We start from the raw sequence: 122,952 nt of genomic DNA, 5'->3' as shown, positions 1-122,952 counted from the left end.
CAAGAACTAGCTCCCCTCTCTGGCCTCTGCTCTTGGGCACACGCTGAGGCTTATAGTCTCTCAAAGATCCTAACTTCAGCCTTGCTCTCAGTCAGTGGAAAGCAGTACTATAGTGACTACTCTGATAGTTTTATATTCTAACTCATTGCAGTATAGAATTACCTAGGAACAGAAACCAAATAAGGGATTGTGTAGATCAGGTTTCCTTGTGGGCATGTGTTGTGGAGCACTGTCTTCTTTCTTAGTTGATGTAGAAACACTTAGGCTATTGAGTGGAGCTCCATTTCCGAGGCAGGGGGACCTGAACTATGCCAGACAGGACAAAGCCAGCTGAGGAAATGCAAGGAAGCTGGTGGCGTATCTACATGTGTCCTTTCTGCTTTTGACTTTGGATATTGGTTAAGTTTCTGCCTTGATATCCCAGAGTTGTAATAGTTTGGAAGCTGGAGGTGTGAGCCAAACAAATCCTTTTTCACTAAGCTGATTCAGTCAGAGAAGTTTCTGACAGCAACAGGAATGACACTAGACACTCTAAGCACTACCTGTCCCAGAAGCACAAGCATTCTAGACTCTCTACTCTTACTTTCCCTGCCAAATATTCACACAAATTAAATACCTTAAGGATCTTTTACAGCCTCTGAAAGGATGAGTCAAGGAGATAATGGAGGAAACTGGTCAGGGCTTGCTGACTGCCCAGTATTCTAATTATGTGCTGCACAATAGTAACTGAGACAAATTCTAGGCTGGGATACATCTTGAGCCCTAGCAACCTTTCTGGAAGAAATTCTGATTTCCTCTTTTCCAAATGTTCTAGCGGTGTACTTGGAAACAGCAAGAGAAAACAATCTTCCTTTTTTTTCCCCTTGTAATTCATCTTCCTTCTGTTATTTCAACCACAGTCTTCCTAGGAAGGGTCATGGAAAGTAGTAGCCTGAGATCTCCAACCCTGCCCTTTCCACATTATGTACTTATCTCTTCCAGAAAGTGTCACATCCTGTCTAGAAATCAGGGCAGAGGTTTGTCAACACTGACTTTGTCTTTGATTTGGCTTGTCCTCTGCTTTTTAATACTATTTACATTGGAGGCTTACCAATCCATTACGCCAGGACTGGAAGTGAATGGAACCTATGCCTGAAATTCGGATTTAAATTCAGTTACACAGGTGGTAACTAGATCTGCCAGAGGAATTCTGGGAATGAAATAGGGCATAAGAAGAGGGTTACAGCAAGCACGCACACAGGCTGTGCCCACACAGGGTTGCGTGCATGGGGCTGTGCACACACAGGGTTAGGGCTTCATCCACCACAAGCTTTAGAACTATACCCAGAGGATTCCCCAGCATGTAATACGGATACATGCTCCACTATGCTCATAGAAGCCCTATTTATAATAGCCAGAAGCTGGAAAGAACCCAGATGTCCCTCAATGGAGGAATGGATACAAAAATTGTGGTACATATACACAATGGAGTACTATTCAGTCATTAGAAACAATGAATTCATGAAATTCTTAGACAAATGGATGGAGCAGAATTACCTAAGTGAGGTAACCCAGTCTCAAAAGATCAATCATGGCATGCACTCACTGATAAGCGGATATTAGCCTAGAAACTAGGAATACCCAAGACATAATCCACATATCAAATGATGTCCAAGAAGAAAGGTCCTGGTCCTGGAAAGGCTCAGTGCAGCAGTATAGGGCAATACCAGAACAGGGAAATGGGAAGGGGTGGATGGGGGAACAGGGGGAAGGAAGAGGGCTTATGGGACTTTCGGGGAGTGGGGAGCTAGGAAAGGGGAAATCATTTGCAATGTAAATAAAAAATATATCGAAAAAAACCCTCACTTTTATGGCCCCTGTCCTCTTTCACTTTGGCCAGGGATTCTGTGGCATAAGTGTTTTAATGAAGCTTGTATTTTTGTTCATGTTTTATGGTATGTACATCATAAAGGCAAGGAGAAACCATACATATAATCATTGCCAAGGAGGTAAGATAATTGCATTGAAACAAGGTACACTTTCAGAAGTGAGGAGACTTGGGTGGGAATGAATGGACTGGCAGCATAATCTTGAGGTGTTGAGCTCTGTTCTACACCCCTGTGATTTTATTTGTATGAAGCAGATCCTGTCACTCTAAGCAATTAAACCTCCCATGTTTGTGTACAGTACAGACTCAGAAAAATTGCCATTGGTATATTAGGTATATTAGTCCTGTTGTATATGGAAGACACAACTCCTATTTCGTTGGAGTCATCCCCTACCTTTGGCTCAGACAACCTTTATTTACCTCTTCCCAGGCTTAAATCTCATCCTTGACGGGACAGGAAAGATTTTTTTTCCACATTTTTTTTTTGTAATTTTCTAAATTCTTTGTTTACATTCCAAATGCTTTCCCCTTTCCCAGTTTCCCCCTCCCCATATGTCCCATAAGCCTTCTCTCCACCCATTCTCCAATCACCTCCCTCCTTTTTCTCTGTCCTGGTACTCCTCTACAATGCTGGATCAGGCCATTACAGGATCAGGGCCCTCTCCTTACTTCTTCATGGGAGTCATTTGGTATGCTAATTGTGTCCTGGGTATTCAGAGCTTCTGGGCTAATTAATATCCACTTATCAGTGATTGCATTCCATGTATATTCTTTTGTGATTGGGTTACCTCACTTAGGATGATATTTTCCAGTTCCAACCATTTGCCTACAAATTTCATGAATTCATTGTTTTTAATTGCTGAGTAGTATTCCATTGTGTACATATACCACATTTTCTGTATCCATTCCTCCATTGAGGGACATCTGGGTTCTTTCCAGCTTCTGGCTATTATAAATAAGGCTGCTATGAGCATAGTGGAGCATGTGTCCTTATTGCATGCTGGGGAATCCTCTGGGTATATGCTCAGGAGTGGTATAGCAGGGTCCTCTGGTAGTGTCATGTTCAGTTTTCTGAGGAACCACCAGATTGATTTCCAGAGTGGTTGTTCCAGCTTGCCATCCCACCAGCAGTGGAGGAGTGTTCCTCTTTCTCCACATCCTTGCCAATTCCTGCTGTCCCCTGAGTTTTTAACCTTAGCCATTCTGACTGGTGTGAGGTGAAATCTCAGGGTTTTGAATAACAAGTGACCATAGTTGTGTGGATTCATTTCTGGGTCTTCAATTCTATTCCACTCGTCCACTTGCCTGTTGCTGTGCCAATATCATGCAGTTTTCAACACTATTGCTCTGTAGTATTGCTTGAGGTCTGGGATATTGATTCTCCCAGAAGCTCTTTTACTGTTGAGAATAGTTTTAGCTATCCTGGTTTTTTTTTTATTCCAGATGAATTTGAGAATTGCTTTTTCTAACTCTAAGAAGAACTGAGTTGGGATTTTGATGGGAATTGCATTGAAACTATATACTGCTTTTGGCAAGATGGCCATTTTAACTATATTAATCCTGCCAATACAAGAGCATGGAAGATTTTTCCATTTTCTGAGGTCTTCTTCAATTTCCTTCTTCAGAGACCTAAAGTTCTTATCATACAGATCTTTTATTTGCTTGGTTAGAGTCACACCAAGATACTTTATATTGTTTGCGGCTATTTTGAAGGGTGTCATTTCCCAAACTTCTTTCTCAGTCTGTTTATACTTAGAGAATAGGAAGGCTACTGATTTGCTTGAGTTGATTTTATAACCTGTCACTTTGCTGAAGTTGTTTATCAGCTGTAGAAGTTCTCTGGTGGAGTTTTTTGGGTGACTTAAGTATACTATCATATCATCTGCAAATAATGATAATTTGATTTCTTTCTTTCCAATTTGTATCCCTTTGAGCTCCCTATGTTGTCCAATTGCTCTAGCTAGAACTTCAACTAGACAAGGCTGCCCTCTCTCTCCATATCTTTTCAATATTGATAATGGAGAGAGAGGGCAGCCTTGTCTAGTCCCTAAGTTTAGTGGGATTGCTTCAAGTTTCTCTTCATTTAGTTTGATGTTGGCTACCAGTTTGCTGTATATCGCTTTAACTATGTTTAGGTATGGACCTTGAATTCCTGTTCTTTCCAAGACTTTTAGCATGAAAGGATGCTGAATTTTGTCACATGCTTTTTCAGCATCTAATGAAATGATCATGTGGGTTTTTTCTTTGAGTTTGTTTATGTAGTGGATGGCATTGATGGATTTCCTTATATTGAACCATCCCTGCATCCCTGGGATGAAGCCTACTTGATCATGGTGAATGATAGTTTTGATGTGTTCCTTTATTCAGTAGGCAAGAATTTTATTTAGTATTTTTTGCATCGATATTCATAAGGGAAATTGGTCTGAAGTTCTCTTTCTTTGTCAGATCTTTGTGTGGTTTTGGTATCAGTGTAATTGTGGCTTCGTAGAACGAGTTGGGTAGTGTTCTTTCTGTTTCTTTTTTTGTGGAATAGTTTGAAGAGTATTGGTGTTAGGTCTTCTTTGAAGGGCTGATAGAATTATGCACTAAAACCATCTGATCCCGTGCTTTTTTTTTGGTTGGGAGACTTTCTATGACCCCTTTTATTTCTTTAGGTGTTATGGGACTGTTTAGATGATCTATTTGATCCTGTTTTAATTTTGGTGTTTGATATCTGTCCAGGAAACTTTCCATTTCCTCCAGATCCTCCAGTTGTGTTGAGTATAGGCTTTTGTAGTAGGATCTGATGATTTTTTGAATTTCCTCAGTTTCTGTTGTTATATCTCCTTTTTCGTTTCTAATTTTGTTAATCTGGATACTGTCTCTGTGCCCCTTGGTTAGTCTGGCTAAGGGTTTATCTATCTTGTTGATTTTCTCAAAGAACCAGCTCCTGGTTTTGTTGATTCTTTGTATGGTTCTCTTTGTTTCTACTTGATTGATTTCAGCCCTGAGTTTGATGATTTCCTGTCTTCTACTCCTCCTAGGTAAATTAGCTCCTTTTTATTCCAGGACTTTCAGGTGTGTCGTTAAGCTGCTAGTGTATGCTCTTTCCATTTTCTTTTTGGAGGCACTCAGGGCTATGAGTTTTCCTCTTAGTACTGCTTTCATTGTGTCTCATATATTTGGGTAAGTTGTGTCTTCATTTTCATTAAATTCTAAAATGTCTTTGATTTCTTTCTGTATTTCTTCTTTGACCAAGATATCATTGAGTATTGATCAGTTTCCATGTGTATGTGGGCTTTCTGTTGATTTTGTTGCTATTGAAGACCAATTTTACTCCGTAGTGATCTGATAAGAGGCAAGGGATTATTTTGATCTTCTTATGTTAGTTGAGGTCTGTCTTGTGACCGATTATATGATCAGTTTGGAGAAGGTACCATCAGGTGCTGAGAAAAGGGTATATTCTTTTGCTTTAGGATGAAATGTTCTATATACATCTGTTAACTAATTGGTCCAAAGCTTCAATTAGTTTCACTGAGTCCCTGTTTAGTTTCTGTTTTCCTGATTGGTCCTTTGAGGAGAGTGCAGTGTTGAAGTCACCCACAATTATCGTGTTAGGTGAAATGTGTGCTTTGAGCTTTAGTAAAGTTTCTTTTATGAATGACTGTGCTCTTGCATTTGGAGCATAGATGTTCAGGATTGAGAGTTCTTCTTGGTGTATTTTTCCTTTGACCAGCAAGAAGTGTCCCTCAGTGTCTTTTTTTGATGACTTTAGGTTGAAAGTCAATTTTATCTGATATTAGAATGGCTACTCTGGCTTGTTTCCTGAGACCATTTGCTTGTAAAATTGTCTTCCAGCCTCTTACTCTAAGATAGTGTTTGTCTTTGACACTGAGGTATGTTTCCTGTATGCAGCAAAATGTAGGGTCCTGTTTACGTATCCAGTCTGTTATTCTATGTTATTCTATGTCTTTTTATTGGGGATTGGGTCCATTGATGTCAAGAGATATTAAGGAATAGTGATTATTACTTCCTGTCATTTTTGATGTTGTTTTTTATATTTGATTGGTTATCTTCTTTTGGGTTTGATGAAAGAAGGTTACTATCTTGCTTTTTTTCCAGGGTGAAGTTTCCCTCCTTGTATTGGTGTTTTCTATCTATTTTCCTTTGTAGGGCTGGGTTTGTGGAAAGATATTGGTTAAACTTGATTTTGTCATGGAATATCTTGGTTTCTCCATCCATGGTGATTGAGAGTATTGCTGAGTATAGTAGTTTTGGCTGGCATTTGTGTTCTCTTAGAGTCCGCATGAGATCTGCCCAGGATCTTCTAGCTTTCATAGTCTCTGGTGAGAAGTCTGGTGTGATTCTGATAGGTCTTCCTTTATATGTTACTTGGCCTTTTTCTCTTACTGTCTTTAATATTCTTTCTTTTTTTAGTACATTTTTGGTTTTGATTATTATGTGATGGGAGGTATTTCTGTTCTGGTCCAGTCTGTTTGGAGTTCTGCAGGCTTCTTCCATGTTCATGGGCATCTCTCTCTTTAGGTTTGGGAAGTTTTCTTCCATAATATTTTTTTTTTTTTTGGTTTTTTGGATTATTATTTTTTTTTGAGACAGGGTTTCTCTGTATAGCCCTGGCTGTCCTGGAACTCACTATGTAGAACAGGCTGGCCTCAAACTCAGAAATCCGCCTGCCTCTGCCTCCCAGAGTGCTGGGATTATGGGCGTGTGCCACCACCGCCCGGCTTCTTCCATAATTTTATTGACAATATTTTCTGGCCCTTTAAGTTGTAAATCTTTACTCTCATCTATGCCTATGATCCTTAAGTTTGGATTTCTCATTGTGTTCTGGATTTCCTTGATGTTTTGGGTTACAAGCTTTTTACATTTTGCATTTTCTTTGACTGTTGAATCCATGGTTTCTATAGTATCTTCGGCATCTGAGATTCTTTCTTCTATCTCTTGTATTATGTTGTTGATATTTGCATCTATGGCCCCTGATTTCTTTTCAAGTTTTTCTATCTCCAAAATTGTCTCTCTTTGTGATTTCTTAGTTGTTTTTACTTCTGTTTTTAGTTCCTGGATGGTTTTGCTCCTTCACTTGCTTATTCGTGTTTTCCTGTAATTCTTTAAGAGATTTTTGTGTTTCCTCTTTCATGACCTCTGCCTGTTGACCAAACTTCTCCTGTATTTCTTTAAATGATTTTTGCATTTCGTCCGTATTGACTTCTATCTTTTGACCCATATTCTCCTGAATTTCTTTTAATGATTTTTGTGTTTCCCTTGTAAGGGCTTCTAACTTTTGATCCGTTTCTTCCTGAATTTCTCTAAGAGGTTTATTCATATCCATCATGTGTTCCTGTAACAGCATCATGACCAGCGCTTTTAAATCCAAATCTTGTTTTTCTGGTGTGTTTGGGTATCCAGGACTTGCTGTTAATGGAGAATTGGGTTCAGATGCTGACATATTGCCTTGATTTCTGTGAGTAATGTTCCTACGTTTGCCTTTTGCCATCTAGTTCTCACTGTTATTAGTTGGTCTTGTTGTCACTGGCTGGTGCTTCAACCTCCTTTGAGCCTGAAGGCTATTTCCAGAACATTGGATGGCTGTGTTTCCCCTGTCACAGATTGCTGATGTGCTGCCCTCCTCTTGGGTGCTGTTGGAGCCTTGGTGTGTCCTGCCCCAAGCAATGTTATGCTTGGGTTGTCTCTGTGGACTGAACCTGGTACTGCCTGTCTGCTCTGTCAGAGAGCGAGGATGGCAGCAGGCATCCTTCAGGGCACTGGCCCCACACCTGGCTGGCACACAGAGGAACTACTGGTCTCCCACGTCCTGGGCGCAGACAGCAACCATCTGCTCAGTTGTCTGCATCCCCAGAGGTCTTGGACTCAGGATAGCTCAGTACCTGGGGTCGCCTGTCTTGTATGGCTAAGGACAAAGATGGCGACTCTGCCTTCTCCACAGGGCAGAGTACCTGTGCCTGCCTGGCACACGGAGGAACCGCTGCTCTCCCAGGTCTTGGGTACAGGCAGCAACCAGCAGCTTGGTTGTCTGCGTCCCTAGAGGTCTTAGACTTGGGATAGCTCACAGGAAAAGGTTTGATGAAGAAGACATCCCATGTAGGACTGAGTGGTCCAAAGTCGCTTATTCTCTATACACTGTACAGTTGTGAGTCTCTCTGTTTGTTCCCAACTACTGCAAGAGGAAGCTTCTCTGACAATGGATGAGTGAGTCAATAGCAGTATATCCCTAGGATCCATTTTGTTGCTTTGTTCCTTTAGCAGAATAATAGTATTGGATTTTCCCCTAGGACATGGCCTGGCTAATCTCAGGTTCTTAGCCACTTGAGCAGTGTTAGGTATGTGTTCTACCTCATGGAGTAGTACTTAAATCCAACCAAAAATCGTAGCTAACTCTCTTTACATTTGTACCATTGTCACACAAGTATTACTTGCAGGCAGGGTGCTCAGGTTTTGTAGCTGGGTGATATTGATGAAAAACTTTCTCTTGTGGGAAGGTGGAATGCACCTTCCAGCACTATGAATGCTAGTTAGGGTTTTATGGTTTTGTGTGTGTGTGTGTGTGTGTGTGTGTGTGTGTGTGAGAGAGAGAGAGAGAGAGAGAGAGAGAGAGAGAGAGAGAGAATAATAACAGTTTAATCACAATGTTAATCGCTTCAAACCAATTGCAGCTCTATTGTGTTGAAAATATCAATGTCAAGGACAAGGGCACAGGGCCATGTATGCCCTCTGGATTTCATTCCACTGGACTGTCTCTGGATCTCACTGCTGTGACAAGGAGGGATTGGCTGGTTTGTATTGACCTGTTTCTAGGAAATCTCAGCTTCAGACTTTGTCTCACAGAGCACTCCGTGCTCTCAAGGGCCACTCTGTCCTTGTTGGTTTAGCCTGCAAATTCCTGTCTGCTGTCTTGTCCTTCCTAAAATCTGAATTCAATCTTCTCACTCAGGGGGAAATGCCTGAGTGGATTTGAATACTTCCTCCATTATCTGAATTCTGAAAACTAAGTCCAGTGAGTACTGAGTGTCCTGTGTCTCCTAATGAACAGTGTGAAGCACATTTTACCCACATAGTATTTCTAGTGTTTCTAGTTTTGATTTTTAGTCATTAAGAGGCAAAGCAGATCTGTCTATTATTTCCTTTGGACACATTTCACTTTGGAATGTATCTATTGGATATTATTGATGAATTCATCACAATTTAAATAATTATACATATATGGATATCTATATTTGCCTATGAATGTCTGTGTGCACGTGTGTGCACGTGTGTGTGCACGCGCGCGCACACACACACACACACACACACACACACACACACTGAAGATTTCTCCTCCCTAGCTCTTCATAATATTTTCTGTTAGCCATCTTACTTCCTAAGAGACATTGGTGGTCAGAAAATAATGTTACTATGCTAGTTTGTATCATCTTGATTTTACATAAATGAGACCATAAGTTGGATATTATTTATTGTATTGTTTACACACACACACACACACACACACACACACACACACACACACACGACACATGCCCCATATCTCGTGCCCACATATCTCTGTATAAAATGAATTTTCTTTAGGCTGCTAGTTAGGAGTGCAGTGCCTGACAGGTTTTATATACAATTTCACCCACATGCATAATGCATTCTGGTCACACTTACCTCTCCATAGCTCCTCATCCTTTTCATCTCCTTTATAAACCTCCCTTCCTGTTTGTAAGTTAAGTCTCTCTCTCTCTCTCTCTCTCTCTCTCTCTCTCTCTCTCTCTCTCTCTCTCTCTCGTGTGTGTGTGTGTGTGTGTGTGTGTGTGAAGAGAGAGAGAGAGAGAGAGAGAGAGAAGTCTATGTGTGATATATGTGCTTTCAGGTATATATGTGAGCATGACACTTAAGTATGCTTTTATGAACACATATGTTGAAACCAGAGATTGATATTAAGTGTCTTTCTTTATGCTGTATATCTTGCCTTTTGAGACAGGGTCTTTTATGAGACTCATCAGATGGCAATTAAGCTGGACAGGCAGGTGAGTAAGGCCCCAAGATCCAGACCCACCCATTTGACCTTCCTAGTGCGGGGGATTATAGGTGCTTATTTTTTTGTTTGTTTTTGTTGTTGTTGTTTTGCTTTCTTTTTGTTTTGTTTCACTTTTTAATGTGAGATCTAGGTATCTGTACTCAAGTCCACAAATGCTACATGAACTGGGTCCTTTTCACCCATCTTGAGGTCTGATGTTTGGAGCCAGGAGAAGATGGGTGTCTTAGCTCTCATGTATACTGTAGAGCCACTCGGTTTCCTCCAACTGTATTTATTGCTACATTTCTCAGCATAAACTTATCCCATTGTATTTTTTATAAATAAATATTTTTGGAACATTCATATGAAAAAAATAAGATGGTGTTATTGGCAGGATTTCCCAAGGTCACTACATTCCCACTTTAGAAGTATTTTGGGGGCAGCAAAGAAAATATTATGGCTATGGGACAAGTTAAACTTCAACTCTTCACCTGTTTTTCTTCGAACTCTAGTTAAGGAGGGTGAAACAGTGTCCACTGGAAAGAGATTGGCAGAGACAAGGCCAAGGGTAAAAGTGCATTTGGAAAAACAACAAAATATCTTCCCCCTTTTCCCCAGTTCAAGCCCGCAGACAGTGCTCTGTGTCAGAGGCTTACCGTGTCTCTTAGTGGGGCACAGCTCTCTAGGTGTGCAACCTGTGCCTGGGCTCCACGTGTTCTACAGATGGCGGCACATCGGAGTTGCCTTCTAGTGAGATTCTTTCTCCTTGAGGCTCTTATCTTAAAAGCTGCAAAAATCCTGACTATATCTACACTGGATAAGTATTTGCTGGGAATAGAGTCTTGTGAGACTGTGATGCCTGGGTCATCATGTTTCATAAAAATGGCACATAGTTGACCATGCAGGAGATTTTTCTATCTAGGTATAGAGCAAACCTGGGGTAGGGGCTATGGAGTGTGTGCAATGTGGTGCACAGAGAGTACTCTACCCAAGGGTGAGAAAAATAGTAAGTGGTGATGATATCATGTGATATAGATAAACAGCAGAGTGGGGGGTTTGTAAGTGAGGCTCCTCTACTGGAACTTCAGTTGTGAGTAGATGGGAGGCAGATTAGTCCAAGTGATCAGACTATTTATCCAACAAAGGGAGCAGTGAATGTTTCTTGATTTTTCTGGGAAGGTTAACATTCATAAACATGATTGATTTTGAAAGATGCTCTTATTGTAAGCACCCAGGCACAAAAGTTTGCATGCCACCAGGACATCATCTTATTCCAGGAACTGAGATGTTATCTTCAATACCATAAATGTCCTGGTCCCATGGTTTGGTCTAGGCTTCATGATAATAGAAGCTTTATATATATGGGTCATTGATAAACGTCTGGGTTGGGTAGGAGCAATGCATATTAGTGACAACTGGTACCAGGTCATTAAATCTATCTATAGACTTCATGAAACTTTTATTTCAAGTGGTTGACTTGTCTGGATTTATAGTTGAATAGGATGTGACCCAAGAATTAGGGCAAGGATGGACACAGACATAAGAGCGTGGCAGAGGTGATGAAGGTGTTATCCCATTGTGCCAGGAAAGATTTTTAGCAGAAGTAACCTTCAAACTTCTGCAAAGAACCACAATCGCTTAATTTATCACTTGTAAATTTGAATCATAATTCCCTTGTAATAGATATTACACAAAAGCCAAGTTATCTGGCACTTTGTGGCAAAGCTATTGACATTCTGAATTTAACAATGAATAGTGAGATAGCCTCAACTGATCCCTTTTCACTATTTCTAACTGTTTCAGCTAGATGATAATTTCATGGAAAGCAGTGTTTTCTTTTAACTGCTGAAGAAGTAATCATTATACAGGAGTGGGTCAGAAGATTTACCTGAGTTTTAAAACCTAGGATTCTAGAACATTCTCAATGGCAAGGGCAGAATATTCAGAGACTTATCCTAAATGTCTAAGAGGTGAATATCAAGAATATTTTCTATCGAGGTAAAACTGGAAAGATGAGTGAGCATTTTTAGGAGGGTTCTATGGGCCCTGGTGTGTTTTACCCACTTTCTCAACAATTTTGAATACAGATAGATTTTATAATTCTGCATTTATGGCTCCTCTGTTACTTTCTCTTTGTCTAGGATAATAGAATACAAAAGGTTAAAAGCATGCCTATATAAAGGAGTGATTGTTTTCAGCTGTTCTCAAATGGCAGCGGGCCACCCTTAGAGCACTTTCAGGGGTGGAGCCTGAGGATGTCAGGGCTGGAGAGAAACAGAGACTATAGACATGGCTTGAGACACGGGCTACTCTGTTCTTGTTAGAGGAAAACAAGGGTTGAAGGCATGGACTACCTCTTGTAATGCTGTATAAAAAATTCTTATATAGGTTTTTAGAGTGTGGTCTTGCATACTAGTGTTAAAAATTCTGATGCTACATCCCACCTGATTTTAAAATTACTTCTTTTTTGAGATTATAATATAATCACACCACTTGCCCTTTCCCTTCCTCTCCCTGAACCTTTGCAAACACATCTCCTTGTTCTCTTTCTAGATTAGGGCCTAGTTTCTCACTAATTCTTTGCACATGCACACATGTGCATGTATATAAACATATATTGCTAAATATAACCTGCTCAGGCTGTATCATGTTTTTAGGGATAGTCAGTTTGTATTGGATAACTAGTTGGTATGCTATTCCCTAGGGAAGACTATTTCTCCTACTCAGCATTTCTTAGTTGGCTTTGGTTTTATTTTTTTGTTTGTTTTGTGTGTGTGTGTGTGTGTTTTGTCTATTGGTCTGTCTGTCTGTCTGTCTGTCTGTCTGTCTGTATAGGGTCAAAGGCTCCTGGGACTTCCCACATCTATTTTAGCATGTCTTTGTTACTGTTCTTGTTTGCTTCATGTTTAGGCAGTCTTGCTGCTAAGACTTTGCACTGCAAACTCTGTGTTCCTCTGGCCCTTCATTGTTCTCCTGGAAGAACTCTTGCTCATGAGCATCCACTAGAATGGCTGCCTCACTGGGCACTCCTTCTTCTCAGGCTCATGGGAGCAGGAGCAGGGCACCCCAGGTGTGGTGGCTTCTATCTGTGCTGTGTTCAGACAACGCAAATGGCAATGGAAGGAGTGGTTCACTTAGCAGAGAATTTCTGTATCCCTGACGTTTCTGCCCCGATCTCATCACTATGGCTCTTCCAGCTCTGGAACACGCTGACCTCTCAGCTTTTGCTTTACAACTTCTATTTCTTCTTTTTTTAATTTATCTTTCTGTGCTACAGTCCTGCACTTAAAAACCAATGTTCTTAAGAAATTGTGGCTGAGGGGACTTGCAGCAGCGGTGGTGGCAGCAGTACAGCAGTGGCTGGTCCAGCCGAAGGGCCAACATCAGTGGAACCAAGGCGACACAGGGTCCAGTTAGGCCCTGCGCCCATGACCACTGACCTTCGCTGCCCAGCAGGGCTGTAAGCAGCGGTGGATTTACGGCGCCTTTCACTGCACAGAAGTCACTTCAGAACTCTGCCTCCCACCAGTCAGGAGAGACTCACCTTCATCTTGGTTTCAGACTCCAGAGAGATCGGACAGACTGAGGTATACAAACATAACCCGAGGCCAACATCCTGGGGGTGTAAGCCCAATGGGTGTTGGCCTGCACCCAGGCCCTGGGCTGTTCGGGGGGCTATCGGGGTGCCAACCCAACCAGGAGGTTTTTTTGCCCGGGCCGGTGCATGCACCGCCATTTTGCCTACAGGACGCCAGAGAGCTCTAGCAGGCAAAGCTGGCTAACAGGCATAGCCTGAGGCTAACAAAGCGGGGGTCTAGGCCCCAACAGGCCCTGGACTGACCCCAAGAACTGGGCGGCTTGGTGGGCCATCTGTGTGTCAATCTGCCCAGGAGGTTGTTAGCCCAGCAGACTCTCCCAGCACTTTCAGGGAGCGCGAGCACACACGCCAGCCATCCTGGCCACCAGACAGGCCCAATTAACAGTCATAGCCCGAGAGGAACTTTGCTTGGACCTTGGCCTCCCAGGCTTCTACTTGGACCCAGGGCCTGAGCAGCCAGGCTAGCCTTGTGTGCACCAACCCGGTTGGGAGATCGGCTGCCCAGCAGAGTGATCAGCACGTGGAAAAGGTCCCAGCAGCATACACCATCAGCACTCCCTGAAGGTGCAAACAGGCTCCATCTGGTTCACAGACACAATCTGGGGCAAAGCACACAAGAGCTGCAAGGGCACCCAAGAGGAGGACAGCACATCAGCAATCTGCTACAGGGGAAACCCAGCCATATAGTGTTGCAGTAATAGCCCCAGAGCCACTCAAGAGGCCCAAACACCAGCCATGGACAAGATCAACTAACTCTAGAGAACAAGATGGCAAAGGGCAAACGCAGGAATGCTACTAACAGAAATCTAGGCAATATGGCAGCATCTGAACCAAACTCTCCAACATCAGCAAGTCCTGGTTATGCCAACACACCAGAGAAACAAGATTTGGATTTAAAATCACTGATCATGATGCTGCTAGAAGAACACAACAAGGACATAAATGAATCTCTTAAAGAAATAGAGGGGAACATGAATAAGCTAGAAACCCGGATAATGGAAACAGAAAAATCACTTAAAGAAATGCAGGAGAATAAGGCTCAAGAGATAGAAACCAATAAAGAAGAAACACACACACACACACACACACACACACAAAAAAAAAACTTAAAGAAATGCAGGAGAACTTGAGTCAAGAGGCAGAAGTCATGAAAGAGGAAACACAAAAATCTCTTAAAGAATTACAGGAAAACACAAACAAACAAATGATGGAACCGAGCAAAACCATCCTAGATCTAAAAACAGAAGTAGAAACAACTAAGAATTCACAAAGGGAGACAACTTTGGAGATAGAAAACCTTGAGAAGAAATCAGGGGCCATAGATGCAAATATAAACAACAGAATACAAGAGATGGAAGAAAGAATTTCAGATGCCGAAGATACCATAGAAACCATTGACTCAACAGTCAAAGAAAATGCAAAATCCAAAAAGCTTGTATCCCAGAACATCCAGGAAATCCAGGATACAATGAGAAGACCAAACATAAGGATTATAGGTATAGATGAGAGTGAAGATTTACAACTGAAAGGGCCAGCAAATATCTTTAACAAAATTATGGAAGAAAACTTTCCCAACTTAAAGAGAGAGATGCCTATGAATATACAAGAAGCCTACAGAACTCCAAACAGACTGGATCTGAGCAGAAATACCTCTCGCCACATAAAAACTAAAACCCCAAATGCACTAAGCAAAGAAAGAATATTAAAGGCAGCAAGAGAAAAAGGCCAAGTAACATATAAAGGAAGACCTATCAGAATCACACCAGACTTCTCACCTGAGACCATGAAAGCTAGAAGATCCTGGGCAGATCTCATGCAGACTCTAAGAGAACACAATGTCAGCCAAGACTACTATACCCAGCAAAACTCTCAATCACAATAGATGGAGAAACCAAGACATTCTATGACAAAACCAAATTTACACAATATCTTTCCACAAACCCAGCTCTACAAAGAATAACAGGAGGAAAACTCCAATACAAGGAGGGAAACTACACCCTGGAAACAGTAAGATAGTAAACTTCCTTCATCAAACCCAAAAGAAGATAATTACTCAAATATAAAAATAACATCAAAAATGACAGGAAGTAATAATCTCTATTCCTTAATATCTCTTAATATCAATGGACTCAATTCCCCAATAAAAAGACATAGAGTAACAGACTGGATAAGGAAACAGGACCCTACATTTTACTGCATATAGGAAACACACCTAAATGTCAGAGACAAAAACTACCTTAGAGTAAAAGGCTGGAAGACAATTTTACAAGCCAATGGTCTTGGGAAATGAGCCGGAGTAGCCATTCTAATATCAGATAAAATTGACTTTCAACCGAAAGTCATCAAAAGAGACACTGAGGGACACTTCTTGCTGGTTAAAGGAAAAATCCACCAAGAAGAACTTTCAATTCTGAACATCTATGCTCCAAATGCAAAGGCACCCTCATTCGTAAAAGAAACTTTACTAAAGCTCAAAGGACACATTGCACCTAACACAATAATTGTGGGGGACTTCAACACTCCAGTCTCCTCAATGGACCGATCAGGAAAACATAAACTAAACAGGGACTCAGTAAAACTAATTGAAGCTTTGGACCAATTGGATTTGACTGATATTTATAGAACATTTCACCCTAAAGCAAAAGAATATACCTTTTTCTCAGCACCTCATGGTGCCTTCTCCAAAATCGACCATATAATTGGTCACAAGACAGACCTCAACAAATACAAGAAGATCGAACTAATCCCATGCCTCCTATCAGATCACTATGGTGTAAGAGTGGTTTTCAATAGCAACAAAAACAACAGAAAGCCCACATACACATGGAGGCTGAACAATACTCCACTCAATGACACCTTGGCCAAAGAAGAAATAAAGAAAGAAATCAGAGACTTTTTAGAATTTAATGAAAATGAAGACACAACATACCCAAATCTATGGGACACAATGAAAGCAGTGCTAAGAGGAAAACTCATAGCCCTGAGTGCCTCCAAAAAGAAAAATGGAGAGAGCATATACTAGCAGCTTAATGACACACCTGAAAGCCCTGGAACAAAAAGAAGCTATTTCACCCAGGAGGAGTAGGAGATAGGAAATCATCAAACTCAGGGCTGAAATCAATCAAGTGGAAACAAAGAGAACCATACAAAGAATCAGTGAGTCCAGGAGCTGGTTCTTTGAGAAAATGAACAAGATAGATAAACCATAGCCAGACTGACCAAAGGGCACAGAGAAAATATCCAAATTAACAAACTTAGAAATGAAAAGGGAGATATTACAACAGAAACTGAGGAAATCCAAAAAATCATCAGATCCTACTCCAAAAGCCTATACTCAACACAACTGGAGAATCTGGAGGAAATGGACAATTTCCTAGACAGATACCAAATACCAAAATTAAATCAGGACCAAATAGATCATCTAAACAGTCCCATAACCCCTAAAGAAATAGAAGGGGTCATAGAAAGTCTTCCAACCAAAAAAAAGCACAGGACCAGATGGTTTCAGTGCAGAATTCTATCAGACCTTCAAAGAAGACCTAACACCAATACTCTTCAAACTATTCCACAAAATAGAAACAGAAGGAACACTACCCAATTCCTTCTACGAAGCCACAATTATGCTGATACCAAAACCACACAAAGATCCAACAAAGAAAGAAAACTTCAGACCAATCTCCCTTATGAACATCGATGCAAAAATACTCAATAAAATTCTTGCCAACTGAATCCAAGAACACATCAAAACGATCATCCACCATGATCAAGTAGGCTTTATCCCAGGGATGCAGGGTTGGTTCAATACACGGAAATCCATCAATGCAATCCACTACATAAACAAACTCAAAGAAAAAAACCACATGGTCATTTCATTGGATGCTGAAAAAGCATTTGACAAAATTCAGCATCCTTTCATGCTAAAAGTCTTGGAAAGAACAGGAATTCAAGGCCCATACCTAAACATCGTTAAAGAAATATACAGCAAACCGGTAGCCAGCATCAAACTAAATGGAGAGAAACTTGAAGCAATCCCACTAAAATCAGGGACTAGACAGGGCTGCCCCCTTTCTCCTTATCTTTTCAATATTGTACTTTAGGTACTAGCTCGGGCAATTTGACAACATAAGGAGGTCAAAGGGATTCAAATTGGAAAGGAAGAAGTCAAACTATCATTATTTGCAGAGGACATGATAGTCTACCTAAGTGACCCAAAAAAACTCCACTAGAGAACTCCTACAGCTGATAAACAACTTCAGCAAAGTGGCAGGTTATAAAATCAACTCAAGCAGATCAGTGGCCTTCCTATACTCAAAGGATAAGCAGGCTGAGAAAGAAATTAGGGAAATGACCCCCTTCACAATAGCTATACAAACTATAGCTGTTTCACTATACAAACAGTATAAAGTATCTTGGGGTGACTCTTACCAAACATGTGAATGATCTGTATGACAAGAACTTCAAGATCCTGAAGAAGGAAATGGAAGAAAACCTCAAAAAATGGGAAAACCTCACATGCTCATGAATCGGCAGGATCAATATAGTTAAAATGGCCATTTTGCCAAAAGCAATATACAGATTCAATGCAATACCCATCAAAATCCCATCTCAATTCTTCAAAGAGTTAGAAAGAGCAATTATCAAATTCATCTGGAATAACAAAAAGCCAGGATAGCTAAAACTATTCTCAGCAACAAAAGAAATTCTGGGGGAATCAGTATCCCTGACCTCAAGCAATACTGCAGAGCAATAATGTTAAAAACTGCATGGTATTGGTACAGTGACTGGCAGGCAGATCAATGGAACAGGATTGAATATCCAGAAATGAACCCACACATCTATGCCCACTTGATCCTCGACAAAGGGGCTGAAAACCTCCAGTGGAAAAAAGATAGCCTTTTCAACAAATGGTGCTGGTTCAAATGGAGGTCAGCATGCAGAACAATGTGAATTGATCCATCCTTGTCTCCTTGTACTAAGCTCAAATCCAAATGGATCAAGGACCTCCACATAAAGCCAGATACTCTGAAGCTAATAGAAACGATACTGGGGAAGACCCTTGAGGACATCGGTACAGGGAGAAAGTTTCTGAACAGAACACCAATAGCGTATGCTCTAAGATCAAGAATTGACAAATGGGACCTCATAAAATTACAAAGCTTCTGTAAGGCAAAGGACACCATCAAAAGGACAAATCGGCAACCAACAAATTGGGAAAAGATCTTCACCAATCCTACATCAGATAGAGTGCTAATATCCAATATATATAAAGAACTCAAGAAGTTAGAATCCAGAAAACCAAATAACCCTATGAAAAAATGGGGTACAGAGTTAAACAAAGAATTCTCACCTGAAGAACTTCGGATGGAGGAGAAACATCTTAAAAAAGGCTCAACTTCATTAGCAATTACGGAAATGCAAATCAAAACAACACTGAGTTTTCATCTTATACTAGTCAGAATGGCTAAGATTAAAAATTCAGGAGACAGCAGGTGTTGGCAAGGATGTGGAGAAAGAGGAACACTCCCCCACTGCTGGTGGGGTTGCAAATTGGTACAACCACTCTGGAAATCAGTCTGGCGGTTCCTCCGAAAACTGGGCACCTCACTTCCAGAAGATCCTGCTATACCACTCCTGGGCATATACTCAAAAGATTCCCCAGCATGTAATAAGGATACATGTTCTACTATGTTCATAGCAGCCCTATTTATAATTGCCAGAAGTTGGAAAGAACCCAGGTATCCCTCAACAGAAGAGTGGATGCAAAAAATGTGATATATATACACAATGGAGTACTATTCAGCCATTAGAAACAATGAATTCATGAAATTCTTAGGCAAATGGATGGAGCTGGAGAACATCATACTAAGTGAGGTAACCCAGACTCAAAAGATGAATCACGGAATGCACTCACTAATAAGTGGATATTAACCTACAAAACTGGAATACCCAAAAATAATCCACACATCAAATGAGGTACAAGAAGAACGGAGGAGTGGCCCCTTGTTCTGGAAAGACTCAGTGAAGCTTATAGAGCAAAATCAGAACAGGGAAGTGGGAAGGATTGGGTGGGAAAACAGGGGGAGGAAAGGCGACTGATGGGACTTTCGGGGAGTGGGGGTCCAGAAAAGGGGAAATCATTTGAAATGTAAATAAATATATCAATAAATTAAAAAAAAAAAGAAATTGTGGCTGAGGAGAAGACACTGGTGTGATGATACTTGTTCCTTTCCTGAGGATTCTCCTATTTAGCAGGCCAGGACTGCTGTAGAATTCATGGTGCTTCAGTTTCCCATGCATCTGGTGATTTTCGTGACTTTTTCAAGGTTGTTTAGGCCTCATAGTGATCCTTGATCACTTTATTCAAAAGGGTATAAACTTAGGTTCAAGAAGAGAAACTTCTTAAGTGGGGGCTCCATACCCTCTACCCTATGGAAATTTCTTTCCCTAATACTTTAGATACTGCCTTTCTGTCCTCAGCAATCACATAAAATTCCAGAGAAAGATATTGCCCATCACATCTTTATGAATTTTTCCCTGATTACAGTAATTTTTTGAGCCTAATGACAGCAGTGATGGATATATACTGTGGAAAATATACATGTACCGGAGGGTAAAGAATGTTTAAATATTAAAAAGGATTTTATTCATTTTTGTTTTATATTTATGAGTGTTTTGCCTACATGTATGCAAAATGTAGTATATTATGCACACGAAAAGCCAGTGGAGGCCAGGAAGAGGTGTTGGATCTCCTGCAATTAGAGTTTCACATGGTTGGGAGTCATCATGTGATTTCTGAAAACTGAACCCAAGTCCTCTGCGAGAACAGCAAGTACTCTTAACTGCCCAGTCATTTCTCCAGGCGTGATCTTCAGATCTTTGGTGAAAGATTGCTATTGGCCAAAGCTCTGGGTTCATGTCCTGGGTATTACCTACAATGTAGTTGAGGGTATGGAAGAGTTGGTTTCTATCAAGGCATCCAGAGGTATTCTGTGCTTTGACACTTAGTTTTGCATTTCTTTATGTCAGCTATCTCTGGTAATCAGAACCATTTTCCTTAATCACCACAAAAGCATGAACTTTATGTATTATTTCTAGGTGGAAGCCATTATATGCTGGTGAGCTGTATGCCACAAATTCTTCATGGCGGTGGCCACAATGTGACCAAACTTCTTTATGAAAATTATCATATCCCAGGTATCATTACAATTATAACAATAAATCAATTATAACAATAAATTATTTAAACAAAAAATGATGGCTTTTGTTTAGACCTGCTTGACAAAGGTCTATATTTGGCCTTATTGAGAGTTAAATTTTGGTGTATGAGTATGTGTGAGAGTGTGTGTGTGCATGTATGTGTATGTTTGTGTAAGTTTTATAGATCTCATTAGACTATGTAGTCTTGGCCGCAAATTATATATTTCTGTATTTTACTTACTTCCACATATAGGTTGACTCTGATTATAGTATATACCGCAAACATTAATGTGGTAGAATCAGGGTTTTTGATGTAATGGTTTTGAACAATTATTGACCCATAAGTAGCAGGCCTAGTAAAATCTGACTGGCCCATGAAGGTAAACACTTGGGAGAGAGTTACATTGTCTTCTGGGGTGTGAATTAGTTCTCAGTTGGGTGGGTGCTTCTGAAAGAATGAAGCTACCCTTTCCTGGCCTCTTTCTTCTCTTTTGTCTTGTGACTCTTTTGTCTTTTGTACCACACATGGAACTTTTGTGTTGTGATGCAGTGATAACCCATCAAAGGCTGTTCAGGTGACTCTGCACAATCTTGGGTTGTCAATCTTTAGAACTATGAGCAAAATAATTTTTAGATTTTTAAAAAAAATTTCAATGTATATTTGTATGTGATTATATGTGGGTTTTTGCATGCGAGTGCAAGTGCTCAAGGAGGCCAAAAGATGTGGTTGGATCATGTACTGGCTGGTTTTGTGTCAACTTGAAATGAGCTGGATTTATCACAGAGAAAGGAGCTTCAGGTGAAGAAATGCCTCTATGAGATCCAGCTGTAAGACATTTTCTCAATCGAGTTGGGAGGTCCCCGTGTAGGTTATACCATCTCTGGGCTGGTATTTCTATAAGAAAGCAAGCTGAGAAAGTCAGGGGAGCAAGCCAGTAAGTCACATCCTTCCATGGCGTCTGCATCAGCTCCTGCTTCCTGACCTGCTTGAGTTCTGGTCCTGACTTCCTTTAGTGGTGAACATCAAAGTGGAAATGTAAGCTGAATAAACCCTTTCCTTCCCAACTTGCTTCTTGGTCATGGTGGTTGTGCAGGAATAGAAACCCTGACTAAGGCAGATCACTTGGACCTGGAGTTAACAGGCAGTTGTGACCTGCGTGATGTGGTTGTTGGGAACTGAACATGAGTTCTCTGCAAGAGTAGTACACACTTTGAACTGCTGAGCCATCTCAATACAATTTTTAAAATATAAATTAACTAATGCCAGATATATTGTTATGGCAACAAAAACAGATGAAATATCTCATTACTTAAGTGTTGCTCATAGTCAATACTACCCTGTATTATTGATCATCGTGAGAAGTTTTTATGTCAAGTTTGTCTGAAAATAGTTTTGAAAATATGTATCCTACCATATTTAGGAGTCTAATTATGTAAAGATTGCTATATTCAGTGGCACATGAATTAGTTTCTATTTTTCAATGAGATCTACATTTTACGAAATGTTTTCTAGTGATCTTCGTATTTGTGTCCAATGTTTAGTATGCATGATAGAGATGACCCCAGATTCTTAAAAATCGGTAGCTCTCCCCAAACTCTGTTTTGTGTGGTTAAAAAATAACCTGATGTGAATGTTATTCACACACACACACACACACACACACACACACACACACACACACTCACATCTGTCTAACAACTATTTTTCTCTATATGGTAGCTAGGTATGTAGTGCCTGAAGGTCTTTTTATACAATTTCACCCACACATATAATAATGCATTCCAGTTACACCAACACACTTACGCTATCCTCTCTACCTCTTGTCCATCTCTCTTCCTCTTTGTGATTCTCTCCCTAGCCTGTATTAGTGTGTTTGTGTGTGTGTGTGTCTGTGTGTGTGTGTCTGTGTGTGTGTGTGTGTATGTGTGTGTGCATGTGTGTGTATGTGTGAGAGAGAGAGAGACAGACAGACAGAGACAGAGAGACAGAGATAGAGAGACAGAGAGAAACACACACACAGAGAACAACTGTATTTAACTAAGGTAACCACTTACACATCCCTGGGAATAGGATTATCCACTGGAGTTTAGGAAGCTACTAGTGGCTGAACCACTGATACCAATGACTGCCCCCCTCAGCAACCATGGACAGTCAGCAGTGGATTCCTAAGAAGGGCAGAATTTCACGAGTCATTCCTCATCCTTGCTGGAAGTCAGGTCCAGTGTAGGCAATCACAGCTGTAGTGAGGTCACAGCTATGGCATGCTCAGAAGATAGTGTTTTGTGAGCCTTCTTCCCTCCATCCATCCCTTATCTTCTTTTCATCCCCTCCTGTGCTGTGTTCCCGAGTCCTTTAGAGAGTGACATAGATGGACGCCCTTTTTAGAGCTGAGCACTCAGCAGCCACTTCTTTTCAGCACATCGAGCAGACATGGTTCTTTGCATTTATGGCAGTTGTCTGCACAAAGAAATTCTCTAATAAAGGCCAAGACAACACTTATAATATATAGGTATGAACATAAATATCTATAAGGTGGTTTGAAAAACATATCCATTTAGTGAAGCGAAAGTAGTAATTTCTTCCATACAAAATATGGCCTCCATAGCCATTGGCTTTTGAAGAAGTTTACAGTGCTGGGTACTGTCCACCCCTGTACAATAGGCTTTAAATCCAGTCAGAATGTAGAGGATCACCCTCATAACATTGGACACACACATTTCCTTTCAGGTCAATAGTGTAACATGGAAAGTCCATCATTATGTACTTCTGCCCCCTAGTGGCCTGGGTAATACCTTCTGGAGTTTGCTGTGCCTTACAACCTAGTCTGTGGTGACTTCAGCAATGCCATCTAGTTCTGCTGGGCAATCAAGATCAATGGCACAGTCTATGCTGTCTTGAGGGCTTCATTGGCCTGATCAACTACTCAGAGGAATGTTTTCCACACTAGCACTGGGACTGTTTGTTTGATCACTCTTGACTTCTGAGATCAGCATTAGCTAGGTATGCATGACACCTTTATTTAAATAATTAAAAAGTTGATTTATGTATGGTTTTGCCAATAAATTTGCTTACTCTCTATGTGTATGTGTGTATGCATGCTCATGCGTGGAGATCAAGGGACAACCTGCAGGAGTTTATTGTGTCTGAATCCCAGGGATCAAACTCAGGCCATCAGACTTGGCAGTGAGTGGCTTAACTTGCTGAGTCATCTCAGTGGTACTTTGAGAATTTCTTTCATCCTTTAAAATTAGCTTCTGGAGCAGACAGGAGCATCCAGGAATGCAGGGAACACCCGAGTGTAAGACTACTTGAGATATGGCCACTAGGGTCCCACCTGCAACCAGGAGCTGGGCAGGGCCCCACAGCCATCTGTGCACCTAGTCTGCTAGGGGACATCTGCTCTGCAGGGAGTCCCATGGTTAGAAGTGAGGCCACCATCTTCACTCTTTGACTGAGCTGGCTGTTACAGCCTGAAGGCAGAGAACACCTGTGGTGTGTAGGATCACTTGGGACTTGGTCTGCCAGGGCCCCACCTGCACCCAGAAGCAGGACATCCCCACAGCACTCTGTGCCAGGGGAAAGCTGGTCACCCATGGGTGCTGAGATAGACTTGCAGACACACAGAAGGGACAAGCACCAGCCAGTGACAGCAGGACCAACTAACACCAGAGATAACCAGATGGCAAAAGGCAAATGTAAGAACATTACTAACAGAAATCAAGGCGATATGGCACCATCTGAACCCAATTCTTCTACAACAGCAAGTCCTGGATACCCATGCACACTGGAAAAGAAAGAATTGGATTTAAAATCACAGTTCATGATGCTAATGGAAGGCTTCAAGAAGGACATAAATAACTCCCTTAAAGAAATATATGAGAACACAAGTAAACAGGAAGAAGCCCTTAAAGAACTTCAGGAAAACACAACAAAACAGGTAAAGGAATTGAACAAAAACAATCCAGGATCTAAATTGAGGTAGAAACAATAAAGAAATCACAAAGGGAATCAACTCTGGACATTGAAAACCTAGGAATGAAGCCAGGAGTTGATCCAAGCATCAACAGAATGCAAGAGATAGAAGAGAGAATCTTAGATGCAGAAGATACCATAGAAAGCATTGATACGACAGTCAAAGAAAATGCAAAAAGCTCCTGAACCAAAACATCCAGGAAATCTAGGACAAAATTAGAAGACCTTAGGATAATAGGTATAGAAGAGAGTGAAGATTTCCAATTTAAAGGGCCAGTAAATGTCTTCAGCAAAATTATAGACGAAAACTTCCCTAACCTAAAGAAAGAGATGCCCATGAACATCCAAGAAGCCTACAGAACCCCAAATAGATTTGACCAGAAAAGAAATTCCTCCTGTCACATAATAATTAAAGCACCAAATGTACTAAACAAAGAAAGAATATTAAAAGCAGTAAGGGAAAAAGGTCAAGTGACATATAAAAGTAGACCTATCAGAATTACATCAGACTTCTCACCAGAGACTATGAAAGCCAGAAGAGCCTGGGCAGATGTCATACACACCCAAAGGAACACAAATGCCCTCCCAGAGTGCTATATACAGCAAATCTCTCAATTACCATAGATGGAGAAACCAAGGTATTCCATGACAAAAGCAAATTTACACAGTATCTTTCCACAAATCTGGCCCTTCAAAGGATAATGAATGGAAAACACCAACATAAGGAGGGAAACTACACACTAGAAAAAGCAAAAAAAAAAATTAATCTTCTTTCAACAACCCAAAAGAAGATAACCACACAAACATAAAAATTACATCAAAAATAGCAGGGAACAGCAATTACTATTCCTTAATATCTCTCAACATCAATAGACTAAATTACCCAATAAACAGACATAGACTAAAGGACTGAATACCTAACCAGGGCCCAATAGTTTGATGCATACAGGAAACGCATCTCACTGTCAAAGACAAACACTACCTTAGAGTAAAATACTGGAAAACAATTTTCCAACAAATGGTCCCAGGAAACAAGCTGGAGTAGCCATTCTAATATCTAATAAATTATACTTTCAACTAAAAGTAATCAAAAAAGACATGGAAGGACACTTTATACTCATCAAAGAAAAAATCTACCAAGAAGAACTCTAAATTCTGAACATCTATGCTCCAAATACAAGGGCACCCTCATTTGTAAAGGAAACTTTACTAAAGATCAAAGCACACATTCCACCTCACACAATAATTGTGGGTGACTTCAACACCCCACTCTCCTCAATGGACAGATCAGGGAAACACAAAATAAACAGTGACACAGTGAAACTAACAGAAGTTTTGGATCAAATGGATTTAATAGATACCTAAAGAACATTTCATCCTAAATCAAAAGAATATACCTTCTTCTCAGCACCTCATGGTACTTTCTCCAAAACTGACAATAAAATTGGTCACAAGACAGACCTCAACAGATAAAAGATCGAACTAATCGATCCCATGCAGATCGAACTATCAGATCACTATGGAGTAAGGGTGGTCTTCAATAGCAACAAAAACAACAGAAAGCCCACATATACATGGAAGCTGAACAATGCTCTACTCAATGATATGTTGGTCAAGGAAGAAATAAAAAAGAAATCAAAACCTTTTTAGAATTTAATGAAAATGAAGGCACAACATATTCAAATTCATGGGACACAATGAAAGCAGTGCTAAGAGGAAACCTCATAGCCCTGAGTGCCTTCAAAAAGAAGCTAGAGAGAGCATACACAGGCAGCTTAACAGCACTCCTGAAATATTTCAAACAGAAAGAAGCTAATTCACTCAAGAGGAGTAGAAGGCAGGAAATAATCAAACTCTACTTGCATTCAACCAATTAGAAACAAAAAGAACTATACAAAGAATCAACAAAACAAGGAGCTGGTTTTTTGAGAAAATCAACAAGATATATAAACCTTTAGCCAGACTAACCAGAGGGCACGGAGACAGTATCTAAATTAACAAAATCAGAAATAAAAAGGGAGATATAACAACAGAAACAGGACATTCAAAAAATCATCAGATCCTACTACAAAAGCCTATAATCAACACAATTGGAAAATCTGGATGAAATGGACAATTTTCTAGACAGATACCAAATACCAAAGTGAAATCAGGATCAGATAGACCATCAACACCGTCCCATAACCCCTCAAGAAATAGAAGTGGTTATTGACAGTCTCCCAACCAAAAAAAGCACAGGACCAGATGGTTTTAGTGCAGAATTCTGTCAGACCTTCAAAGAATACATAACACTAATAATCTTCAAACTATTCCACAAATAGAAACAGAAGGAACACTCCCTAACTCATTCTATGAAGCCCCAATTTTGCTGATACCAAAACTACACAAAGACCCAACAAAGAAAGAGAACTTCAGTTCAGTTTCCCTTCTGAATATCTATGCAAAAATACTCAATAAAATTCTTGCCAACCAAATCCAAGAACACATAAAGACCATCATTAACCATGATCAAGTAGGCTTCATCTCAGGAATGCAGGGATGGTTCAATATACAGAAATCCATCAGTGTAATCCAGTACATAAAAAACTTAAAAAAACCACACGGCAATTTCATTTGATGCTCTAAAAGCATTTGACAAAATCCAGCATCCTTTCATGTTAAAAGTCTTGGAAAGAACAGGAATTCAAGGCCCATACCTAAACATAGTAAAAGCAATATACAGAAAACCAGTAGCCAACATCAAACTAAATGGAGAGAAGCTTGAAACAATCCCACTAAAATCACGGACTAGACAAGGCTGTCCTCTCTCTCTATATTTATTCAGTATAGTACTTGAAGTTCTGGCTAAAGCACTTAGCCAACCAAAGGCAGGTTAAAGAGTTATGGATTGGAAAGGAAGAATTCAAATTATCAGTTTGCAGATGATATGATAGTATACTTAAATGACCCCCAAAACTCCACCAGAGAACTTCTACAGCTGATAAACAACTTCAGCAAATTGACCAGATATAAAATTAACTCAAGCAAATCAATCTTCCTATACTCAAAGGATAAATAGACTGAGACAGAAATTAGGGAAATGACACCCTTCACAATAGCTGCAAACAACATAAAGTATCTTGGTGTGATTCTAACCAAACAAGTGAAAGATCTGTTTGACAAGAACTTCAAATCTCTAAAGAAAGAAATAGAAGACCTCAGATGGTGGAAAAACCTCTCATGCTTATGGATTGGCAGGATTAATATAGTAAAAATGGCCCTCTTGCCAAAAGCAATCTACAGATCCAACACAATCCCCATCAAAATCCCAACTCAATTCTTCACAGAGTTAGAAAGAGCAATTCTCAAATTCTTCTGGAATAACAAAATACCCAGGATAACTAAAACTATTCTCAACAGTAAAAGAAATTATGGGGGAATTAGTATCCTGGACCTCAAGCAGTACTACAGAGCAATAGTGTTAAAAAACTGCATGGTATTTGTACAGTGACAGGCAGGTAGATGAGTGGAATAGAATTGAAGACCCAGAAATGAATCCACACACCTATAGTCACTTGATCTTTGACAAAGGAGCTAAAACCATCCAGGGGAAAAAAGATAGCCTTTTCAACAAACGGTGCTGGTTCAACTGGCAGCTAGCATGCAGAAGAATGCAAATTGATCGATTTTTATCTCCTTGTACTAAGCTCAACTCCAAGTGGATCAAGGACCTCCACATAAAACCAGATACATTGAAACTAATAGAAAAGAAACTGGGGAAGAGCCTTGAGCAAGTGGGCACGAGGAAAAATTTCCTGAACAGAACACCAAAGTTTATGCTCTAAGACCAAGAACTGACAAATGGGACCTTACAAAATTACAAAGTTTCTGTAAGGCAAAGGACACTGTCAATAGGACAAAATGGCAACCAACAAATTGGGAAAAGATCTTTACCAACCCTCTTCTGACAGAGGGCTAATATCCAATAAATACAAAGAACTCAAGAAGTTAGACTCTAGAGATCCAAATAACCCTATTAAAAATCGATTACAGAGCTAAACAAAGAATTTTTACTTGAGGAATAGTGAATAGCTGAGAAGCACCTAAAGAAATGTTCAATATTCTTAGTCATTAGGGAAATGAAAATCAAAACAATGCTGAGATTTCACCTCACACCAGTCAGAATGGCTAAGATCAAAAATTCAGGAGAAAACAGGTACTGGCAAGGATGTGGAGAAAGAGGAACACTCCTCCACTGTTGGTGGAATTGCAAGTTGGTACAACCACTGTGGAAATCAGTCTGGTGGTTCTTCAGAAAACTGGGCATGATACTACCGGAGGACCCTGCTATACCACTCCTGGGCATATACCCAGAGGATTCTTCAGAATGTAATAAGGGCACATGCTCCACTATGTTCATAGCATACCTATTTATAATAGGCAGAAGCTGGAAAGAACCCAGATGTCCCTCAATGGAGGAATGGATTCAGAAAATGTGGTATATTTACACAATGGGATACTACTCAGCTATTAAAAATAATGAATTCATGAAATTCTTAGGCAAATGGTTGGAACTGGAAAATATCATCCTAAGTGAGGTAACCCAATCACAAAAGAACACACATGATATGCACTCACTGATAAGTGGATATTAGCTCAGAATCTCGGAATACCCAAGACACAATTCACATGTCAAATGACGCCCAACAAGAAGGAAGTAGTGGCCCCTGGACCTGGAAAGGCTTGATGCAGCAATGTAGGGGAATACCAGGACAAGGCAGTGGGAGGTGGTTGATTGGGGAAGAAGGGGAGGGGGCTTATGGGACTTTTAGGAGGGGGAACCAGGAAATGGGAAATCATTTGAAATATAAATGAAGAATATATCCAATAAAATAAAAAATAAAATTAGCTTCTAAACTAGTAGATTTCTATCTCCTCTGTATAATCTTTAGTTTTATTTAGCTATCCCCCACCTTTCTCATAATCTTTCCTTTTTGGTTGTTGCTTTATTCCCTTTGGTAATGGTGTATGTCTTTCTAAGTTTCTTGTGTTTAAAACTTTCCCCAGAGAGACCCAGCCAACATCATTACAAAGGATGGTTACACTCATGGAAATTTTGAGAGGTCTTTTCCGTACAACAGTGTAATAGCATTTTAAAACATCTTTAGATATGTAATCAATAGAGATCGAAAGGGCATTTTCCAGGATTCTGTGTGACTGATGTCTGTGTTGTGTGGGCATAAGTTCAGTTGGATTTATTTACCTGTATATTGTGCTGTGTAGGGGGATCCATCCTAACACTTTATTATGAGCCCTGCCTGGGAGATGGGCAGATAAGAGGCCTTCCACTGAGGAGAGTCAGCCACAATTGGTGCTGGAATCTACAATCATGAGTCTGAGACACCAAGTTAGGGTTGGACTGTGTCACATGAGCCAGAAACAATGAAAGGAAGTTCCCAACCCTATTGTCTGTCTTCAAATACAAATTATTGAAACCGTCTAGTGAGAATCACTTGAGGATTCTGGTTTTGGCCTACTTATCTTGATTCGAAATTCTCATCAATAGCAAGAGAGGATGGGTTGAGGCTGCTTTCTATAAGATGAGAGATAGTGCTTGAAATGGTCAGAAGTGAAATGTCAAAGCAGACTCAGACTGTTCATTGTGTAAGAGTAAGAAGGGGAAGAATAGGACTGGCCAGTTGGGGTGTGGTTTTCCCTCTTTTCTTCCTTCCTTTCTCTTTTCTTCCTTCCTTCCTTCCTTCCTTCCTTCCTTCCTTCCTTCCTTCCTTCCTTCCTTCCTTCTTTTCTTCCTTCCTTCCTTCCTTCCTTCCTTCCTTCCTTCCTTCCTTCCTTCCTTCCTTCCTTCCTTCCTTCTTTTCTTCCTTCCTTCCTTCATTCATTTCTTCCTTCCTTCCTTCCATCTTCTTTCCATCTTCCTTCCTTCCTTCCTTCCTTCCTTCCTTCCATCTTCCTTCCTTCCTTCTTTCCTTCCTTCCTTCCTTCCTTCCTTCCTTCCTTCCTTCCATCTTCCTTCCTTCCTTCCTTCCATCTTCCTTCCTTCCTTCCTCTTCCTCTCCATCGCCCTCTCTCTCTTTCTCTCTCTCCTTCCCTTCTTTCCTTGCTTTTCCCCTTTTTGATTTAGCATTTTCTCTGAAGGTAGAACCTTTTATTTTACTGCAATAAACAAACAAGCACACAAACATACAAACACGGCAAAACCTGTTGTGTTAGCACAAGCTTGTAACCCAAGTGCTTGGCAGCTTCAAGAAGTAGGTTTGTTAATTGAAAGGCCATTGGGCTACTCAACATGACTCTACCACAAAAGAAACAAAAAGTAATCAAAGAAATCACAAACATGAAATGCTTAGCAACTAAAAGGCAAACAAACAATACTTCATAATAATTCATTTTAATATTTATTTGAAACACAGAGAACTGCAATCAAACTGATTTGTAATTAAAAATAAATTCTAACTCACTATGGTAATGAAGTTGATGGATTACATCATTTTAGAATGTTTCCATCTGTGTTTTCTTACCTGTAAATTAAAAAATAGTAGCTATGCCTGTAAATGAAAAAAAATATTAGAATTTTTCATTATGTAGACTGAATGAAAATTCTTGAATTATTGTAAAGTATCAAGAAATATGATTAGAATATAGAATTGAGTAGACTAAAAGAAAAGCAAACCCCTGGAAAACAAAAATTAAATTTCCACAAAGATGTGACATTAATTAAATTAATTGCCTATCACCATAATAATGTGTGGTATATTGTGATAAATGTAAATTTTACCCAGTTGTTGTTTTCTTAGATTTTAGAAAGGAAAACCTATCATACCAGATTATAAATTGGCATCTACCTGAAGATCAGCAGAAGAAATTTGATAATCGTCATCATCTCCTTATAGAAGAATAAGGTCATGGCAGGTAATTTTTTCCAATTATTTGAACTATAGTTTTGCTAATCAAGACTTAAAAGTGGGTAGATGATGGATGCATGATGTTTTGAGTGAGCTTAAGAGCAAGGATGACTATGTAGGTTTATGGATACAAGGATGGATGTGTGTGAATTGTGCAGGGCAGATGACTCATAGCTAGGTAAATGATGGGCTGGAGTAATTCTCTACAAAGTGGGAGCTGTGCCTCTTAGGCCTTAGTATCTACAAGTTACCTGTCAACAAGTTTCCTGTCATCTGAGCCAGTTCTGTCACTTCAACTTCTCTACCAAGGGAAAGAAGAGCCACCTTCTTCAATGTGCTTTGTGATCTTCTTATGTAAATTCACTAATACAGGTAACATGTGCAGGCTTAGAGTTTTCAGAACCTACTTTCATAAGGATTCTTAAATGCTTCAACCTCCCTTCTTACCCTGAAAGAAAGGGAAGAGAGATGGTTAAAAAGACAATGTAAACTTGTTTAGAAGTGGTTCTTTTGGGCAATTCCAAACATGAATCAGTTAGAGGTAATCTGGTCCAAACAGCTAACACCAAAAACAAATCAGCAGCTTGACCCATGAGGAATCAGCATGAGTCTGAGGAGGTGGCAGGAAGAATCCAGAACATCATGAGAATTTATTTGTCAGGTTTCTCTCTACGAAGTTATGACAAGAAAAATCTGCAAAAACCAGCAAAGCATTGCAAGGCAAACCAACACAAGAGCCTCCTCTCATGTCTGTGGGGTTATATTCACATTCCTTCTAAACATCATGTGCCCTCTAAAGTGTCTGCTCCAGCAAAGCATCTTATGTCTGCTTCAGCCAAATATCCTCTAATGTGTCTGCTTCAGCAAAACATGCTCTTACAAGACTGCTTCCAGAAAAACATCATCTGGCACAACTGAGCTTTTAGTGAAACCAGGAATTTCCACTTCAGTCTCCCTTGTACATGAATGTGTTATTCTTTGGTCCTTTCCTATTAAACTTACCCGAAAGCTTTCTTCTTCCCCTCCCTTTTATTGAAAGTAAAATTTTCTCACATCATATATTCTGATTACTGTTTCCCCTCCCTCAACTCCTCCCAGTACCTCCTTACTAGATCCACTACTTTTTGTATCTCATTAGACCACAAACAGGTTTCTAAGGGATAATAATAAAATATAACAAGATAAAATCAAAACTATTGCATCAGAATTAGGTAAAAAAAGAACCAAAAGGAAAAGAGCCTAAGAAAAGGCACAAGACTCACAAGCTTTCACACTCAGAAATCCCACAAAAATACTTATCTAACATATATATGTATATGTGTATATATGTATGTATGTATATATGTATGTTTATGCAGATATGTGTATATGTATGTAGGTGTACATATATGTATGATGTATGAATGTGTGTATGTATGTATGTATGTATGTATGCATGTATGCATGTATACATATGACTTGATGCAAGCCTTGTACATGCTGCCTCAGTCTCCCAGAGTTCATATGTGCTTTGCTCATGTTTAGAGCAAATAAGCAAATAAAAGGCCATGTTCATGGCCTTGTTTTCTTGGTATTCTCCATCCCCTTGGCTCTTACACTCTTTCTGCCTCCTCTTCCTCAGTGTTCCCTGAGCCCTGAAGGGAGGGAGAGATTTGATGCAAACTTCCCACTTAGGGCTATGTGCTGCATGATGCCTGGCTTTGGGACTCTGTATTTGTTCCCATCTAATGCAAGAAGGTGCTTTGTGATGATGGCTGAGCAAGGCACTGATCTTTGAGTGTAGCAGAGTGTCATTAGGAGCTATTATAGTCAAAATTTACTTCAATTTTGTATTGCTTTTTAGGTCTCTGGGATATCTAGGTTTAGGCTCTTTGTCACCCAAACAATGTTGTATTTGGTTACGTTTTTTGTGGAGTGGGATTAAAATCAAATCTATAGATTCAGCAGATCAAATTCTCTATGTTCAGTGAGTCATGTAGGCGTTTTGTTCAGCAAGAGAGCCTTGCTGGCAGTTTGTGGAGAGCATCGTACAGTTTTTGCAACTGCCTGGGTTGTTTGGGGATTCCCATGAAATTCCTTTGGCTAACAAATCATTTAGATGTAACCCAATTATGGTACTGGAAACTCATTTTTTGACAAGGGATCACAATTTGGGACTCTGTCTACCACATTATTTGGCAAATTTACTTCTATTGGCTGTGTATGTGTTGCTTATATATGTTTTAGAATGAGTCTACTGTATTAGGTTCCCATGATACCCTTCAATTCCCCCTAATCATAGCTGTGTCTCCCTGTATTCCTTCTTTTATCAGTCTCCCCTACTGACTTGATCGTCTGCTTCCAGACCTCCCCCTTCCACACAGAACTATCTATTCTACTTTTCTTTTCTTAAGGAGATCTATTTGTACACACTAGTCCCTTACTTTATACCTAACTTCTGTGGTTCTATGGATTGGAGCTTGGCCATTATTGACTTTATGACCAATAGCCATAGGTAAGTTTAAAACTTCAATGACCAGGTGATACAGCTGAGCCTGAGGCTTGAGCCTTAAATGGGATGTACAGAACCTCTTTTGTCTTCCCCAAGGATGGCATATACAGATGCATCTTTTGAGTTAATTTCATTGATCTCATTCTCTCCTCCATCTTTGAAAATTCTTCTTAATAATCAAAGTGTTGCTTATAGATTATTCTTTCTGGAAAGAATTCTCACAGACATTTAAAACATATTTCTTTCATTATATATGTGAAAGAAGAGTCAAATTTCACCTTAGTTTAATTGGATTATTATTTATACACAGTTAAACATATATATTGGGCCTTCTTTCCAAGCCTGGATTCATTTGGGGTGGTTCAAATTGGGTTATTATTTATATACATTGAAAACACACACACACACACACACACACACACACACACACACACACACACACACACAAAGTTGCTGAGAACAGAAACTTCTTGGAATTTTTATAATTGATTGCCTTTAAAGGGATTAACCTTCTCTGTTAAATAAATTTGTCCTGCACATACAATGTTTATTTGGCAATTATTATGTAAAAATTTAAATGGTATACAAGCAATAATTTTAGATAATTTTGCATTGTATTGCTCTACATTCTATAACTATAACCTAATAGTTAAATTGGGGTGACTTTATACTGAAAAGAATTTTATTTGGGTCACAGTTGTGGAAGTTTCTGCACATGGCATCAACAGTAGTCAGCTTGGGTGATGACATCCTGATAACATTGTTGTTTACAAGTGTGCCTGGAAGTGTAAATAAAAGAGAAAGAACAAATGTATATTTCCATAGTGCCCGCCACAGGCACCAACTCGAAGTCCATGAGGAGTACTTTAACCATATAAGAGGATGGCTATAATGACCTCCTACTAAGGTGTCCTCTTAAAAGTCCTGCTACTTCTACATAGTTGTATTGAGCACCAAATCTGTGACAGACAAACACTTGAGGACAAAGCACAGCTGATGTGACTTGAAGTTGGTTCTGAAATTGAGCAAAGATGCTTCTGGGCTTACATCTTGTGGATCTTTTGATAAATGTTGATGTGGTACATTGGGGCATCTTACCAGGTTGCTTATCTATCTCATAATCATTGCGTGAAAGAGTTCCTGGAAAGGGGCTACAGGTAGGAGTCATCATTAGGATAACTAAAATTTAGCACAATCTTCAGTGAACATTTTAGTCAATAAGAGAAATTCTATTAGTAAGCTTCCGATCTCACATATGTTTTCTATTAGAATTTTAAGCTGGCATGCAAAGCAATGTTTTGATATACATATGTATATATGTATATACACATATATGTGTGTGTGTGTGTGTGTGTGTGTATGTGTGTGTGATTATCTTTGTGGTTCTTGCCCTTTTCCTCCACAGTTCTCTTTCATGACTCCTGCACCTCTCTTGATGTCTTCCATACATCCATTGCATCCTTTCTAATTTCATGACCTAAAGAAGCAAACACACCACACAACACCACACACACACACACACACACACACACACACACACACACACACTTAAATTTAGGTTTCATATACAAAAGACAAAAATCTTTAGGTTTATATATTGTTTTTCTTTTTTATTAGATATATTATTTATTTACTTTTTAAATGATTTCCCCTTTCCTGGTTCCCCCCTCCCCAAAAGTCCAAAAAGCCCTCTTCCCCCCCTGTTCCTGAATCAACCCCCTTCTGCTTTCCTGCCCTGGTATTCTCCTAAGTTTTAGGAAGAAGGCTGAAACATGTTCAGCCTAGTTCCAATATTAACATTGAGTTGTTCTCTTTATGGGACAAAACATCCAAGCTAAGATACAGAGGAGTAAATGAAATAACTTTATCATTGAGAATTATAATAGCTGTAATTATGCTACTTATACAGATTAGCAGGGGAATAATACCTGACTCAAAACCTGATTATATAACGTGAGTTAAATAGCATTATACACCTGCATATGAAGACTGATGCTCCAAGGTCTACTATAATGAATGATGGCTTCCATGGCAGACGAAATTAAACTCATATTGATCATATGAATGGGAATTAAATCCTTACAGGAAAACTGATGGAAGTATGTGCACTTTGGGAAGCAGAAATACCTACACCAGGATGATTAAAGCTGAAGATTTTGTTGAACAGCTACAGTTCAGATGGAAGATTGCTATATGGCCACCTAAAATTCTCTCTTCTCTCTTCTCTCTTCTCTCTCTCTCTCTCTCTCTCTCTCTCTCTCTCTCTCTCTCTCTCTCTCTCTCTCTCTCTCTCTCTCTCTCTCTCTCTCATAAGCAAAGATTACTAAGCAGTATAGATACACCTCCCTGTAAGTGGGAGAAGGCTGGAAATGTCTATGTGTCTGATTGTTTTTAATTAAAAAGCATACTTTATTTTGTGAAAAGCAATATGATTTCCATAGGAAGTAACACTAATGATTGTCTGTTATTTTTTTAAATGTTGGTGCCCAAAGTTTTTAATATAAATCATTCTTTTTGCACTGACTTTTAAAAAAAAATGCTGTCTTAAGGGCACACAGCACATTGCAGAGATGAGATAGACTGGTTAGCAAAGCTGGCTGGAAAGGCAGAAATGACAACTCAGTTCAATTCCTGGGACCCACACAGCATAAATTCAGAACATTCAAACTATAAACTCAGTCATTACCCCATAACCGTAGGCTCACACATATACCTGGCACTACAAATGAGACATAGCACCCCAGTTTTGTATTTAAAAGCCACAAACAAGCTGGGTAAGGAGTCACACACACTTTATTGCAACACTAGGGAGGACAAGGGAAGTGGATTCTGAGTTTGATGGCAGCCTAGTTTATAGAACAAGCAGCACCACAGACAAACCCTGTCTCAAAAAAACCTCAAAAGACCAAAACAAAAACAAAAACCACAATCCTAACTAATATACTGATGTCTGTGAAAAGAATGTTTCACATACTTCTAATTTCCCATGTATCAGAACAGAGATTCTCAGATTAATGTCCAACAATAACCTTTAGACCCAAAAATTCCACCCATGGTGCCGAACAACAAAAAGGAAAACTAAAACCTGGCGGCAGTTCTTCAATTTTATTTGACATTCAGCAGATGGACATACAAAATGATCATCTGTAGATTTTTGGACGTGGTGACAGGCATGTATGTTACCAGTGTGTAGAACTTGTTTGGTGAATCCTCATCCTCCTTACGTTTTCTGGACAAACATACACGAATGCAATACGGAACATTCCTTATTCCGTCTGCCCAGACAGCTTTATTGAGCCTGTTGTCAGCGCTCACATCTGGAGACTCCGTTTCCTGCATGGCAAATTTCCAGATTTCTTTGAGTGCCCGAGGAGCATGCTTCTTGAAGCCCACTCCATGGAGGCACTTGTGAATGTTGATGGTTTATTCCCGGGTCACCACCTCCGTGATGGCAGAACGGCCCTTCTTCTTGTCACCCTTCTTTGCAGAAGCCATTCAGCTGGGCCCAAGTTGCACGAAGGTCTATCTTTAAACAGAATAAAAGAAAAATTTAGGCTACAGGGTCTCATTTCATAAAACATATTAGAAATCATTTTTCTCTACGTGAGTCAATATTATTTAGCCCAGATGCTGCTGGCCTCAAAGTCACAATCCTTAGAATGACCTTAAACTCTAGAGCCTCCTGTCTCCATTTCCAGAGTGTTGGAATTATAGGCTTGTGTTTGTCTAACTGCAGAATATTTTCATTGAGAATAAAATCATTCCAAATAGTGTGAAAAAGCTCCTCAAAATTTTGTGTTTTATTTATTTGCTTGGTTGTTTTTTTATTACAGGTTCGACCATCACACCAAGGTAAAGATTCATCAATTCATTGCGGACTTATGCACTCAGTTTTTAAGCATAAAGGATATCATGGAGTTCTTGAAAAATGAGAACTTTGACCTAGTACTTTTTGATTCAGTAGACATCTGTTCTTTGCTGATTGTTGAAAAGCTTGGGAAACGCTTTGTGTCCTTTATTCCCATGCAATTTAGCTTTATGGACTTTGGCTTACCAAGCGCCCCCTTGTCCTATGCTCCAGTGTATGGTTCTGGTCTGACTGACCAAATGGACTTCTGGGGCTGAGTGAGGAACTTTCTGCTATTCTTTGATTCCTCCATGAAGGAAATGGAAATACTTTCTCAATATGACAATACCATCCAGAACCATTTTGCAGAAGGCTCCCAGCCAGTGTTGTCTGACCTTCTACTGAAAACAGAGCTGTGGTTTGTCAACTCTTTGCTTTTGATTTTGCTCGTCCCCTGTTTCCCAACACTCTCTATGTGGGAGGCTTACTGGACAAACCTGTTCAGCCAATACCCCAAGTGACTGACATGTTAGCTCTCAATTTATATTTCATATAAATTGGGGGAGGGTTGTCACTTGGCAGAGATGTCCTGAACGGAAGTACCTTAAGGTAAGGGAAGTTATTTGCTGCCTACATTTTCAGGGCTGTCTAAGTACAGGGTCAGAACGCACCATACTGAGGTTGAATATATGGTAAAAGGTACGAGTTTCTTTTGTCTCTCTGTAGTCCTCGATTTGGTAGAATCACTCTTTTAGTTTGTGTTGATATTTTCAATTGAATTTTGAATACACACACACACACACACATAATGCAGCAAATGTCTGTATTGAAGAGGCAGGCTTTTCTTGATGAAATATATACCCTTTTCATAAGGCATGTACCTAGACAGAATTAGCAGGAGTGGCTATAAGAACTGTGTATGTTATTCTGTGTCCCCAGTTTATTGAGTCCTTTATATTTCATTCATCTATTATAAACCATTAAAGCTGCCTTTTAGTTTGCATGATTGGTTCAGTTTCAAAATCACTGTCACTGGAAATTTAAAAGTAGAGAGAGCTAATAGACTTTGATTGCTTGTTACCTGTCACTGTGGGTTTGTTATTTTGTAGACATTATTTTCTTTAATTACCTGTCCCTTACTGGGAGGAATGATCACCTGTGTTTTTATATGGTGGTGGCCAAGATGCTGAAGTGATGAAGTGACGTGTCTCCTATTTTCTTTTTTTTTTAAAGAATTATTTATTTATTTTGTGTATATGAGTACACTGTAGCTGTCTTCAGATACACCAGAAGAGAGCACAGCATTCCCTTACAGATGGTTGTTAGCTACCATGTGGTTGCCGGGAATTGAACTCAGGACCTTTGAAAGAGCAGTCGGTGCTCTTAACCACTGAGCCATCTCTCCAGCCCTCCTATTTTCATCTAAAGGCAGAGAGGGTACAGATTTCCTCTGGTTCTACTGGGTGCCAGAGTCCCTACCTTTCCTTGTACTGAGTGAGAAGAAGGTTTGGGGAGTGACACTGAATGCTATTGTTTTTTTCATTGCTGGAAGGAGTTGTCAGCTATGGGTTTTGGATAAAATCTTCTGAAAACTCAAATTGGGGAGTAGGGGTTGCAGTACATAGATGTGGAAGCAAGATAGTTGTCATCTGGGTTCCCTGATGCAATCTCCAAGTATAGATGATTTATTTACATTTAGAGATCTAGATGCAATTGACAGAGTTCTCACCTTCTAGAATACTGAATCAGGTATTGGCACACAGAGAGATGAAAGTTGTCAAAGAGAAGGGTGGGGAGAAATGTTTGGAAGAAATGCTTGACAAAGCAGTATGGAATTTACTCTGTAGGGTATTTGACCACATAATTTTTTATTTTTTTAAATAGGTATATTCTTTATTTACATTTCAAATGCTGTCCCCTTCCCTCATTTGCGCCCCCCCCCCCCCCAAAAAAAATCCAATAAGCCATCTCCCCTTCCCCAGTCAACCCTCCCCTGCTTCCCTGTTCTGGTATTCCTCTACAATACAGCATCAAGTCTTTCCAGGACCAAGGGCCTCTCCTCCCTTTGGTGTCTAACAAGACCATCCTCTGCTGATGATGTGTCTGGAGCCATGGGTAACAACATGCGTACTATCTTGTTGATGGTTTTGTCCTTGGGAGCTCTGTGAGTACTTGGTGACTTATATTGTTGTTCCTCCTATGGTGCTGCAAACCCCTTCATATCCTTGGGTCCCTTCTCTAGCTCCCCTATTGGGAGCACCCTGTGCTCAGTTCAATGGCTGGCTGAGAGTGTCCCCCTCTATATTTGTCATGAACTAAGAGAGCCTCTCAGGTGACAGGTATGTCCGGCTCTGATCAGCCAGCACCTGTGACCACATTTTTTTTTTTTTAACAATCATGTTAGAAGCATAGAAGCAAAATATAAAGTTGTGGTTGTCAATGTAAGAATCAGACTTTGTGTTGAAACTTTCACAGGAGATTAAAGACTGTATGTAACTATTTGAAAATTTGTTTTTTATCACACTTTATAATTACATTATTTAAAATATGTGAAACAGTTAATTCCCAGAGAAGACATAAGACATATATCATATAAGTACCAAATATGAAATAAAAATGTGAAAAATGTAAGCAATTTAAAAAGGAAATACATAATATCTTAAGACTTCTATTATATGGTTGTAGAATGAAAAGATTATCAATGTCCATTATCACCTTCAATAACACTATATGCTAATCAGAACTATTGGAAATATATAGAGTGTTCTTTAATGTTTAAAAAAATCTTTTTTTAATTTTTATTTTCTATATTCTTTGTTTACAGTTTGAATGCTTTCCCCTTTCCTGGTTCCCCCTTCCCAATCGGTCTCATAAGCCCTCTTCCCTCTGCCCATTTCCCAATCACCCCCTCCTAATTCTCAGTCCTGGTACTCCACTACAATGTTGGATCAAGTCTTTTCAGAACCAGGGCCCTCTCCTTCCTTCTTCTTGGGTATCATTTGATATGCTAATTGTGTCTTGAGAATTCAGAACTTCTGTGCTAATTAATATCCACTTATCAGTGATTGCATTCCATGTGTATTCTTTTGTGATTGGGTTATCTCACTTAGTATGATATTTTTCAGTTCCAACCATTTGCCTAAGACTTTCATGAATTCATTGTTTTTAAATTGCTGAGTAGTATCCCATTGTGTAAATATACCACATTTTCTGTATCCATTCCTCCTTTGAGGGGCATCTGGGTTCTTTCCAGCTTCTGGCTATTATAAATAAGGCTGCTATGAACATAATGGAGCATGTGTCCTTATTGCATGCCAGGAAATCCTCTGGGTATATGCCCAGGACTGGTATAGCAGGGTCCTCTGGAAGTGTCATGTCCAGTTTTCTGAGGAACCGCCAGACTGATTTCCAAAGTGGTTGCACCATCTTGCAATCCCACCAGCAGTGGAGGAGTGTTCCTCTTTCTCCACATCCTTGCCAACATCTGCTGTCTCCTGAGTTTTTAACCTTAGCCATTCTGACTGGTGTGAGGTGAAATCTCAGGGTTGTTTTGATTTGCATTTCCCTAATAAATAAAGATGTTGAACATTTCTTAAGGTGCTTCTCAGGCATCCGAAGTTCTTCATGTGAAAATTCTTGGTTTAGTTTTGTACCTCATTTTTTAATAGGGTTATTTGGTTCTCTGGGGTCTAACTTCTTGAGTTCTTTGTATATATTGGATGTTAGCCCTCTGTTGGATTTAGGGTTGGTGAAGATCCTTTTCCAATTTGTTAGCTGCTGTTGTTTGTCCTGCATCCAATCCTGTGCACCAGACATACGTGAGCCTGAGCCCAAAAGAGACCAGAAGAGGGCATCAGATCCGCTAGAGCTAGAGTTACAGAGGGCTGTGACCTGCTATATGGGTGCCAGGAACTGAACTGTGGTCCTCTAGAAGAACAGGAAGTTCTGTTAGATGCTGAGCCATCTCTACAGTTCAAGTATCATTTCCAGCAAGAACAGAGCACATATTCTTCTCTAATGCACAAAACAAAATTATTGTTTCATGCATTAGAACACACCCAGATGGCCAGAGGGGCACCCGGGAGGCCGACTGGGAGTAGTCAGTGTGCTCTGGGGAGTCCAGCAGGCCCCTTCAGGTGTCTGCTTTGGGATGTGAACAGCCTGGGCCACAGCACTTGGTCTCCAGGAAGTGCAAGAGGCCTGGTGTGCACCCAGAAGCAGACTGGGAGCACACAGCTTGCTCCAGCAGCACAGAGCTTAGGTTCCAGTCCTGAGGCCTCTGGCAGGAGCCTTCAGATCTCCGCTTCGGAATCCAGAACAGCCTGGGCTGCAATGCCACATCTCCAGGTCCTGCAAGAGGCTAGAGGGGCTCCCGGGAGGCTGGCTGGGAGGAGTCAGTGTGCTCTGTGTCCAGCAGGCTCCGGCGGGAGCCTTCAGGTATCTGCTTTGGGATCTGAACAGCCTGGACCACATCACCCTGTCTCCAGGCAGTGCAGGAGGTCAGCTGTGCACCAGAGGCCACCTGGGAAGAGGCAGCTTCCACTGGTGAGTCCAGCATTGACAAGACCAACTAACACCAGTGAGAACTAGATGGCAAAAGGCAAATGCAGGAATGTCACGAACAGAAATCAAGGCAATATGGCAGCATTTGAACCCAATTCTCCTTTAACAGCATGTCCTGGATACTCCATCACACCAGAAAAACAAGATTTGGATTTAACATCACTGCTCATGATGCTGATAGAGGAACACATGAAGGACATACTTAAAGAAATTCAGGAGAAAATGGATCAAAAGTTAGAAGCCCTTACAAGGGAAATACAAAAATCATTGAAAGAAATTCAGGAGAATACAAAAGCCAATAAGGAGGAAACACAAAAATCACTTAAAGAAATGCAGGAGAACTTTGGTCAACAGGCTGAGGTCATTAAAGAGGAGACACAAAAATCTCTTAGAGAATTACAGGAACGCACAAACAAGCAAGTGAAGGAGCTAAGCAAAACCATCCAGGATCTAAAATCAGAAGTAGAAACAACTAAGAAAACTCAAAGGCCCACAACTTTGGAGATAGAAAACCTTGGGAAGAAATCAGGGGACATAGATGCAAATATCAACAACAGAATACAAGAGATAGAAGAAAGAATCTCAGATGCTGAAGATACCATAGAGACCATGGACTCCACAGTTAAAGAAAATGCAAAATGCAAAAATCTTGTAACCCAAAACATCCAGGAAATCCAGGACACAATGAGAAGACCAAACCTAAGGATTATAGGCATAGATGAGAGTGAAGATTTACAACTTAAAGGGCCAGCAAATATCTTCAATAAAATTATGAAGAAAACTTCCCTAACCTAAAGAGAGAGATGCCTATGAATATACAAGAAGCCTACAGAACTCCAAACAGACTAGACCAGAACAGAAATACCTCCCGTAACATAATAATCAAAACCCCAAATGTACTAAACAAAGAAAGAATATTAAAGGCAGTAAGAGAAAAAGGCCAAGTAACATATAAAGGAAGACCTATCAGAATCACAGCAGACTTCTCACCTGAGACTATGAAAGTTAGAAGATGCTGGGCAGATCTCATGCAGACTCTAAGAGAACACAAATGCCAGCCAAAACTACTATACCCAGCAAAACTCTCAATCACCATAGATGGAGAAACTAAGATATTCCATGATAAAACCAAGTTTACCCAATATCTATCCATAAACCCAACCCTACAAAGGATAATAGGAGGAAAGCACCAATACAAGGAGGGAAACTTCACCCTGGAAAAAGCAAGATAGTAACCTTCTTTCATTAAACCCAAAAGAAGATAACCAATCAAATTTTAAAAAATAACATACAAAATGACAGGAAGTAATAATCACTATTCCTTAATATTTCTTAACATCAATGGACCCAATGCCCCAATAAAAAGACATAGACTAACTGACTGGATACATAAACAGGACCCTACATTTTGCTGCATACAGGAAACACACCCCAGGGTCAAAGACAAACACTACCTTAGAGTAAAAGGCTGGAAGACAATTTTACAAGCAAATGGTCTCAGGAAACAAGCTGGAGAAGTCATTCTAATATCAGATAAATTTGACTTTCAACCCAAAGTCATCAAAAGAGACTCTGAGGGACATTCCTTGCTGGTCAAAGGAAAAACACACCAAGAAGAACTCTCAATCCTGAACATCTATGCTCCAAATGCAAGGGCACCCTCATTCATAAAAAAAACTTTATTAAAGCTCAAAGCACACATTGCACCTAACACAATAATTGTGGGTGACTTTAACACTGCACTTTCCTTAATGGACCGATCAGGAAAACAGAAACTGAACAGAGACACAGTGAAACTAATTGAAGTTTTGGACCAATTAGATTTAACAGATATATATATATATATATATATATATATAGAACATTCTATCCTAAAGCAAAATAATATACCTTTTTCTTAGCACCTCATGGTACTTTCTCCAACATCAACCACATAATTGGTCACAAGACAGACCTCAACAAATATAAGAAGATCGAACTAATCCCATGCCTACTATCAGATCACTATGGAGTAAAAGTGGTCTTCAATATCAACAAAAACAACAGAAAACCCACATACACGTGGAAACTAAACAATATTCTACTCAATGATACCTTGGTCAAGGAAGAAATAAAGAAAGAAATTGAAGACTTTTTAGAACTTAATGAAAATGAAGACACAACATACCCAAATCTATGGGATACAATGAAAGCAGTGCTAAGAGGAAAACTCATAGCCCTGAGTGCCTCCAAAAAGAAAATGGAGAGAGCATACACTACCAGCTTAATGACACACCTGAAAGCCCTGGAACAAAAAGAAGCTATTTCACACAGGAGGAGTAGAAGGCAGGAAATCATCAAACTCAGGGGCGAAATCAATCAAGTAGAATTAAAGAGAACCATACAAAGAATCAACAGAACCAGGAGCTGGTTCTTTGAGAAAATCAATAAGATAGATAAACCCTTAGCCAGACTAACCAAAGGGCACAGAGACAGTATCCAGATTAACAAACTTAGAAATGAAAAGGGAGATATAACAACGGAAACTGAGGAAATTAAAAAAACCATTAGATCCTACTACAAAAGCCTATACTCCACACAACTTGAGAATCTGGAGGAAATGGACAGTTTCCTAGACAGATATCTGACACCAAAACTAAATCAGGATCAAATAGATCAACTAAACAGTCCCATAACACCTGAAGAGATAAAAAGAGTCATAGAAAGTCTCCCAACCAAAAAAAAGCATGGGACCAGATGGCTTCAGTGCAGAATTCTAACACCTAACACCAATACTCTTCAAACTATTCCACAAAATAGAAACAGAAGGAACTCTACCGAACTTGTTCTATGAAGCCACAATTATGCTGATACCAAAACCACACAAAGATCCAACAAAGAACGAGAACTTCAAGCCAATTTCTGTTATGAGTATTGATGCAAAAGTACTTAATAAAATTCTTGCCAACCGAATCCAAGAACACATCCAAAAGGTCATCCACCATGATCAAGTAGACTTCATCCCAGGGATGCAGGGATGGTTCAATGTAAGGAAATCCATCAATGCTATCCACTACATAAATAAACTCAAAGAAAAAAGCCATATGATCATCTCATTAGATGCAGAAAAAGCATTTGACAAAATTCAGCATCCTTTCATGCTAAAAGTCTTGGAAAGAACAGGAATTCAAGGCCCATACCTAAACATCGTTAATGCATTATACAGCAAACTTGTAGCCAAATCAAACTAAATGGAGAGAAACTTGAAGCAATCCCACTAAAATCAGGGACTAGACAAGGCTGTCCTCTCTCTCCATATCTTTTCAATATAGTACTTGAAATTCTAGCTAGAGCAGTTAGACAACATAAGGAGGTCAAGGGGATACAAATTGGAAAGGAAGAAGTCAAATTATCACTATTTGCAGATGACATGATAGTCTACTTAAGTGACCGGAAAACCTCCACCAGAGAACTCCTACAGCTGATAAACAACTTCAGCAAAGTGGATGGTTATAAAATCAACTCAAGCAAATCAGTTGCCTTCCTATACTCAAAGGATAAGCAGGCTGAGAAAGAAGTTAGGGAAATGACACCCTTCACAATAGCCACAAGCAATATATAGTATCTTGGTGTGACTCTAACCAAACAAGTGAAAGATCTATATGACAAGAACTTCAGGTCTCTGAAGAAGGAAATCGAAGAAGACCTCAGAAAATGGAAAAAATCTGCCCTGCTTGTGGATCGGCAGGATTAATATAGTTAAAATGGCCATCTTGGCAAAAGCAATCTACAGATTCAATGCAATCCCCATCAAAATCCCAACTCAGTTCTTCACAGAGTTAGAAAAAGCAATTCTCAAATTCTTCTGGAATAACAAAAAACCCAGGATATCTAAAACTATTCTCAACAACAAAAGAAATTCTGGGGGAATTAGTATCCCTGACTTCAAGCAATACTACAGAGCAATAGTATTAAAAACTGCATGGTATTTGCACAGTGACAGACAAGTGGATCAATGGAATAGAATTGAAGATCCAGAAATGAACCCACACACCTATGGTCACTTGATCTTCGACAAAGGAGCCAAAAACATCCAGTGGAAAAAAGATAGCCTTTTCAACAAATGATGCTGGTTCAATTTGATGTCAGTATGCAGAAGAATGCGAATTGAATTGATCCATTCTTATCTCCATGTACTAAACTTCACTCCAAGTGGATCAAGGACCTCCATGTAAAACCAGACACACTGAAACTAATAGAAAAGAAACTGGGGAAGACCCTAGAGGACATGGGCATGGGGGGGGGGGGCAGTTTCTGACCAGATCACCAATAGCTTATGCTCTAAGATCAAGAACTGTCAAATGGGACCTCATAAAATTACAAAGTTTCTGTAAGGCAAAGGACACTGTTAAAAGGACAAAATGGCAACCATCAAATTGTGAAAGGATATTCACCAACTCTACATTTGATAGAGGGCTAATATCCAATATATACAAAGAACTCAAGAAGTTAGACCCCAGGGAACCAAATAACCCTATTAAAAATGGGGTACAGATCTAAACAAAGAATTTTCACCTGAAGAAATTCGGATGGCCAAGAGGCACCTTAAGAAGTGCTCAACATCAGTAGTCATTAGGGAAATGCAGATCAAAACAACCCTGAGATTTCACCTTACACAAGTCAGAATGGCTAAGGTCAAAAACTCAGGAGACAGCAGGTGTTGGCAAGGATGTGGAGAAAGAGGTACACTCCTCCACTGCTGGTGGGGCTGTAAGATGGTACTACCACTTTGGAAATCAGTCTGGCGGCTCCTCAGAAAACTGGACATAACACTTCCGGAGGACCCTGCTATACCTCTCCTGGGCATGTACCCAAAGGATTCCCCGGCATGCAATAAAGACACATGCTCCATTATGTTCATAGCAGCCTTATTTATAATAGCCAGAATCTGGAAATAACCCAGATGCCCCTCAAAGGAGGAATGGATACAGAAAATGTGGTATATTTACACAATGGAATACTACTCAGCAATTAGAAACAATGAATTCACAAAATTTTTAGGCAAATGATTTGATCTGGAAAATGTCATCCTAAGTGTGGAAACCCTGTCACAAAAGAATATACATGGAATGCAATCTCTGATAAGTGGATATTAATTAGCCCAGAAGCCCTGAATACCCAAGGCACAAATCGCATAACAAATGACTCCCATGAAGAAGTATGGAGAAGGTCCTGATCCTGGAAAGGATTGATCTAGCATTGGAGGGGAATATAAGGACAGAGAATAACAGGAGGGAGGTTATTGGAGAATGGATGGAGAGAAGAAGGTTAATGGGACATATGGGGAGGGGGAATCTGGGAAAGGGGAAATCATTTGGAATGTAAACAAAGAATATAGAAAATAAAAATATTAAAAAAAGAAGAGTGAGAGAATGTGGTGTAAGAATTTCATGCATCTGTGCATCAGAGAGCAGGCAAGGCTAGAATCAAGAGTTTACTATAAATCTCAACATTTTACCCTAGGAACCTACACCTGCCAGGTAAAAGCCGTGTTATGAAGGTTATGTAGCTTTTCTAAACAATATTACCAGATAATACCCAAGGATCAAACATGAAAGATATAGGGAGAATAGTACATTAAACCAATCATATCTTCTGTAGACTATAAATATATTATAAACTGACCTCACCACAACTCAAGTCTTAAGGTTATAATATCAAAAGTAGGGCACACAAATGTATTCATGTCACATATTAGTATTTCCAATGTATTCTTGCAGAGTAAATACTCCCAATTCCTAATGACAGGATTGGCAATAAAGAAAGCAAATATCACACCACAGCAAGATGTAAACCTAGTAGGATAATCACCAAACTCTGTAGTCAAAATCCATCATATGGATCAAGGTGACATAATCTGAATTCCAACAGACTGGTTTAGGCCTACTCTATGACTCTGCTTTTTGCAACACACACGGAACCATTGTCTTAAGTTGACTCAACTCAGCCTGCACTTTTCATTGTCAGATACATAAGCAATTGGCCTCTGTACCATTCTGAAGACTTCAGTGAAACTGGAACTTCATCTTCACAGCTACACATATTACATCATCAATCATCCCTTTGGGAATTTCAACATTCTTGTTATTTCCTCTCCATATGAACTTTGCATTGGAACTTTACTGTGAGCATTAATAATCCCATAAATTTTACATTCTTCATACCTACAAAAGTAGCATCATGTATAGCTTGCTCCAAATGTTCTGACAGCTCCAAATGCTTAAGACATTCTAAAAGTTCTGATACTATCACATTAAAGTAAAGTCTATACGGTCTTTTTATTATTCTTACTTCTCTTTAGTGGCCTTCATTCCTTTAAAAATTGCAAGGACTTTTCCTAAACTTGACTAAAATTGAACTTCTTGGTTCAAATCCACATCACTATTTGGGATCTCAAAATACACATCTTTTCACATCTTTTGCATTTTACTTTCATCTCTATACAAGTTCCCAAGTTCCCAAGACTCACTGTGACATAAACTGAATGCTGCATTTTCAGAGCATTGATTCTACCAGACAATTTGGTGGGTTACTTTTGATTTCTGCCTTATTCTAATTTTCAGGGCACAAGCAGAATATAGCCAGATTCTGTGACAATATGTAATATGAATGCCTCTAGCATGGGTCTTGATACTTTACTTCTATCTGAAGCCTTGTCAATGTAGTCTTTAAGGGGCTTTCTTTGTCTTGTTACATTTGTCTTCATCAAGCCCACTGAATTGCCCACTAAGCTGAGCAAGCTTTCTGCATCCTGGAGCCCCAAAGTCTTCCAAATTTCTCAGTTATGACATTCACATATCCTATATAAATATTTAACTCTGAGGCACCATGTGAAACTTTAAATTTGAGCTCCTGTTAAAAAAAATAACACATGTGTAGTAGAAACTGTTACCCTCTGATAGATTAACCCATTTCAAATGTCTGTGATAGGAACTTTCAATATGGCTTTTTCTTTTTTTTTTATATTCCTTTTTTCTTTTTTTTTAAATATTTTTATTTTCTATATTCTTTGTTTATATTCCAAATGATTTCCCCTTTCCCAGATCCCCCCTCCCCATATGTCCCATAAACCTTCTTCTCTCCACACATTCTCCAATCACCTCCCTCCTTTTTCTCTGTCCTTATATTCCCCTCCAATGCTAGATCAATCCTTTCCAGGATCAGGACCCTCTCCATACTTCTTCATGGGAGTCATTTGTTATGTGATTTGTGCCTTGGGTATTCAGAGCTTCTGGGCTAATTAATGTCCACTTATCAGAGATTGCATTCCATGTGTATTCTTTTGTGATTGGGTTACCTCACTTAGGATGATATTTTCCAGATCAAACCATTTGCCAAAAAAATTTGTGAATTCATTGTTTCTAATTGCTGAGTAGTATTCCATCGTGTAAATATACCACATTTTCTGTATCCATTCCTCCTTTGAGGGACATCTGGGTTCTTTCCAGCTTCTGGCTATTATAAATAAGGCTGCTATGAACATAATGGAGCATGTGTCTTTATTGCATGCCGGGGAATGCCCAGGAGAGGTATAACAGGGACCTCCGGATTCGGATGGCTGAGAGGTACCTTAAGAAGTGCTCAACATCATTAGTCATTAGGGAAATGCAAATCAAAACAACCCTGAGATTTCACCTTACACCAGTCAAAATGGCTAAGGTCAAAAACTCAGGAGACAGCAGGTGTTGGCGAGGATGTGAAGAAAGAGAGGAACATTCCTCCACTGCTGGTGGGGCTGTAAGATGGTACAACCACTTTGGAAATCAGTCTCGTGGTTCCTCATAAAACTGCTCAATATGGCTTTTTCCAAACATGTGTTTTCTATCTTTTTCCTTATTAGCTTCCACCTCACCTCAGTTTGACCTATTTTATTACTCCCCTTTATATCTTTTGCTGCTATCTTCTGTCTTTTTCCCCTGGAAGTTTACCCTATGTTCTCTTAGTAATTTCCAGACCTCTATGGGAATCTGATATGAAACATTTATTTTACTATTTAAAACTGACATTCACAGGTGAAAGAAAACATGCAGCGTTTGCCATATTGAGACTGATTTACCTCATGTAGAGTAACTGTTTCTGTTGCCATCCTGTGATTTTCATAATTGTGTTTCTCTTAACAGCTGAATGATATGTCTTTGTGTAGATGTATCATATTTTCATCACCCATTCATTACTTTATAGATATCTAGGCTATTACATTTCCTGGTTATGGTTACTGGAACCTCAATGCACATGGATATACAGGTCTTTAGACTGTAGGATATGGAGACCTTAGGTACATTTCCATTAGTGGAATAGCTAGGTCCTGCTGTGTATCACCTAACTTGTGAAGAAAACCCCTGCTTTGGTTTCCACAGTGGTTGTACCAATGTTCACCCTCATTGATATTCCCATTTCTTCACACCTTTGACAGCATTTGTTGCTGTCTGAAGCTCATCTGAGATGCTTCTTTCTGTAGTAAATCATAATAAGCACAAAGACCCTCACCTGGTCAAGGTGCAGAGAACAAGAGACTCCATAATGTTCAGTCCTAAATGGGGTGACTATAGCACACCTCCCAAGGCTCATGGATAATCATGGAAGAGGATTAGAAAGAAAAGTGTATGAATCAGAACAGTGAAGGCATAGAAGGAAACTGTCTTCTGAAAACAGGGGTCATGAATGTAATATCTCACAGTGATTGTGACAGCATGCACAAGCCATACCAAACCTAAGTATGGAGAAGGAAGTAGACATGGAGTTCCTAGCAAAAGTGCTGTTGGCAGTTGATAGCTCTTGGGAGAGTCAGTTTTCCTTAAGAATGCTAACCCTGGTAAATTGCCTATTTATTCAAGGCTATGGATAAAGGCCATTTATTCAAGACTGTGGACATCACACATTGGACTTGCTAGGCTTAGAAAAAGAGAAGAATAGAAACTTGGACTAGGGTGGGTCTGGAGGAGCTGAGGCAAGGAGGATGAGTATAACTGCAGTGCATGGCCCAACATTTACAAAAAAAATAAACACACAGAAATCAAAATTCTGAGTATCTCCCATATATTTAGGGGCAGAGTACAGACACTCATTCCAAAGGGACAAGTTCAATCCTAAGAACCACAAGACAAGCTTTATTAAGACAGCTCTGCTATTGAGTTAATTTTCTAAGGATTATAACCATGATACCAGATACAAGCAACTTAGGGAATGCTGATTGTACCTCATAATCTCTAATTTTGACATGAATGAATTCATGGTGGTGGTAATTTAAGACTTACTCACTGCACATCACATCAGAAAGCACAAAGTGGTGTGGAAACAGATCTGGGCTATAACCCTAAAAGCCCACTATAATACATATCATAAAGAGGTTCTATGTCCTTCAGATACTGTAACCTCCAAATGCATTACTAACAGACAGGGATCAAAGAACATTCAAATATATGAGTAGCCATTTTGGTATTCATCCATAATGCATTACTCCATGAGTTTATTACTTTCAAAAGTCCATAAAATAATCTTAAGTTATTTTCTTTTCAAGATTAGCTTTGAAAGTCTTGAGTATGACTGACACATGAGGTAACAGGCCATGGTTATTTTAGTATGTAGTACCAGGACATAAACAAAGGAGATAATGTGTCCTGGGATCAGGATGAGGCTTGCCCACTGATTTAAGGTCCCCAAATTTGTAGTTCATGGGGGTTTATAGGTGGAGAAGAGGAGATATTGGGGAGAACAGAGTTCAAATTATCTTTCCCAGTGCTCCTTGGCCTGACTGGTAAGAGAAGACAAGAATAGAATATCCAGGAGAAATTTACCACATTGAGTTTGGGAGGGCACAGAGGTGAGGACAACAAAAGAGAAAACAGGCAGATAAATAGTAATTTCAATCATTAATCTTTGTCCAAGTTCAAAAGTGTCTCTTGTCACAAAGGAGAACATAGATTTTAAGTTACACAGTCTACAGTGGGCTCCTTGGTTTCTGTAGGAATAAAAATAGCTAAGCCAGGTTTTTTAGTTGCCCTTTTTATTAATGACCCACTGAATTTAATTAAGGCTGCTTCCATGAACATGGGTCCAGGATTATTTATTAGGATATGGGCAACCTCCCAGTAGCTACACCACTGCAGAAAGAATGACTCTCCTACTAACAGCCATGAGTTATCAACAGCTCTTCTGTTGTAGGTGGAGGTTCCCTAAGTCATTCATATACATGCTGGGACGCTGATGAGGTTGATTTTGGGTATAACCTGTGTAGATGCTCACAGCTACTGTGCATTTATTTGCCAATTCAATGGCTGAGTCACTTCCACAAGACAGCTTTTGACTGTGAATATGGTTAAGTTCCTGCCATGACATCTCTGCAAGAGTAGACTGTAGCCCAGAGTTGTAATAATAGATTGTAAGCTGGAGGTGTGAGCTGAACAAACCCTTCTTCAGGAAGTTGATTTGGTCAGTGAATGTTTTGTATACACACACACACACACACACACACACACACACACACACACACACACAGAGAGAGAGAGAGAGAGAGAGAGAGAGAGAGACATGCAGAGAGAGACAGAGACAGAGATAGACAGAGACAGAGTCAGAGAGAGACAGAGAAAAAGAGAGAGACATAGAGAGAGACAGAGAGAGGCATGCCCACATAATCTTTGTATAAAGATGATTTTCTTTAGGTTGGTAGTTAGGAGTGCAGGTGCCTGATAGTTTTTATATACAGTTTCATACACATGTATAATGCATTCTGCTCACACTGACCTCTTCATAGCTCATCTTTTCTATCTCCCTTATAAACCTCCTTTTGTCTTTGTTAAGTCTCTCTCCCACATTAGTGTGTGTGTGTGTGTGTGTGTGTGTGTGAGAGAGAGAGAGAGAGAGACAGAGAGACAGAGAGACAGAGAGAGACAGAGAGAGAGATTGGAGAGAGAGACAGACAGACACACAGACACACACACAGAGGTCTATGTGTGTGTTATATGTGTTTTCATGTGTGTATATGAGCTTGCCACTTAATACATATATTTGTGAACATGTATGTTGAAGCTGGAGATTGACATTAACCCTGTCTTTCTTTATACTATATACTCTGCTTTTTGAGAGAGGGCCTTTTACTTGGCATTTTACCTAGATAGGCAGGGGAGGACCCCAGGACCCAAGATCCAGATCCACCCATCTGATGCGTGATCCACCTTTCTAATGCTGGGATTATACCTGCCTAATTTTGTTGTTTGTTTTGTTTCTGTTTTTGTTTTGTTTTTCAGTGTAAGATATAGGTACTCACTTTAGAAATGATTCATGCACTGAACTATTTCACCAGTCTTGAGGTCTGATGTTTGAAGTCAGGAGAAGATGGGTCTCTCAGCTCCAGAAGAGGGAGAAAGAGAGAATCTACTTCTCTGTTGCTTTTTTATTTCTTCTCAGTGGACATGATGGTACTCAGATACTTTGGGTGAGGATGAAATTTCCTTACTCTCTTCATTGATTCCAAAGGTACTTCCATCTGGAAGGAATCTCACACTTGGCCACAAATGATGCCTTACCACCAGCTGTCTGAGTATCCCTTGATCTACTGTAGCTGAGAATAAGTTAACCATCACCCTAATACATTTGAGAAGTATTAGAACAAAATATTGGCTGATTTTCGGGGGGGGGGGGGGGGAGAACACTGAAGTCTTCTTTCTCATATCATTTCTTCTTCTTTTTGTCTCTTCCGTTGTATTATTGTGAATTATACCAGAACATCGTGCTTAAACTCAGGCATAGGCAAAATCTTGGAGACACAAGACACACTGCTGTAGGGCAGAGCAGAATTCGAGGCTGTATTCTGCATGCTTGGGAGGTACTGAAGCAGATTCTCTTCCTGCTTTGAAGCTGCACAGGCAAAGTTGGCTAAAGCAGTTTGGTTTTTAGACTGGAGCATGAAGATGACCGCATGGGGGCACTGTGCTCCTTCCTCTTTTGTTGCTTTACAAGTAAAGAGATTTGGACTCTGTTGTGAGCTTGCTCTTGGGTGGATTGTGTACTAGCTCCATTTTGTTTTATGATGTTCATTCAGAACTGGATGATTAGCCCCATTTTTTTCCTTCTGTCTTTCAGGTAAATAGGTGACTAGCCCATTTTCGTGCATCCGTGTCTAGTGAGAGGTGTTAAGCAATAATCTTGGGTGTTTTTCTCAAAGATTAGTTTATGATTGACACCACAGGAGATGTTAAAACTGGTACCCAGGGTAATGGGATCCAGAAATGGCAATAGGGTACATGTAGAGGAGTGGTGGTGGAAGTAGAATCTTGTAAGCTTGTGAATAGGCCTGTAAACCATTCATGGTACATGCTACATTAAGATGCTGTTATTGATAGGACTTCCAAAGTTAGCTACATTCCCACTTTAGAGCTATTTTGGGCCAGCAAAGAAAATACTGTGGCTATTGGACAAGTTAAATTTCAGCTCTCTACCTATTTTTCTTAGAATTCTAGTTAAGGAAGGTGAAACAGTATCCATTGGAAAGAGATTGGTAGAGACAAGGCCAAGGGTAAAAGTGCATTTGGAAAAACAACAAAATATCTTCCCCCTTTTCCCCAGTTCAAGCTCGCAGACAGCGCTTTGCGTCAGAGGCTTACCGTGTCTCTTAGTGGGGCACAGCTCTCTAAGTGTGCAACCTGTGCCTGGGCTCCACGTGCTCTACAGATGGTGGCACATCGGAACTGGCTTCTAGTGAGCACCTTTCTCCTTGAGGCTCTTATCTTAGAAGCCTCAAAAATACTGACTATATCCACACTGGGTAAGTATTTGCTGGGAATATAGTCTTGTGAGACTGTGATGCCTGGGTCATCATGTTTCATAAAAATGGCACATAGTTGACTATGCATGAGATATTTATATTTAGGCATAGAGCAAACCTGGGGGAGGGGCTTTGGAGTGTGTGCAATGTGGTGCATAGAGAAGACTCTACCCAAGGGTGAGAGCAATAGTAGATGCTGATATGTGGTGTAGAAACAGCAGAGTGGGTCTTTGTAAGAAAGGCTTCTCTACTGGGGCTTTAGTTGGGAGGAGATGGGAGGCAGATTAGTCCGAGTGATCAGCCGATTCATCCAACAAAGGGAACAGTGAATGTCTAAGGATTCTAGAACATTCTCAATGGCAGGTGCAGAATATTCAGACTTATCCTAAACGTCTAAGGGGTGAATATCAAGAATATTTTCTATCAAGGTAAAACTGAAAAGATGAGTGAGCATTTTTAGGAGAGTTCTATGGGCCCTGGTGTGTTTTACCCACTTTCTCAAAAATTTTGAAGACAGATAGGTTTTATAATTCTGCATTTTATGGCTCCCATGTTACTTACTGTTTGTTTCTCTAGGCTAATAGAATTCAAAAGGCTAAAAGTGTTCCTGTGATTGTTTTCAGCTGTTCTGAAATGGCCATGCCACCCTTACAGCACTTTCAGGGATGGAGCCTGAGGATGTCAGACTGGAGAGAAACACAGTCTATAGACATGGGCTTGAGACTTCTACTCTGTTCTTGTTAGAGGAAAACAAGAGCCAAAGGCATGGGCTACCTCTTGCAGGAATACAACTCACCTTTCTAATGTTGCATAAAAAATTCTTATGGAGTAGTTTTAGAGTGGGGTCTTGATTCCTAGTGTTAAAAATTGTGAAGCTACATTCCATTTGCTTTTAAAAATTACTTTTTTTGAGAATATAATATAATTATACCACTTCCCCTTTCCCTTCCTCTCTTCCATCCTTTGCACATATATCTCCAAGTTCTCTTTTAATACTAGGGCCTTCTTTCTCACTAATTGTTTGTACATGCACACATGTGCATGTATATAAACATATATTACTAAATACCCTGCTCAGGCTGTATTATGTTCTTAGGGATAACCATTTTGAATTGGATAACTAGTTGGTAGGCTATTACCTAGTGAAGACTATTTCTCCTCCTCTCAGCATTTCTTAGTTGGATTTGATTTTTGTGTGTGTGTGTGTATGTGTGTGTGTGTGTTTTGTCTGTCTCTGTCTGCCTGCCTGCCTGTCTGTCTGTCTGTCTGTCTGTCTAGGGTCAAAGGCTCCTGGGGTGTACCACATCTATTTTAGCATGTCTTTGTTGCTTTTCTTGTTTGCCACATGTTTAGGCAGTCTTTTTTTTTCTTCGATATATTTTCATTTACATTTCAAATGATTTCCTCTTTTCTAGATCCCCACTCCCGAAAGTTCCATCAGCCCCCTTCCCTCCCCCTGTTCTCCCACCCAACCCTTCCCACTTCCCTGTTCTGTTTTTGCCCTATACTGCTTCACTGAGTCTTTCCAGAACAAGGGGCCACTCTTCCATTCTTCTTGTACCTCATTTGATGTGTGGATTATGTTTTGGGTATTCCAGTTTTCTAGGTTAATATCCACTTATTAGTGAGTGCATACCATGATTCACCTTTTGAGTCTGGGTTACCTCACTTAGCATGATGTTCTCCAGCTCCATCCATTTGCTTAAGACTTTACACTGCAAACTCTGTGTTCCTCTGGCCCATCATTGTTCTCCCGAAAGAACTCTTGTTCATGAGCATCCACTAGAACGGCTGCCTCACTGGGCACTCCTTCTTCTCAGGCTCATGGGAGTAGGAGCAGGGCACCCCAGGTGTGGTGGCTTCTATCTGTGCTGTGTTCAGACAATGCAAATGGCAATGGAAGGAGTGGTTCACTCTGCAGAGAATTTCTGTATCCCTGACGTTTCTGCCCCGATCTCATTACTATGGTTCTTCCAGCTCTGGAACACGCTGACCTCTCAGCTTTTACTTTACAACTTCTATTTATTCTTTTCTTAATTTATCTTTCTGTGCTACAGTCCTGCACTTAAAAACCAATGTTCTTAAGAGATTGTGGCTGAGGAGAAGACACTGTGTGATGATACTTGTTCCTTTCCTGAGGATCCTCCTATTTAGCAGCCCAGGACTGTTGCAGAATTCATGGTGCCTCAGTTTCCCATGCATCTGGTGATTTTCGTGACTTTTTCAGGGTTGTTTAGGCCTCATAGTGATCCTTGATCACTTTATTCAAAAGGGTATAAACCCAGGTCCAAGAAGAGAAACTTCTTAAGTGGGGGCTCCATACCCTCTACCCTATGGAAATTTCTTTCCCTAATATTTTAGATACTGCCTTTCTGTCCTCAGCAATCACATAAAATTGCAAAGAAAAAAATTCATTGTGATGAATTTTCCATGATTACAGTTATTTTTTTTTGATCCCAATGACAGCAGTGATGGATAGATACTGTGGAAAATATACATGTTCCAGAGGGTGAAGAATGCTTAAAATTTTAAAAGGATTTTATTCATTTTTGTTTTATATTTATGAGTGTTTTGTCTACATGTATGTTAGTGTATTATGTACATGGAAAGCCAGTGGAGGCCAGGAAGAGGTGTTGGATCTCCTGCAATTCGAGTTTCACATGGTTGGGAGCCATCATCTGACTTCTAAGAACTGAACCGAAGTCCTCTGTGAGAACAGCAAGCACTCTTTCAGATCTTTGGTGAAAGATTGCTATTGGCCAAAGCTCTGGGTTCATGTCCTGGGTATTACCTACAATGTAGTTGAGGGTATGGAAGAGTTGGTTTCTATCAAAGCATCCAGAGGTATTCTGTGCTTTGACACTTAGTTTTGCATTTCTTTATGCCGGCTATCTCTGGTAATCAGAACCATTTCCCTTAATCACCACAAAAGTATGAACTTTATGTATTGTTTCTAGGTGGAAGCCATTATATGGCGATGAGCCGTGTGTCTCATATTCTTCAAGAAGGTGGCCTCAATGTGACTAAACTTCTTTATGAATATGATTATACCGCAGGTATCTTTACAATAAATTATTACAATAAATTGCTTAATAAATGATGGCTTTTATATAGAACTGCTTGACAAAGGTTATATTTGGCCTTATTGAGAGTTAAATTGTGGTGTGTGTGTGTGTGTATGTGTGTGTGTGTGTGTGTGTGAATTTTATAGATTCGGCTATGTAGTCTTGGCCACAAATTATACACTTCTGTATTTTACTTACTTCTGTATATAAGTTGACTCTGATTATAGTATATATCCCAAACCTTAATATCTTAGAATCAGAGTTTTTGACATAATGCAGTTGAATAATTATTGATTTATAAGAAGTAGGCCTAGTAAAATCTGACTGGCCCATGAAGGTAAACACTTGGAAGGGAGTTACATTATCTTCTCAGGAGTGAATTAGTTCTCAGTTGGGTGGGTGTTCATGAAAGAATGAAGCTTCCCTTCCCTGGCCTCTTTCTTTTGTTTAGTCTTGTGACTTTTGTACCACACATGGAACTTTTGTGTTGTGATGCAGTGATAGCTCATAAAAGGCTGTTCTGGTGACTCTGTACAATCTTGGGTTGTTAATCTCCATTTTTATTTGATATATTCTTTATTTACATTTCAAATGATATCCCCTTTCCTGGATCCCCACTCCCCAAATGTCCCATAAGCCCTCTTACTTCCCCCTGTTCCCCAACCATCCCCTTCTGTTTTCCTGCCCTAGTGTTCACTTATATAGCTGCACTGAGTCTTTCCAGGACCAAGAGCCTCTCCTACTTTCTTCTTGAGCATCATTGCTAATTTTTTTTTCTTTTTGGGTATTCCAAACTTCTGAGCTAATATCTGCTTATCAGTGAGTGCATACCATGTGTGTTCCTTTGTGATTGGGACACCTCACTCAGGATAACATTCTCTAGTTCCACCCACTTGCCTAAGAATTTCATGAATTCATTGTTTTTAATAGCTGAGTAGTATTCCATAGTGTGAATATACTACATTTTCTGTATTCATTCCTGCATTGAGGGACATCTGGGTTCTTTACAGCTGCTATGAACATAGTGGAGCATATGTTCTTATTACATGCATATTATATGCCCAGGAGTGGTATAGTGGGGTTCTCCTGTACTATCATGCGCAGTTTTCTGAAAAAACCGCCGGACTGATTTCCAGCATGGTTGTACAGGCTTACAACACCACCAGTAGTGGAGGAATATTCCTCTTTCACCACATCCCTGCAAGTACATTTTTTCTCCTGAGTTTTTGATCTTAGCCATTCTGACTGGTATGAGGTGAGATCTCAGGGTTGTTTTGATTTGCATTTTCCTGATGAATAAGGATATTGAACGTTTCTTTAGGTATTTCTCAGCCATTCTGATGTTCCTCAAGTGAAAATTCTTTGTTTAGCTCTGTAACCCATTTCTTAATAAGGTTATTTGGCTCTCTGGAGTCTACCTTCTTGTGTCTTCTCTGTCAGATGTAGGGTTCGTAAAGATCTTTTCCCAATGTGTTGGTTGCCATTTTGTCCTATTGACAGTGTCCTTTGCGTTACAAAAAATTTGTAATTTTATGAGGTCCCATTTGTCAATTCTTGATTTTAGAGCATAAGCTATTGGTGTAGTATTCAGGAAATTTTACCCTGTGCCCATGTGCTCAAGGCCCTTCTCTAGTTTCTTTTCTATTAGTTTCAGTGTGTCTGGTTTTATATGGAGGTCCTTGATCCAATTGGACTTGAGGTTAGTACAAGGAGATAAGAATGGATTGATTTGCATTCTTCGGCATGCTGACCTCCATTTGAAGAAGCGCCATTTTTTGAAAATGCTATCTTTTTTCCCCCTGGATGGTTGTAGCTGCTTTGTCAAAGATCCAGTGACCATAATTGTGTGGGTTCATTTCTGGGTCTTCAATTCTCTTCCATTGATCTACGTGCCTGTTACTGTACCAATAACATTCAGTTTTTTAACACTGTTGCTCTGCATTACTGCTTGAGGTCGGGATACTGATTCTCCAAGAAATTCTTTTACTGTTTAGAATAGTTGTAGCTAACCTGGGTTTTTTGTTATTCCAAAAGTATTTGAGAATTGCTCTTTCTAACTCTATGAAGAATTGAGTTGGGAGGTTGATGGGGATTGCATTGAATCTGTAGATTGCTTTTGGCAAGATAACCATTTTTACTATATTAATTCTGACAATCCAAGAGCATGGACTATTTTTCCATCTACTGAGGTTTTCTTTAATTTCTTTCTTCAAAGACCTGAAGTTCCTGCATACAGTTCTTTCACTTGTTTGGTTAGAGTCACACCAAGATACTTTATATTGTTTGTGGCTATTGTGAAATTATTGTAGGGAAATAATTTCCCTAATTTCTTTCTCAGTCTGTTTATCCTTTGAGTATAGGAAGGGTATTGATTTGGTTGACTTAATTTTATATCCAGACACTTTGCTGAAGTGGTTTATCAGTTGTAGGAGTTCTCTGGTGGAGTTTTTTGGGTTGCTTATGTATATTATCATATTATCTGCAAATAGTAATAATTTGACTTCTTACTTTCCAATTTTATTCTTTTGAACCCCTTTTGTTGTCTAATTGCTCTAGGTAGAACTGCAAGCACTATATTGAAAAAATAAGGAGAGAGAGGGCAGCCTTGTCTAGTCCCTGATTTTAGTGGGATTGCTCCAAGTTTCTCTCCATTTAGTTTGATGTTGGCTACTGGTTTGATGTATATTGCTTTTAATATGCTTAGGTATGGGCCTTGAATTCCTGTTCTTTCCAAGACCTTTAACATTAAAGGATGCTGAATTTTTTCAAATGTTTTTTCAGCATCTAATTAAATGACCATATGTTTTTACCTCTGAGTTTGTTTATGTAGTGGATTACATTGATGAATATTTGTATATTGAACCATCCCTGCATCCCTGGTGTGAAGCCTATTTGATCATAGTGAATGATCATTTTGATTCTGTTGGCAAGATCATCTTGGATTCTGTTGGCAAGAATTTTATTGAGTATTTTTGCATTGATATTCATAAAGGAAATTGGCCCGAAGTTCTCTTTCTTTGTTGTATCTTGGTGTGGTTTTGGTATCAGCGAAATTGTGGCTTCATTGAATGAGTTTTGTAGTAGAATAGTTTGAAGAATATTGGTGTTAAGTCTTCTTTGAAAGTCTGATAGAATTCTGCACTAAAACCGTCTGGTCCTGTGCTTTTTTTGGTTGGGAGATTGTCAATGACCACTTCTATAACTTTAGGAGTTATGGGACCATTTAAATGGTCTGTCTAGCTGATCTTGATTAAACTTTGGTAGTTGGTATATGACTAGGAAATTGTCCATTTCCTCCAGATTTTCCAATTGTGTTGAGTATAGGCTTTTGTAGTAGGACCTGATAATTTTTTGAATTTCCTCAGTTTCTGTTGTTATTTCTCACTATTCAATTCTGATTTTCTTAATTTGGATACTGTCTCTGTGCTCTCTGGTTAGTCTGGCTAAAGGTTTATCTATCTTGTTGTTTTTCTCAAAGAACAAGCTCCTGGTTAAGTTGATTCTTTGTATAGTTCTTTTTGTTTCAACGTGGTTGATTTCAGCCCTGAGTTTGACGATTTCCTGCCTTCTACTCCTCTTGGGCATATTAACTTCTTTCTGTTCTAAAGCTTTCAGGTGTGCTGTTAAGCTGCTAGTGTATGCTCTCTCCAGCTTCTTTTTGGAGACACTCAGAGCTATGAGTTTTCCTCTTAGCACTGCTTTCCTTGTGTCCCATAAATTTGGGCATATTGTGTCTTCATTTTCATTAAATTCTAAAAAGGTTTTGATTTCTTCCCTTATTTCTTCCTTGACCAAGGTATCATTGAGTAGAACATTGTTCAGTTTCCATGTATATGTGGGTTTTCTGTTGTTTTTGTTGCTATTCCAGACTGCTCTTACACCGTAGTGATCTGATAGGAGGCACGGGATTAGTTTGATCTTCTTATATCTGTGGAGCTCTGTTTTGTAACCAATTATATGGTCAATTTTGGTGAAGGTACCATGAGGTGCTGTAAAGAAGGTATTTTTTTTTGATTAAGGATGAAATGTTCTATAGATATCTATTAAATCCATTTGGACCAAAACTTCTGTTAGTTTCACTGTGTCTCTGTTTAGTTTGTGTTGCCCTGATCTGTCCATTGATGAGAGTGGGGTGTTTAAGTCACCCACAATTATTGTGTGGGATGCTATATGTACTTTAAGCTTTAGTAAAGTTTCTTTTATGAATGAGGGTGCCCTTGTATTTGGAGCATAGATGTTTAGAATTGAGAGTTCTTCCTGGCAGATTTTTTCTTTGATGAGTATATATAAAGTGTCCTTCATTTTTTTGATGACTTTTGGTTGAAAGTCTATTTTAGTGGATATTAGATTGGCTAGTCCAGCTTGCTTCCTGGGACCATATGCTTGGAAAACTGTCTGAGGTAGTGTTTGTCTTTGACACTGAGATGCATTTCCTGTATGCAGCAAAATGTTGGGTCTTGTTTACATATCTAGTCTATGAGTCTATGTCTTTTTATTGGGAGAATTCATTCTACTGATGTTAAGAGATATTCAGGAATAGAGATTGATGCTTCCTGCTATTTTTGATGTAATTTTTATGTTTGTGTGGTTATCTTCTTTTGGGTTTGTTGAAAGAAGATTAATTTCTTGCTTTTTCTAGTGTGTAGTTTCCCTCCTTTGGTTGGCGTTTTCCATTCATTATCCTTTGAAGGGCCAGATTTGTTGAAAGGTACTGTGTAAATTTGTTTTGTCATGGAATACCTTGGTTTCTCCATCTATGGTAATTGAGAGATTTGCTGGATATAGCAGTCTGGGTTGGCATTTGTGTTCTCTTAGGGTCTGTCTGTCATCTGCCCAGGCTCTTCTACCTTTCATAGTCTCTGGTGAGAAATCTGATAGGTCTACCTTTATACTTGCTCTTTTTCCTTTACTGATTTTAATATTCTTTCTTTGTTTAGTACATTTGGTGTTTTAATTATTATACAACAGGAGGAATTTCTTTTCTGGTCAAATCTATTTGGAGTTCTGTAGGCTTTTTGTATGTTCATGGGCATCTCTTTCTTTAGGTTAGGGAAGTTTTCTTCTATAATTTTGTTGAAGACATTTACTGGCCCTTTAAGTTGGGAATCTTCACTCTCTTCTATACCTATAATCCTTAGGTTTGGTCTTCTCATTTTGTCCTTGATTTTCTGGATGTTTTTTGGTCAGGAGTTGTTTGCATTTTTCATTTTCTTTGACTGTTGTGTCAATGCTTTCTATGGTATCTTCTGCATCTGAGATTCTCTCTTCTATCTCTTGTATTCTGTTGTTGTTTCTTGGATCCATAACTCTTGATTTCATTCCAAGATTTTCTATGTCCCAAGTAGTCTCCCTTTGTAATTTCATTATTATTACTACCTCCTTTTTTAGATCCTGGATGGATTTGTTCAATTCCTTCTCCTATTTTGTTGTGTTGTCCTTTAGTTCTTCAAGGGACTCTCCCTGTTTACTTGTGTTCTCCTGTATTTCTTTCATGGAGTTATTTATATGCTTCTTGAAGCACTCATCAGAAACCTGACCTTTGATTTTAAATCCAAATCTTGCTTTCCTTGTGTGTTGGGTATCCAGGACTGGCTGTTGTGGGAGAAATGGGTTTGGATGGTGCCACATCACCTTGATTTCTGTTAGCAACATTCCTATGTTTGCTTTTTGCCATCTGGTTATTTCTGGTGTTAGCTGATGCTGCTTATGGATTGGCATGATTAATATAGTAAAAATGGCCATTTTGCCAAAAGCAATCTACAGATTCAATGCAATCCCCATCAAAACCCCAACTCAATTCTTCATAGAGTTAGAAAGAGCAATTCTCAAGTTCATCTAGAATAACAAAAAGCCCAGGATAGCTAAAACTATTGTCAACAGTAGAAGAACTTCTGGGGAAATCAGTATCCCAGACCTCAAGTAGTACTACAAAGCAATAGTGTTAAAAACTGCATGGTATTGGTACAGTGACAGGAAGGTAGATCAATCGAATAGTATTGAAGACCCAGAAATGTACCTACACACATATGGTCACTTGGTCTTTGACAAAGGATCTAAAACTGTCCAGTGGAAAAAAGATAGCCTTTTCAACAAATGGTGCTGGTTCAACTGGCGGCTAGCATGCAGAAGTATGCAAATCCATCCATTCTTATCTCCTTATACTAAGCTCAAGTCCAAATAGATCAAGGACCTCCACAGAGACCAGACACAGTGAAACTAATAGAAAAGAAACTGGGGAAGAGCCTTGAGTACATGGGCACACGGGAAAAGTTCCTGTAGAGAACACTAATACCTTATGCTTTAAGATCAAGAATTGACAAATGTGACTGCATAAAATTACAAAATTTCTGTAAGGCAAAGGACACTGTCAACTGGACAAAACAGCAACCAACAAATTGGGCAAAGATCTTCACCAACCCTATATCCAACAGAGGGCTAATATCCAAGATATACAAAGAACTCAAGAAGTTAGACCCCAGAGAGCCAAATAACCCTATTAAAAATGGGGTATAGAGTTAAACAAAGAATTTTCACCTGAAGAATTTTGAATGGCTAAGAAGCACCTTAAGAAATGTTCACCATCATTAGTCATTAGGGAAATGCAAATCAAAACAACCCTGTGATCTCACCTCACTCCAGTCAGAATGGCTAAGATCAAAAACTCAGAAGAATAAATGTACTTGCAGCCATGTGGAGAAAGAGGAATATTCCTCCACTACTGGTGGGGTTGTAAGCTAGTACAACCATGCTGGAAATCAGTCTGGCGGTTCCTCAGAAAATGGGGCATGATACTACTGAAGACCCCCCCCCCATACCACTTCTGGGCATATACACAGAGGATCCCCCAGCATGCAATAAGGACACATGCTTCACTGTGTTCATAGCAGCACTATTTATAATAGCCAGATTCTGGGAAGAACCCAGATGTCCCTCAATGGAAGAATGGATACAGAAAATGTGGTATATTTACACTATGGAATATTACTAAGCAATTAAAAGCAATGAATACATGAAATTCTTAAGCAAATGGTTGGAACTGGAAAATATCATCCTAAGTTAGGTAACCAAATCACAAAAGAACACACATGATATGCACTCACTGATAAGTGGATATTAGTTCAGAAACTTGGAATAAGCATGAAACAATTTATTTATCAAATGATGCCCAAGAAGAAGGAAGGAGTGGCTCCTGGTTCTGGAGAGGTTTGATTCAGCAGTATAGGGGAGTACTAGGACAAGGAAGTCGGGGGGGGGGTGTTATTGGGGAACCGGGGAAGGGGAGAGGGCTTATGGGACTTTCAGGGAGGGAGAACCAGGATATGGGAAATCATTTGAAATATAATTAAAGAATATATCCAATAAAATAAAAAATAAAAATACAATTAGCTTCTAAACTAGTAGATTTTTATCTTTTCTGTATAATTTTTAGCTTTGTTTAGCTGACCATCACCTTTCTCCTAATCTTTCGATTTTAGTTGTTGCTTTATTCTCCTTGGTAATGGTGTGTGTTTTTCTAAGTTTCTTGTGTTTAAAACGTTACCCAGAGAGACCCAGCCAACATCATCACAAGGGATGGCTACACTCATGGAAATTTTGAGAGGTCTTTTCCGTTCAACAGTGTAGTAGCATTTAAAACATCTGTAGATATGTAATCAATAGGGATAGAAAGGACATTTTCCAGAATTCTGTGTGAGTGATTTCTATGTTGTGTGGGCATAAGCATCCAGTTGGATTTATTCACCTGTATATTGTGCTGTGTAGGGGATCCATCCTAACACTTTATTATTAGCACTCCCTGGCAGGTGTGCTGATTAGTGGTCTTTCACTGAGTAGAGTCAGCCCCAATTGGTACTGGAATCTACAATCATTACTGAGTCTGAGACACCAAGTTAGGGTTGGACTGTGTCACATGAGCCAGGAACAATGAAAGGAAGTTCCCAACTCTGTAATCTGTCTTCAAATACAAATTATTGAATCTTGATTGTGAGGATCACTTGAGGGTTCTGGCTTTGGCCTACTTATCTTGATTTGAACTTCTCATCAATAGCAAGAGTGGATGGATTGAGAGTTTTTTTTCTGTAAGATGAAAGATATAGCTTGAAATTGTCACAAGTGAAATGTCAGAGCAGATTTAGACTATTAATTGTGCATTACTAATAAGGGGGAAGAACAGGACTGGCGATTTGGGGGCATGGCAGACTTTTCCTCTCTTTCTTTCTTTCTTTCTTTCTTTCTTTCTTTCTTTCTTTCTTTCTTTCTTTCTTTCTTTCTTTCTTTCTTTCTTTCTTTCTTTCCTTCCTTCCTTCCCTCCGTCCCTCCCTCTCCCTCCCTCTCTCTCTTTCTATCTCTCTCTCATTCCTTCACTTCCTTCCTTCTTTCCTTGCTTTTTTCCCTTTTTCATTTAGCATTTTCTCTGAAGGTAGAACCTTTTTATTTACTACAACAAACAAACACACAAACAAACAAAAAACAGTAAAACCTGTTGTGTTTCCACATGCTTGTAACCCAAGTGCTTGGAAGCTTCAAGAAGTAGGTTTGTCATGTTCTTCTTTTTTATTTTATTTTTGTTTTATTTTTTAACACATGGGTTCTCTGTGTAGCTCTGGGTGTCCTGGAACTCACTCTGTAGACCAGGCTGGCCTCAAATTCAGAAATCTGTCAGCCTTTGCCTCCCAAGTGCTGGGATTAAAGGAATGAGCCACCACCAAAAAAAAAAAAAAAAAAAAAGTAGGTTTGTGAGTTGAAAGCCTATGGGCTACTCAACATGACTCTACTACAAAACAAACAAAAAGTAATCAAATGAACAACAAACATGAAATGTTTAGCAATTAAAAGGCAAACAAGCAAAAAATTTCTTCATATATTTCATTTTAATATTTCTTTTTTTTATTCGATATAATTTATTTACATTTCAAATGATTTCCCCTTTTCTAGCCCCCCACTCCCCGAAAGTCCCGTAAGCCCCCTTCTCTTCCCCTGTCCTCCCACCCACCCCTTCCCACTTCCCCGTTCTGGTTTTGCCGAATACTGCTTCACTGAGTCTTTCCAGAACCAGGGGCCACTCCTCCTTTCTTCTTGTACCTCATTTGATGTGTGGATTATGTTTTGGGTATTCCAGTTTTCCAGGTTAATATCCACTTATTAGTGAGTGCATACCATGATTCACCTTTTGAGTCTGGGTTACCTCACTTAGTATGATGTTCTCTAGCTCCATCCATTTGCCTAAGAATTTCATGAATTCATTGTTTCTAATGGCTGAATAGTACTCCATTGTGTAGATATACCACATTTTTTGCATCCACTCTTCTGTTGAGGGATACCTGGGTTCTTTCCAGCATCTGGCAATTATAAATAGGGCTGCTATGAACATAGTAGAGCATGTATCCTTATTACATGGTGGGGAATCCTCTGGGTATATGCCCAGGAGTGGTATAGCAGGATCTTCTGGAAGTGAGGTGCCCAGTTTTCGGAGGAACTGTCAGACTGATTTCCAGAATGGTTGTACCAATTTGCAACCCCACCAGCAGTGGAGGAGTGTTCCTCTTTCTCCACACCCTCTCCAACACCTGATGTCTCCTGAATTTTTAATCTTAGCCATTCTGACTGGTGTATAAGATGAAATCTCAGGGTTGATTTGATTTGCATTTCCCTAATGACTAATGAAGTTGAGCATTTTTTAAGATGCTTCTCCGCTATCCGAAGTTCTTCAGGTGAGAATTCTTTGTTTAACTCTGTACCCCATTTTTTAATAGGGTTGTTTGGTTTTCTGGAGTCTAAGTTCTTGAGTTCTTTATATATATTGGATATTAGCCCTCTATCTGATGTAGGATTGGTGAAGATCTTTGCCCAATTTGTTGGTTGCTGATTTGTCCTCTTGATGGTGTCCTTTGCCTTACAGAAACTCTGTAATTTTATGAGGTCTCATTTGTCAATTCTTGCTCTTAGAGCATACGCTATTGGTGTTCTGTTCAGAAACTTTCTCCCTGTACCGATGTCCTCAAGGGTCTTCCCCAGTTTCTTTTCTATTAGCTTCAGAGTGTCTGGCTTTATGTGGAGGTCCTTGATCCATTTGGATTTGAGCTTAGTACAAGGAGACAAGGATGGATCAATTCGCATTCTTCTGCATGCTGACCTCCAGTTGAATCAGCACCATTTGTTGAAAAGGCTATCTTTTTTCCATTGGATGTTTTCAGCCTCTTTGTCGAGGATCAAGTGGCCATAGGTGTGTGGGTTCATTTCTGGATCTTCAATCCTGTTCCATTGGTCCTCCTGCCTGTCAATATGTACCAATACCATGCAGTTTTTAACACTATTGCTCTGTAGTATTGCTTGAGGTCAGGGATACTGATTCCCCCAGATTTTCTTTTGTTGCTGAGAATAGTTTAAGCTATCTTGGGTTTTTTGTTGTTCCAGATGAATTTGATAAATGCTCTTTCTAACTCTGTGAAGAATTGAGTTGGGATTTTGATGGGTATTGCATTGAATCTGTAGATTGCTTTTGGCAAAATGGCCATTTTAACTATATTGATTCTACCGATCCATGAGCATGGGAGGTTTTCCCATTTTTTGAGGTCTTCTTCCATTTCCTTCTTCAGAGTCTTGAAGTTCTTGTCATACAACACAAGCAAATCAGTGGCCTTCCTATACTCAAAGGATAAGCAGGCTGAGAAAGAAATTAGGGAAATGACCCCCTTCACAATAGCCACAAACAGTATAAAGTATCTTGGGGTGACTCTTATCATTTTAATATTTCTATGAAACAGAGAACAGCTATCAAACTCACTTACACTTAACAATAAACTCTTACTATGGTAATGAAGTTGAGGAATTACATCATTTTACAATGTTTACCTCTGTGTTTTCTCAATGGTAAAGTGAAAAATAGTAGCTATGCCTGTAAATGAAAACTATTATTAGAACCTTTCATTATGTAGACTGGATGAAAATTCTTTAATTATTGTAAAGTTTCAAGAAATATGATTAGAATATAGAACTGAGTAGATTAAAAGAAAAGCAAACCCTCTGGAAAACAAAAATCAAATTTCCACAAAGATGTGACATTAATTAAATTAATTGTCTATCACCATAATAATGTATGGTATATTGTGATAAATGTAAATTTTATTCATTTTGTGTTTTCTTAGATTTTAGAAAGGAAAAACCATCATACAAGGTTATAAATTGGAGTCTACCTGAAGATCAGCAGAAGAAATTTGATAATCGTTATCGTCTCCTTGTAGAAGAATTAGGTCATGGCAGGTAATTTGTTCCAATACTTTGAACCAATGCATTGCTAATCAAGACTTAAAAGTGGGTAGATGATGGATGCATGATGCTTTGAGTGAGCTTAACGCAAGGACATGTGGGTTGATGGATACAAGGATGGGTGTGTGTGGATTGTGCAGGGCAGATGACTCATAGCTAGGTAAACGATAGGCTCAATTAATTCTCTACAAAGTGGGAGCTGTGCCTCTTAGGCCTTAGTATCTACAAGTTACCTGTCAACAAGTTACTTGTCATCAGTGACAGTTCTGTCACTTCAACTTCTCTACTCAGGGAAAGAAGAGCCACCTTCTTCAATGTACTTTGTGATCTTCTTGTGTAAATTCACTAATAGAGGTAACACCTGTAGGCTTAGATTTTATGAAACCTACTTTCATAAGGATTATTAAATGCTTCAACCTCCCTTCTTGCTCACCACCAAAGATAGGGAAGCAAGATGGTTAATAAGACAATGTAAACTTGTTTAGAAGTAGTTCTTTGGGGCACATCCAAACATGAATCAGTAGAGGTAATCTGGTCCAAATAGGCAACACCAAACACAAATAAGCACCAGCAGCTTGACCCATGAGGAATCAGCATGAGTCTGAGGAGGTGGCAGGAAGCAGCCAGAACAGCATGAGACGTTCTTTGGCAGGTTTCTTTCTAGGAAGTTATGACAAGTGAAGATCTGTGTAAACCAGCAAAGCATTGCAAGGCGAACCAACACAAGAGCATCCTCTCATGTCTGTGGGGTTATATTCACATTCTTTCTAAACATCATGTGCCTTCTCAAGTGTCTGTTTCTTCAAAGCATCATATGCCCTCTCACATGTCTGCTTCAGCAAAACATCCTCTAATGTGTCTGCTTTAGCAAAACATACTCTTACAAGACTACTTCAAGAAAAACATCATCTGACACAACTGAGTTTTTAGTGAAACCAGAATCTTCCACTTCAAACTTCCTTGTACATGAATGTGTTATTCTTTGGTCCTTTCCTATTAAACTTACCTGAAATCTTTCTTTCCCCCACCCCTTTTATTGAAAGTAAAATTTTCTCACATAATATATTCTGATTACTGTTTTCCCTCCCTTCACAACTCCAAGTACCTCCTTACTAGATCCACTACTTTTCTGTGGTCTCATTAGACCACAAACAGTTTTCTAAGGGACAATAATAAAATATAATAAGATAAAATCAAAACTATCACATCAGAATTAGATAAGAAAAACAACCAAAAGGTAAGAGCCTAAGAAAAGCCACAAGACTCATAAGCTTTCACACTCAGAAATCCCACAAAAATACTTATCTAACATATGCATGTATATGTGTATATATGTATATATGTATGTATATATGTATATATGTATCCATTTGCTTAAGACTTTACACTGCAAACTCTGTGTTCCTCTGGCCCATCATTGTTCTCCCGAAAGAACTCTTGTTCATGAGCATCCACTAGAACGGCTGCCTCACTGGGCACTCCTTCTTCTCAGGCTCATGGGAGTAGGAGCAGGGCACCCCAGGTGTGGTGGCTTCTATCTGTGCTGTGTTCAGACAATGCAAATGGCAATGGAAGGAGTGGTTCACTCTGCAGAGAATTTCTGTATCCCTGACGTTTCTGCCCCGATCTCATTACTATGGTTCTTCCAGCTCTGGAACACGCTGACCTCTCAGCTTTTACTTTACAACTTCTATTTATTCTTTTCTTAATTTATCTTTCTGTGCTACAGTCCTGCACTTAAAAACCAATGTTCTTAAGAGATTGTGGCTGAGGAGAAGACACTGTGTGATGATACTTGTTCCTTTCCTGAGGATCCTCCTATTTAGCAGCCCAGGACTGTTGCAGAATTCATGGTGCCTCAGTTTCCCATGCATCTGGTGATTTTCGTGACTTTTTCAGGGTTGTTTAGGCCTCATAGTGATCCTTGATCACTTTATTCAAAAGGGTATAAACCCAGGTCCAAGAAGAGAAACTTCTTAAGTGGGGGCTCCATACCCTCTACCCTATGGAAATTTCTTTCCCTAATATTTTAGATACTGCCTTTCTGTCCTCAGCAATCACATAAAATTGCAAAGAAAAAAATTCATTGTGATGAATTTTCCATGATTACAGTTATTTTTTTTTTGATCCCAATGACAGCAGTGATGGATAGATACTGTGGAAAATATACATGTTCCAGAGGGTGAAGAATGCTTAAAATTTTAAAAGGATTTTATTCATTTTTGTTTTATATTTATGAGTGTTTTGTCTACATGTATGTTAGTGTATTATGTACATGGAAAGCCAGTGGAGGCCAGGAAGAGGTGTTGGATCTCCTGCAATTCGAGTTTCACATGGTTGGGAGCCATCATCTGACTTCTAAGAACTGAACCGAAGTCCTCTGTGAGAACAGCAAGCACTCTTTCAGATCTTTGGTGAAAGATTGCTATTGGCCAAAGCTCTGGGTTCATGTCCTGGGTATTACCTACAATGTAGTTGAGGGTATGGAAGAGTTGGTTTCTATCAAAGCATCCAGAGGTATTCTGTGCTTTGACACTTAGTTTTGCATTTCTTTATGCCGGCTATCTCTGGTAATCAGAACCATTTCCCTTAATCACCACAAAAGTATGAACTTTATGTATTGTTTCTAGGTGGAAGCCATTATATGGCGATGAGCCGTGTGTCTCATATTCTTCAAGAAGGTGGCCTCAATGTGACTAAACTTCTTTATGAATATGATTATACCGCAGGTATCTTTACAATAAATTATTACAATAAATTGCTTAATAAATGATGGCTTTTATATAGAACTGCTTGACAAAGGTTATATTTGGCCTTATTGAGAGTTAAATTGTGGTGTGTGTGTGTGTGTATGTGTGTGTGTGTGTGTGTGTGAATTTTATAGATTCGGCTATGTAGTCTTGGCCACAAATTATACACTTCTGTATTTTACTTACTTCTGTATATAAGTTGACTCTGATTATAGTATATATCCCAAACCTTAATATCTTAGAATCAGAGTTTTTGACATAATGCAGTTGAATAATTATTGATTTATAAGAAGTAGGCCTAGTAAAATCTGACTGGCCCATGAAGGTAAACACTTGGAAGGGAGTTACATTATCTTCTCAGGAGTGAATTAGTTCTCAGTTGGGTGGGTGTTCATGAAAGAATGAAGCTTCCCTTCCCTGGCCTCTTTCTTTTGTTTAGTCTTGTGACTTTTGTACCACACATGGAACTTTTGTGTTGTGATGCAGTGATAGCTCATAAAAGGCTGTTCTGGTGACTCTGTACAATCTTGGGTTGTTAATCTCCATTTTTATTTGATATATTCTTTATTTACATTTCAAATGATATCCCCTTTCCTGGATCCCCACTCCCCAAATGTCCCATAAGCCCTCTTACTTCCCCCTGTTCCCCAACCATCCCCTTCTGTTTTCCTGCCCTAGTGTTCACTTATATAGCTGCACTGAGTCTTTCCAGGACCAAGAGCCTCTCCTACTTTCTTCTTGAGCATCATTGCTAATTTTTTTTTCTTTTTGGGTATTCCAAACTTCTGAGCTAATATCTGCTTATCAGTGAGTGCATACCATGTGTGTTCCTTTGTGATTGGGACACCTCACTCAGGATAACATTCTCTAGTTCCACCCACTTGCCTAAGAATTTCATGAATTCATTGTTTTTAATAGCTGAGTAGTATTCCATAGTGTGAATATACTACATTTTCTGTATTCATTCCTGCATTGAGGGACATCTGGGTTCTTTACAGCTGCTATGAACATAGTGGAGCATATGTTCTTATTACATGCATATTATATGCCCAGGAGTGGTATAGTGGGGTTCTCCTGTACTATCATGCGCAGTTTTCTGAAAAAACCGCCGGACTGATTTCCAGCATGGTTGTACAGGCTTACAACACCACCAGTAGTGGAGGAATATTCCTCTTTCACCACATCCCTGCAAGTACATTTTTTCTCCTGAGTTTTTGATCTTAGCCATTCTGACTGGTATGAGGTGAGATCTCAGGGTTGTTTTGATTTGCATTTTCCTGATGAATAAGGATATTGAACGTTTCTTTAGGTATTTCTCAGCCATTCTGATGTTCCTCAAGTGAAAATTCTTTGTTTAGCTCTGTAACCCATTTCTTAATAAGGTTATTTGGCTCTCTGGAGTCTACCTTCTTGTGTCTTCTCTGTCAGATGTAGGGTTCGTAAAGATCTTTTCCCAATGTGTTGGTTGCCATTTTGTCCTATTGACAGTGTCCTTTGCGTTACAAAAAATTTGTAATTTTATGAGGTCCCATTTGTCAATTCTTGATTTTAGAGCATAAGCTATTGGTGTAGTATTCAGGAAATTTTACCCTGTGCCCATGTGCTCAAGGCCCTTCTCTAGTTTCTTTTCTATTAGTTTCAGTGTGTCTGGTTTTATATGGAGGTCCTTGATCCAATTGGACTTGAGGTTAGTACAAGGAGATAAGAATGGATTGATTTGCATTCTTCGGCATGCTGACCTCCATTTGAAGAAGCGCCATTTTTTGAAAATGCTATCTTTTTTCCCCCTGGATGGTTGTAGCTGCTTTGTCAAAGATCCAGTGACCATAATTGTGTGGGTTCATTTCTGGGTCTTCAATTCTCTTCCATTGATCTACGTGCCTGTTACTGTACCAATAACATTCAGTTTTTTAACACTGTTGCTCTGCATTACTGCTTGAGGTCGGGATACTGATTCTCCAAGAAATTCTTTTACTGTTTAGAATAGTTGTAGCTAACCTGGGTTTTTTGTTATTCCAAAAGTATTTGAGAATTGCTCTTTCTAACTCTATGAAGAATTGAGTTGGGAGGTTGATGGGGATTGCATTGAATCTGTAGATTGCTTTTGGCAAGATAACCATTTTTACTATATTAATTCTGACAATCCAAGAGCATGGACTATTTTTCCATCTACTGAGGTTTTCTTTAATTTCTTTCTTCAAAGACCTGAAGTTCCTGCATACAGTTCTTTCACTTGTTTGGTTAGAGTCACACCAAGATACTTTATATTGTTTGTGGCTATTGTGAAATTATTGTAGGGAAATAATTTCCCTAATTTCTTTCTCAGTCTGTTTATCCTTTGAGTATAGGAAGGGTATTGATTTGGTTGACTTAATTTTATATCCAGACACTTTGCTGAAGTGGTTTATCAGTTGTAGGAGTTCTCTGGTGGAGTTTTTTGGGTTGCTTATGTATATTATCATATTATCTGCAAATAGTAATAATTTGACTTCTTACTTTCCAATTTTATTCTTTTGAACCCCTTTTGTTGTCTAATTGCTCTAGGTAGAACTGCAAGCACTATATTGAAAAAATAAGGAGAGAGAGGGCAGCCTTGTCTAGTCCCTGATTTTAGTGGGATTGCTCCAAGTTTCTCTCCATTTAGTTTGATGTTGGCTACTGGTTTGATGTATATTGCTTTTAATATGCTTAGGTATGGGCCTTGAATTCCTGTTCTTTCCAAGACCTTTAACATTAAAGGATGCTGAATTTTTTCAAATGTTTTTTCAGCATCTAATTAAATGACCATATGTTTTTACCTCTGAGTTTGTTTATGTAGTGGATTACATTGATGAATATTTGTATATTGAACCATCCCTGCATCCCTGGTGTGAAGCCTATTTGATCATAGTGAATGATCATTTTGATTCTGTTGGCAAGATCATCTTGGATTCTGTTGGCAAGAATTTTATTGAGTATTTTTGCATTGATATTCATAAAGGAAATTGGCCCGAAGTTCTCTTTCTTTGTTGTATCTTGGTGTGGTTTTGGTATCAGCGAAATTGTGGCTTCATTGAATGAGTTTTGTAGTAGAATAGTTTGAAGAATATTGGTGTTAAGTCTTCTTTGAAAGTCTGATAGAATTCTGCACTAAAACCGTCTGGTCCTGTGCTTTTTTTGGTTGGGAGATTGTCAATGACCACTTCTATAACTTTAGGAGTTATGGGACCATTTAAATGGTCTGTCTAGCTGATCTTGATTAAACTTTGGTAGTTGGTATATGACTAGGAAATTGTCCATTTCCTCCAGATTTTCCAATTGTGTTGAGTATAGGCTTTTGTAGTAGGACCTGATAATTTTTTGAATTTCCTCAGTTTCTGTTGTTATTTCTCACTATTCAATTCTGATTTTCTTAATTTGGATACTGTCTCTGTGCTCTCTGGTTAGTCTGGCTAAAGGTTTATCTATCTTGTTGTTTTTCTCAAAGAACAAGCTCCTGGTTAAGTTGATTCTTTGTATAGTTCTTTTTGTTTCAACGTGGTTGATTTCAGCCCTGAGTTTGACGATTTCCTGCCTTCTACTCCTCTTGGGCATATTAACTTCTTTCTGTTCTAAAGCTTTCAGGTGTGCTGTTAAGCTGCTAGTGTATGCTCTCTCCAGCTTCTTTTTGGAGACACTCAGAGCTATGAGTTTTCCTCTTAGCACTGCTTTCCTTGTGTCCCATAAATTTGGGCATATTGTGTCTTCATTTTCATTAAATTCTAAAAAGGTTTTGATTTCTTCCCTTATTTCTTCCTTGACCAAGGTATCATTGAGTAGAACATTGTTCAGTTTCCATGTATATGTGGGTTTTCTGTTGTTTTTGTTGCTATTCCAGACTGCTCTTACACCGTAGTGATCTGATAGGAGGCACGGGATTAGTTTGATCTTCTTATATCTGTGGAGCTCTGTTTTGTAACCAATTATATGGTCAATTTTGGTGAAGGTACCATGAGGTGCTGTAAAGAAGGTATTTTTTTTTGATTAAGGATGAAATGTTCTATAGATATCTATTAAATCCATTTGGACCAAAACTTCTGTTAGTTTCACTGTGTCTCTGTTTAGTTTGTGTTGCCCTGATCTGTCCATTGATGAGAGTGGGGTGTTTAAGTCACCCACAATTATTGTGTGGGATGCTATATGTACTTTAAGCTTTAGTAAAGTTTCTTTTATGAATGAGGGTGCCCTTGTATTTGGAGCATAGATGTTTAGAATTGAGAGTTCTTCCTGGCAGATTTTTTCTTTGATGAGTATATATAAAGTGTCCTTCATTTTTTTGATGACTTTTGGTTGAAAGTCTATTTTAGTGGATATTAGATTGGCTAGTCCAGCTTGCTTCCTGGGACCATATGCTTGGAAAACTGTCTGAGGTAGTGTTTGTCTTTGACACTGAGATGCATTTCCTGTATGCAGCAAAATGTTGGGTCTTGTTTACATATCTAGTCTATGAGTCTATGTCTTTTTATTGGGAGAATTCATTCTACTGATGTTAAGAGATATTCAGGAATAGAGATTGATGCTTCCTGCTATTTTTGATGTAATTTTTATGTTTGTGTGGTTATCTTCTTTTGGGTTTGTTGAAAGAAGATTAATTTCTTGCTTTTTCTAGTGTGTAGTTTCCCTCCTTTGGTTGGCGTTTTCCATTCATTATCCTTTGAAGGGCCAGATTTGTTGAAAGGTACTGTGTAAATTTGTTTTGTCATGGAATACCTTGGTTTCTCCATCTATGGTAATTGAGAGATTTGCTGGATATAGCAGTCTGGGTTGGCATTTGTGTTCTCTTAGGGTCTGTCTGTCATCTGCCCAGGCTCTTCTACCTTTCATAGTCTCTGGTGAGAAATCTGATAGGTCTACCTTTATACTTGCTCTTTTTCCTTTACTGATTTTAATATTCTTTCTTTGTTTAGTACATTTGGTGTTTTAATTATTATACAACAGGAGGAATTTCTTTTCTGGTCAAATCTATTTGGAGTTCTGTAGGCTTTTTGTATGTTCATGGGCATCTCTTTCTTTAGGTTAGGGAAGTTTTCTTCTATAATTTTGTTGAAGACATTTACTGGCCCTTTAAGTTGGGAATCTTCACTCTCTTCTATACCTATAATCCTTAGGTTTGGTCTTCTCATTTTGTCCTTGATTTTCTGGATGTTTTTTGGTCAGGAGTTGTTTGCATTTTTCATTTTCTTTGACTGTTGTGTCAATGCTTTCTATGGTATCTTCTGCATCTGAGATTCTCTCTTCTATCTCTTGTATTCTGTTGTTGTTTCTTGGATCCATAACTCTTGATTTCATTCCAAGATTTTCTATGTCCCAAGTAGTCTCCCTTTGTAATTTCATTATTATTACTACCTCCTTTTTTAGATCCTGGATGGATTTGTTCAATTCCTTCTCCTATTTTGTTGTGTTGTCCTTTAGTTCTTCAAGGGACTCTCCCTGTTTACTTGTGTTCTCCTGTATTTCTTTCATGGAGTTATTTATATGCTTCTTGAAGCACTCATCAGAAACCTGACCTTTGATTTTAAATCCAAATCTTGCTTTCCTTGTGTGTTGGGTATCCAGGACTGGCTGTTGTGGGAGAAATGGGTTTGGATGGTGCCACATCACCTTGATTTCTGTTAGCAACATTCCTATGTTTGCTTTTTGCCATCTGGTTATTTCTGGTGTTAGCTGATGCTGCTTATGGATTGGCATGATTAATATAGTAAAAATGGCCATTTTGCCAAAAGCAATCTACAGATTCAATGCAATCCCCATCAAAACCCCAACTCAATTCTTCATAGAGTTAGAAAGAGCAATTCTCAAGTTCATCTAGAATAACAAAAAGCCCAGGATAGCTAAAACTATTGTCAACAGTAGAAGAACTTCTGGGGAAATCAGTATCCCAGACCTCAAGTAGTACTACAAAGCAATAGTGTTAAAAACTGCATGGTATTGGTACAGTGACAGGAAGGTAGATCAATCGAATAGTATTGAAGACCCAGAAATGTACCTACACACATATGGTCACTTGGTCTTTGACAAAGGATCTAAAACTGTCCAGTGGAAAAAAGATAGCCTTTTCAACAAATGGTGCTGGTTCAACTGGCGGCTAGCATGCAGAAGTATGCAAATCCATCCATTCTTATCTCCTTATACTAAGCTCAAGTCCAAATAGATCAAGGACCTCCACAGAGACCAGACACAGTGAAACTAATAGAAAAGAAACTGGGGAAGAGCCTTGAGTACATGGGCACACGGGAAAAGTTCCTGTAGAGAACACTAATACCTTATGCTTTAAGATCAAGAATTGACAAATGTGACTGCATAAAATTACAAAATTTCTGTAAGGCAAAGGACACTGTCAACTGGACAAAACAGCAACCAACAAATTGGGCAAAGATCTTCACCAACCCTATATCCAACAGAGGGCTAATATCCAAGATATACAAAGAACTCAAGAAGTTAGACCCCAGAGAGCCAAATAACCCTATTAAAAATGGGGTATAGAGTTAAACAAAGAATTTTCACCTGAAGAATTTTGAATGGCTAAGAAGCACCTTAAGAAATGTTCACCATCATTAGTCATTAGGGAAATGCAAATCAAAACAACCCTGTGATCTCACCTCACTCCAGTCAGAATGGCTAAGATCAAAAACTCAGAAGAATAAATGTACTTGCAGCCATGTGGAGAAAGAGGAATATTCCTCCACTACTGGTGGGGTTGTAAGCTAGTACAACCATGCTGGAAATCAGTCTGGCGGTTCCTCAGAAAATGGGGCATGATACTACTGAAGACCCCCCCCCCATACCACTTCTGGGCATATACACAGAGGATCCCCCAGCATGCAATAAGGACACATGCTTCACTGTGTTCATAGCAGCACTATTTATAATAGCCAGATTCTGGGAAGAACCCAGATGTCCCTCAATGGAAGAATGGATACAGAAAATGTGGTATATTTACACTATGGAATATTACTAAGCAATTAAAAGCAATGAATACATGAAATTCTTAAGCAAATGGTTGGAACTGGAAAATATCATCCTAAGTTAGGTAACCAAATCACAAAAGAACACACATGATATGCACTCACTGATAAGTGGATATTAGTTCAGAAACTTGGAATAAGCATGAAACAATTTATTTATCAAATGATGCCCAAGAAGAAGGAAGGAGTGGCTCCTGGTTCTGGAGAGGTTTGATTCAGCAGTATAGGGGAGTACTAGGACAAGGAAGTCGGGGGGGGGGTGTTATTGGGGAACCGGGGAAGGGGAGAGGGCTTATGGGACTTTCAGGGAGGGAGAACCAGGATATGGGAAATCATTTGAAATATAATTAAAGAATATATCCAATAAAATAAAAAATAAAAATACAATTAGCTTCTAAACTAGTAGATTTTTATCTTTTCTGTATAATTTTTAGCTTTGTTTAGCTGACCATCACCTTTCTCCTAATCTTTCGATTTTAGTTGTTGCTTTATTCTCCTTGGTAATGGTGTGTGTTTTTCTAAGTTTCTTGTGTTTAAAACGTTACCCAGAGAGACCCAGCCAACATCATCACAAGGGATGGCTACACTCATGGAAATTTTGAGAGGTCTTTTCCGTTCAACAGTGTAGTAGCATTTAAAACATCTGTAGATATGTAATCAATAGGGATAGAAAGGACATTTTCCAGAATTCTGTGTGAGTGATTTCTATGTTGTGTGGGCATAAGCATCCAGTTGGATTTATTCACCTGTATATTGTGCTGTGTAGGGGATCCATCCTAACACTTTATTATTAGCACTCCCTGGCAGGTGTGCTGATTAGTGGTCTTTCACTGAGTAGAGTCAGCCCCAATTGGTACTGGAATCTACAATCATTACTGAGTCTGAGACACCAAGTTAGGGTTGGACTGTGTCACATGAGCCAGGAACAATGAAAGGAAGTTCCCAACTCTGTAATCTGTCTTCAAATACAAATTATTGAATCTTGATTGTGAGGATCACTTGAGGGTTCTGGCTTTGGCCTACTTATCTTGATTTGAACTTCTCATCAATAGCAAGAGTGGATGGATTGAGAGTTTTTTTTCTGTAAGATGAAAGATATAGCTTGAAATTGTCACAAGTGAAATGTCAGAGCAGATTTAGACTATTAATTGTGCATTACTAATAAGGGGGAAGAACAGGACTGGCGATTTGGGGGCATGGCAGACTTTTCCTCTCTTTCTTTCTTTCTTTCTTTCTTTCTTTCTTTCTTTCTTTCTTTCTTTCTTTCTTTCTTTCTTTCTTTCTTTCTTTCTTTCTTTCTTTCCTTCCTTCCTTCCCTCCGTCCCTCCCTCTCCCTCCCTCTCTCTCTTTCTATCTCTCTCTCATTCCTTCACTTCCTTCCTTCTTTCCTTGCTTTTTTCCCTTTTTCATTTAGCATTTTCTCTGAAGGTAGAACCTTTTTATTTACTACAACAAACAAACACACAAACAAACAAAAAACAGTAAAACCTGTTGTGTTTCCACATGCTTGTAACCCAAGTGCTTGGAAGCTTCAAGAAGTAGGTTTGTCATGTTCTTCTTTTTTATTTTATTTTTGTTTTATTTTTTAACACATGGGTTCTCTGTGTAGCTCTGGGTGTCCTGGAACTCACTCTGTAGACCAGGCTGGCCTCAAATTCAGAAATCTGTCAGCCTTTGCCTCCCAAGTGCTGGGATTAAAGGAATGAGCCACCACCAAAAAAAAAAAAAAAAAAAAAGTAGGTTTGTGAGTTGAAAGCCTATGGGCTACTCAACATGACTCTACTACAAAACAAACAAAAAGTAATCAAATGAACAACAAACATGAAATGTTTAGCAATTAAAAGGCAAACAAGCAAAAAATTTCTTCATATATTTCATTTTAATATTTCTTTTTTTTATTCGATATAATTTATTTACATTTCAAATGATTTCCCCTTTTCTAGCCCCCCACTCCCCGAAAGTCCCGTAAGCCCCCTTCTCTTCCCCTGTCCTCCCACCCACCCCTTCCCACTTCCCCGTTCTGGTTTTGCCGAATACTGCTTCACTGAGTCTTTCCAGAACCAGGGGCCACTCCTCCTTTCTTCTTGTACCTCATTTGATGTGTGGATTATGTTTTGGGTATTCCAGTTTTCCAGGTTAATATCCACTTATTAGTGAGTGCATACCATGATTCACCTTTTGAGTCTGGGTTACCTCACTTAGTATGATGTTCTCTAGCTCCATCCATTTGCCTAAGAATTTCATGAATTCATTGTTTCTAATGGCTGAATAGTACTCCATTGTGTAGATATACCACATTTTTTGCATCCACTCTTCTGTTGAGGGATACCTGGGTTCTTTCCAGCATCTGGCAATTATAAATAGGGCTGCTATGAACATAGTAGAGCATGTATCCTTATTACATGGTGGGGAATCCTCTGGGTATATGCCCAGGAGTGGTATAGCAGGATCTTCTGGAAGTGAGGTGCCCAGTTTTCGGAGGAACTGTCAGACTGATTTCCAGAATGGTTGTACCAATTTGCAACCCCACCAGCAGTGGAGGAGTGTTCCTCTTTCTCCACACCCTCTCCAACACCTGATGTCTCCTGAATTTTTAATCTTAGCCATTCTGACTGGTGTATAAGATGAAATCTCAGGGTTGATTTGATTTGCATTTCCCTAATGACTAATGAAGTTGAGCATTTTTTAAGATGCTTCTCCGCTATCCGAAGTTCTTCAGGTGAGAATTCTTTGTTTAACTCTGTACCCCATTTTTTAATAGGGTTGTTTGGTTTTCTGGAGTCTAAGTTCTTGAGTTCTTTATATATATTGGATATTAGCCCTCTATCTGATGTAGGATTGGTGAAGATCTTTGCCCAATTTGTTGGTTGCTGATTTGTCCTCTTGATGGTGTCCTTTGCCTTACAGAAACTCTGTAATTTTATGAGGTCTCATTTGTCAATTCTTGCTCTTAGAGCATACGCTATTGGTGTTCTGTTCAGAAACTTTCTCCCTGTACCGATGTCCTCAAGGGTCTTCCCCAGTTTCTTTTCTATTAGCTTCAGAGTGTCTGGCTTTATGTGGAGGTCCTTGATCCATTTGGATTTGAGCTTAGTACAAGGAGACAAGGATGGATCAATTCGCATTCTTCTGCATGCTGACCTCCAGTTGAATCAGCACCATTTGTTGAAAAGGCTATCTTTTTTCCATTGGATGTTTTCAGCCTCTTTGTCGAGGATCAAGTGGCCATAGGTGTGTGGGTTCATTTCTGGATCTTCAATCCTGTTCCATTGGTCCTCCTGCCTGTCAATATGTACCAATACCATGCAGTTTTTAACACTATTGCTCTGTAGTATTGCTTGAGGTCAGGGATACTGATTCCCCCAGATTTTCTTTTGTTGCTGAGAATAGTTTAAGCTATCTTGGGTTTTTTGTTGTTCCAGATGAATTTGATAAATGCTCTTTCTAACTCTGTGAAGAATTGAGTTGGGATTTTGATGGGTATTGCATTGAATCTGTAGATTGCTTTTGGCAAAATGGCCATTTTAACTATATTGATTCTACCGATCCATGAGCATGGGAGGTTTTCCCATTTTTTGAGGTCTTCTTCCATTTCCTTCTTCAGAGTCTTGAAGTTCTTGTCATACAACACAAGCAAATCAGTGGCCTTCCTATACTCAAAGGATAAGCAGGCTGAGAAAGAAATTAGGGAAATGACCCCCTTCACAATAGCCACAAACAGTATAAAGTATCTTGGGGTGACTCTTATCATTTTAATATTTCTATGAAACAGAGAACAGCTATCAAACTCACTTACACTTAACAATAAACTCTTACTATGGTAATGAAGTTGAGGAATTACATCATTTTACAATGTTTACCTCTGTGTTTTCTCAATGGTAAAGTGAAAAATAGTAGCTATGCCTGTAAATGAAAACTATTATTAGAACCTTTCATTATGTAGACTGGATGAAAATTCTTTAATTATTGTAAAGTTTCAAGAAATATGATTAGAATATAGAACTGAGTAGATTAAAAGAAAAGCAAACCCTCTGGAAAACAAAAATCAAATTTCCACAAAGATGTGACATTAATTAAATTAATTGTCTATCACCATAATAATGTATGGTATATTGTGATAAATGTAAATTTTATTCATTTTGTGTTTTCTTAGATTTTAGAAAGGAAAAACCATCATACAAGGTTATAAATTGGAGTCTACCTGAAGATCAGCAGAAGAAATTTGATAATCGTTATCGTCTCCTTGTAGAAGAATTAGGTCATGGCAGGTAATTTGTTCCAATACTTTGAACCAATGCATTGCTAATCAAGACTTAAAAGTGGGTAGATGATGGATGCATGATGCTTTGAGTGAGCTTAACGCAAGGACATGTGGGTTGATGGATACAAGGATGGGTGTGTGTGGATTGTGCAGGGCAGATGACTCATAGCTAGGTAAACGATAGGCTCAATTAATTCTCTACAAAGTGGGAGCTGTGCCTCTTAGGCCTTAGTATCTACAAGTTACCTGTCAACAAGTTACTTGTCATCAGTGACAGTTCTGTCACTTCAACTTCTCTACTCAGGGAAAGAAGAGCCACCTTCTTCAATGTACTTTGTGATCTTCTTGTGTAAATTCACTAATAGAGGTAACACCTGTAGGCTTAGATTTTATGAAACCTACTTTCATAAGGATTATTAAATGCTTCAACCTCCCTTCTTGCTCACCACCAAAGATAGGGAAGCAAGATGGTTAATAAGACAATGTAAACTTGTTTAGAAGTAGTTCTTTGGGGCACATCCAAACATGAATCAGTAGAGGTAATCTGGTCCAAATAGGCAACACCAAACACAAATAAGCACCAGCAGCTTGACCCATGAGGAATCAGCATGAGTCTGAGGAGGTGGCAGGAAGCAGCCAGAACAGCATGAGACGTTCTTTGGCAGGTTTCTTTCTAGGAAGTTATGACAAGTGAAGATCTGTGTAAACCAGCAAAGCATTGCAAGGCGAACCAACACAAGAGCATCCTCTCATGTCTGTGGGGTTATATTCACATTCTTTCTAAACATCATGTGCCTTCTCAAGTGTCTGTTTCTTCAAAGCATCATATGCCCTCTCACATGTCTGCTTCAGCAAAACATCCTCTAATGTGTCTGCTTTAGCAAAACATACTCTTACAAGACTACTTCAAGAAAAACATCATCTGACACAACTGAGTTTTTAGTGAAACCAGAATCTTCCACTTCAAACTTCCTTGTACATGAATGTGTTATTCTTTGGTCCTTTCCTATTAAACTTACCTGAAATCTTTCTTTCCCCCACCCCTTTTATTGAAAGTAAAATTTTCTCACATAATATATTCTGATTACTGTTTTCCCTCCCTTCACAACTCCAAGTACCTCCTTACTAGATCCACTACTTTTCTGTGGTCTCATTAGACCACAAACAGTTTTCTAAGGGACAATAATAAAATATAATAAGATAAAATCAAAACTATCACATCAGAATTAGATAAGAAAAACAACCAAAAGGTAAGAGCCTAAGAAAAGCCACAAGACTCATAAGCTTTCACACTCAGAAATCCCACAAAAATACTTATCTAACATATGCATGTATATGTGTATATATGTATATATGTATGTATATGTATATATGTGTATATGTTAGCATGCATGCATGTATGTATGAATATATGTATGTATATGTGTATGCATGTATGTATGTGTGTATGTATATATGTATGTGTGTGTATGTATGTATGCATGTATACATATGACCTGACGCAGGCCTTGCACATACTGCCTCAGTCTTGCTGAGTTCATATGAGCTTTGCTCATGTTTAGAGCAAATAAGCAAATAAAAGGCCATGTTCATGGCCTTGTTTTCTTGGTGTTCTCCATCCCCTTGGCTCTTACACTCTTTCTGCCTCCTCTTCCTCAGTGTTCCCTGAGCCCTGAAGGGAGGGAGAGATTTGATGCAAACTTCCCACTTAGGGCTATGTGCTGCATGATGCCTGGCTTTGGGATTTTGTATTTGTTCCCATCTACTGCAAGAAGATGCTTTGTGATGATGGCTGAGCAAGGCACTGATCTTTGAGTGTAGCAGAGTGTCATTAGGAGTCATTACACTCATGCTTTTGTATTGATTTGTTTTGTTTTTTAGGCCAATAGTATTTGGCTTACCTTAGGCCTCTGGGATATCTAGTGTTAGGCTCTTTGTCACTCAAACAATGTTGTATTTGAGTTTAATTTTCTGCAGTGGGACTAAAGTCAATTCAGTTATAGATTTTTTACTCACCCAGGCTTTGTGCTACAATTTTTCTAGCATATTTTGCAGCCAGCATAATATAATAGATCAATGGGTTTGTGGCTGTCTTGTATTTACATTTCTCTTTTGTTGGTGCGCAGTGTATGTTCCTGCACCAAAGACGCCTGAACCTAGACTCTATAGAGTCAGCAGATCAAATTCTCCATGTTCAGTGAGTTGTATAGGTGTTTTCTTCAGCAAGAGAGCCTTGCTGCCAGTTTGTGGAGAGCATCCTACAGCTTTTGCAACTGCCTGGGTTGTTTGGGGATTCCCATGAGATTCCTTTGAATAAAAAATCATTTAGATATAACCCAATTATGGTAGTGAAAATTCATTTTTTGACAAGAGATGGCAATTTGGGACTCTGTCTACCACATTATTTGGCAGATTTACTTTAATTGGCTGTGTGTGTGTGTGTATGTGTGTGTGTGTGTGTGTGTGTGTGTGTGTAGCTTATATATGTTTTAGAACAAGTCTACTGTATAAGGTTCCCATAATACCCCTCAATGCCCCTAATCATAGCTGTGTCTCCCTGAATTCCCTCTTTCATCACTCTTCCCTTCTGACTTGATCGTCCATTTCTAGGCCTCCCCCTTCCACACAGAACTATCTATTCTCTTTTTCTTCCCTTAAGGAGATCTATTTGTGCCCACTAGTCCCTTACTCTATACCTAACTTCTGTTGATTGGAGCTTGGTCATTATTGACTTTATGACCAATAGCCATAGGTAAGTTTAAAACCTTTCAATGACCAGGTGATACAGCTGAGCCTGAGGCTTAGTCCTTAAATGGAATGTATAGAACCTCTTTTGTCTTCCCAAGGATGGCATGCACAGATGCATTGTTCAGTTAATTCCATTGATCTCACTCTCTCCTCCATCTTTGAAAATACTTCTTAATAATCAAGGTGTTGCTTATACAGGATTCTTTTTAGAAAGAATTCTCACTCACAGACATTTAAAAACATATTTCTTTCATCATATATGTGAAAGAAGAGTCAAATTTCACCTTAGCATAATTGGATTATTATTTATACACAGTTAAACATATATATTGGGCCTTCTTTCCAACCCTTGATTTTTTTGGGTTGGTTTAAATTGGGTTATTATTTATATACATTTAGAACACACACACACACACACACACACACACACACACACACACACACACAGAGTTGCTGAGAACAGAAACTTCTTTGAATTTTTACAATTGATTGCCTTTAAAGGGATTAACTGTCTATGTTAAAGAAATTTGTCCTGCACATACTACATTTTTGGCACTTATTACATAAAAGTTTAAATGGGATACAAGCAATAATTTTAGATAATTTTGCCTTGTATTGCTCTACATTCTACTACTATAACATAATAACTGAGTGCCCAAGGATCATGCTTCTTGAGGCTCACTCCATGAAGGTGCTTGTGACTGTTGATTGTATATTCTCTCCTCACCACCTCGTTGATGGCAGAATGGCCCTTCTTGTCACCCTTTTTTGCAGGCGTCATTCTTGCATGATTGTCTATCTTCAAACAGAATAAGAGAAAAATTCAGCCTATAGGGCCTCATTACATAAAACATCTTAGAAATTATTTTTCTATAAGTGAGTCACAATTTTATTTAGCCCAGATGGTGCTGGTCTCAAAGTCACTGACCTTAAACTCTTGATCTTCCTGTCTCCATTTCCAGAGTGTTGGAATTATAAGCTTGTGTTTGTCTACCTTCAGAATATTTTCATTGAGAATAAAATCATTCCAAATAGTGTGAAACAGCTTCTAAAAATATTTTGTGTTTTATTTATTTGGTTGTTTCTTTATTACAGGTTTGACCATCACACCCTTGTAAAGATTCATCGATTCATTGCGGACTTATGCAGTCAGTTTTTGAGCATAAAGGACATCATGGAGCTCTTGAAAAATGAGAACTTTGACCTAGTACTTTTTGATTCAATAGACATCTGTTCTTTGCTTATTATTGAAAAGCTTGAGAAACGCTGTGTGTCCTTTCTTCCCATGCAAGCTAGTTTTATGGAGTTTGGGTTATCAAGTGCTTCTTTGTCCTATATTCCAGTGTATGGATCTGGTCTAACTGACCAAATGGACTTTTGGGGCCGAGTGAAGAACTTTCTGCTATTCTTTGATTTCTCCATGAAGCAAAGGGAAATACTTTCTCAATATGACAATACCATCCAGGAGCATTTTGCAGAAGGCTCTCGCCCAGTTTTGTCTGACCTTCTACTGAAAGCAGAGCTGTGGTTTGTCAATTCTGACTTTGCCTTGGATTTTGCTCGTCCCCTGTTTCCCAACACTGTCTATGTGGGAGGCTTACTGGACAAACCTGTTCAGCCAATACCGCAAGTGAGTGACACATAGTTCTCAATTTATATTTTATTCAGAGACCTTCAGTACTCAGGTGGGGGTTGGCAGAGATATCCTGAAAGGAAGTACCTTAAGGTAAGGGGGGTTAGCTTACATTTTTAGGGCTGTGTAAGTACAGTGTCAAAATACCTCATACTGAGGTTGAATATATGGTAAGAGGTATGAGTACTTTTTGTCTCTCTGTAGTCCTGGATTTGGTAAAACCACTCTTTTAGTTTGTGTTGATATTTCCAATGGAATTTTAAATACACACACACACACACACACAGAGAGAGAGAGAGAGAGAGAGAGAGAGAGACAGAGAGACAGAGAGACAGAGAGACAGAGAGACAGAGAGACAGAGACAGAGACAGAGACAGAGACAGAGAGAGAATATGCAGCAAATGTCTGTATTAAAGAGGCAGGCTTTTCTTGATGAAATATATACCCCTTTCATAAGGCATGTACCTAGACAGAATTAGCAGGAGTGGCAACAAGAACTCTGTATGTTATTGTGTCCCCAGTCTATTGAGCCCTTTACACTTCATTCACCGTTGTGAATTGTACACCATTAAAGCTGCTTTTTAGTTTGCATAGTTGTTTCCATTCTAAAATCATTATCACTGAAATTTTAAAAGTACAGAGAGATAATAGACTTTGATTGCTTGTTACCTGTCACCGTGGGTTTGTTATTTCATAGACATTATTTTCTGTAATTCCCTGTCCCTTAATGGTAGGAATGATCACCTGTGTTTTTATACAGTGGTGGACGAGATGCGGAAGTGATGAATGTGATGTGTCTCCTATTTTTATCTAAATGCAGAGCAGGTACAGATTTCTTCTGGTTCTACTAGGTGCCAGAGTCCCTACCTTTCTTTGCACTGAGTGAGAAGAAGCATTTTGGGAGTGATCACTGAATGCCATTGTTTTTTTCATTGCTAGAAGGCATTGTCAGCTATGGGTTTTGGATAAAATCTTCGGAAAACCCAAATTGGGGAGTAGGGGTTTGCAATGGAAGTGAGACAGTTGTCATCTGAGTTTCCTGCCTGAATCTCCAAGTATAGATGATTAATTTCCACTTAGAGATCTAGATGCAATTGACAGAGTCCACACTTTCTAGAACCTGAATTCGAATTGGCACACAGAGAGATGAAATAGTTGTCAAAGAGAAGGGTGGGGAGAAATGTTTGGAAGAAATGCCTCTCAAAGCAGCATGGAATTTATTCTGTTGGGTATTTGAGTACATGTTTCTTTAACAATCATTTTAGAAGGAAAATATAACATTGTGTTTGTCAATGTAAGAGTCAGACTTTGTGTTGAAACTTTCACAGGAGATTAAAGACCACATATAACTATTTGAAATTTTGTTTTTTATCATACTTTGTAATTACATTATTTAAAATATGTGAAGCAGTTAATTCTCAGAGAAGATATATGACATATCATATAAGTACCAGATATGAAATAAATATGTGAAAAATGTAAGCAATTAAAAAAATAGATATCTTAAGACTTCTATTGTACAGTTGTAGAATGAGATTATCCATACCCACTATCATCTTCAATAACAGAGTAAGCTAATCAGAAAGTATAAGAAATTACAGAGTATTCTTTAATTTAAAAAATCATTTTATGTATCTGAGTGTTTGTCCTGCGTGTATGCATGTGCACCAGATATATGTGAGCCTGGGCCCAGAAGAGAGCAGAAAAGGGAATCAGATCCTCTGTAGCTAGTTACAGAGGGCTGTGTCCTACTATGTGGGTGCTGGTAACTGAACTGTGATCCTCTGGAAGAACAACAAGGTCTCTTAGAGGCTGAGCCATCTCTACAGTTCAAGTATCCTTTCCAGCAAGAACAGGTCAGATATTCTTCTCTAATGCACAATACAAAATCATTGTTTCATGCATTAGAACACACCCAGATGAAAACAATACCAGTAAGTTTCAAAATCTTGAATTAACACAAAAATTTCATATCACAGTGGGATGATAAAGAAATCAACAAAATATAAAAATATGAAAACAACCAATGAGACAAAGGGGGAAAATCACATTATCACTCCCCAAACCCTAATTCTTACTCAATGTAAGGAAAAATAGCACCCAGTAGAACCTGAAGAAATCTGTATCCTCTCTGCTTTTAGACAAGATAGGAGAAACAACATAAAGAGGAACATTTGAAAATACTATAAATAAAGAAAAAGAGACAAAATACAATGGAATAATCAAGTGCATTAGAAACAAAATAGGACATTCTTTGTGGTTGTTATTATCTCTTTATATTTAGACAAGACAGTTGAGATAGATAATATAAGCCTTCACTATATTAAAATAGATAATGAAGACAGAACTAAACAGGAAACTGTGATAAAGGAGGGCCTTAAAACTCACAACAAGTATGACTAAAACAATGAATAGCAAAAAATTGGAAACAACAGAAGAGAGCAATATGCTGCCAAACCACTAGAGTCATTGAAAAATAAATAAGAAAGAACAACAAAATGATTAAATCCTAAAGTGAAAAATTACCAATTATTATTTAAAACAATAGATTCTAAAGGAATCACACAAACATGATATATCACCAACTTAGGTGACCTAAGTGAATGGACAAATTTGTATGGATATCTGTTGACAAAACTGACCCTGAGACAGATAGAAAATCTGAACCTTATGAGAGCAAATTAGGTTAGAAAAGCCAAACAAAATCAAGACAGTCTAATATAGGGGCTGGAGAGATGGCTCAGTGGTTAAGAGCACTTACTGCTCTTCCAGAGGTCCTGAGTACAATCCCAACAACCAAATTGTCACTCACAATCATCTGTAATGGGATCTGATGCCCTCTTCTGGTGTGTCTGAAGATAGCTGCAGTGTACTTATATGTAATAAATAATTTTTTAAAAAGAAAGTCAAATATAACAAATTTATTGGAAAATTAAGTGACACTTAAGAATCAATGGCAGTTTCTCTATTAATAAATGGCAGTTGTACAGGGAAGAATACCCCACTAATCCTATGAGTCTATTATTGATCTGTTTGCAAAACAAAAACAAAGCCATATGACAAGAAATTATAGAACAAAGCTAGCAAAGAAATTTTATATATTTTATTGTGTATTTCTAGCATAATAATAAAATAATACAATTACTGTTAAAAAGTTTGGAGGGGCTTCAATTTGTTAAACATAGAACTACTCTTAACAACTAGGTCACTCCCCAGCTTATACTTTAAGCAGCAGAAATCAGTCACTTAAATAAAATCTTATATATGTGTATATGTATGTGTACATGTATGTTGACATATCATCATTGTCAGCTTTTAGCTGACAAGTCAGACACACATTAATAGTGGGGGTTTGAGGACACATGAAGCTATTTGAGCACCAACCTAAGTAATTCCATGGATTCCATGGTATGATATGGAGACACTGATTTCTTGGGCAACAGAGTATTGTGCAAAGCTATCTCACCTCAAATTTTATGTTTATGTGTGACATTTTGGAGACCCATCACCACCACACTCAGTGGCTGAGTCTGAGTTTTGTATCTCAAATTGTGCCTGAAAATAAGTTGGGAAATATTGGAAATAGATCTCGGTTGGTACAACCCCAGGCTCCACAATTTATGAGAGCTCATGGTGAACAGATGGCTGCTAACTCATGCAGTAAACATGAACACAGTACACATGACACAGTTACACAGGGCCTATGAAAGGATTTTATCATACAGAAGTCGAGCAACTGAAGCATGGATTTATTCAATACACAGCCTGCTTTCGTGTCATGCTGCCTTGGCTTTTACAGAACACCTCATTTGACTTCTTCCCTCTTTGATTCTTCTAGGACTTGGAGAATTTTATCACTCAGTTTGGAGACTCAGGTTTTATCCTTGTGGCCCTGGGCGCCATAGTGAGCCAGCATCAGACCAAGGAAATTATTAAAGAGATGAACAGTGCCTTTGCTCGCCTCCCTCAAGGGGTGCTATGGACATGTAAGGACTCTCATTGGCCCAAAGAGGTCACATTGGCCCCAAATGTCAAAATCATGGATTGGCTTCCACAGACTGATCTTCTGGGTAAGCTCCTCCTAGACCTGTTACTTCCATTCTCATTTTTGGAGCTTAATTGATATACTATGTCTGAACACTTGGAATGGTAGAAGAGAAGGCTGCTGATAGGTAAAGTTTTATCTCCAGGAGGCAGGCAATAGCAGCCCCTAGAGGATCGCAGCTTCTCTGAGGGACCAGCCTGCACTCTAGACTGGCTATTGCAGCAACTTCCATATTCTTTCCAACTCAGAGAGGTCTCACATCCCTAATTAGATATAATGAGTTATGTTGCCTTGACTTAACAGTATCTAACAGTGATTAGGACTACTCTAACACCATCTTGGACAATATGTGAAGTATAACTACTTTCTGGGACAGTTGGCACTATTTGTTGCCATTATTCTCACAATGATGTGAGAAAACTTCAGCAATTTTAAAACAGAAATATGAATGTAATCATGTAGAAACATCTTGGTTGTCAGATATAGGCTGAAAACTTAGACACATTAATTTTGTGGGTTTGAGGACATAGGAAAAAGGCTCACTTTCCAGGGAATATGGGTAGATTTTGTGTGAGATTTAGTTTGGTATGATTTCTATGTGATCATGAGAAATGTTGGATTGCTTTCAAGATGGAGCAGTAGACAATACCTGTACATCTAGAAGTGTCTGGTCTACCATTTCCTTTTTAAAACTGTCCTTGAGGAAGAGGTGATTGCACATGGAATATAAGCTTTCTAAGAGAGGAAATATGGAAAGCAAGAGAAGGCAGAGGTGAGAAAAGTGAAGAGAAAATTCATCAGCCGAAGAGACAAGGATGAATAGGTGGAGAGGGAAAATGTCTGGCTTGTCACTGTCCTTGTAGCTGGATGTCTTAGTATTGAAGTAAGGCATTTCTCTGCAGAGGGAATGCTTGACATCATATCCTGGGATATTGCCAATATCAGTAGCAAAATCAGTAAATCCATTCTCCATAGTAGATGAGTATTACCTGGTATCTGAAACTTTCAGAGTGAAATCTTGCACCATCTTTCCCTATTGCCACAGCTCACCCCAGGATCCGTCTGTTTGTCACCCATGGGGGCATGAACAGTGTAAATGAGGCCATCCAGCACGGAGTACCCATGGTGGGGATTCCATTTTTTACTGACCAACCTGAAAACATGGTCCGAGTAGAAGCAAAGAACATGGGTGTTTCTATTCAGCTACAGACACTCAAGGCAGAGACACTTGCGCTCACAATGAAGAAAGTCATAGAAGACAAGAGGTATGAAGCTCTCTGGGTTATGTTCCCTTAGGCTGAATGCAGGCACGACACAGGGATCTGTGTAGTCTGATTTCCAGTGAAACCATAATTTTGTGGGATGTGTTATAATACACATGTGAGACTTGAAGATCCTGCTTTTCTTTTGCTATTAATCCTAATTTTAGGGGAGGTGCTGAAAGATGCTTCTGTCTATGGTGGTATGATGGTTTGTTTTCTACACAGTATCTTTATGACCTCTTATATTTTGGGTACCTATATAGAATTCCAGTTGAAACAGGAGCAGACATTTACGTGTTTTTGTGACTGATCTCCCGTAGTAGTTTCTCTTTGATACTTTGAAATATCTCCTTCACCTGAATTGTTATTGTCTGCACAACAGAAGCACATAGAAAGCACACATATGAAGAAGCAGTGTGTGTGAGTTATATTCTGTTCCTAGGGCTCAGGACAAGTCTTTTATAAAGGAAGACTTCATAAATCTATCACAAGTTGGGCAGGAACAGGAGCTTGGAATCCCACAGAGCTCTTGCCTAATTCAGCACAGTGACTTAACAACCAAACAGGAAAAAAATATTCAGGTTCAATGTCCTAATGACTTAAATTAGATTACATCTGTTACATATGTATTTAGTATGCTCATTCTCTCTGTGCTATATGCTGTAAAATGTGCTTTTTCTTTTCTATAAACGATGACCACTTCTCTTACCTTCCTTCCAGCCCTCCTCCCAGTTTCCACTCCAGCCCCTTTAAAGGCTTCTCCTTCAGCTCCTCTCTGCTTAAACAGTCTCTTCTCCCAGTTTCCCCAATACTAGCATCTCCAAACTGTAACGACTGTTCTAGCCTAACTTCTCAGCTCAGCTTCTGCCTCAAGTGTCTCAACACTATCTGCTGCACTACTGCCTTCTTCTCTCACTCAGCTAGCCCAGTTCACTTTATCAGCCTCTGCTAGCTTTTTTTTAAATAGCCTATCCTGTTTCTAGAAATCCAAGAGGCAGCCAATACTGAGGTCAAGCATCTCTAATACTACAGTTAAGTATTTCTTTTTCCCATTCATTTATTCATCATTCATTTTGCATCCTGATTGCTATCCTCTCCTTCCATTCCACTTCTGACATGGCCCCTTCACCCTCCCCATTCCCTCTCCTCTGAAAAGGGGGGCTGTCCCCCTTTACAACCCACTCTGGCACATCTTCCCCCCTTTAACAACCCACCTTGGCACATCAAGTCACCGCAGGACTAGGTACATCCTCCCTGCTGAGGCCAGATAAGGCAGACCAGTTAGGGGAACAGAGTCCCCAAGTAGTCAACAGAGTTATGGACAACACACCCTCTATTTGTTGAGGGATCTGCACGAAGACCAAGCCACACATATGCTCCATATGTTTGTGGTGGGAGGCTAGGTCCATCCCCTGTATGCTCTTTGGTTGGTGTTTCATTCTCTGGGATCACCCACCGGTCCAGGATAATTGACTCCCGTGGAGTTCCTATCCCCTCAGGGTCCCTCAATCTATCCCTCAACTCTTCTACAAGACTCATCAAACTTGATTTAATGTTTGTCTATAGATTTTGCATCTGTTTCCATTAGTTGTTTTGGTTCACTCTCCTGACCCTCTCTTTCTGGATGTGCCTACATCTGATATTCCCCCACCCTGTTCTCCCCAACCCCTCTCAAATCCAGTTTCCTCCCTCCATCCTAATACTATTAAATTTCTCCTTCTAAATATTTTCCTTCAGAAATGAGTTATGATCATTCTTCTTTTATATTGAACTTTAAAAATGATTTTGTACCTATTCTTGAAATTTTTTTGCTTATATGGAGTGTATTTTGACCAAATCTAAATTACTCTCTCCTGCAACTCTTCCGAGCATTTCCTCAAACAGTACCCTCTATACATCATTTATCTTTTAAAATATTTATTAATTAATTTCTTTATTTATTTACTCTCTAAACAATTGCATTCAACTCTCCACACATGCATGGTTTGGACGGGGTCATCTACTGTGCCTTGGGAACCTTCTGATGGACCTTGAGTAACAATTTTAAGGGTTTGCCAACAGATTTTTATTTGGAGCTGAAATGTGTGTGTGTGTGTGTGTGTGAGAGAGAGAGAGAGAGAGAGAGAGAGAAAGAGAGAGAGAGAGAGAGGGAGGGAGGGAGAGAGGGAGGGGGGAAGGGAGGGAGGCTTGTATGTAAGTGTGTTTATGATGTAAGATTTAATTATTGGTAACACCCTCTGTCTGTCTATGTCCACAGGTACAAGTCTGCAGCAATGGCCTCCAAGATTATCAGGCAGTCCCACCCACTGACCCCCGCCCAGAGGCTTGTGGGCTGGATAGACCACATCCTGCAGACAGGGGGTGCAGCACATCTCAAACCTTATGCCTTCAAGCAACCATGGCATGAGCAGTATCTGCTGGATGTCTTCCTCTTTCTGCTAGGGCTCACGCTGGGAACCTTGTGGCTTCTTGTAAAGGTTCTTGGTGCTGTGACCAGGTGTCTGAGTGGAGCTAGGAAGGTAAAGCAGACATAATGCTGAAATGCTGGTCTCAGCTCTGGTGTGGCTCTTCACAGACCTTCCATAGTTCAGCACAGGATAACTCTAGAATTCTCTGCCTCCAACTTCTGCTGATGCACCTGAGTTTGTAGCTCACGACTTTCACTCTCTTTGCTTCTTGTTTTCCTCTTAAGACCTTCATCCCTACATAGAGAGAAACCATTTGTTTCACAGTTCCTCCTCCCACTCATTTATCCTAAACACACATCTTCAATAGGCCTGTCCTCCCTGTGGCTCTTCATGATCTTCTCTTTATCCCTTCTATCATTTGGAATTTTAAAAACATATTTGGCAAATTATTTTTTCTTGTTCTTCTCTTTTTCTACAAACACTCTTTAGAACTCAGAACACCTGCTCTGCCTTACTTCACTGTTTCCCTTAGTCAGGGACAGCAATCATCCCCACACTATATTCTGAATGAATTATCTAAGAAGGTATGAAGTAGAAAAATATGTTATTGTATGATAAAAATCAGAATAAAAATGATTTATAACTGAAATATTTGAAGAGAATACTTTCAAAATGCTTCAGATATAAAATATCTATTTCCAAATGTTTAAGAAATTAAAAAGGAAAGAATTTGTTGTCAATATAGTCATTGGAGTAATGTGTCTATATAAAGTACAATAAGCCAGAGTTTTATAAATATATGTAGAATGAACTTCAGCATTGTTAACTGAATGCCAATACAGCAATAAGCATATCCTTTCACATTTTCTGAGAGTGCATGTGCCTTAAATAGTCCTCGACTATGCTTACATTATATTTATATTCTTGAAAAGAAGTATAAGTTAGAGAATCACATGATAGTTTCTCTGCATTGTATGGATGGTGCAGTGTGAAGAAGCTTCACGCATCACAGTTCACATTACCCACAGCTGTGCCAATTTTTATGCATAAAACACATTAAAATGAACAAAATATGTGAACTCATGAAATAAAATACATAGCAAAATGAGTGCTCTTCATCTTCTCACCAGTATTTTTTTACATTTATGCTAGCTTTCTTTTTTATTTATTATTATTATTATTATTTTGTTTTTTTTATTTTATTTGATATATTTTTTATTTACATTTCAAATGATTTCCCCTTTTCTAGCCCTCCACTCCCCGAAAGTCCCATAAGTCCCCTTCTCTCCCCCTGTCATCCCACCCATCCCTTCCCACTTCTCTGTTCTGGTTTTGTCTTATACTGCTACACTGGTTCTTTCCAGAACTAGGGGCCACTCCTCAGTTCTTCTTGTACCTCATTTGAAGTGTGGATTATGTTTTGCATATTCCACTTTTCCAAGCTAATATCCACTTATTAGTGAGTGCATACCATGATTGATCTTTTGAGACTGGGTTACCTCACTTAGTATGATGTTCTCCAGCTCCTTCCATTTGCCTAAGAATTTCATGAATTCATTGTTTCTAATGGCTGAATAGTACTCCATTGTGTAGATATACCACATTTTTTGCATCCATTCTTCTGTTGAGGGACACCTGGGTTCTTTCCAGCTTCTGGCTAGTATAAATAGGGCTGCTATGAACATAGTGAAACATGTATCCTTATTACATGCTGGGGAATCCTCTGGGTATATGCCCAGGAGTGGTATAGCAGGATCTTTCGGAAGTGACATGCCCAATTTTCTGAGGGACTGCCAGACTGATTTCCAGAGTGGTTGTACTAATTTGTAACTCCACCAGCAGTGGAGGAGTGTTCCTCTTTCTCCACATCCTCCCCAACATCTGCTGTCTCCTGAATTTTTAATCTTAGCCATTCTGACTGGTGTAAGGTGAAATCTCAGGGTTGTTTTGATTTGCATTTCCCTGATGACTAGTGAAGTTGAGCATTTGTAAGATGTTTCTCCGCCATCCGAAGTTCTTCAGGTGAGAATTCTTTGTTTAACTCTGTACCCCATTTTTAATAGGGTTTTTTGAGAAAATCAACAAGATAGATAGACCCTTAGCCAGACTGACCAAAGGGCAGAGAGAAAGTATCCAAATTAACAAAATTAGAAATGAAAAGGGGGATATAACAACAGAAACTGAGGAAATTAAAAAAATCATCAGATCCTACTACAAAAGCCTATACTCAACACAACTGGAGAATCTGGAGGAAATGGACAATTTCCTAGACAGATACCAAATACCAAAATTAAATCAGGACCAAATAGATCATCTAAATAGTCCCATAACCCCTAAAGAAATAGAAGAGGTCACAGAAAGCCTTCTAACCATAAAAAGCCCAGGACCAGATGGCTTCAGTGCAGAATTCTATCAGACCTTCAAAGAAGACCTAACACCAATACTGTTCAAACTATTCCACAAAATAGAAACAGAAGGAACACTACCCAATTACTTCTATGAAGCCACAATAACGCTGATACCAAAACCACACAAAGATCCAACAAAGAAAGAGAACTTCAGACCAAAATCCCTTATGAACATCGATGCAAAAATACTCAATAAAATTCTTGCCAATCGAATCCAAGAACACATAAAAATGATCATCCACCATGATCATGTAGGCTTTATCCCAGGGATTCAGGGTTGGTTCAATATATGGAAATCCATCAATGCAATCCACTACATAAACAAACTCAAAGAAAAAAACCACATGGTCATTTCACTGGATGCTGAAAAAGCATTTGACAAAATTCAGCATCCTTTCATGCTTAATGTCTTGGAAAGAACAGGAATTCAAGGCCCATACCTAAACATAGTAAAAGCAATATACAGCAAACCGGTAGCAAGCATCAAACTAAATGGAGAGAAACTTGAAGCAATCCCACTAAAATCAGGGACTAGACAGGGTTGCCCACTTTCTCCTTATCTTTTCAATATTGTACTCGAGGTACTAGCTTGGGCAATTAGACAACATAAGGAGGTCGAAGGAATACAAATTGGAAAGGAAGAAGTCAAACTATCATTATTTGCAGATGACATGATAGTCTACCTAAGTGACCCAAAAAACTCCACTAGAGAACTCCTACAGCTGATAAAGAACTTCAGCAAAGTGGCAGGTTATAAAATAAACTCAAGCAAATCAGTAGCCTTCCTATACTCAAAGGATAAGGAGGCTGAGAAAGAAATTAGGGAAATGACCCCCTTCACAATAGCCACAAACAGTATAAAGTACCTTGGGGTGACTCTTACCAAACATGTGAAAGATCTATATGACAAGAACTTTAAGATTCTGAAGAAGGAAATAGAGGAAGACCTCAAAAAATGGAAAAACCTCCCATGCTCATGGATCAGCAGGATTAATATAGTTAAAATGGCCATTTTGTCAAAAGCAATATACAGATTCAACGCAATACCCATCAAAATCCCAACTCAATTCTTCATAGAGTTAGAAAGAGCAATTCTCAAATTCATCTGGAATAACAAAAAACCCAGGATTGCTAAAACTATTCTCAACAACAAAGAAATTCTGGGGGAATCAGTATCCCTGACCTCAAGCAATATTACCGAGCAATAGTGTTAAAAACTGCATGGTATTGGTACAGTGACAGGCAGGGTGATCAATGGAACAGGATTGAAGATCCAGAAATGAACCCACACCCCTATGGCCACTTGATCCTGGACAAAGAGGCTGAAAACATCCAATGGAAAAAAGATAGCCTTTTCAACAAATGGTGCTGGTTCAACTGGAGGTCAGCATGCAGAAGAATGTGAATTGATCCATCCTTGTCTCCTCGTACTAAGCCCAACTCCAAATGGATCAAGGACCTCCATATATAGCCAGATACTCTGAAGCTAATAGAAAAGAAACTGGGGAAGACCCCTGAGGACATTGGTACAGGGGGAAAGTTCCTGAACAGTATTTTTATTAGTATGAAAGGCATGAAAAAACTAAAACAACCTATGGCTAAAAATATTTTGAGTGTCAAATTCTCTGGAACAGAGGAGTGGCCCAGGACAGGAGCCTTCAGATTTCCATCTGCACCCAGAGCTAATCCTGTGCCACAGGGCTATGTACACAAATACCGCCAGGATAGTGCTGGTCTTTCAGGAAGATTGACACACCTGTGAGCACAGGTAAGACCACCACTTCTGCTCAGGTCCTCACCCAAGATGTGCCCTCCCTTAGCCATCAGGACACAGGAACCAAGAGACAGCTGGAGACAGGATCCTTCTGGTTTCTGTCTGCATTCCAGAGCTGACCCTGTACTATAGCTCCTCGTAACAAAATTCCTTTCATAGAGAACTGTTCTCCCTGGAGTACTGACACAGAGGCTTGCAGTAGGTACAAGCCACAGTCAGAGACAGGAAGACCAGCTAACACCAGTAATAACCAGATGGCAAATGGCAAGGGCAAGAACATAAACAGCAGAAACCAAGGCTACTTGGAATTATTAAAACCCAGTTCTCCCACACAGTAAGCCTTGGATACCCAAACACACTAGAAAAGCAAGACTCTTTTGCATCTCATGATGATTATAGAACTGTAAGGAGGACATAAATAACTCCCTTAATGAAATACAAGAGACCTCAGGTAAACAGGTAGAAGCCCTTAAAGAGGAAACTCAGAAATCCCTTAAAGAATTACAGGAAAACACAACCAAACTGGTGAAGGCCTTGAACAAAACCCTCCAAGATAAAAAATGGAAATAGAAACAATATAGAAAAGACAAAGAAGGGCAACCCTGGAGTACCTAGGAAATCTCTGCTGTCTTCTGCACCTGAGATTCTCTCTTCAATCTCTCATATTCTGTTGATGATGCTTACATCTATGACTCCTGGTTGCTTTCCTAGGTACAGACTCTAAGAGAACACAAATGCCAGCCCAGGTTACTATACACAGCAAAACTCTCAAGTACCATAGATGGAGAAACCAAGATATTCCACAACCAAACCACGTTTACACAATATCTTTCCATAAATCCAGCCCAGAAAAGTTAATTGATGGGAAACACCAATACAAAGATGAAAACTCTGCTTCACTATAAGCAAGAAACTAAACTTCTTTCACCAAACCCTAAAAAGATAAACATTAAAAACATTAAGAAAACCTAAAAATTAACAGGAAGTAATAATCACTATTTCTTAGTATTTCTTAATATCAATGGACTCAATTCCCCAATAAAAAGACAAAGACCATCAGATTGGATACATAAACAGGATGGAGCCTTTTGCTGCATACAGGGAAATGTACCTCAGTGTCAAAGACAAATACTGCCTCAGACCAAAGGCCTGGAAAAAATTTTTTCCAAACAAATTGTTACAAGAAACAAGCTGGAGAAGGCATTTGAATATTGGATAAAAATAACTTTCAACCAAAAGTCATCAAAAAAGATAAGGAAGGACATTTCATACTCATCAAAGGAAAAATCTCCCAAGAACTTTCATTTCTGAACATCTATGCTCCAAGGCAAGGGCACCCAAAATCCACCAAGAAGAACTTTCAATTCTGCAAATCTATGCGCCAAATGCAAGGGCACCCTCATTCGTAAAAGAAACTTTACTAAAGCTCAAAGCACACATTGCACCTAACACAATAATTGTGGGGGACTTCAACACTGCACTCTCCTCAATGGACTGATCAGGAAAACAGAAACTAAACAGGGACACAGTAAAACTAATTGAAGCTTTGGACCAATTGGATTTGGCTGATATTTATAGAACATTTCACCCTAAAGCAAAAGAATATACCTTTTTTTCAGCAACTCATGGTACCTTCTCCAAAATCGACCATATAATTGGACACAAGGCAGACCTCAACAAATATAAGATGATTGAACTAATCCCATGCCTCCTATCAGATCACTATGGTGTAAGAGTGATTTTCAATAGCAACAAAAACAACAGAAAACCCACATACACATGGAGGCTGAATAATACTCTACTCAATGACACCTTGACCAAAGAAGAAATAAAGAAAGAAATCAGAGACTTTTTAGAATTTAATGAAAATGAAGGCACAACATACCCAAATCTTTGGGACACAATGAAAGCAGTGCCAAGAGGAAAACTCATAGCCCTGAGTGCCTCCAAAAAGAAAATGGAGAGAGCGTACACTAGCAGCTTAATGACACACCTGAAAGTCCTGGAACAAAAAGAAGCCAGTTCACCCAGGAGGAGTAGAAGACAGGAAATCATCAAACTCAGGGCTGAAATCAATCAATTGGAAACAAAGAGAACCATACAAAGAATTAACGAATCCAGGAGCTGGTTCTTTGAGAAAATCAACAAGATAGATAAACCCTTAGCCAGACTGACCAAAGAGCACAGAGAAAGTATCCAAATTAACAAACTTAGAAATGAAAAGGGAGATATAACAACAGAAACTGAGGAAATCCAAAAAATCATCAGATCCTACTACAAGAGCCTATACTCAACACAACTGGAGAATCTGGAGGAAATGGACAATTTCCTTGACAGATACCAAATACCAAAATTAAATCAGGACCAACTAGACCATCTAAACAGTCCCATAATGCCTAAAGAAATAGAAGGAGTCATAGAAAGTCTTCCAACCAAAAAAAGCACAGGGCCAGATGGTTTCAGTGCAGAATTCTATCAGACCTTCAAAGAAGACTTAACACCAATACTCTTCAAACTATTCCACAACATAGAAACAGAAGGAACACTACCCAATTCCTTCTACGAAGCCACAATTACGTTGATACCAAAACCACACAAAGATTCAACAAAGAAAGAGAACTTCAGACCAATTTCCCTTATGAACATCAATGCAAAAATACTCAATAAAATTCTTGCCAACCGAATCCAAGATAGATAAATTTTTACGCAGACTAACCACAGGGCACACAGTATCCTAAGTAACAACATCAGAAATGAAGAGGGAGATATAACACCAGTAACTGAGGAAACAAAATAAAATCATCAGATCCCAGTACAAAATACTATATTCAACACAACTGGATGAAATGGACAATTTTCTAAACAGATACCAAATACGACAGTTAAATCAGGATTAGATAAACTGTTTAAGCATTCCCAAAGCTCCTAAAGAAATAGAACAGTTATTTTAATTTTCCGATAAAAAAAGCCTATACTGAGATGGGTTTACTGGAGTATCTATAAGGCTTTCAAACCACTCCTAATACCAATACACTTCACATAATTCCACAAAGTAGAAACAGGAGGTACACTACCAAATTCATTCTATGAAGTCACAGTTATGCTGATTAAACCTCAGAAATACCCAAAAAAGTGAACTTCAAACCAATTTGCCTTATGATTATTGATGCAAAAATGCTCAATAAAATCCTCACAAACAGGAAAAGGGTCCCTGCAGCATCTGCCATCTTCGCTGCAGGACAGACCAGCCAGGCAACACCAGGTATACAGAGATATCCCCAGTTTACCATTGTTCGGGACACAGACTGCCAGGCTTCTGCCTGTGCCCAAGGCCTGGGCAGCTCTGCAGGTTGTCCATGTGCCAGCGCTGTCCTGGGTCGTTTGCCCTGCAGAGTGATCAGCACTTGGAAAGGGTCCTCACAGCATCCACCATCTTGCGCTCCTGGAAGGAGCAGACAGACAACACCAGGTACACAGAGACAACCTGAGCAAAGCATTGCTTGGGGCAATGAACACCAGGGCTCCAATGGCACCCAAGAGTAGAGCAGGCCATCAGCAATCTGCGCCATGGGAAATCCAGTCCTCCAGAGGTGTGGAAATAGCCTTACACAGGAGGTTCAAACACCAGCCAGTGAAAACAGGAACAACTGATGCCAGAGATAACCGGATGGCAAAAGGCAAATGAAGGAATGTTACTAACAAAAATCAAGGCAATATGGTAGCATCCAAAGCCAATTCTCTGATAATAGGAAGTCCTGGATTACCCAACACTCCAGAAAAACAAGATTTGGATTTAAAAACACCAAATGTGCTAAACAAAAAAGAATATTATAGGCAGTAAGAGAAAAAGCCAAGTAACATATAAATGAAGACCTATCAGAATTACACCAGTCTTCTCACCAGAGGCCATGAAAGCTAGAAGATCCTGGGCAGATCATCTCATGCAGACTCTAGGAGAAAACAAATGCCAGCCAAGACTACTATACCCAGCAAAACTCTCAATCACCATAGATGGAGAAAACAAGATATTAAATCATAGAACCAAATTTACACAATATCTTTCCACACACCCAGCCCTACAAAGGATAATAAGTAGAAAACACCAATACAAGGAGGGAAACTACACACTGGACAAAGCAAGATAGCAGACCACACAAAGATCCAATAAAGAGAGAAAACTTCAGACCAATTTCCCTTATGAATATAGATGCAAAAATACTCACTAAAATTCTTGCCAACAAAATCCAAGAACACGAGGTCCCAGTCCTGAGGCCTCTGGCTGGAGCCCTCAGATCTCTCTGCTTCTGGATCCAGAACAGCTTGGGCGGCAACGTCACATCTCCAGGTCCTTCGAGAGGCAAGAGGGGCTTCCAGGAGGCCGGCTGGGAGGAGTCATTGTGCTCAGGTGAATCCAGCAGGCCCCAGCGGGAGCCTTCAGGTGTCTGCTTCAGGATCTGAATGGCCTGGGCCGCAGAACCCTGTCTCCAGGCAGTGCAGTAAGTAAGCTGTGCACCAGAGGCCACCTGGGAAGAGTCAGCTTGCACTGGTAAGTCCAGCATTGACAAGACCAACTAACACCAGTGAGAACTAGATGGCAAAAGGCAAACGCAGGAACATCACAAACAGAAATCAAGGCAATATGGCAACATCTGAACCCAATTCTCCTTTACCAGCATGTCCTGGATACCCCATCATACCAGTAAAACAAGATTTGGATTTAAAATCACTGGTCATGTTGCTGGTAGAGGAACACAAGAAGGACATACTTAAAGAAATTCAGGAGAAAATGGATCACAAGTTAGAAGCCCTTGCAAGGGAAACACAAAAATCATTGAAAGAAATCCAGGAGAATACAAAAGCCAATAATGAAGACACGCAAAAAACACTTAAAGAAATACAGGAGAACTTTGGTCAACAGGCTGAGGTCATGAAAGAGGAAACACAAAAATCTCTTAAAGAATTATAGGAAAGCACAAACAAGCAAGTGAAGGAGCTAAGCAAAACCATCCAGGATCTAAAATCAGAAGTAGAAACAACTAAGAAAATTCAAAGGGAGACAACTTTGGAGATAGAAAGCCTTGGGAAGAAATCAGGGGACATAGATGCAAATATCAACAACAGAATACAAGAGATAGAATAAAGAATCTCAGATTCTGAAGATACCATAGAAACCATGGACTCAACAGTTAAAGAAAATGCAAAATGCAAAAAGCTTGTAACCCAAAATATCCAGGAAATCCAGGACACAATGAGAAGACCAAACCTAAGGATTATAGGCATAGATGAGAGTGAAGCTTTACAACTTAAAGGGCCAGGAAATATTTTTCAATAAAATTATGGAAGAAAACTTCCCTAACCTAAAGAGAGAGATGTCCATGAATATACAAGAAGCCTACAGAACTCCAAACAGACTGTACCAGAGCAGAAATACCTCCCGTCACATAATAATCAAAACACCAAATGTACTAAACAAAGAAAGAATATTAAAGGCAGTAAGAGAAAAAAGGACAAGTAACATATAAAGGAAGACCTATCAGAATTACAGCAGACTTTTTACCTGAGACTATGAAGGCTAGAAGATCCTGGGCAGATCTCATGCAGACTCTAAGAGAACACAAATGCCAGCCAAAACTACTATACCCAGCAAAACTCTCAATCACCATAGATGGAGAAACTAAGATATTCCATGACAAAACCAGGTTTACCCAATATCTATCCACAAACCCAGCCCTACAAAGGATAATAGGAGGAAAACACCAATACGAGGAGGGAAACTTCACCCTGAAAAAAGAAAGAAACCTTCTCTCATAAAACCCAAAAGAAGTTAACCAATCAAATTAAAAAAAAAACATCAAAAATGACAGGAAGTAACAATCACTATTCCTTAATATTTCTTAACATCAATGGACTCAATGCCCCAATAAAAAGAAATAGACTAACCGACAGGATACATAAACAGGGCCCTACATTTTGCTGCATACAGAAAACACACCTCAGGGTCAAAGACAAACACTACCTTAGAGTAAAAGGCTGGAAGACAATTTTACAAGCAAATGGTCTCAGGAAACAAGCTGGAGTAGCCATTCTAATATCAGATAAAATTGACTTTCAACCCCAAGTCATCAAAAAAGACTCTGAGGGACACTTCTTGCTGGTCAAAGGAAAAATACAAGAAGAAATCTCAATCCTGAACATCTATGCTCCAAATGCAAGAGCACCCTCATTCATAAAAGAAACTTTATTAAAGCTCAAAGCACACATTGCATCTAACACAATAATTGTGGGTGACTTCAACACTGCACTTTCCTCAATGGACTGATCAGGAAAACAGCAACTAAACAGGGACACAATGAAATTAATTGAAGCTTTGGACCAATTAGATTTAACATTATATATATATATATATATATATATATATATATATATATATATATATATATATATATATATAACATTCTATCGTAAAGCAAAAGAATATACCCTTTTCTCAGCACCTCATGGTAACTTCTCCAAAATCGATGATATAATTGGCCACAAGACAGACCTCAACAAATATAAGAAGATAGAAATAATCCCATGCCTCCTATCAGATCACTATGGAGTAAAAGTGGTCTTCAATTCAACAAAAACAACAGAAAACCCACATACACATGGACTCTGAACAATATTCTACTCAATGATGCCTTGGTCAAGGAAGAAATAAAGAAAGAAATTAAAGACTTTTTAGAACATAATGAAAATGAAGACACAACATACCCAAATCTATGGGACACAATGAAAGCAGTGCTAAGAGGAAAACTGATAGCCCTGAGTGCCTACAAAAAGAAAATGGAGAGAGCATACACTACCAGCTTAATGACACACCTGAAAGCCCTGGAACAAAAAGAAGCAATTTCACCCAGGAGGAGTAGAAGGCAGGAAATCATCAAACTCAGGGGCAAAATCAATCAAGTAGAAACAAAGAGAACCATACAAAGAATCAACAAAACCAGGAGCTGGTTCTTTGAGAAAATCAACAAGATAGATAAACCCTTAGCCAGACTAACCAAAGGACACAGAGACAGTATCCAGAACAAACTTAGAAATGAAAAGGGAGATATAACAACAGAAACTGAGGAAATTCAAAAAATCATTAGCTCCTACTACAAAAGCCTATACTCAACACAACTGGAGAATCTGGAGGAAATGGACACTTTCCTAGACAGATAGCCGACACCAAAACTAAATCAGGATCAAACAGATCAACTAAACAGTCCCATAACACCTGAAGAAATAACAAGGGTCATAGAAAGTCTCCCAACCAAAAAAAGCACGGGACCAGATGGCTTCAGTGCAGAGTTCTATCAGATCTTCATAGAAGACCTAATACCAATACTCTTCAAACTATTCCACAAAATAGATACAGAAGGAACTCTACCTAACTCGTTCTATGAAGCCACAATTACGCTGATACCAAAACCACACAAAGATCCAACAAAGGAGAACTTCAGGCCAATTTCTCTTATGAAAATTGATACAAAAATACTTAATAAAATTCTTGCCAACCGAATCCAAGAACACATCAAAACAATCATCCACCATGATCAAGTAGGCTTCATCCTAGGGATGCAGGGATGGTTCAAAGAAATCCATCAATGCTATCCACTACATAAACAAACTCAAAGAAAAAAACCATATGATCATCTCATTAGATGCAGAAAAAGCATTTGACAAAATCCAGCATCCTTTCATGCTAAAAGTATTGGAAAGAACAGGAATTCAAGGCCCATACCTAAACATCATTAAAGCAATATACAGCAAACCAGTAGCCAACATCAAACTAAATGGAGAGAAACTTGAAGGAATCCCACTAAAATCAGGGACTAGACAAGGCTGTCCTCTCTCCCCATATCTTTTCAATATACTAGTTGAAGTTCTAGCTAGAGCAATTAGACAACATAAGGAGGTCAAGCGGATACAAACTGGAACGGAAGAAGTCAAATTATCACTATTTGCAGAGGACATCATAGTCTAGTTAAGTGACCTGAAAACCTCCACGAGAGAACTCCTACAGCTGGTAAACAATTTCAGCAAAGTGGCTGGTTATAAAATCAACTCAAGCAAATCAGTTGCCTTCCTATACTCAAAGGATAAGCAGGCTGAGAAAGAAGTTAGGGAAATGACACCCTTCAAAATAGCCACAAACAATTTAAAGTATCTTGGTGTGACTAACCAAATAAGTGAAAGATGTATATGACAAGAACTTCAGGTCTCTGAAGAAGGAAATGACAGAAGACCTCACAAAATGGAAAAATCTTCCACGCTCATGGATTGGCAGGATTAATATAGTTAAAATGGCCATCTTGCCAAAAGCAATCTACAGATTCAATGCAATCACCATCAAAATCCCAACTCAGTTCTTCACAGCAATTGAAAAAGCAATTCTCAAATTCATCTGGAATGACAGGAAGCCCAGGATAGCTAAAACTATTCTCAACAACAAAAGAAATTCTGGGGGAATCAGTATCCCTGACTTCAAGCAATACTACAGAGCAATAGTGTTAAAAACTGCATGGTATTGGCACAGTGACAGACAAGTGGAGCAATGGAATAGAATTGAAGATCCAGAAATGAACCCACACACCTGTGGTCACTTGACCTTCCACAAAGGAGCCAAAAACATCCAGTGGAAAAAAGATAGCCTTTTCAACAAATGGTGCTGGATCAATTGGAGGTCAGCATGCAGAAGAATGCGAATTGATCCATTCTTATCTCCATGTATTAAACTTCACTCCAAGTGGATCAAGGACCTCCATGTAAAACCAGACACACTGAAAGTACTAGAAAAGAAACTGCGGAAGACCCTTGAGGACATGGGCATGGGGGAAAAGTTCCTGAACAGATCACCAGTAGCTTATGCTCTAAGATCAAGAATTGACAAATGAGACATCATAAAATTACAAAGTTTCTGTAAGGCAAAGGACACTGTTAAAAGGACAAAACAGCAACCATCAAATTGGGAAAGGATATTCACCAACCCTACATCTGATAGAGGGCTAATATCCAATATATACAAAGAACTCAAGAAGTTAGACCCCAGGGAACCAAATAACCCTTTTAAAAAATGGGGTACAGATCAAACAAAGAATTTTCACCTGAAGAAATTCGGATGGCCGAGAAGCACCTTAAGAAGTGCTCAACATCATTAGTCATTAGGGAAATGCAGATCAAAACAACCCTGAGACTTCACCTTACACCAGTCAGAATGGCTAAGGGCAAAAACTCAGGAGACAACAGGTGTTGGCGAGGATGTGGAGAAAGAGGAACATTCCTCCACTGCTGGTGGGGCTGTAAGATGGTACAATCACTTTGGAAATCAGTCTGGCGGTTCCTCAGATAACTGAACATGACACTTCTGGAGGACCCTGCTATGCCTCTCCTGAGCATATACCCAAAGGATTCCCCAGCATGCAATAAAGACACATGCTCCATTATGTTCATAGCAGCCTTATTTATAATAGCCAGAAGCTGGAAAGAACCCAGATGCCCCTCAAAGGAGGAATGGATTCAGAAAATGTGGTATATTTACACAATGGAATACTTCTCAGCAATTAGAAACAATGAATTCACAAAATTTTTAGGCAAATGGTTTGATCTGGAAAATATCATCCTAAGTGAGGTAACCCAGTCACAAAACATTTCACATGGAATGCAATCTCTGATAAGTGGACATTAATTAGCCCAGAAGCCCTGAATACCCAAGGCACAAATCGCATAACAAATGACTCCCATGAAGAAGTATGGAGAGGGTCCTGATCCTGGAAAGGATTGATCTAGCATTGGAGGGGAATATAAGGACAGAGAAAAAGGAGGGAGGTGATTGGAGAAGGGATGGAGAGAAGAAGGTTTATGGGACATATGGGGAGGGGGGATCCGGTAAAGGGGAAATCACTTGGAATTTAAACAAAGAATATAGAAAATAAAAATATTAAAAAAAAATCCAAGAACTCATCAAAACAATCATTTACCATGATCAAGTAGGCTTCATTCCAGGGATGCAGGGATGGTTCAATATATGGAAATCCATCAATGAAATTCAGCATCCTTTCATGCTAAAAGTCTTGAAAAGAACAGGAATTCAAGGCCCAAACCTAAACATAGTAAAAGCTATATACAGAAAACCAGTAGCCATCATAAAACTAAATGGAGAGAAACTTGAAGTAACCCCACTAAAATCAGGAACTTGACAAGGCTGCCCCCTCTTTCCATATCTTTTCAATATAGTACTTGAAGTACTTGAAGTTCTAGTTAGAGCAATTAGACAACATAAGCTGGTCAAAGGGACACAAATTGCAAAGGAAGAAGTCAAACTATCACTATTCTTAGATGATATGATAATATACTTAAGTGACCCCAAAAATCTACACCAGAGAACTCCTACAGCTAATAAGCAACTTCAGCAAAGTGGCTTGTTATAAATTCAATTCAAGCAAATCAGTTGCCTTCCTATACTCAAAGGATAATCAGGCTGAGAAAGAAATTAGGGAAATGACAGCCTTCACAATAACCACAAACAATATAAAATATCTTGGTGTGACTCTAACCAAACAAGTGAAAGATCTGTATGACAAGAACTTTATTTCTCTGAAGAAGGAAATTGAAGAAGACCTCAGAAAATCAAAAAATCTTCCATGTTCATGGATTGGTATGATTAATATTGTAAAAATGGACATCTTACCAAAAGCAATATACAGATTCAATGCAATCCCCATCAAAATCCCAACTCAGTTTTTTATAGAGTTAGAAAGAGCAATTCTAAAATTCAACTGGAATAGCAAAAAAAACAAAAAAAAAAAAAACAAAAAAAAAACAAAAAAACAGGATAGCTAAAACTATTCTCCACAGTAAATGAACTTCTGGGGGAATCAGTATCCCCATCCTCAAGCAGCACTACAGAGCAATTTTGTTAAAAACTGAATGGTATTGGTACAATTACAGGCAGGTATATAAATGGAATAGAACTGAAGACCCAGAAATGAACCCATACACCAATGGTCACTTGATCTTTGACAAAGGAGATAAAACCATCCAGTGGAAAAAAGATAGCCTTTTCAACAAATGGTGCTGCTTCAAATGGGGATCAGCATGCAGAAGAGTGCAAATCGATCCATTCTTTTCTCCTTGTACTAAGCTCAACTCCAAGTGAATCAAGGACCTCCACATAAAACCAGACACACTTAAACTAATAGAAAAGAAACTGGGGAAAACCCTTGAGGACATGGGCACAGGGGAAAAGTTCCTGAATAGAACACCAATAGCTTATGCTCTAAGATCAAGAATTGACAAATGGGACCTTATAAAATTACAAAGTTTCTGTAAGGCAAAGGACACTGTCAATTAGACAAAACAGCAACCAACAAATTGGGAAAAGATCTACACCAACCCTACATCCGACAGAGGGCTAACATCAAATATATACAAAGAACTCAAGAAGTTAGAGTCTAGAGAGCCAAATAACCCTATTAAAAATGGGGTATAGACTGATTTCCAAAGTGGTTGCACCATCTTGCAATCCCACCAGCAGTGGAGGAGTGTTCCTCTTTCTCCACATCCTCGCCAACACCTGCTGTCTCCTGATTTTTTGACCTTAGCCATTCTGATTGGTGTGAGGTGAAATCTCAGGGTTGTTTTGATTTGCATTTCCCTAATGACTAATGATGTTGAGCACTTCTTAAGGTGTTTCTCAGCTCTCCAAAGTTCTTCATGTGAAAATTCTTTGTTTAGCTCCGTACCCCACTTTTTAATGGGGTAATTTGGTTCTCTGGGTTCTACTTTCTTGAGTTCTTTGTATATATTAGATAATAGCCCTCTGTCAGATTTAGGGTTGGTGAAGATCCTTTCCCAGTCTGTTGGTAGACGTTTTGTCCTTTGGACGGTGTCCTTTGCCTTACAGAAACTTTGTAGTTTTATCTGGTCCCTTTTGTCAATTCTTGATCTTAGAGCATAAGCTATTGGTGTTCTATTCAGGAACTTTTCCCCTGTACCCATGTCCTCAAGGGTTTTCAGTCTGGCAATCCCTCAGAAAACTGGGCATGACACTTCCTGAGGACCCTGCTATACCACTCCTGGGCATATATCCAGAGGATTCTTCAGCATGCAATAAGGACACATGCTCCACTATGTTCATAGCAGCCCTATTTGTAGTAGCCAGAAGCTGGAAAGAACCTAGGTGTCCTTCAATGGAGGAATGGATACAAAAAATGTGGTATATTTACACAATGGAGTACTATTCAGCCATTAGAAACAATGAATTCATGAAATTTGTAGACAAATGGATGGAGCTGGAGAACATCATACTAAGTGAGGTAACCCAGTCTCAAAAGATCAATCATGGTATGGACTCACTGATAAGTGTATTATTATACTTTAATATTAGCCTAGAAACTTTGAATACCCAGGACATAATCCACAAATTAAATGATGTCCAAAAAGAATGGAAGAGTGGCCCCTGGTTCTGGAAAGACTCAGTGCAAGAGTATAGGGGAATTCCAGAACAGAGAATAGGAAGGGGCGGATGGAAGAACAGGGGGACAGAAGAGGGCTTATGGGACTTGCGGGGAGTGGGGACCCAGAAAAGGGGAAATCATTTGAAATGTAAATAAAAAATATATCAATTAAAAAATGAAAAAAATGGGGTATAGAGCTAAACAAAGAATTTTCACCTGAACAATTTCAAATGGCTGAGAAGCACCTTAAAAATGTTCAACATCATTAGTCATTAGGGGAATGCAAATCAATACAACCCTGAGGCTTTACCTCACTCCAGTCAGAATGGCTAAGATTAAAAACTCAGGAGACAGAAATTGTTGGTGAGCATGTGGAGAAAGAGGAACACTTCTCCACTGCTGGTGGGATTGCAAGTTGGTACAACCACTCTGGAAATCAGTCTGGCAGTTCTTCAGAAAACTGTGCATGACCCTTCTGAAGGATCCTGCTGTTCTGCTCCTGAGCATATACCCAGGGGTTTCCCTGGCATGCAATAAGGACACATGTTCCACTATGTTCATAGCAGCCTTATTTATAAAAGGGTGTTTTGGGCAAGAATATCCTAGCTGAATCAGTTTTGTGGTACCTAATGTACGACTGTCAAGGACTCGGGTCAGGAGCTCTTCCTGGGCCTCCAGCCCCACCTCTTATGGCACAAATAGACTGGGAGAGTAGTGATGCTTTTGCAAGATCATAAGTCTTGGAAGCAAACATCCTTGAGGATTCCCCAGCATGTAATATGGATACATGCTCCACTATGTTCATAGCAGCCCTATTTATAATAGCTAGAAGCTGGAAAGAACCCAGATGTCCCTCAAGGGAGGAATGGGTACAGAAAATGTGGTATATATACACAATGGAGTACTATTCAGCCATTAGAAACAATGAATTCATGAAATTCTTAGACAAATGGATGGAACTGGAGAAAATCATCCTAAGTGAGGTCACCCAGTCTCAAAAGAACACTCACGGTATGCACTCACTGATAAGTGGATATTAGCCTAGAAGCTTGGAATACCCGAGACACAATGCACATATCAAATGGTGCCCACGAAGAAGGAAGGAGTGGCCCCCGGTCCTGGAAAAGCTCAGTGCAGCAGTGTAGGGGAATAACAGAACAGGGAAGTGGGAAGTGTTGGATTGGGGAAAGGGGGAGGGAAGAGGGCTTTTGGGACTTTTGGGGAGGGGGATCCAGGAAAGGGAAAATCATTTGAAATGTAAATAAAGAATATATCAAATAAAAAGAAAAAATGTACTATGCAAAAAAAGAACAAGGAAATTATGAAAGTTTCAGGCAAATAGATGGAACTAGATAATAGCCTTAGTGAGGTAACTCAAACCCAAAATAACATGCATTGCATGACCTCACTAATAAGTGGATATTAACCCAAAATACATAATACCTATGATACAATCCACAGAAATCAAGAAGGTTAACCAGCAGAAGTGCCCAAGTGAGGATACTTCAATACTACTTGGGAGGGAGAAGAAAACAATCATGGAAGGCGGGGGGAAGGGAGTGATCTGGTGGGAGAGTGGAGGAGGAAGGGAATGGGAGGCATGGCCAGGTAAGGAGGGAGAGACAGGAAAGAAGCCCCAGGTCAGCAAAATGAATAGAAATATGAATGATGGGAGGTGGGATGACCATCTAGAATGTACCAGAGATCTGGGAGGTAAGAAACTCTCAGGACTCAGGACCTTTGATGAAATGCCCAATAGTGGGGAGAAAGAACTTGCAGAGTCCTTTTGCAGTAGAAAGAGAAAGCATCAAGTTGGGGGATGGAGTTGCCATCCCACAGTCAAAAATTCTGACCCAGAATTGTTCCTGTCTAAAAGAACTGTAAGGACAAAATTGGAGAAGAGACGCAGGGAAAGGAGGTCCAGTGACTGACCTAACTTTGTATCCATCGCAAAAGGAGGCTGCAAGGCCTGACACTACTACTGATAGTATGGTTTTCTTACACACAGGATCCTAGCATGGCTGTCCTCTGAGAGACCCAACAAGCAGCACTGAGACAGATGCAAATGCTTACACTCAACCATTGGACTGAAGTTGGGGACTCTTGTGCTTGAATTAGGGAAAGCCTGGAAGAGGCTGAGGAGAAGAGAGAACTCATAGAAGGACCAGCAGTCTCAACTAACCTGGACCCCTGAGATCTCTCATTCATATGCAGCAGAGAAATACTTGGTCTTGTCTCCTTGGGAGAAGATGTATCTAACACTAGAGAGAATTGAGGCCTCAAGGAGTTGGAAGTCCTGTCAGGGGGCATAACCTCTTGGAGACAGGGGGAGGAGAATGGAATGAAGACTGTGGTATATTGAGGGGGCAACAATGGAAAAAAATAAAAACAAAACAAAAGAAAACAAAATAATGAATTCATGAAATTCTTAGGCAAATGGTTGGAACTGGAAAATATCATCCTAAGTGAGGTAACCCAATCACAAAAAACCACACATGGAATGCTGTCACTGATAGTGGATATTAGCCCAGAAGCTCTGAATACCCCAGAAACAATTAACATCTCAAATGATTCCCAAGAAGAAGGTAGGAGAGGGTCCTGGTCCTTGAAAATCTTGATGCAGCAATGCAGGGGATTACCAAAACAGAAAAGTGAAAGGGGGTTCATTGGGGAATGGGTGGAGGGAAGAGGGCTTATGGAACTGATGGGAACGCTGGAACCAGGAAAGGGGAAATCATTTGGAATGTTAACAAAGAATGTAGAAAATTTTAAAAAAATAAAAAAAAAATCTGAGAAACCGAATCTAAGAACACATCAAAATGATCATTCCTCATGATTATGTAGGCTTCATTTCAACAATGCAGGGATGGTTCAATATATGGAAACATATCAATGTAATGCACTACATAAAGAAACTCAAAGAAAAAAATCACATGATCATTTCCTTAGATACTGAAAAAGCATTTGAGAAAATCCAACATCCCTTCTTGTTAAAAGTCTTGGGATGATCAGGAAGTCAAGACCCATACCTAAATATAGTAAAAGTAATATACAGCAAATGAGTAGCCAACATCAAACTAAATGGAGAGAACTTGAAACAATCCCACTGAAATCAGGGACTAGACAAGGCTGCCCACTCTCTCCCTATAGATATAAAACCTATCTATTCAATATAGTACTTGAATTTCTAGCTAGAGTAATTAGATAACAAAAGGAGGTCAAAAGGATACAAATTGAAAGGAAATCAAACTATCACTATTTGCAGATGATAAAATAGTATACTTTAAGTGTCCTCAAAAACTGTGCCCGAGAACTCCTACAGCTGATAATCAACTTCAACAAAGTGGTTGGATATAAAATTAAACAAATCAGTAGCCTTCCTATACTCAAAGGATAAAGAGGCTGATAAAGAAATTAGGGAAACAACACCCTTCACAATAGCCAGAAACAATATAAAGCATCTTTTTTTTTATTCGATATAATTTACTTACATTTCAAATGATTTCCCGTTTTCTAGCCCCCCCACTCCCCGAATGTCCCGTAAGCCCCCTTCTCTTCCCCTGTCCTCCCACCCACCCCTTCCCACTTCCCCGTTCTGGTTTTGCCGAATACTGTTTCACTGAGTCTTTCCAGAACCAGGGGCCACTCCTCCTTTCTTCTTGTACCTCATTTGATGTGTGGATTATGTTTTGGGTATTCCAGTTTTCTAGGTTAATATCCACTTATTAGTGAGTGCATACCATGATTCACCTTTTGAGTCTGGGTTACCTCACTTAGTATGATGTTCTCTAGCTCCATCCATTTGCCTAAGAATTTCATGAATTCATTGTTTCTAATGGCTGAATACCACATTTTTTGCATCCACTCTTCTGTTGAGGGATACCTGGGTTCTTTCCAACATCTGGCAATTATAAAGAGGGCTGCTATGAACATAGTAGAGCATGTATCCTTATTACATGGTGGGGAGTCTTCTGGGTATATGCCCAGGAGTGGTATAGCAGGATCTTCTGGAAGTGAGGTGCCCAGTTTTCGGAGGAATCGCCAGACTGCTTTCCAGAGTGGTTGTACCAATTTGCAACCCCACCAGCAGTGGAGGAGTGTTCCTCTTTCTCCACACCCTCTCCAACACCTGCTGTCTCCTGAATTTTTAATCTTAGCCATTCTAACTGGTGTAAGATGAAATCTTAGGGTTGTTTTGATTTGCATTTCTCTAATGACTAATGAAGTTGAGCATTTTTTAAGATGCTTCTCCGCCATCCGAAGTTCTTCAGGTGAGAATTCTTTGTTTAACTCTGTACCCCATTTTTTAATAGGGTTGTTCGGTTTTCTGGAGTCTAACTTCTTGAGTTCTTTATATATATTGGATATTAGCCCTCTATCTGATGTAGGATTGGTGAAGATCTTTTCCCAATTTGTTGGTTGCCGATTTGTCCTCTTGATGGTGTCCTTTGCCTTACAGAAACTTTGTAATTTTATGAGGTCCCATTTGTCAATTTTTGCTCTTAGAGCATACGCTATTGGTGTTCTGTTGAGAAACTTTCTCCCTGTACCGATGTCCTCAAGGGTCTTCCCCAGTTTCTTTTCTAGTAGCTTCAGAGTGTCTGGCCTTATGTGGAGGTCCTTGATCCATTTGGATTTGAGCTTAGTACAAGGAGACAAGGATGGGTCAATTCGCATTCTTCTGCATGCTGACCTCCAGTTGAACCAGCACCATTTGTTGAAAAGGCTATCTTTTTTCCATTGGATGTTTTCAGCCTCTTTGTCGAGGATCAAGTGGCCATAGGTGTGTGGGTTCATTTCTGGATCTTCAATCCTGTTCCATTGATCCTCCTGCCTGTCACTGTACCAATACCATGCAGTTTTTAACACTATTGCTCTGTAGTATTGCTTGAGGTCAGGGATACTGATTCCCCCAGATTTTCTTTTGTTGCTGAGAATAGTTTTAGCTATCCTGGGTTTTTTGTTGTTCCAGATGAATTTGAAAATTGCTCTTTCTAACTCTGTGAAGAATTGAGTTGGGATTTTGATGGGTATTGCATTGAATCTGTATATTGCTTTTGGCAAAATGGCCATTTTAACTATATTGATTCTACTGATCCATGAGCATGGGAGGTTTTCCCATTTTTTGAGGTCTTCTTCCATTTCCTTCTTGAGAGTCTTGAAGTTCTTGTCATACAGATCTTTCACATGTTTGGTAAAGAGTCACCCCAAGATACTTTATACTGTTTGTGGCTATTGTGAAGGGGGTCATTTCCCTAATTTCTTTCTCAGCCTGCTTATCCTTTGAGTATAGGAAGGCCACTGATTTGCTTGAGTTGATTTTATAACCTGCCACTTTGCTGAAGTTGTTTATCAGCTGTAGGAGCTCAATAGTGGAGTTTTTTGGGTCACTTAGGTAGATGATCATGTCATCTGCAAATAATGATAGTTTGACTTCTTCCTTTCCAATTTGTATCCCTTTGACCTCCTTATGTTGTCGAATTGCCCGCGCTAGTACCTCAAGTACAATATTGAAAAGATAAGGAGAAAGGGGGCAGCCTTGTCTGGTCCCTGATTTCAGTGGGATTGCTTCAAGTTTCTCTCCATTTAGTTTGATGCTGGCAACCAGTTTGCTGTTTATTGCTTTTACTATGTTTAGGTATGGGCCTTGAATTCCTGTTCTCTCCAAGACTTTAAGCATGAAAGGATGCTGAATTTTGTCAGATGCTTTTTCAGCATCCAATGAAATGACCATGTGGTTTGGTTCTTTGAGTTTGTTTATGTAGTGGATTGTATTGATGGATTTCCGTATATGGATCAAAAGTTAGAAGCCCTTGAAAGGGAAACACAAAAATCATTGAAAGAAATCCAGGAGAATACAAAAGCCAACAAGGAGGAAATGCAAAAAACACTTAAAGAAATACAGGAGAACTTTGGTCAACAGGCTGAGGTCATGAAAGAGGAAACACAAAAATCTCTTAAAGAATTACAGGAAAGCACAAACAAGCAAGTGAAGGAGCTAAGCAAAACCATCCAGGATCTAAAATCAGAAGTAGAAAAAACTAAGAAAACTCAAAGGGAGACAACTTTGGAGATAGAAAGCCTTGGGAAGAAATCAGGGGACAGAGATGCAAATATCAACAACAGAATACAAGAGATAGAAGAAAGAATCTCAGATGCTGAAGATTCCATAGAAACCATGGACTCAACAGTTAAAGAAAATGCAAAAAGCAAAAAGCTTGTAACCCAAAATATCCAGGAAATCCAGGACACAATGAGAAGACCAAACCTAAGGATTATAGGCATAGATGAGAGTGAAGATTTACAACTTAAAGGGCCAGCAAATATCTTCAATAAAATTATGGAAGAAAACTTCCCTAACATAAAGAGAGAGATGCCCATGAATATACAAGAAGCCTACAGAACTCCAAACAGACTGGACCAGAACAGAAATACTTCCCGTCACATAATAATGAAAACACCAAATGTTCTAAACAAAGAAAGAATACTAAAGGCAGTGAGAGAAAATGGCCAAGTAACATATAAAGGAAGACCTATCAGAATCACAGCAGACTTTTCACCTGAGACTATGAAGGCTAGAAGGTCCTGGGCAGATCTCATGCAGACTCTAAGAGAACACAAATGCCAACCAAAACTACTATATCCAGCAAAACTCTCAATCACAATAGATGGAGAAACTAAGATATTTCATGACAAAACCAAGTTTACCCAATATCTATCCACAAACCCAGCCCTAAAAATGATAATAGGAGGACAACACCAATACATGGAGGGAAACTTCACCCTGGAAAAAGCAAGATAGTAACCTTTCATCAAACCCAAAAGAAGTTAAGCAATCAAATTTAAAAAATAACGCCAAAAATGACAGGAAGTAACAATCACTATTCCTTAATATCTCTTAACATCAATGGACTTAATGCCCCAATAAAAAGACACAGACTAACTGACTGGATACGTAAACAGGACCCTACATTTTGCTGCTTACAGGAAACACACCTCAGGGTCAAAGACAAACACTACCTTAGAGTAAAAGGCTGGAAGACAATTTTACAAGCAAATGGCCTCAGGAAACAAGCTGGAGTAGCCATTTTAATATCAGATAAAATTGACTTTCAACCCAAAGTCATCAAAAGAGACTCTGAGGGACACTTCTTGCTGGTCAAAGGAAAAATACAAAGAGAAGAACTGTCAATCCTGAACATCTATGCCCCAAATGCAAGGGCACCCTCCTTCGTAAAAGAAACTTTATTAAAACTAAAAGCACACATTGCACCTAACACAATAATTGTGGGTGACTTCAACACTGCACTTTCCTCAATGGACTGATCAGGAAAACAGAAACTAAACAGGGACACAATGAAACTAATTGAAGCTTTGGACCAATTAGATCTAACAGATATATATAGAACATTCTATCCTAAAACAAAAGAATATACCTTTTTCTCAGCACCTCATGGTACCTTCTCCAAAATCGACCATATAATTGGTCACAAGACAGACCTCAACAAATATAAGAAGACAGAACTAATCCCATGCCTCCTATCTGATCACTATGGAGTAAAAGTGGTCTTCAATAGCAACAGAAACAACAGAAAACCCACATACATGTGGAAACTGAACAATACTCTACTCAATGATACCTTGGTCAAGGAAGAAATAAAGAAAGAAATTAAAGACTTTTTAGAACACAATGAAAATGAAAACACAACATACCCAAATCTATGGGACACAATGAAAGCAGTGCTAAGAGGAAAACTCATAGCCCTGAGTGCCTCCAAAAAGAAAATGGAGAGAGCATACATTACCAGCTTAATGACACACCTGAAAGCCCTAGAACAAAAAGAAGCTATTTCACCCAGGAGGAGTAGAAGGCAGGAAATCATCAAACTCAGGCCGAAATCAATCAAGTAGAAACAAAGAGAACCATACAAAAAATCAACAAAACCAGGAGCTGGTTCTTTGAGAAAATCAACAAGATAGATAAACCCTTAGCCAGACTGACCAAAGGGCACAGAGAAAGTATCCAAATTAACAAACTTAGAAAAGGGAGCTAGAGAACATCATACTAAGTGAGGTAACCCAGAGTCAAAAGGTGAATCATGGTATACACTCACTAATAAGTGGATATTAACCTAGAAAACTGGAATACCCAAAACATAATCCACACATCAAATGAGATACAAGAAGAAAGGATGAGTGGCCCCTGGTTCTGGAAAGACTCAGTGAAGCAGTATTCGACAAAACCAGAACGGGGAAGTGGGAAGGGGTGGGTGGGAGGACAGGGGAAGAGAAGGGGGCTTACGGGACTTTCGGGGAGTGGGGGGCTAGCAAAGGGGAAATCATTTGAAATGTAAATAAATTATATCGAATAAAAAAATTAAAAAAAAAAACTGTTCCAGAATGAATTTCTGTTGTTTTAACAGCCCATTTTGTGGTACTTACTATAAAGCTCTGGCCAGCTAATACGACCTCTTACCCTACTTGCCTGCAATTATTTTAAGTATCTTATGGGATTACTCAAGTAATAAAACCATGATGAAATTAATACTTCAAGGGATATGGGACTTGTTTTCATTGGCTAAAAAACTATTAGAAAACAATTAAAGTCCACTTGTGTAGTTGACCAGTTCATCTCTGAGCCTCCTCCAAACCAGAGTGAATGACCTGGATTTGATCAAAATTACCTGATTAATACAAAGGAGAAAGCATTATGTAGTTCCTTGAGGAGAAAATTCCTTTCTTGGCACTATGTGCTTTCTGTTAGTATATATAAATTTTACAAAATAATGTGTTCAATTGTGATATTTGTACATGCATATAGAATACTTTGGTTATATTTATCTTTCATTAGCCTCTACTATTTCCCCCTGCTTACTTGTTGAATTATTAATAACTTATTCTTAACTGATAGGGAAAAATGTAGAATTTGTATATATTATTTGAGGGCCATGTGAGGTTTCATTATCCAATGTATATGTTATCTAATGTACAAACAAGGTTAAGTCTACTTATCTATACAACCATGTACCTACTCATTATGGTAAATACTTCATAAAAGCTCACCTAGCTCTTTGAAAGGCAAAAGCACTGGGCAAGTTTGGCTTGTGCGCTTGCTCTGTAGGGGGTCTAAAGGCAAAGTCAGAGACATCATGAGAATTAGTGGGCATATGCATCATATCTTTAAACAAAGCATTATATATATATATATATATATATATATATATATATGTCTGAAAATAAAGTTTTGTTAATAACTATTTTCTGGGCTGGACATCACAGCGCTGAGTGTGAAGCCTGGATGCAGTGAGGGGAACTGAAGGGGAAGCAGAATTTGTCAATGTTCTCTGGGAAAACCCAATATGCAATATGAAAATTGGGTATAACCTTCAGATGTCCAGGGACTGCAATCCTATTTAGAGAGCCAGGCTGTTGAGGGTATAAACAACTCTATCAAAGTCTGTTGTTAGAAAAATCAGATGGTTTGTTTCTCATCCTGAAACTTCTTGATTCTGTCTGCCAAAGCCATACAAAATAATGTATGTAATCATTTATTTTGAAAAGTGAGTCATTCAACTATTTAAGGGAAAATATTCAGAAAATAATATCAAGCTGTTCTGAGCATAACAATCAGATGTTGCTTAAAAAATATACCATGGGATTTCCCAAACCATTTTGATATAATAAAGGCATAGTGAATATCTGCAAAAAAAAAGAAAAAAAAAAGAAATGAAAAGGGAGATATAACAACAGAAACTGAGGAAATCCAAAAAATCATCAGATCCTACTACAAGAGCATGTACTCAACACAACTGGAGAATCTGGAGGAAATGGACAATTTCCTTGACAGATACCAAATACCAAAATTAAATCAGGACCAACTAGACCATCTAAACAGTCCCATAATGCCTAAAGAAATAGAAGGAGTCATAGAAAGTCTTCCAACCAAAAAAAGCACAGGACCAGATGGCTTCAGTGCAGAATTCTACCAGACCTTCAAAGAAGAGTTAACACCAATACTCTTCAAACTATTCCACAAAATAGAAACAGAAGGAACACTACCCAATTCCTTCTACGAAGCCACAATTATGCTGATACCAAAGCCACACAAAGATCCAACAAAGAAAGAGAACTTCAGACCAATTTCCCTTATGAACATCGATGCAAAAATACTCAATAAAATTCTTGCCAACCGAATCCAAGAACACATCAAAACGATCATCCATCATGATCAAGTAGGCTTTATCCCGGGAATGCAGGGTTGGTTCAATATACAGAAATATAAAGCATCTTGATGTGACTCTAAACAAACAAGTGAAAGATCTGTGTAACAAGAATTTCAAGTCTCGCAAACAAGTACTAACCAGGCCTGACCCTGTTTAGCTTCTGAGATTATACAAGATCGGGTGCATTCCCAATGGTTTGGCCTTAGATGCTGGAGAGGAATGTGGAGAAAAAGAACACTCTTCCATTGCTGGTGGGATTTCAAGCTGGTAATCCACTCTGGAAATAAGTTTGGTGATTCCTCAGAAAATTAGATATAGTACTACCTGAGGACCCAACTATACCATGCCTGGGCATATACCCAGAAGATGTTCCTACATGTAAATAAGGACA

At 39.1% G+C, this 122,952-nt stretch overlaps 1 protein-coding gene and 2 pseudogenes across 1 annotated transcript; 2 read left to right on the top strand and 1 right to left on the bottom strand.

Annotated features, from left to right (window-relative positions):
• Positions 1-10,604: 10,604 nt before the first annotated feature.
• On the top strand, positions 10,605-38,445 carry LOC127667123 (UDP-glucuronosyltransferase 3A2-like; annotated as a pseudogene).
• On the bottom strand, positions 37,148-37,537 carry LOC127667074 (60S ribosomal protein L31-like; annotated as a pseudogene).
• Positions 38,446-55,157: 16,712 nt separating the features above from the next.
• LOC127666792 (UDP-glucuronosyltransferase 3A2-like) lies at positions 55,158-95,797 on the top strand. The gene is made up of 7 exons (XM_052159760.1): positions 55,158-55,251; positions 58,209-58,307; positions 69,461-69,575; positions 87,419-87,953; positions 91,795-92,026; positions 93,047-93,266; positions 95,521-95,797. Exons 1-7 carry the CDS (start codon positions 55,158-55,160, stop codon positions 95,795-95,797), a joined length of 1,572 nt encoding a protein of 523 aa, XP_052015720.1.
• The last annotated feature ends 27,155 nt before the right edge of the window (positions 95,798-122,952 follow it).

Source organism: Apodemus sylvaticus, chromosome 16, assembly GCF_947179515.1.
Source record: "Apodemus sylvaticus chromosome 16, mApoSyl1.1, whole genome shotgun sequence".
Lineage (NCBI taxonomy): Eukaryota > Metazoa > Chordata > Mammalia > Rodentia > Muridae > Apodemus > Apodemus sylvaticus.
Note: the sequence above shows the minus strand (reverse complement) of the source record. Positions and strands in the feature narration are given on the sequence as shown.

Excerpts from the sequence above, each read along its gene's own strand:
- LOC127666792 (XM_052159760.1), top strand. The coding sequence starts at position 55,158 with ATGGTGGCACATCGGAACTGGCTTCTAGTGAGCACCTTTCTCCTTGAG. Across the intron at positions 58,308-69,460 it reads TGAATATGATTATACCGCAG|ATTTTAGAAAGGAAAAACCA; the intron begins GTATCTTTACAA and ends GTGTTTTCTTAG. Across the intron at positions 92,027-93,046 it reads TCCACAGACTGATCTTCTGG|CTCACCCCAGGATCCGTCTG; the intron begins GTAAGCTCCTCC and ends CTATTGCCACAG.